The sequence below is a fragment of the Betta splendens genome, chromosome 24 (assembly GCF_900634795.4).
Source record: "Betta splendens chromosome 24, fBetSpl5.4, whole genome shotgun sequence".
Classification (NCBI taxonomy): Eukaryota; Metazoa; Chordata; class Actinopteri; order Anabantiformes; family Osphronemidae; genus Betta; species Betta splendens.
Genome location: NC_040901.2, coordinates 901,155 through 1,045,333, shown reverse-complemented (window position 1 = coordinate 1,045,333; position 144,179 = coordinate 901,155). Strand labels below are relative to the sequence as shown.

At 43.4% G+C, this 144,179-nt stretch overlaps 2 protein-coding genes across 4 annotated transcripts; one reads left to right on the top strand and one right to left on the bottom strand.

Annotated features, from left to right (window-relative positions):
- Window positions 1-47,012: 47,012 nt before the first annotated feature.
- LOC114849387 (eph receptor A7) lies at window positions 47,013-118,974 on the top strand. 3 transcript variants are annotated; one of them, XM_029140784.3, is made up of 17 exons: window positions 47,056-47,394; window positions 48,731-48,795; window positions 49,316-49,985; window positions 62,639-62,794; window positions 73,283-73,618; window positions 101,257-101,381; window positions 102,590-102,758; window positions 104,243-104,351; window positions 105,843-105,898; window positions 107,399-107,524; window positions 107,977-108,162; window positions 108,432-108,493; window positions 108,717-108,926; window positions 109,646-109,795; window positions 113,214-113,407; window positions 114,029-114,184; window positions 114,806-118,974. In XM_029140784.3, the coding sequence occupies exons 1-17, from the start codon at window positions 47,301-47,303 to the stop codon at window positions 114,918-114,920; spliced, it is 2,979 nt and encodes a 992-aa protein (XP_028996617.1). In that variant the 5' UTR covers window positions 47,056-47,300; the 3' UTR covers window positions 114,921-118,974. The 3 variants fall into 3 exon arrangements, with proteins under 3 accessions (XP_055362219.1, XP_055362220.1, XP_028996617.1); XM_055506245.1 differs by lacking the exons at window positions 101,257-101,381; window positions 102,590-102,758; window positions 104,243-104,351; ... (7 more) ...; window positions 114,029-114,184; window positions 114,806-118,974 and adding exons at window positions 90,931-91,081; window positions 91,860-99,649 and having other exon boundaries at window positions 47,017-47,394; XM_055506244.1 differs by lacking the exons at window positions 101,257-101,381; window positions 102,590-102,758; window positions 104,243-104,351; ... (7 more) ...; window positions 114,029-114,184; window positions 114,806-118,974 and adding an exon at window positions 90,931-99,650 and having other exon boundaries at window positions 47,013-47,394.
- LOC129603671 (nascent polypeptide-associated complex subunit alpha, muscle-specific form-like) lies at window positions 84,538-89,829 on the bottom strand. The gene is made up of 2 exons (XM_055506215.1): window positions 87,968-89,829; window positions 84,538-87,925 (listed from the first exon to the last, which is right to left on the bottom strand). The coding sequence occupies exons 1-2, from the start codon at window positions 89,125-89,127 to the stop codon at window positions 85,402-85,404; spliced, it is 3,684 nt and encodes a 1,227-aa protein (XP_055362190.1). The 5' UTR covers window positions 89,128-89,829; the 3' UTR covers window positions 84,538-85,401.
- Window positions 118,975-144,179: the final 25,205 nt, after the last annotated feature.

The following is a 144,179-nucleotide window of genomic DNA, read 5'->3' as shown; positions in this document are numbered from 1 at the left end:
TCAACCATTAGTAATCATGCTCCTGCAGCTGTCTGCATCAGTACTGCTGCAGATGATGGCTCACATGTGATGTCTGATGCTCCACCTACAGTACAGTATGACATGACATGCTCTGTCTGCCCCACCACTCATCCTCCATCTTGTTTAGATTTACTTTTCTGCAGAACGTTGGGTGTAAAAAATTGAAATGTAGGTTCTTCCTATCAGATCACCTCCAGCAAAAAACTTCTGCAAAATGGCACATCTTTAACAATTTGTGTTTTGTTTTGCTTTGTTTTTTCTTCCAGTGCTTTGTGAGTGACAACCGCTATAGAGCATTCATGTTTCCATCAATCGAAGAGTTCATCAAACACAGCGTTACGTTTTTGTTAATGAGTGGTGAATTCAGAGTGTATGGCCAACTTGAGTCTGTGATTTTACAGGAAAATGTATGTAAATGCTTGTAAACGCCTTAACACAGCATGGGCATTTCCTAACAGGTGACGTGTGACTTAGGCCTTAACCAATTCAACATGCATTTCACCTGCAGGAGAGGAGGCTGCAGGGAAGATGGAAGGGATCACCTTGTCATAACACACAACAAAGGAAGCGGGTGCATAAAAAAACAACAAAGCAGAGGCACATGAAGGGAAAAACGCAGCAGCGTGCAGACGTCAGGCAGCTGCATTGAGACGTTACTGACATCACATGAATATGTTTGTCTCATTTTTGTCCATATCCATTTAAGACCCGTGTTTGCTCAGTGTAGAACTGAACGAGAAGAAGGTATTTGGCTGCCACACACCCGATTCAGACCGACGCCAGCAAATAAGAGAATCTTTTTCCTAAACGTCTTAGTGGTTTGACGGTGGCTTGAATAAAATATGACTCGTTGTTGTCTAGAATGCCCAAAAAGCTGCAGATCTATTTTCAAATCAAACAGATTTTATTCTTCAACTTCTCCACAGGAGCAGATTCCTGGATTTCCCCTAAAAACACGGAGCGGGAGACGTTTCCAGGTAATCCGAAACAGTAGCAGGACCTTGAAAAGCACACGAGCGCACACAAGGATGGCAAACCGACGGGGAATCAATCACACACACACACACACCCGCCACCTGATTATGGAGTGAAGCAGACCATCAACACAACACACGGGAGTTCTCACTCAGGTCCGTTGCCACATCAATCACCTGGGCTCTGTCCAAACCAAATATGAGAAAACAGAATACCCTCAAATTAGAGTTTTTGAACTCAACTTAGCACATTTGCCCGTTTGTGTTGCCAGACGCTGAGTGCTCAGATCCGGTTGGATGTGTTGGGTTACAGGCATTCCTCTGGAACTGGCTGGCCCCTAATCTGCCTAATGCTTCTGGCTTTCTGGGATGTTATTAATTAATAAGACTTACAATCAGAGCAGATTTCTGTGTAACTGCGAACTTAAACTACATCAGAGTCTTCTTGCTGATGTCACCACCCTGTAATTCTAAAGAATATTTCTTCACGTTTCTTTCTGAGATTAATGTGTTTGAATGTGAAGTGAAATGCTCCTTCACATGTTTTTCAAGGTTTAAGATTTTTAGCATTTTTTAGCATTGTCCTGCTGTAATCTATGGAAAATAGTTTTGTTTTTACTACTCAATTACAGCTGCACAACACAAAAGGTCAGGCTTTATTCAAGAGGTATGTCACTATGTAAAAAAATGCTCACATTTACTGGGTGAGGAGCTGATCTTTGCTACGGATCACCTGCATGTACAGCGTCTCTACTGTGTGTTGAGTAGTGGTTTTAGGACCTGCCCATGTGAAAGCTACCCTCTAACAATTGGGTGAAGTGTGTGAGGGGTCCTAGATGCTGCGTAACAGAATATACTGTAGTATTCTTCGGCTGAAGCACAGAGGGAACACATGTTTTTGAACCAACAGCCTCCTGAACAAATAAAGTGCAAATGTGTTTTTGTAGGGAATTACCAGGATCAAGTTATTAAATATAGTCAGTGCTGTTAACTGCTCATATTGAACATATATATTTATTTGCTCATAACATAACATAACATAACATAACATAACATAACATAACATAACATAACATAACATAACATAACATAACATAACATAACATAACATAACATAACATTTGCTCACAGCACATCAACAGGAATACATATGGTGGGCTTGGGACTGTCTTCTGACTTGGCTGATAGATCAGACAGGAAAAAAGTAAAAAAATAACACAACAGTGATTACGTGAGGCACATTAGCTACAGGACTATCCTCTACAGTAGGTGTGTGTGTGTGTGTGTGATTTATGTGAACTGAGCCTTTTAGTTGAAATTGCATTACACACCCTATAAAACAACTGGCTGCTTAAAGCAAAGTGACTCCACGAGGCTCTGCCGGAGTTTTTTCTCTGCTGAGTGAAAGTGTCAGCACGCGTCAGCAGCCTTGTCGAGTGCAGTGCACACAGGTTGAAGTTTGCTCCCAGTAATGTAGGCAGCGTGAAAATTGCCTGGCTCCGTCTCAGTCCTGCTGTTTGTCCTTGTTTGCTGATGCTAAATCATAGTGTGACTTGTTGCACCTGAGCTTCAATGGGATCCTGTTACCTTTCGAAGGCTGATGCAACTTTAATGGCCAGCTTTTGTCTGATACGTGAGTATTCCTACTGAGAAGGAAAAGGAGTGGGGAGCAATTTTTCAGCAAGTGAAGGGGGGGATCAAAAGAGCTACAGGCTTTCAAGTCAACAAGCCAGCTGTGTTTACACAAATGCCTTCAGATGTAAGGGGCCGGAGCTGGAGGGAGGTTGAGGAATGGGGGGATGAGGTAACAGCAAGCTGAGCCCCTCACCACAAAAACAGTCCTAAATGATTCTGCAACGAGACAGACGTTTTCTGCTACGCTGACTTGGCGATGGTTCAGCCCCAACTCATCCTTGTAAACAAAGAAACACTTATTGACTGTTTGAGCAACATTGTGTACAGGCTGAAATAAAAACCTGCAGCAACCAGTGTCATGAACCTGTGAGGGAACGACTGGCAATATACATATGTATAATGTAATTAAATACAGGGACATATATATGCATCACTGTAGGGAACCATTTAGACTAGAAAGTGAACCAGATGCTTTTCATGAGCTTCTGGACATGTTCTGATACATGAGTCGTGCTGTGCCTCGAGCAAAGACGCATGTTTCCATGTTTACAGCAATATGAAACATGCATGAGCCAAAGCTCATAGAACATGTACAAGTACAATGGGAAAAGATGAGTTGGAAAACTTTATTGATTCCAGAAATCATTTATTTTGCCTTCGCTGCTTTGAGGAAACAAAAAGAACCAAATCAAGAAAAGAAGCACAGCAAATAAAGGTTCCTTATCCAGACTCAGATGGCCTTTACTGTACAGACAGAAGGAATATGGGCCACTAATGTCAGGAACTCGGATATCGCAGACCCACATGCACAGCGCTGAGACAATCAGGTAAGTATGAAAGAGGTTTAATGGCAGGCTCATTGTCAGGTTACAGGCTAGGTTCTTTACACAGGATGACGATCAGCAGAGTTAAAGCTACAGATGCTGACCCTGAAGATACAATAGAGCCCAGATGTAGTACTATACGTGTTCTGTCCAGGTTGTTGTCTACTTAAGATTGCCCTCTGCCTGTACACAGACCTGACTGTGTGGGCTACATGTACATGTATAGGGCAGCTGTGACCTTTAATCAACTGAACATGAAGCCAGGAAAGGATGCTCCCAGGTCAAATAACCATGCTCTTGTATTTTGATAGGAATCAGAAGATGATCACTTACTCGCCACCATTGTACCTGTGATCATCTGTGTGTTTTTTGTCTCCCATGGCACAGGTAAAGGATGATCGGACTTAGCTGTGTGTCCAGTGCACAGCTTTTATTTCATTTCAAAATAACTACTATTACTATACATATGTGTATGCTGATGTATATGTGTGTGCGTATCTGCTGCCAGAATAGCCCACAAGCTCCTTGGGGGTGGAAGGCATGTGTGGATGGTGAGAAGCTGAGTGAGGCGGCTGGTCGGTCGTCACAGCAGACGTGGAGGTCGAGAGGCTGAGGTGGAGTAACAGCATGGACGCGCAGTGGATCTGAGGGTGTGTCAGGAGCAGAGACGTTCAGAGATGGTCTGAAGACCATTGGCTGAGCTGTAAGGTGAGTGATGAGGTGAACACTGGAGCCTTAGCTTCTTCCAAGTGGCTGGTTCACAGATGCCACAGCAGCTCTGTCGATGACTAAGACTGCTGAGGGGCAGTAAAAAAGGAATTATGGCAAGTAATCATGATGAACACACGTGTTGCACATGTTGTACAACAGCTCTGCTTGAGTCATTGAAGGTAACAAAACAAAATGTAAGCCCGAAACAGCTCACGTGTAAAAGCACAGAACTGAGCCAACTAGGGTCACATAATGGCAAACAGGAGTCAGGTGCCATCATGCCCCTGGATATGGGCCAGAGAAGATGTGTGAGCTACAAAAATGTTATTATGGTCATGGTCAACGTCTGGATGCAGCACGTACAGTACTGTAAAAAAGAAAACAGGATTTCCTGATCTGATACAGTATGTGTTGAAATCTAACAAGCCGAGTCTCAGCCCTAACATTCAAACCATCACAGATTTGATCCGTTTCTGATTCACAAGTTGTTACCAACAGAATGTTTGCAAAAAAAAAACAGACACGCGTTAGACACCATGACTTTCTACAACCTGTTTAATGTGTTTATTGATGTGTATGTGTGACATAATTATTATACTTTATTGATCTTAACATTAGTTCAGTTCACATAGATGGACAGTGAAGGTTGGGGGGAACTGCTCCGCTGGACACGCAGGTACTGTAGGGAGCAAAGGCCAGGTTAGGCTAGACCAACTGGTTAAACCGGCATGACCCCAAATACCTTTGAAAGCAACAGAAAAAGAAAGTCTTTCTCACTTCGGACTAAACTTGTTTTTTGCTGCTAAAATCATATTTGCACAATTTAAGAAGTAAAACTTTTATTCCGATATGAAGCAAAAATAAAGGGAAAAGCCCTATAAATATCATAAAAGCAAATATTATTCAGTTAATTATTGATGCATGACTTTAATATTCCAGCTGGTGATGATGAAGCTGGTTTTACCACCTTACAGTGTGAATATAATGATAAAGGTGATTAATGGCTTTCAAACTGGGGTCAACAAAGTCAAGAATTCTGCTTAATTAATCCGATTTTGCAAAAATAAATGTGGTTGATTCTTAAAGTCAGACAAGTGTTTTGAAATTAACTGGACCGCTACAGTATCTGTGTTAAATGCTGTAATCACTTACTATATACTATACTATATACAAATACTTTAAAACAGTTTTAAAATGTTTCAAATGTGTCAATAAAACAGTTTTCATTTACATCTAGTTATTGTCTGATATAACAACTTCCACTTCTGTTTTTGTTTCTAACATTCAAACTGGGCCCTTGCGCTTTAAAAGATTCTGGCTGTAAAAATGTTAGTTTGGACTTCATCAGCCCTCTTTAAATGCGTGTTACTGTCAGGGCTGAGCAGGAACAGAACAGAAACAGAGAGATGAAGGACCCAAATACACAGCATGGGAAACAGAGCTGGAATAAGGACTGGTTACAATGGCATCAGTTCCAAAACACAGCGATCAAAACCAGTAATCCAACACAGGAAGAGGTTCCGACAGGGATCAGGCAAACACAGAGTCAAAACACAAGAACAGGTACTGAGTCTACCAGAAAAACACACAAGACCCTGGGAAGTGGTGACAACACGCTACAATCTGGCAGGGGAGCAAGGTGAGTGCTGGAGACTAAATAACAGAGTGAATGACTGATTGATCACAGCTGGAGAATCATGTGACCGGAGATATCAAGCAGAAAATAAACAAGACAGAGGAAATGTATACAAAATAAAAGAGGAAATGGCGCTAGGAATGGCAATGAGTCCAGAGTAGTGACAGTTACGGTGCGTTAAATTGACCACATACTGTACATAAGTAGCGTTAAGTAGACAGGGCTGTGATATATTTTAATGGCCTCTGTTGCTACAGAGTGAAGCGAAGCTTTAAACTTTGTCATCGAAACATGCCTGACACTTACTTGATAAGAGGACAGCGAGGGGTGGTAAAGATTTTACTGGACAGGGATTTTCACTGACGACAGGCCATATAAATCTAGACAAACAGGGCCCCGGCCCACTCGGATGACACAAATCGCCTCTTCGTTAGGATCAATAAAGTAAAACACAATGCTGCAAAAGCACAAGTGCAAACTGTGAGGCTCCAGAGGATTCAATAGCCCCTAAGAATGCGTGGGAATGAGGAGCTCAGGTTAGAGGAGCGCTTCAATCCCACCAACTGCCATGAAATAGAAAGGGAGAGAGCAATTGACCCATGAACCGAGCTGAAAGAGAAATCACTTGTTCTCATAATGACTGCCTTCCACATGGGCAGAGAGCTGGCGGATGTGTGGCTCGCAGTTGGGCAACTGTGCTGAGAGGGAGATGAAGAGAACGGAGGTTTGTCCAGCTCCTCCTGGTCTCCAGCTGGTGTGCAGAATGATAATAGGCCTCCTCGACGCTCACGCTCCCTCCCTTCGCCGCCTAAACAAGCCTATCGCATAAACACAAACACGGCTGCATCTTGTAAAACTGAATCCGAGACAAATTAGTCAGCTCATTAGGCAGCTGAGGTGAGTTTCCTGAATGAATTGCTGAAATGGGAGGGTTTATTCAGCTCTTGTTTATTTACTGAGAACAGCCCGCTCATTTGCATTCTCCCCTCCAAGTACAGGAAGGCTGAAGTGGCTGCTTATGTCTTCTGTGATAGAGGAGCTTATCCGGCTCTTTGAGGAGCATCTGTGGGCTGCTGTGTTCCAGAAACTCCTCGTTCCCCCGCCTGTCCTCAGTAACAGACCCAGGCAGTGGTAATACAGAACAGGATTCACACAAAGTTGTCTGTGTGATTAGTAAAGCTGTAATTTCACATATCGGTAAAGATGTTTTTACTAGTAATAATTCTGCATTGATTAATAGGACAAGAGTATACACTAGTATATACTAGTGATTTTGTGATATTTTTATAGATTTATATTTTTTTTAGTATTTCTTTTCATTTGTTCTCCCAAAAGCAGCTTTACACAACTGTTAAGTAAGATTATTTAGATTATGTTAGTTTTAGTTAAAAGGCTATTAAAAAATAAACTATGAGTAGTCCATTGGTTAGACTGGGAAAGAAACTCTGTTTATATTAATATTTTTGTTCATTGTATGTACATAACATTTTAATTTAGAACAATACTAACTAAGTAGCACTCGCGGAACTAGAGATTTTGTTAATCTTTATTACTTAAACAGTGTTAGTGTTAGTGATAGTAGCCATATTTATTATTTGAGTGGTAGTTAGATCTATTATTAACATATACATATATAGCTGAGTATCATCTGCGTAAAAATGAAAATTAATAGATTGCTTTCTAATAATCTCACCTGGAGGAGACATGTATAGGCTAAACAGAATTGGACCCAGCACAAAACCCTGTGGTACTCCATAGCTAATCCTTGTGCATGTGGAGAATTCATCATTAACATGAACAAACTGGAATCTTTTCAGCAAATAGGATTTGAACCATCCCAATGCTGTTCCTTTAATCCCGATTCTACTGTATGTTCTAGAGTCTGTAATAGATGATGATGATGGACACGAGATGTTATGATCAATTGTATCAAATGCAGCACTAAGATCTAACAGGACAAGGACAGAAACTAGACCATTGTCCGAAGCTAATAGAAGATCATTAGTGACTCTAACCAGAGCTGTTTCTGTGCTATGATGTTTTCTAAATCCTGACTGAAAATCTTCGTACAGGTTATTCCCACTCAGGTGGTCAAATAATTGTTTAGCCACGATTTTTTCCAGAATCTTGGAAATAAAGGGTAAATTTGAAATGGGCCTATAGTTGGCTAGTTGTCCAGGGTCAAGGGTTGGTTTTTCAATAGAGGTTTGACCACAGCCACCTTAAAAGCCTGTGGTACATAGCCTAGTTGTAAAGATTGGTTGATTTGATTTAATATGGACGAGCTGATTAAAGGTAGAACTTCTTTGAGTAATCTAGTTGGGATTGGATCTAAAAGACAAGTGGATGACTTGGAAGAGTTAAGAAAAGTGTCTGTCATTAAGACTAAACAGGCAAACTAATAAAACTAACAACTTTTCTGAGGTTAGTAGTCTAACTAGCAAACAACACACAACAAACGAGTGTGGTTGAGGTGAGTAGTCCATGGCAAACAGGAAATAGTGTCAAAAGGTAAGCAGAAAACAAACTGGACCAAAGCGCCTCCACAGGCCGGAGGTCTCAACTGCGACAGGAAGATGTCTCTACCTTGGGTTGGATGAGAAAGATGTACACAGCCCCTCACACTGAATCCTGTATTGAGTGTGTCCCTATGTGTTAATTTGGCCTGATCCCAGCCTCCCAAAGCCTCTATATGATCCTAATAAGCAGTATTAACTCTCCCTCATGACCCCGGCCCTCTAAACTACCAAGCCCACCCTCAATCCTCTGGTCATGTGTGTTCTGTTTGTTCCACAGCCCCTTTCACACTCACACCCCCACCTCCTCCTTCAGCCTCTCTGTTGGGGAATTGTGCTCCTTCTCGCTGACTGCTCGGAACCCCATCCTGGCGCAACGCGGCGCAGGTCATCTGTCCTCCTCAAATCTGTTTCATGGCCTCTCTCCATGCCACGCCAGCAGGTCTAAACATTGGATGGCCCCTGGATATTTTTAGAGTTGCAGGAATAGAAATACAGCAGGAGGCATGAGCAAGAAAGGTTAGTGGCAGATAGTTCAAATCAAATCTGTGGAATTGCTGCAAAAACGTTTATGGTCAAGGGCATGTAGAAAGCCACAAAAGATGAAGGAGGGCTCCATTACAATACCTGCATTTTAGTAAAAGCATATGGATATTGTTTATATATATATATATATATATATGTGTGTGTGTGTGTGTGTTTGTGTGTGTGTGTGTGTGTGTGTGTGTGTGTGTGTGTGTGTGTGTGTGTGTGTGTGTGTGTGTGTGTGTGTGTGTGTGTGTGTGTGTCTTCTAGGAAGACAAATTATTCATAGGAAGGTGGGTGAAATGGACTTTCCATGTAGTGTAAGTACATCAATGTTTGCTACCATTTGGAAAACTAAAAAGGTAGCACTGCTCACAAGAAATGACAGGATAATGCCTCTTTGGAACTGTCAGTGTCAATTATCTCCACTGAGGCCCATGACAAATTTCCACAATTATAACAGTTTCCCATAATTATAACTCAGATCACCTTTAGTGCAGACTGCTGTGCCGTAGTGGGAGGCAGATCCCCACAGTGATCAGCAATGTCTGACAAAGACGTCAGTTCCTGACAGCACAAAAGAATATATCAGGCAACGCAAATATTGGCCCAGCAGATTACTCAGGAAAGATCTGCTTCTAATCTGCTCACATCACCGAGCATCAAAGCACACAAATACATGGAGTGTAGCAGTTTTTGCTCTGTAGTCTGAAGTAGCCTCCTACTTGCTGTCACTTTACAGTGTATTGTATATTGTGTATATTGTGTTCTATATTCTGTAGTGAAAACAGAAGGACACCAGTGTTAGAACAGACATCCATGCATTTTCTGCCTCGTTTTTTCCCGTTCGGGTTTGCGGCGAGGGGTGGAGCTTATCCCAGTTTGCTGAGGGTGAGAGTACACCCTCGCCAGTAATAAATGCAGGGTTCACCCTCACCACTAATAAATGCAGGGTTCACCCTCACCAGTAATAAATGCAGGGTTCTTCCTCACCACTAATAAATGCAGCGTTCACCCTCACCACTAATAAATGCAGGGTTCACCCTCACCAGAGCCAGGGTACACCCTCACCAGTAATAAAAACGGGGGTTCACCCTCACCACTAATAAATGCAGGGTTCACCCTCACCACTAATAAATACAGGGTTCACCCTCACCAGAGCCAGGGTACACCCTCACCAGAGCCAGGGTACACCCTCACCAGTAATAAATGCAGGGTTCACCCTCAACAGTAATAAATGCAGGGTTCACCCTCACCACTAATAAATACAGGGTTCACCCTCACCAGTAATAAATGCAGGGTTCACCCTCACCAGAGCCAGGGTACACCCTCACCAGTAATAAATGCAGCATTCACCCTCACCAGTAATAAATGTAGGGTACACCCTCACCAGTAATAAATGCAGCGTTCACCCTCACCAGTAATAAATGCGGGGTTCACCCTCACCACTAATAAATGCAGGGTTCACCCTCACCAGTAATAAATGCAGGGTTCACCCTCACCACTAATAAATGTAGGGTTCACCCTCACCAGTAATAAATGCAGGGTTCACCCTCACCAGTAATAAATGCAGGGTTCACCCTCAGCAGAGGCAGGGTACACCCTCACCAGTCTATTGCAGGGCCACACAGACAGACAAACACAATCTCACACACACAACTAATGGAAAGCAACCAATTAACCTAATAGCGCGTCTTTCGACTGTAGGAAATCGGAGTACCCGGAGAGAACACACGCAGACACAGGGAGAACATGCAAACCCCACACAGAAAGGCCCTTTCTGCCCCGAGAATCGAACCCACTCCCTTCGTGCTATGCTATGCTAAGATTTCAAAAAAAAAAAAAAAATTCAAAAAATGTCAAAAAATATTATCAAGACAACAGTAGTGTGTTTGGTCTAGACACTGATAGGAGACTGGACCAGTCCATAAAAGCCTCACAGAGCTGAAACACAGCTAATGTCTTTCAGCATTCCTCACTAACCCAATGTCTAAAAAGTACTCAGTAAATTTATCTACTGTAAACACGTATTAGCACAGGAAGATGGGAAAACAGGCCACATTGAACACAACTGCCAAGTGCCACAGAAGACATGTTCAGTGTGTGGATGGGAGTGTTTAAAATATTGTTATTGCCATTTCTTTATCATTTTATTGTTATTACTGGTTATTATTACTATAATACTTTTTCTTTTTTGTTGAGCTGTGCCTTTCGATGACAAATCAAGCTCAGTATCAACGGGAGTAGATGTATGTTTATACTGTATGTGTGGAGATCCCATAGGATGAAAACAGCAGAAGAGAGAGAGAGTGGTGTCTACACAATACAACAAAGCCAAGAGTCACAGGAGCTGGAACAGCTCTGCTATAGAGAGAATGACTCCAGCCAAGACGGTGAGAAGATGCAGTGAGTGTTTGACTGAGCTTCAGACACGCTGGAGCAGCCTCATTAATGGGATCACTACATTAACCTTCAAGTACTTTATATTCCCAGCTGTTCCCCACAGAGTCTGACTGGAGAGTTTGCCCCGGGTTAAGAAGTTAACTACACGTCTGTGGAGCACATCAAAGATTGAAGTGATCATTTGTTTACATTCTGCAGCTCTGCTTTGGAGAAACCTGACTCCTGAAATCCAGTGTCCTTCATTTTGTGGAATGTTTACCCCCAGATATGACAGGGCATGAACGGGGCAGAAGGTGAAGCTCTGTGGGGGAGCTTCCAAGGGTAATTTGAAAGAGATGCTTGGCTTTGACTCGCTGAAAGTTGAAAGCAAAGCTGGGGGCAAATGTCACTTGAGGACCAATAATCAAATACAGGAGAATTACAAGCGTCACACTAATTTGCAAACACAATAAGTTTTCAGATTTAATCTGGAAGCTGAAGAATGGTCCAGGCTGAGGAGGCGTGCAGCCTCGACGCCTGGTAGATGGAAGCCACAGACAAAATGGCACGGCTATAATTGAATGTTGAGCCCAAAGCCCAACACGCCGGCCCTTTCAATCATGCATAGATGACTTATGATCCACACTTTTCAATAGTTTCCTTTTGCACGCTTAAATTGCTTCTATTGTTGTGTGTCCTCACATTGCTCAAAGCTTGCCTCTCAAGCCTATCAAGTTAAATATTAATTGCCTGCCCCAGGAGGATCGCCTATCAGGCTGAAATCAAACACTGCGCCTAGTCCCTTCAGAGACAACAGAAAAACTTTTCTCTGCATCTATTGTTTTCCTCCAATCGTTTTAACATCACTGACTCAGGAGCGAGTGTGTGGGGGACGACATAATAACAATGTTTTGTCCCTGGGCAGAATTTGAGCCTGATGAAATTCAGAAACAAATGTGCACTGCACCACAGAAAACCCTTCTCCTGCCGTGTAGAGGACCTGATGCATTTCCTGTTCCCCTACGCTTTGGAGTGGAGCCAAGTACAAGAGAAAAAAATGCATGCAATGCAAAGGTGGCTCACTCAGAATCACATCCAAAAGTCTGTGACCTTCAGCAAACCTAATTTGAACTTTATTCATCCTCCTCTTAGGGTGGTTTTGTGTGCTGGGTTTACTTTTAGCCTGGGAGGGAGATTGCAGGGTCAAGGAGGTCAAGGAGTTTGTGGTATCACTGGGATAAAATGTTCCTAATACAACCTATGCTAGCAGGGTGGCCTGGAAGACACGGCCAAGCAGACACACAAAGAGGGGGAAGGTGCATGGTTGTACAACGTGTGCGCATTGAGATGAGATGAGTGACTTTCCTACAACTTAACTCAATGGGGAAAACTGACTGAAATTCAGCTAGTTTTGTGTAAATAGGGATTCTGAATATAAATCATATCAGAAGTCACAGCCTACATCTGATATTGAGGTGTTTTCTACAGATTTGTGTTTTGAATTCCTCAGCAGTGTTTGGGACACTCTTCAGTCAGTCAGACAGTCTTCATTACCAATAAGTTGAGATCAAAGATAAGAATGTTTACACACAGATAATAAACATGCGTAAAATGAGTCTATGATGTGAAGTAAAGCAGTCTAACGATGGACCAGTGTTACCTTATTATCAGCGGTTGAACATATATGCATTTCAATAACCTGCCTAGTATGTTACTATAGCAATCTATTTGCAGGAACATTCTTGTAGTGAACAGGCTTTGAAGAAATGAGCACCAGCTGCAGCTCTAAGCCATGGTTGTCAAAGTCAGTCACTTTGTCAACTCATCCGACCTCCCTGACTTTGTCCTGACACATGTGACCCACTGTAGTACAACACTGAGTGTTTCCCTTTCCTTTGCTGCAATGTGTAATCTGGACTTTGGATGTCATCATTTCATCAGGGCTCTTCCTGTTGGGATGACACCATAGACCTCTATCATGGAGCAGCAGTACATCCACCAAATTGGCACAAGGCCAGGAGACGTGAAGGCAGCATGTTATACGCAGATGTATTAATCTCTCTATTCTCTTTGAAGGAGGGCTCAGGGGTCAGGGCATCCTCAGGTGCTGTCAAGGACTTTCTGCTCCTGTTTGTAGAGCTCAAACACATACCTTAATGTGATGTCACTGAATGTGTGTAATGCCATAACAGGCTCCTTCACTTCCAGGTATTTTGCCAGTAATGGGTGTGCTGTGCTAAATATATAGGATTAATGTTCCAGATAACTTCAAGGTGATAAAACCAATGAAGGGACTTTAACACTGATGCAAAGTGTCAGTAATGTTTCACACCTTTGTATGTCAAAGTATGTTTAATCTTTGGCTTCTAGGCAGACATTTATGGCCATTTTACTTGTTTTTTGAGCAATCTAGCTGTGGTAATGGATATGAAATGAAATTTCCCAAGGGCCTAGGATTTTTTTAGATTTTTTTAAATTTTCATCTTCTTTAAATATATGAAAAATATATCGCATACATAGAGGAACTGTACTCCCAATAGAACCCTCTCGATTTTAAACACTTGAATGATAGTTTTTAATGTTAATGTTTTTAAGAATAATGATACTTTCAAGACTGAAGTTGGTAAAAGTGAAATTTATACATAGCATTTTGGGGCGTAAACAGCAGGGAGCCAATTTAAAAAGCAAGTCATATAGTTTCTACGTACTTACAACACAAACTGATGCTAGTTTGAAATAGGTGCAGCACAAAAAGCCTAAAAAGTAAGTAAGTATTGCAGATTCAGTGAGTAATTGTAGCAGTTGGCTGACACTCAGCTTGCATCATAGTAGTGCTGTTGACCCATTCATCCTAGCCCCTAGTTGTCTCAATCCTCCAGCTAGAGGCTGAGGTTCAGGCTTTGTTATGTGCAGCGCATCTCAACAATGCTTCAACTTCCACTAACCCTATTCTACACTATTCTGGCTGCATCACTTTAACGACACATAACTGGCAGTTGATGGATGAATTTCAATGCAAACAACTAAAACACTGGACAGCACCTGCAAAAGAAAAGCTTGAATTAAGATAAGTCAGATAAGAGTTTTAGAGCAGATCAGTTCTCTTCACACGGCTTAATGTGGGGCCGTCTAGTCATTTGATTCAGAGTGCTTCCCCACAGTCACAGGTCTGAATTCATCTTTCTGGGTAAACGAAGGGGGAAATTGCAAACTTTGCCTATAAACCAAGTCATATTAAAGCTTCACACATCACAAGTGTTTACGTCGCTTCAGGCTCGGCTTGTATTCTGCCTGTCAAACCTATTCAGTTTACCATCATTTAATATTCACCTTGAGGAATCAATTAGCACCGATTTCCTAGCAGGAGGTGTTTGTGTTAAAATGCGTTTAATGAGTTGTCTCCTACTGTTTAGCTTAGTTAAACACAAGCATAGTTTTTGTGCAGGAGGCACACAAAAGAGCAGACCTTTGTGTGATGGCAGGTAAATGGAAGCATGGAGGGGGAGGGGGCGGCTGGAATCAGCAGATCAACAGTATCAGGTGATGAACATCAGAGCAAACTAAGACGTGTGTGTTGTTCTGTGGCTTGGACACACTACCTTTCCACACTCAGTCACAGAGCAGATCTTGAGGAAGCAGGAAGTCAGTGGAGCATGAACAACGCTGAAGTTTTCTCAATCCTCCAGCGAGAGGCTGAGGTTCAGCCTTTGTTATGTGCAGCACATCTCAACAATGCTAGAACTTCCACTTTCTGACCCTCCCTGTGCTGCTCATGTGCGACCACCGGATGTTCACAGACAAGTGGTGTCAGAGCTCTGGGACATGAGCAGGATAACATTCATTCAGCCCATGATTAGTCAATAAATACGTTTTAGAGTATCTGGGATCAGTACATTGTTCCATGTGTTGTCTCACTGTTTGTGCTGAAGTCACTTTTCTTTGTCCAAACATTGTACTCTAAGTCATAATCCTACAGTACAAAAAAAAATGTCACTGAACACGGCTGATTCTGGAAGGGGCTAGAATGAATGGGTCAACAGGAGACAGGGGTTTTCTCCAGGTCAGTAGCTACTGGCTGGTTCTGTGTTTTTTAGGAATTACAGCTGTAAATCCTATGAAATTAGATTTGGATACTAAATTAATTAGTCAATCTCACACAATAAAATAAAGCACTAAGTGCTTTACAGGCCCCCTATAACTATTAATTGGCATTAAAAATAAAAAAATGTCTGCCCTTCAGCCACATCTGCAGTATATATGTACTGAACCTGGGAGCCAGTCGTGGCACACTGGTCACAGCAGCTTTGCTGCCTCACATACACCCAAGCCCACCAGCAGGTGCCATGATGGGGAGATGATCAGTGGGGTCAGGATGACACGCCTGGTCGGTGGATCTTACCACTGTTAAATCCACTAGTGCCAAATGAATTCATGCCAGGATTCCACTCACCCTGAGGCTTCTTATTGGTGCGCTGCTTGTTCTGCTAGATGTTACCACGCTGCAAACTCGCTCCCTCGCTCACTCACTCGCTCACTCACTCACTCACTCACTCACTCACTCACTCACTCACTCACTCACTCACTCCCTCACTCCCTCACTCACTCCCTCACTCACTCACTCACTCACTCACTCACTCACTCACTCACTCACTCACTCACTCACTCACACACTCCCTCACTCACTCACTCACTCACTCACTCACTCACTCACTCACTCACTCACTCACTCACTCACTCAGAGTGGGTTGATGCTGGAGCCTATCCCAGCTGTCAGTCGGAAGGCAGAGGCAGGCTTTGCCCTTGGCACCGGTCCATCACAGAGGTGAGCGGTGTTTGTAAGGCAACCATAGGTAACGTTCATACACACCCACGTACTGTAAGACACACAATGGCGTATTATTCTGTTTTCAATTGTCAGACAGTCTTTATTTAACAGCATCCTTTTCTCTCCCTCATTCTGCTTCTCTGTTTGAGTGATCATATCGATTGTCTCAAGTTCCATCTGGCCTTTATGCTCCTTCCTTAACTCTGGCTGTGAGCTGCTAAACTTATAAAAAAACAAACCTTTTGTGTTTTAATCTAATTATTGCTGATGCTTTAAAGCAGTGCAGGTTTAAGTCGTCCATGTTAATTAGCAGACACTGTGTCTGTAGTTAGAATTGCGGGACTTTGAACTAAACATTTCTTTCCTCTGAAGCTCAGTGTGTAGCTGGATGCTGTAGGCCTTCGCAGAGGTGACCTGCTGCCATGCTGCAGTGCCGTGCTGGTGGAGGAGGCGGCTGCAGTGCCAGGGGCATCTCTCTGACAAACAGAGCAGATGCCTTACACTAACAAACAGCCCAGAGGGGCTCAGGCTGCCTCCCTGTCAATCCTCTGCCGCTGCGTCAGTACTTAGACTCGTAACTGCTGCAGCAAAGACTCGCTGCCCTTTCCACTCAATACCACAGCCAACATGCAACGCATCCAACTCACTGACTTTGATTTGCCTACATTAAGCCACTGACTCCTGCCTGCTGTCACCTGCAGCTCTGGGGCTTCATATGATTGTGTGTTGGGTCATGGGCAAAAGGCTATTGTGAATATGCAGCTTGTATTTATCTCCACAATGGGGCTATTGTGAAAAGCTTATGCAGACATTAAAATTAAGCTGTTTATGCACAGTGGACTGGGGCAACTGTAATCTCAACTGGCTGCAGAGAAGTGTTGATAGACTGTTACTTCAGCGCAATCATCACACATGACCAACGGATCTGAAGATTCTGGTTGAGTCGGCTGTTATTTATTTATTATTTGTTTCATCATGCAGAACATGTTTGCTAGCGTAATTGCTGGGTCGAACTTCAAACAAGTACACTGACCCAAATATGCGCAACAACCTATCACACATTCAGGAGGTCCACATTTGCACATATGCACAAGCACATAATGCTGCTAATACAGATGCAGAAATTAGTTTTCATTATTAGGAACTGCGGGTTCAGCCAGAGTGCAGCACAGCGCCTTGGGCTTTGGCGGAAGATGCAAAAAGACATTTAATGAATTGATCATGAATATTTCAAAATTACACTCCTTTAAAGTAGAAATATTATTATTATTATTTAGTGTCTTGGGTTATGGATAAATTATGAAAGGAAACAGGCACAGCTTGCATGCATTTTAATTAATCTCAGACTGCAGGGGAAGTAAAAATGACTTTTAATCTGCTGCCAAGTGGTCGGCCACCTACAGCAGTGGAGCGACATCTACCCTGAAGACGATTACTGCAGCCAATGCTGCAGGTTCACATCTGCATGACGTTCTCCTGAATCCGCTTAGGAATCCTGCGTTATCCACCTTTACACGTTTATGTGCAAAAATGTGTAGATGCAGAAAAACAAGCTTTGCACACAATTATGGAAACTCCAGAGTAGTTCATCATTACTGTATCTATTTACTATATGTAAATAACTAAATAAATATCAAATAGGATTTGGGCTTTTTTTATCTTTATTATTAGCACATGCATACTAAGAATAAAGGATATTTACAGTAAATGTTACCCTGGTCTCACATAATTATTTAATTGTGCTATTATACATTATTAAAGTTCAGGGGACTTGGCTTGTGAACTCTTCATCATGCAGGTATTGTACAAGATAAATAATTATTAACTTATTTTATAATGACTCTGTGTCTCTGTGGGTCATGATTAAATTACCTTTCTGTTGTGTCTCCTAAAATATTCACCTGCAACTAAACTGCTCCAGCTTCATTGTGTATAAAAAGAAATACCAGTCATGAGCCACAGGCTGCTTTGCTGCTTGGAGCCATGTCATTACAAACTACACAGCAGAAGAGTCATGACAGCTCAGCTGCAGAGGAAGGCATGTGGCATGTCGGGGATCTGAGGAGGCAGCAATCCTGCCCAAGTGGCTCCCATTGCACCGTCTCGCCGTTGAACAAACATGTGTGATTACAGTGTGTAACCTTAGCTAAGCTAATTATCTTCTCTGGTCCTCATAGCAGTTAAACATGCTTGAATAAATACAGTAGCTGACTATGGGCATCTGTGAATACAGGCAATCGCACTTAGTCATCAGTGTTGGAGCAGCTATGGTTTGTATGCAGCATCCATTAGATTGCAAATGTCAAACCTTGCATTTCTGAGCAAGGTTCCATTTTTCGGACAGTTCAAATGCTCTCATTGGTCATTTGTTTCTCCGCCTGTCAAATCCTAATCTGATGTCACATTGCTTGTCACATTCAGCTAAATGATTTAAATCATTGGATCAACCATTGGATGTTATAGCAACATGGCCACAAATTGATAACCTGCCAATTTATTTGGCAGCAACTGTAACAAATCTCACAGTAAAGCCACAAACACACCAATGCACAAACGTTGAGCTGTAAAGTGAGAGTGATGTTTGCAAAGAGCATTATAAAAAATGTTTGGTTTAACTTTTTTTATTAACCTGGAAGTTTTAAACTTTCATACATACAAACTGTCCAAGTTTATACTTTTTTTTAGTTTTAGTTGTCCAAGGCTAAATAATAATAATACAGTAGTATAAAGCTGTTCTATCAGTTAACATACAGCAAGCTCTCAGCAGAAATTGCTTCATCTCTAATTTCTTCAACTGAAGCCAGATAAAGAAATGGAATCCCCATGTGGACCAACCAAGGCTAGGGGTGAATGTACTCACCAAAAAAATAAGCAAAAGTGTTTGATGCAGCTTGTTGGCTCATTCGCACACTTTAATGTCAGCATTCCCACTTGTCTGTATTATAAGATGACAAACTGATCAAGCAGCGTTGGAAGAGCTGGGAGCCTGGAAGCCATCTGTGGCCGTATGGAGGCTGGGTCTGGGCAAAGCTCCTTTATTCACCGGGCCTCACTCTGCTCTTAATAAGTCATTAAGAACTGTCCTGCAGGACTCCTGAGCTGTTAAGCTCTTGCTCAAACATGATCCTTTGCCATGTTGTTGATTTGCAAGACAATTGGTTCACTAGGGATGTTAAAAGGTCAGGTTGAAATGCTTGTCCAATCCCCTATGTTAAAGCGGATACACAAGCAGCTCTAATCTTTCCCAGACTCTGCTACTGGCCACCGAGTTAAGACCAGGAATCTGGTTTACTTTCTGAGGCTACAACTGTCTTTAAACCTTAGCTGTTTCAGTGTTAAGAAGTCAAAGACAGGAGCTTGTTCCTCGGTTTAGTCTCATCATCATGAACAATTTTGGCAGTTTTGGAACCAAGGGAGCAGCATTGCTGAAAGTTCCACACAGTCATGTTTTTTAACTGTAGAAGTCCAGTGAACGTTGGAGAACTTTAGTGTCACTATCAGGTCAAAAAACAAATTAAATGATTTATATTCAATTCAATAATAATAAATAAATAATAATTAATAATACATTCAATTTTATTTATATAGCGCCAAATCACAACAAGGTTATCTTAAGGCACTTTACAAGATAAGGTTTAGGGCCTTCCATAAATAACCCAAAAAATCCCACATAAAGCAAGCCTTTAATTATAATTGATTACAGTTTGACAGCAACAGTGGAGAGGAAAAAATTCCCTCTCTAATGAGGAAGAAACCTTGAATGTGGTTGACCATCTGCCTAGACCGGTTGGGGTGAGGGGATAGAGAGAGTGAATAGCACAGCAACAACAACAAGCAACAACAGAGCACAGGCAGGATGGTTGGATCTTTAACTGCCCATCATAGAAACAATGCATTGGGTCCAATGATATCTGTAGGTAACGACAGGGGGGAGAGAAAGAGGCAAGATTAGTTAAACTTGGAACAATGATGGGAGGTTATTGGACAGAAGAGGTAGAAGGAAACAGAGGAGCTCAGTGTATAAACTAAGTCCCCCAGCAGTCTATGTCTATTGCAGCTTAACTAAGAGATGGTTAATGTGACTAACAATCATTGCCAGTGACCTGAACAATCTCTAACTATAAGCTTTATCAAAAAGGAAGGTTTTAAGCTTGTTCTTAAAGGTGGAGAGTGTGTCAGCTTCTTGAACCTGAATAAGGAGCTGGTTCCAGAGGAGAGGAGCTTGGCAGCTAAAAGCTCTGCCCCCCGTTCTACATTTAGACACTCTAGGAACCACAAGTAGCCCAGCGCTCTGAGAACGAAGTGTTCTGCTGGGAGCATAAGGAACTATGAGGTCTTTAAGATAAGAAAGAGCTTTATCATTAAGTGCTTTGTAGGTGAGTAGAAAAATGTTGAATTCTTTCCTACATTTTACAGGCAGCCAGTGCAGAGAAGCTAATGTAGGAGAAATGTGATCTCTCTTTTTCTAAGTCCCATCAGAACTCTGGGTGCAGCATTTTGAATTAGCTGCAGGCTTTCTAAGGAGCTGTTTTAGCAGCATCCTATGAGTGAGAAGTTACAGTAGTCCAGCCTTGGATATGGCGGACCCACATGCACAGCGCAGGAGACAGGCAGGTAAGTATAGAGGCAAATTCTACTCAGGATGCAGGCAGAGGTCGGTGCACAGATGAGCAATCAGCAAAGTCACAGGTACAGAGCAGGCAGAGGTGGAGTCCAAAGACAGGCAGGCTGGCAGCAGATCAATTCAGAAGGAGACGGTACAGACAAGAGTAATGAGGTTGGCGTCATCCTCTTCGGACCACTAGGAACTGAAGCAGACGTGGTCATCAGCGGATCGCGAGGAACCCTTGGAGAGACACCTGCACACGTAAGAGTAAAGAGCACAGGGGCCAGTCATCTCTAGACCACCAGGAAGTACTGTAAGACTGGCGTGATCTCCTCTGGATCACCAGGAAACAGGGCTAGCGCGGTCTCCTCTGGGCCACCAGGGTCAAGGGCAAGAGGAGTCTACTTTTCTGGGCCGCCAGGGACAGGGCCTGGAGAGGCCGATTCTCAGCTGAGGGGAACTGGAATGGCCTCTTCTGGGCCAACGGGGACTGGAACGTCCTCTTCTGAATGGACACAAAACATGGCTTGGCTGAGCAGCAGCGGGGCTTGACTAGGCAGCAGCAGGGCTTTACTGGACAGCAGCAGAACTTGGCTGGGTTGAAGCTGGGCTTGGCTGCGCAGAAGATGGGTTTGGCAATCTTGGAAAAAAATAATGGGAAACTTAATTACCATCGGGCTGGGGCTGGCTGGGTCCAGGTCTGGCCAGTTCGTATTGTCACGAACTTGGATATGGCGGACCCACGTGGCTGGGGTGAGTGCTGGAGACTAAATACATATGTAGATTACTTGATGGGTAACAGGGTGGCTCATGTTTCCTGAAGTAAAGTTGTAGTAGGTTTAAACATGGTGGAACAGAAAAATATATATATACTAACTATATGGATACAAAATAAAACAGACAGTTGAGAGCTGTTTGCTGGAAAAACAAGGAACTCTCAGCCAGGCCCAGTGTCTCAGCGCTAGCAGCTCTCAGTCAGAATAACCAAGCAGACCCATGTGACATGTTACATAGCATCACACAGGGGGAAAAGCCTAAATAAACAAAGGAGGAATCAGACGGTGGGAAGGATGTGCCTGCAGTAGAATTACTTAATATGAAGCAGAACATACAGTATGTATGTATGTATGTCATGGTGTCTACGAGGAACCTTGTGGTCTTCACCAAGTGCAAAATGATTTAGTGTGTGTGGAGTCATGGTGGTCTCTGCTCAGTCATGTTTATATCTGCTTCTTCGCAGCAGCTCACCTCACTCTTTCCTGTATGGACATCCATAGCTGTGACTCTGGTCTTCTTGACTGAACGATCTGCTGTTTTTAGTGACGCGGCTTCTGTTATTACATTAGACTGTCGTGTCCCGGATGTCCCCGGTCCTCACACACTCCGGCACCATCCTGTGAGCCAGCACACACCACCTGTTTTCCTGCCTCCTCCATAAATTGACCAGGGCATTATGTGTTTTTGTGCCTATCATTTAACACTGCCATGTTGCAGACAGCCTTTGAATGGAGGGGCCTCTAAAACACGAGCCTGATGCACAGGGCCTGCATGCTAAGGAGTGGCCTAGGGTTCAAGGGGCAGCCCCGTTTCTTCATGACACAGTGTCAGGCCCAGGTGTCGTGCTGGCTCAGCCCCTCTCGGCACTCCAGACAGGCCAGATCCAGGATCTGACAGGCTGGCTCTGTGGGGAGAGGCTGAGTCCAGACGCTCCTCTGACCCCACTGCCCTCCTGTGTGTTGTTTACCTTCAGGTGTTGGCACCTGCTCAAAGAAAAACACAGGGCTGTCTGCCTCTACCCTTCCCAGACAGGAATCAGAAATTGACAATGCTAGAGCCTTAAACACATCAGCTGGACCTGGTGGGTCCTGTGGGGCTGCCAAGAAGTGACTGGAGCTTGACCATGACTTAAGCAAGCCCTGCAGGCCAAACAGAGGAGGACTGATTCCGCTTCACCCTACAGAACATACTAATTACACATTTCATCTATTCTAACAGACACACTTGTGTTTGAAGTACTAATGAATGAGTGTTAGGCATTTCAACCTACCTGAACTGCAAGTGAACCGTCAGTTAGATTTAGAAATGAACAGACGTGTGTTGGTGACTCTGAATAAACGACTCTGTTTATCAAGACTATACCAAGCGATCACCTCCCTTTTTCACTGGTACTTTTTACCAGTGAATTTGATATAAATTTGTGCAATTTGTCCAATTATGTGACATTCAAATGAGAATTTAAGATTAGGATCCTGACTTAAATCCATTTGGCCTCTCAAACTGAAGGTTAAAACAACTGGAAGGCAATTACAGCCGGTATACATTTGCGATTGTGCTTTACTGCCCGCTGCTTTAGTCTTGAGGAGCATTAGTGCATTAGTAATTATGGAGAGTTATTCAACAGGAACATAATTATGCAAAGTCTTGTAAATGACAGACAAATATGTTGCATTATGGTCATTGTTTTGCAAATGTGGTTGATGAGTCTGTTATCTGTTCCCTGCTCTACAACACATGCTTTGAGCATTTAAAACTTGTAGTGAGCATTTTCCAATAATGATTTCACACTTTTTTGCTAATAAGCTAAAGCATTCATTTAGTCATTAACTTGAATTGAAAGGAGAAATAACAGCAGGATGCTGAAGTGTACACTGGGCCAGGAAGGATCCACTCATTCAGCGTTAGCTTGAGCTCCAGCCTGTACCCCTGATGCCGTATGGGGTGCCAAATGTAAAAGTAGCACCTATAACTAGTTTTCTCACATTTAACTAAATGACACAACATGTTTTCTCACATTTAGTTAAATGTGCAAAAGTCTAAATGTAAATGTTAAATATAAATGTAAATGTTAAATGTTAAATCTAAATGTTAAATATAAATGTTAAATGTAAATGTTAAATGTTAAATGTTAAATGTAAATGTTAAATGTAAATGTTAAATGTAAATGTTAAATGTTAAATGTAAATGTTAAATGTTAAATGTAAATGTTAAATGTTGGCCGAGTGTAAAACTGAATATTCATGAATGGGCAAGTAGACTCTACCCCTACCCTCAAACAGCGCTGGTCTCAGATCAGAGACGCGAACTCAATCACCTCAAACAGTGCGCGCAAACCCCACCCACGTCTGATCTGGAAACTTTTGTTTTTAGCCTGGACGTAACTTCGGCTAGCTAGTATAGTTAGCCAACTAATTCTCCACCGGCGCCACAGAAATATTCTTTTTAACATTTTTACATTTAACATTTACATTTAACATTTACATTTAACATTTACATTTAACATTTACATTTAACATTTACATTTAGACTTTTGCACATTTAACTAAATGTGTCATTTAGTTAAATGTGAGAAAACTAGTTATAGGTGCTCCTTTTACATTTGGCACCCCATAATGCCGACTGATGAGCTCAAAAGTTTTGCATTCCTTGAAAATTATTTTTCTGAGGCCAAAATTATTCAACACATTCTCATTCAGTGAGAGACAATCGAAATTATTTCATAGTCAAATTACACCACCACTGTGCTACTTCCTGATGCTATGTTGTTGTTATACTATGTTCCTGAACATACAGCATTATTACTTATGGCAATAGTGTTACTATATCATAAGATACTGTGTAGTCCTCTCTAGTACTTGATTCGTCTGCTGGTACTTGTGTCAGAATCCTAAATGAACGTCTCGTCAATAACTCATTACATTCTGCTCTTCACCAGCCACTTGTGAACAGCAAATAGCTTGTGATTTTTGTTTATTGATTTTTATCACAAAGTTGGTAAAGATGGAACAAGACTGATGCTGTTTGAAGAAGCACTGGACAAAAAGAGAAAAATCCCATCTTGACATAAATCTTAAGCAGATGCATAGAAGCAGGAAAATCCCCCTGGATAAGCCGTTATGGTGTGAAACCCTCTCTTTGGTGAGGAGCTGACAACACACTGCTTTTATTAAACATGGGTTTCATCTATGACAGATCCTGAAAGGTATTTCAAAGATGCACTGAGGGTTGTGTCCAACCCCAGCGCTGGAACTGCTTGCATGGGCTCTTTGCTGCATTCAAAGAAACGAGGGGGACGTTCATGCTCTTTGAATTCAAGGTCCAGCATTTTTACCACTTGATAAGTGGAACAGCTGAGTTTTAACCGATTCAAACATCTTTCAAACCTGATTTTGTGGTGCAAGTTGAAGGTTTGTACTTGAGTCCGCAAAGTTTTCCACACAAAAAATTGAAATATCTCTTGTAAATGAAGTGGGTTAAATCACTTGGATAAACTAGGATCAGCATGCTCTGGTTTGGTTGCACAAAGCCCACGGTGTTAATCTCTTAGGTGAACCGTTGCTACAACATCTGGAATTTAAAGACACAAGTGCAATGTTTAAACTCAGTCACCCTGGTGTTTCTCCAATATGTCCACATGATCTCAGTATTCAATATCCTTAGTCGCTCATTTAGTTCAAGGCACCAGTGTTGTTAAGGCAAAGCTGTGATTTATTTAGCCAATTAAACTTGGGGATAATTAGGTGGAGACAATAAGAAGCCGGGTGGGGAAAGTGTCCAGTATGCAGAGGTTAATGATAATCCTCCCTGAGATAAGTGCCATGTCACCAATGGGAGTTCAGACTGAGTGTCTAAACCAGCCTGGGCTGCAGCGCTAGCGGTAAATGAGCAGTGGGGAAGCCCCTGGCTAATTTACTGCTTCTCTCCAAGGGCCACGTTGGAGAGAACGTCATTATTGTAAGGCCCTAATGCTCCCACTTCCACTTATTTGATCATCCTTACTTCATCCTGATTGGTGTCAATGTTCTGTTGTTTTCCCTTTGCATGAAATTATGAATAATGGCACATGAAAATAAAGTTGTTTTCTCAGAGCACACGGTGAGTTTGGATTAAATCAATGAGAGACCCGTGAAGGACGAGCGGTTCAGAGGAACAATGAGGCAGCGAGTAGATAAAAAGCAATGAGGCCTCTTGATCTTGTGATCTTCTAACAAACTCGTTTAGTACATTATAGACAGAAATGTAAAATTACCTAATGAGTCTGTGTTATGGTTGGGCCCTCCGGCTGCCAGGAGAGCTTTAGTTTTTAGTGCTGTGTTTAATGCTACCTCCTAGTTGTGTCCTGTCTTGTAATTAGTGTCATTATTTAATTTCCTAGTTGGGAGTTCAGTCTTTGTCGGTTCGTCATGTTGATGTTATATGGATGTAAACCCGTCGCAACCGTCTTGTGTTCCTGTCCTGTCTTAAGTCAAGGTTAGTCTAGTCTGTGTGTTGTCCTAGTATTTGTTACATGTTTTTTAGTTTTGAGTTATTGATTGTTTTTTTGCTGCATGACTTGATTGGTTTTTTTCTGCGTGATTTTTTGTTTAGTTATTTGTGTCTATTAGTTCCATATAGGGCGGCACGGTGGTGCGGTGGGTAGCACAATCGCCTCACAGCAAGAAGGTTTCTGTGTGGAGTTTGCATGTTCTCCCCGTGCTTGCGTGGGTTCTCTCCGGGTTCTCCCAAAGACGTGCATTAGGTTGATTGGGCTCTCTCCATTGCCTGTGTGTGTGAATGGTTGTTTGTCTCTGTGTATCGTGCCCTGCGATAGACTGTCAACCCGTCCAGGCCTCTCGCTTATAGCCAGGTGGGTTAAGGTTCCAGCACCCCCGTGACCCAGCATTAGGGAATTTAAATTAAATTTAATTATTATTTAATAATTCCCATATATATATATATATATATATATATATATATATATATATATATATATATATATATATATATATATATATATATATATATATATATATATATATATACTTGTCCTGCTGCTGCCACTGCTTTTAGGGGTGCTCTGAGTTGATTAAGCTTTTGTGTTCTATCTATGTTTTTGCCCCTGGGTCTCCACTTTAGTCATGGCAGTCGGCCTCAGCAGCCTGTTTTCTCCCGCTAGTTGTTTTTTTTCACACATGTAAATTCAACAGACATTTTGAGCTGTCAAATTTAAACAAAGACAGATGTGCTGGCAGGTTCCTTCATTGTGCATAGTCAAGATTATTAAAATAATACGGCCGCGGCCAAACTGCTAAATTAGCAACAGAATCATCATCATTATTTTTACATAATCAACATCTAAGAAGAATTATAGCACTGGATATAATTATGGGTTTTTAAATGCAGTTCATGTCGGTATGTTACAGTCGGTAGATACAGAGGGATTCAGTGGATTCAATAACAGCTCAACCTGAATTATGCAGGATGAACAAAAATGGATTTGTTCAATAAAAAAAATGGATAAATGCTTAACTTAGACACTCTATGATTTTATATGTTGCCGTAACTATAAGATTGTACTGTTTTACATTACAGTGAACATACTGTAGCAGGGAAATAACAATCACAGTAGTTCATATTTTAAAAGGTGTCAGTGGTGCACGTGTTCTTTTCTGTGTATTCCTAAACTCCGTTCCCAGCTGTGGTCACAGCTGTTCATGATACAACGTGTCTGCATCCTCACTGCTGCCGCTGGGTCACAGCTTTGGGCAACGGAGGATATGATGCGTGTTGTGCTACTGTACGTGGTGAAGCCTGTACCATCACACATACACAACACTGACTGTAGCAGGTAGATCTTAGTCACAGCAGACACATGGTGAAGCAGCGACCCAGTAAAAGTTAAACAGGTCTGGGCTGGAGTCAGTCGGCCTCAGAGTAGAGGCGTCTGTGCTGACATCATGTGGTGTTACGTAAACAGGGCGCAGCCGTCTGCTCATGATGACAGGTAACGTGAGGCACCGCTGACGCTATCCAACATGTACACGTCTAACCGCTACGCAGCCACAGGGGGAAGAGCAGGAGCCCAGACATGTGTACCTGCTGGCTGAGTCCTGGGAGGACTGCCCTTCCCCTCCCTCCCACCGTATGCGAGCCAGATATTCCATAAACAGCTCTTGTCTTCCAGGCAGCCGGCTTCGATAGGTGGACCTGCAGCAGCCCAAACAAAGGAAGGAAGCGCTGTAGGAGGAGCAGCTGTGAGATACACACACACAGCAACACATGTACCCAGTGAGAACTCATATTCCCGTTCCATCATTTTTATGATAAGGGAGGAATAATGATAAGTAATAATACTCATACCTGAATGGAAAACAGGGAATTATTGCATGAATAATATGTTTCACAATAGAGCAGTGCACTTACTAATTCCAAACACATTTGCAACATTATCCAAATATGAGTAAAATCATGATGTGTCCCAGCTGCCGGCGGTGGAGGAAATAAAGTCATCAGCAATGATTAACAGTCAGCTGTATTAGCAACAATCGTGTGATAGTGGCTGTGGATGGAAATATGTGGGCATTAAAATTATATGCAGTGTAAGAAGAGCATGCCATGACACAAGCAGGTGGAGAGAGAGTTTATGGTCACATACGTAACTGTACCATTTCCTGCACAGTGAAGAATCATGTGTTTAGCAGGTAGTCACTGACTGACCTGGTTACAGGAAGCAGACAGCTGATGGCCGTGGCTGTTTGAGCATAAAGCAAACCATTAGATGTGTAAAGTGATAGCAATTCAATTTTATTATACTTTTATTATATACCATACAACTTTTTCCAGTGTGAACGAACCTCACTGTAAGTGAGACATGGATGTACTCACATCCAAACTGAGAAGCACAATTTGTGTGTGTGTGTGTGTGTGTGTGTGTGTGTTTGTGTGCGTGCGTGCGTGCGTGCGTGCGTGCGTGTGTGCGCGTGCGCATGTGTGTGTGTGTGTGTATGTGTGTGTGTGTGTGTGTGTGGGTGGATGTGTGTGTCTGCGTTTGTGTGTGTGTAGTGGTGGTCAGCTGGTAAATCGGCAGCTTACTGTACATACTGGAATCTATTGCCGTCACCAAAGTGTGGGTCTGGAATTTTGGAAGCACTCTTCTCAAAAGTGCTGGAGCATTAGTCATTTGTAGACAACCTGAAAACAACCTGAGCTCATGTTCCTGTCTTTCACACTGAGTTATGATTCTCCTCTGTGTGTAACTAAGGTGAGGGAGTGTTATTATGGTGGCCGCATACAGTGTCCACCACGGACCCCAGGGACCAACTTTTCCTGCAAACTCTGTAACCTTTGAAAGCAGGACATATTTCTCCTGTTTCAGAAGAAAAGTTGGATTGTGAAGCAACAAATACACTACAAGCCTGTTTACACTCTGGGGTGTTGCTGCTACAGCCTCTCTCAGCCGGAGCAGTAGCTCAAGAGTCTGTTTCTGCTGCTTCAGACAAAAGAACCACAGAAGTTAGGTTTGTAACCGTTACCTAAACTAAGATCAGCAGCGCTGCTTAACTGTGCTAATGTTGCTTTCTTTAATTACTTATTATAACATATAACATAAAATGTTTGAATGACAAACAAGCTTATAAGAAAGAAAACCCTCGGAGATGAATCCATGAAACCACCAGGATGTCATTACAGTCTATCTATCACAGAGTGAAACCTTACCCTAATGGCGCCATTGCTGGGGTCATCACCATCTCCAGAAACCGGCGTCTGGGGACCAATAAAAGCTGGATCTCGTTTCACAGCAATCTGGCCTGTAGTAACAGCGTGTTGAAGGCACTGGATGGTCAGCACACATTAGCGTCTGTTATCCTCTTAGAAAATCAAAAAACCTTAGTTGGAGAGAGGCATCGCATCTCTCTGAACTGCGGGTGTCCCCGGAGCAGTGTCCTTTCAAGAATTCTTTTCTTCATGACATTTCTGCTTTATTAGGTTGTTCACAGTGTGTAGAGATGTAAATGGAGAAAAGAGCATCAAAGGTTCGAAGCAGAATTTGTCCTGAAGAGGCTACAATTACACACCGGCCAGCTGAGCCACCAGCAATTTCCCCAATAGCTCCTTAAGAGGGTCCACTAGAGCCCAGATGTGAGGAACTACTCCATCTCATGTCTGCACATATTTAGTGAAATCCACAAGAAGAGAAAAAAACACATCATAGCTATGGATTTGTTCTAACTTGTGATGACAAACTGCAGGTAAAAATAAAGTTGACAGAAATCTGATGGCATGTCTGGGCCACTTAATGTGGCACCAAATCACAAAGATGAATGATTGTACGTGACAGGTGTCAGCGTGCAATACATGGAATTCTAAACAAATGATTATGAGCCGCAGCGAAAGACAAGTGGGTGCAGGGAGAGGAGGAGAACCCATCTTTTTGTGTAAATGCTGTGGGCAGGGACGCACACGAAACAGGGATCACACTTTTCATGGCTGAGTGTTGGTGACATGCCGTGAAAGCGAAGAATGTGGAAAGAGATATTCATCAGGGTCTGAAAGATGAGAAACCGTGACAACAATCAGCACAAAGACACATAAAGACCAAGGAAAAGACAGTTTGAGCTGAAGCGGAGCGAGGCCTGGAACAATCCTCCACAATCTGAACTTGGCCTAATTGCAGTTAATCAACTCTAACATATATTACTGTATATTATATGCTTCTATTTCTGCTGTTTTCGTCCCTTCAAACTAAATCTGAACTGAACAGCACAGATGCAGGAAGAGCAGTAGTATAGTGAGGCCGACGTGCCCCCACAGGACTTGACTGTTGCTTTAACTCATCAGCTACATTAAAAGAGCCGTAAATCCAGAAAGATCATCAAGCCTGGACACGCCAGCACCGCTTTGTGTGGTGGGGCTGTGGACTGTGGGACGCTGTAGTAGAGAGACACTAATGGGATTATCATGAATATCATGTGGTGAAGTGGCAGCTACAATGATGACTAGCCCAAGGGTGTGGAAAAACAGTTATTGTGCAAAAGCTCGGAGGAAGTGTCTCTGAAAGAGATGCAGCCTCAGCTTCATGAACCTGTGTGAAAGGAGCTGCTAAAGAGACGGCGTTACAGCCGCTGTCACAGGGTGTCACTCATGCTTCAGGGCATCTGACAGCTCCAAAATGAAGCCCTGCAAATGCAGCAGTGTGCATGTTGCCACTACTGTAAAGTTAATGAGCTGTTAAAGTGACTTATTATGGTTTCAAATGGCTTCTTCTATTACGCCACAAGATTTCAATTTAATGGCAGATATAAGTTTACGGCAGCAGCTCCAAGCTGTAAAGTGTAAAGTAAACTCCCTTTGTTATTTGGTGGCTCTTGAAAGTGGGCCACTGTTTTTTATAATGCCTGCGATTTGACGATATGTCTGGAAAGCGAGTCCTCTCACGCCTCCGGGGTCAGTGACAGTGGCTCTGTCTGCTTCACATGTTAAATCTGACATGTGAGACGACGCGAGGCTCAGCTCTTTAAGATTCAATTATGTGATAGCATTGTATGAAGTGTGTCTTTTTCAGATAGTGAATTACTCCTTGCTGACCTGTTCTGTCCGTTCTGACGTGGGTCAGGCCTGTCTTTGTGTCAGAAATCCTGGATGGCTGATGTTTTGTCCTCATACTTCAGAAACAAACCATAATGTGACCGTATATTTTGGCTCCATGTTTTTTCCTCCCCTCTGTTGCTTATCCACTGTAGGTCAGTATTTGCTATCGACAGGTCAGTTTCCACCTTCATAGCTGAGAGAAGGCTGTCTGGTACAGCATAAGTCTGGCAAGCAAAGGGTTGATGGTTCCTGGCACCAGACCAGGTGTGTCTTTGAGCAAGTCGCTCTGTCTGTACTGAGCTAGCTACCAGCTACATTATAAATAGAGCTGATTGATCTTTTGAAGGCTGACGAGGCACAGATGACTGTGGTAAAGCTGCAGCTGTTGACACTGTAAACGGCACTGGCTACATGTTGTTCTTATTATTAGTCTACAGGATTAATCAACACAAGCTTACTAATTGATTGATGTGTTTATGTACTGAAGCAGAAAAGTAATTATCAAAGCCCCGTGTTGATTCACTGGGTGGTGATAATAGTCGATTTAAAGTTGTGTGTTTCCCTTCCTAAGCTAATGGCATACAGATGAAACCATCGTGGATGCTTGAGTCTCCTACGTTAGAATATCAGTATGTAAATGCTGCAGTAATTCTACATGATACGACGTCGTTTCTGGTCTTGATCATCTATTTATTAGTCTTTGTGAGAAGAAGGTGGAGCTTGATGTGTGGGTCCTCCCAGTACCTCATACCCCAGGCACGAGTGAGATCCCTGTGTAGGTGATGGTGACATCATGGTCATTTCACTGCGTGTGCTTGTCCTACAGAGTGAACAGCTTGATCTGATTCCACAGAAAACTGTGCCGACATAAAAAAGCCATGCTGGTCATAATTGGCAGTTGCCAGAATACAACGCATCACAGCTTGGCATATATGGAGCCGTGTGCCCCCAATGCTCTTAGTATTGAGTGATGTGGTTGCAAAGGTTAAATATAAAGAGTCTTTATAAAGGGTCTTCCACCCTGCTGGTGCAAACTGCTTATGCTTTAGTGAAGGCAAAACCAAAAAGGACTGTAATCGTCCATTTAAGTGGCAGTTAACAGGTGTTTTCATGGTCATAAGAGGTAACTGCTTCTACCAGTGCACACAGTGGCAATCAATGAAATGATTAGCTGACCTCAGGTTCTTGTAGTAATTATAACAAGAGCACAAGTCATATCTGGAAACACTGGGATGCCAACCATACAGTACGTTTGGGTCTAAACCAACTGCAACGTGCAGCAGTTTAAGAAAACATCCTGCATTATGGGATTATCATTTTATTGATTGGTGCAAATATTCCTTTTTAATGTATTAATATGCTAAAGCAACATTTCCATAAACCCAGCTGTCAGTTCTGGTGCTGTGATGGACAATCTGGCTGTTGAATTGAAGCTTGTTTAACAAATTCAGCCTGCATATACTGGATGTTGTGCCTCAATGGTTAATGACGGTTAATGATGACTGAAAGTGTCTATTGTTGCTACTGGTGTTGTTATTGTTATTTTGTCATTCATTCTTCTAGATAAGCGCCAAACTGCTTCACTGGGTATAAAAAGCTACCTCACCTTCATCCTTATAGGTATACTCCTCATGCCACAATGACATCACAAGGTCCATTTAACTATAACAAGAGAGAGCCAACCAGAAGCTGGTTTTACTAACCCATTTAATGGGGCGATGAGATCTGAAGGAATACTAAAATATTCCAGTCATTAGAATGTTGTTGTAGAATGCAGTCAGTTTAAGCCCCTCTGTATTACGGTTTGCCCCTCCGGCCTGCCGGGGGGGGGGGGGCTTTGGTTTGTGTGTTTGATGATTCCTCCCAGTTGTTTCCTGTTATGTGATTAGTGTCATTATTTTCACCTGTGCATTTAGTATTTAAGTTCCTAGTTTAAGTTCGGTCTTTGTTGGTTGGTGTTGCCACCCTGTGCCTGTCCTGTCTTTAGTCACTGTTTGTCTAGTCCTTGAGTTGTCCTTGTGTTTGTTGCATGTTTTTGAGTTTTGAGTTATTAATTAGTTTTCCCTGCATAGCAGTGATTGTTAGTTTAGTAATTTGTGTGTGTTAGTTCCCTTACCTTATCTTGCCTGTAGCAGCACCTTCAGTTCATGTACCTGTGTTATTTAATTATTAATAAAACTATTTGTGTATTAGTTTGTCCCTGGTTGTTGCACTTGCGTCCTCCTCTCTGGTTCAGTTTGTAACCTGTTGTAGCCTGTTCCCCGCTCATGGTGAGCGCAGTCGAGTCTAGTTTGCCCTGCCCGTAACAGACTGAACTCAACTTTATTCTATTTCTTAAATATGGGTTAAATTCAATTCAATTCAGTTTTATTTATATAGCGCTAAATCACAACAAAGTTATCTTAAGGGACTTTACGAGGTAAGGTTTAAGACCTTACACAACTAAACCCAACAGCTCCCACATGCAGCAAGCCTTTAATTGTAATAATTACAATTTAACAGCATCAGTGGAGAGGAAAAACTCCCTTTCTAGCGAGGAAGAAAGGCTGGATGTGGGCGGCCATCTGCCTCGACAGGTTGGAGTGAGGGGATAGAGAGAGAGAAAAGCACAGCAACAACAACAAGCAACAACAAGCAACAACAGAGCACAGGAAGGATGGTTGGACCAGGGACTGGATACAGGCAGGATGGTTGGATCCGCAGCTGCCCATCACAGACACACCCAATTGCCCAAGAGTCCAATGATGCCTGTAGGTGAGGAGCTTAACTAAGAGATGGTTTCTGTGACTAACAATCATTGCCAGTGACCTGAACGATCTCTAACTATAAGCTTTAGCAAAAAGGAAGGTTTTAAGCCTTATCTTAAAAGTGAAGAGTGTGTCAGCTTCTCGAACCTGAACAGGGAGCTTGTTCCAGAGAGGAGCTTGGTAGCTAAAAGCTCTGCCCCCCATTCTACATTTAAACACTCTAGGAACCACAAGTAGCCCAGCGCTCTGAGAACGAAGTGTTCTGCTGGGAGCATAAGGAACTATGAGGTCTTTAAGATAAGAAGGAGCTTTATCGTTGATTACTTTGTAGGTGAGTAGGAGAATTTTAAATTCTATCCTACATTTTACAGGAAGACAGTGCAGAGAAGCTAATGTATGAGAAATGTGATCTCTCCTTTTAGGTCCTGTCAGAACTCTGGCTGCATTATTTTGAATAAGCTGTAGGCTTTTTAAGGAGCTGTTAGGACATCCTATGAGTAAGTTACAGTAGTCCAGCCTAGAGGTAACAAATGCATGGATGAGTTTCTCTGCTACAGGATTTGTAATGAAAAGAAAGGTGCAAATTTTATTGGATTTACTGTAGGGAGGTAATAGAAGATTTGGGTGCAGAAGCAGGTGAACCGGCTCCAGACCTGAAAGATGAATGGCTGCTTTTGGCTTAGCACCAACACACAGATGTCACATAATCACAAATGTGGGGTTTTAATTCTCACCTTCTATCAAACACATTGCAAATGATAAAGGTTTTTGTTATTATTAATGGCAAAATGGATTCTGGTTCTTTATTGTAATTTATTTTGTTGTCAAATTTTAGTCATTTTGTTACAGTTTTGTTTTGTCTTTGCCTTTGTCAGGTTCCTCCTAGTTACCTGTATCTGTCTTCATCCTCCATTTGTGCTTTGTTTCATCTTTAATAAGCTCCTATTCTATTTTTATAGGCAACAAAGGTTCTGCTTCTCAACCACAAAGAAGACATTAACCTCCTTTACTCCACTGGAGCTATTGCTTGTTTGCAAATTTAAGCATATAAAGTTCCTAATAAAACTGCATGTTTTATTAGGAACATGTCACATGCATGTTTGTGTCTGTAAAGAGTCATTGTATCGTGTGACTGGTACAGTTATGCTCAGAAACAGCCTGGGGGAAGAAGCTGGCTCTGAGTCTGGTGGTTCTGGTGGCTATGGCTCTGTGACACCTGCCAGAGGAGTTTGAATAGTTTGTGTGGAGGGCGTGTGGGGTCAGCAGTAATGCTTTTTTTTGAGTCTGGCCTGGTACAGATGCTGAATGGATGGAAGCTCAGTCCCGATGATCTTTTCTGCTGACCGGACCACCTTCTGCACTCTGCATTTGTCCTTGGTGGCTGAACCAAACCACACAGTGATAGAGGTGCAGAGGACAGACTGGACGATGGCCGTGTGGAAGATGGTCAGCAGCTCCTGGGGCAGGTTGAGCTTAGTACAACCTCTGCTGGGCCTTTTTGCAGACAGTGTCTATGTGGGGACCACTTCAGGTCCTGGGAGATCGTGGAACCTAGGAACCTGAAGTCCTAAGTCCACGGTAGACACTGTGTTGTTGTGGATGGAGGGGGGGCAGGCTGTTGTTCCTGAAGTCCACTGTCATCTCCACAGTCTTGAACATGTTGAGCTCTAGCTAGTTCTGACTGCACCACTGGATCAGCTGTTTCACCTCCTGTATCCAGACTCATCACCGTCCTGAATGAGCTCAATGACAGTCATGTGGTCTGCATACTTCATGAGTTTCACAGACGGGTTCCTTGAGGTGCAGTCATTGGTATAGATGGAGTAGAGCAGTGGGTAGAGGACACATCCCTGCAGTGCGCCAGTGCTGATGGTGCCAGATGTGATGCTGCCCAACCTCACCTGCTGCCTCCTGTCAGTCAGGAAGCTCCTGATCCACTGGCACGTGGGATTGGGGACGGTGAGCTGGGTCAGTTTGTGGTGGAGTATTCAAGGGGTGACGGTATTGAAGGCTGAGCTGAAGTCCAATTTTAATGAGCTTCAATCATTAAAATATGTGACTAGATAATAGTCACAAGATGAGTGAATCCATCGTCTGGGCTGAGTGTGAAAGTGTGTGAGTGTGAACGCTCTTTACTCAAAAAGTAAACAGCTTACAAAAGTGTAATAGTAAAAAGTCAGGATCCGCTGTGTACAAAATCCATTCAAGTGCAGCAAAGTGTCCGAAAGTGCTTATGAAACGTGTCCAACGTTTTGTAAATCATACAGAGGAGCTGTGTGCACACTGCATCCTCTCTGTGCTGCTCCACCACACAACAAACAAAGTTTTGCTTCTGTGCTTCTGACAGCCATACAAAGCCCAAAGTCACACAAATTAACAAGTGGCATATTTCCACATGCAAATGCCGTCACTGTGGGGAGTGGGCACGCAACAGTGACCTCTTTCAGAATCCCAGTACGCCGCTGGCATATTAACGCCAATGTAAACATACTCGGGGGCTAAATGACATCGCTGCAACTGCATCCCTTACATTCTAATTAAAATGATACACAGCTAGTAACTCCTGTTTGTTTTCACAGAGCGCTTTCTCAGTCTCAAGCAGAGTGGAGCCAAGTTATATTTATGACAGAAACTTAAGGGCACATCTCACACATCCATCACAGTAACTACAGCTTATGCATGGTTGCACTGTGAGGATGTGACCAAGAAGTTTAAAACAAGTAAAATGAGAAAGCACAGGTCCAGATGTAATTATAGCAGGTTAGACAACATCCGTTTAAATCTAATGGGAAATTCATGGATTATTGTATTGTATGTATTGTAATATGATGATAGTAGGCACTAAATAACAATATATATATATATATATATATATATATATATATATATATAAACATTACACTGATCTAATACACATCTTTATAGCTTTATAGGTTACGTATTGTTGATTAGTTTTATAGAAAATTCTTTAAAACTGCAAGCTAAACACAAACACAAACAGAACGGCTGCAGAATAGTCCAATCCACAAGACAAGTAATCTAGAGGTTTAAAATCCATCAGTCCACAGATAAAGTCACTATGAGTGGACACAACCACTTTGACCACTCTCCACAATAGTGGGTTCATGGCTAAAATGTCTAAGAAACCACAACACAGCCCGGTAATAATGAGCAATGTCTAGAAAGCGTGGCATCTTTGCTAAACAGCTATGGTGTCCATGAGAGAAGAACACAGGGCTGCTGTTCTGCAGTGCACCTGTGACTGAAGGTACTCTGTGACATCCCACACAGGGCTGGGAGAACGTTTAAAATAAAACCCAAATCGATCAGGGAAGAACACAAGCTCTGCATGAAGTGTACAAACCTGTCTCATATACCGAAATGAAAACATTATCCCACAGGTAAAGAACAGTGAAGGCAGCGCAGTGATTCGGAGCTTTGCTGGATCAGAGTCTGGAAATCGTGTTATAGTGGGGAGGATAACAAGCTCACAGGTTTGTCAAGGTCCTGCACAGCCTGGCTGTCTGCAAGGTGACTCTCAGCGGAGACAGAGCAACGCCTCAGGACAGTCACCTAAGCATTAACCCAACACAAGAAAATGAAGAAAATTCTACAGTACATCAACAAATTAAACTGGAACAACTATACCCAAAACTGAAACCTGAAATCCTCCTGGAGGTGGTGGACCGTAGTCTGGACACTGCTGAGCCCCGGTGCCCAGTGAGGTAAACCAAAAAATTAATATAAAGGGGAAAGATGAAACACAGGTTTGATTGTAAAGAAGCCAACCAATTAAATTAAACAAAAGAACAAAGGAGTTTAATGCTAAAGGAAATTTAGCCACACGCAGATGAGCTGAGTGGCACTACATGACATGGTTAATCCTATTTGTGTACTTGTAGTTCATTCTTGCGCAGTGGTGTCATAATGAGGCCTGGTGTAGGATCCACTAGTCAGCCAGTACCTAGTAGTAGTATGTTGCTTACATGCAGCCGGTTTGGGTGTGGGAGCTTCTCTTGTACTTCATGCCAGAGCCTGTTGAAGCTGTACTCTGCATTCTGTCCACTGATAGCTGGTTATTCACTTATCCATGTAAAGGTTTTATCTTTTACTAGAGGCTTATTTAAAATATAAAATTGACCTTCCAAAGAGCTAAATGTAGCTCTGGCTAAAAGGCAAAAACAAGGCTCCAAAGCTCCAAATGAGATCTATCCATTCTTGGCTTCAGAACCATAATCCACTCAGTATTTGGTTCCAATAGTTATTCCAATGAGGCTATAAAAAGGAACAGAGGGGCAGGGGCTGCGTGTGGCTCCCTCTTTGAATCTTACATGATCTTTATTATTTCCCTACAGGGCAAAAGGAACTGGACCCGGAGTCCAAAGTGCACTGTGGTTGTCTTAATGACAGAGATGAGCCAAGCCAGTGGCATCTAATTAATATATACAGAGCCAGTGTTAAGCATGATGACCTGTTCTCATATTCCATCCCACATGATGAGGAGAGAGTTTAAGAGGAGTGGTGATGGATAGATCCTTCCAGGGCTGCTGGGACTGAAAGAGTGTGACTGAAACCTGTGTGGAATTCAACACATTTTCTCAGATTCAAATGAAAACCTGCACTAAGTGTTACATTCTAATACAATACTGATTCCAGCAAAAGCACAAGGCACTTGGTTGAGTGTGTATGTCTTAATTTTATGCTATTTATATAAATAAGGTGCATGAATATGAAGGGAGTATTTAGCATTAATCTACAGCATGATGTGTATCCATCTCCTAGATGTGGGTCCACTCGCTGAGCCCTCTTTACTTGCTAAGTGAGGGAGCCGACCACACAGGAGGGAGTGAGGCAGATAGGTGCCTGCTTCAGGAGAGGCCTGATGTGACCTAAAATGCATGGAGCTAAGTGTTTCTGAAACCTGGGTGAAAGGTAAGCGTAAAATGACACCACTCACATTTACTGACAGTATTACGCCGCCCCCTGTGTCATGGCAGGTCCAGGGTAAGAAAAGGCCACCACCTCTAGACTCTGGTTGGGACCGCTCTCTAGGATGTCTAAGAAATCCACCTCCTCTACAGACTGAGGCTGGTGGTCAGACTGAATCAGAACAGGTGGGTGGGGGAATGTTTTTATTTTTGCTAGTTTTTTCTGCATCCCTGGCAGCCTTGTGGAACCAGGCGAACCAAGGAGGTTTGGGGCAGCTGAGTTCATCAAGACTGGAAATGATTCTGACCTTGAATACGTTGGCTGTAGGGATGGTGGTGGTACATGACACATCAGCATAAACATGGACATGAAGAGAGAGCTGGAAAATGTGTTTGACAGCAAACGATCTGAGAGTGGAGGGAGAGCAAGAGGGAGAGGCCCAGGTGAGAGCTGACTAAGCTGAGGGATGTAAGGGAGCACGTGGGAAGTGAGTTGATCAAAAATAAAGGCTGGAAGTAATGTTGCTAGTTGTTATAGCCGGTGTGTGTCAGATGTGGTCATTAAGTTAACAACCTGCTGTCTGGACACTCTGCCAACAAGCCTTTACAAGACATTTTACAGTGGCTTGAAAGTGGGTGCGCTAAACATTGTTAATGAAAATGGCAGTTGTTTGGCTCCTGTTAAAAACAGTCTAGATGCTTCAGTGTTAAGGAACTAAAAGCAAACAAAATCTTCCTTACATTGGAAAAGTTATTGAGGAAGCTGTTTCATTTTAACCAACTGACTTTTAAGTGTACATGGGCTTTAGACAACCTCTCAGTATAGAGAAGTGGTTGGGACTGCAAGAGATTCTCGTAATAGCTGTAATAGCTGTAAGAATGGACCACTGAGGTCATACATTTGAGCCATGACGTGCGGAGTCCCACAGGGCTCAATTCTCTGAGCCCTGATCTTCAACCTGTACTGTATATCCTGTAAATGTGACCCTGGGAGATCAAATCATACATGAGGATAATGTTTCCTTTCAGTTATACAGACGGCACTCAAATCTCTGCCTCTGCCTAGATCAAATAAAAACCTAGATGCAGTCAAACTTACTCCAGTTAAATAAAAAAGAATAAGAAAAGCGTTAAATGCCCCCTAGTGGAGCAGTGGGCACCCGTGTGCGGCGCCCAGGGTGCTAGACTGAAATGTCTTGCTCAAGGACACACCAGGTGCCAGAGGCAGGGATTGAACCTGGGATGTTCTGCTTCCCACAACAATGCTCTACCCATTGAGTGCCAGCATCAGTACCAGTCTGCTGCTAGAACACTTGATCAGAATCAAACAGTAGCTGCTATATCAGACAATTATTTTATTATCTGTTGCACCCTGTTGAAAGGCTTCTGAATTTGTACATTAATAGAGCTGCCTTCCCTAAACAAAGTAACATTTGCCATTACTCACTGCAGGCTTCATTGAGGGTGTTGGTAGGAAGCCTGAAGAGAGGGCCTGGGGATTTCTAAACAACGTTTACATAAGGTATCCTGTCTTCACCGGACAATGGTGCGTCATTTGGGAAATAGACAAACAATCATTAAATGGGGTTTACTGTTAGTAAGTTTACTGTTGCGTAACATGTTATAGTATTGTAACACTGAAATACACACACAGGATAAAGATGTGGGCAGAGAACCATGTAGAGCTTCCAGCCTATTGTAAGTGAATGCCTGGACTTTCAGAGGAATCCACAGTGAGAGCAGCTGGCCGAGCAGTGGATAACAACCCAGACCCTTCTGGCTCCGAGGCAGCAGTACTAACCGCCACGCCACTGGGCTTTCCCTGACAATAACTTCCTCTGTTTTAGCTAGCAAACATTTTCTGTGGTGAGGTTTCCACCAAGCAAATAGCTAAGTATACTCTTATTCTACAGCTTAAACTGAGTCATTGTTCTGATGCAAAACAACTAAGATAATGCATATTTTAAAATGTTGTATGATATATAACTGTGCATAAAGAAAATCATACATATTTCAATAATGTTAGATTTACCATGTGATCAACATTTAATTCAGTTATGAACTGCATATTTTCTAAAAGCAGTGGTGGATTAATGTTATCTCCTAACAAAGCACAGGGTTGCTCAGCATACATATTTACATGCTTAGACATCTGTTGTCTCTTGCCTTAATCTTTGAAACGTGCAACTGAGAGAAAACTGTTCCACTAGCCGGGTAATTTCTGAGCTGCTGAACTACCTGTTGGCATATGCACACATTGCCCAATGTGTTTTTACTACTGCACATCAGTGACCCTGCACAGGAGGCCAGAGGGTGTTCACATCCGAAAAGAGACTCCATACACTCTTATCATCTGACCAAAGAGCCATAATAGGTCATGTGATAACATCAAATCCTTTTCCAGAAACCTCGAAACCCTCCATGCCTGTGCACGGAGGGAGAGACTGAACTTTCCTTAAGTGGCAGTACCTCTTCTGTGACCACATAGGCACACAGCAACTATTTGGGCTGAACGAAGACCATGACATTCTGAGAATCGCGCTGCGTTCCTGTCCCACATATAATATAAAAGCCTGTATTAAATGAAAGTGCAGGAAATATTTGACTGTACTGTCAAGCAACAGAATAAAAACATTGAATATTGACCCTTTGTTCTAACTTGGACTGTTGAGGAAATTCTTGGTCACAAACATAATATTTTTTTCATTCTAGTTTGAAATAGAATCTGGATGTCTTCAGGGCTCTGAGAGCTTAACGATAAGTGAAATACAGAATATTTCAAATGACATAAATGATTACAAACAGGCTCTAAGTTAATCTCTTCAGCACTTCGACTCCTTCTGGCTACTGAAGGGATAAAAACTCTCGCTCTGGAAGCTGCATGATGTGAAGTCTTGTTGAGCAGAATGTCACATGCACAGTAAATGTTTTACACCTATTAACAAGAACGCAGGGCATGAAAGGCTACAAATGTATGCTAATTTCACATGCTTCAGCACAATGAAGCCATTTCAAAAAATACCTGTTAGAACCAAACAGAGAAAAGCACTAAATCTTTCTCTCCAATGGCATCTAGCATCCGAGCCTGAAAGCAGAACTGAGCACAGGATTTCATTTTGGCACACCTGCAATAGCTCTATTGTGCAGTTAGCTGATTGAAGGGCAAAAACAAATGAAGAGGCTGCCTATTTCTCAGGGGTCGCGAGTGCCAGACAGTCAGCGCGGCTAAGGGCTGTGTCTGTGCAGTGGAGGCGCTGCCTGAGGGAGAAGCAGGCCAAATATTTCCTAAACTGGATAGTGTCAGCATTGCAACACAGGCAGCTGGAATAACTCTGAAATAAAACCCCTTTCTGCTGAGCACAGGGCCACCGTCATGGAAACCCTAACTATCTCCTCCACCCCAAGTTCCAACTGAGGGGCTTCGTTTATGTGGGGCACTTACGAGTAGGTAACACAACACTGTGGCTACATTTGGATCAGGGTGACACACAGAACACCTGCATCCCACATGAAACTGGGATGTGGACAGTAACTAAGGTAAACTACATATACTAAAGAAGGAGGGACTCGTGGCTCAATAGGCAGCAAAACAATTCTATCACTAAACAACATTTCCAGGTATGTTTTTCCTACCTTCAGTTATTAGTGTGATTTGTAAAGTTAACTACTGCTGGTCAAACATCATTTCCACTAATACAGCTCTGTAGCTGAGTCCAACTAGTGCTCATTGGCTAGAAAGCATTCAATAACATTCTGTGGAAAAGCGCTGAAAGAGTATCTGTGGATCAGAGCCAGCACCAGAACCATTCATGCAAACAATTGTTGGCCCTTCCCCGCACGGACTGAGGAGGCTGCAGCTTGGACATTATACCCGTAGCTAACGTAGAAAACATGCAAACATTAAACTGATGAACTGACTGTGTGTTTGGGGGGCGGGGTTTAGTGCAGTGCATGATGCCCCTTTGATGGGCATCCATTTGCAGGTTCAATGGGTTTCCATGCTGGTTTGCTTTTTTTAGATTTTGTCTTGCATTTACAGGCTATATGTATTTTCAGCAGCATCTAAAAAACAGAATTATTTTACTTTGACTAGTTTCTGTGATTAACTGAGCTACTTGCCAAAATTTTGTATAATTTCCTGGCTGGATTATATGTTCAGATTCTTATAATAGAAAGGTTTATTCTGAAAAGTAAAAGCCATGATCAGAAATGCATTGCTTTTCTAATTTTGTATATATAAGTAATTTTAGGGAGACACTAGTAGCAATACCACTTTCTAAATATGCAGTAGCTCAGGTTTCAGTGGGATCGGAGGGTTGGCCTGGCGCCTAGCAAGCAAAATTTTAATCACTGGTAAATAAACAAACAACTCAATAACAGAAGGAAGAATGAGTCACGTCACTGTGGATGAATGATGTTGAGTCAAAGCAACCACATGTTTCCCATAAGCACAGACGTCTGGATAGTTGAATTTGTCAACACTGATTCCAACAATCCCACAGTCCTGTTAAAGAGAGCAGGGACGTCGGAAATAAAAGAGAAATCAGAGCAGCTCGCCGCAGCTCTGTAACAATGTTTGAGTTTAAAGACACTGAACTCTACAATCAGCATCTTCTGTGACTGCAGCAGAGAAGCTCCTGAGTTATATTTCAGTTCTAGAAACACAGTACAAAAGTGGAATCAGCAGGTTTGTCTTCCCATCAGGGAATTGAGGAATCTGTTGGTTCAATTTATTTCAGTTTGTGTCTCGTTTTCTTTTCTGCTGTTGTTGTCTTGTAATTATTGCAGAATTTTACTCTGAAGTTGTGTTATCCCACATCCTGTGACCCATTAACGTCTGATCTACCCAGATAGCTGAAAATAGAGCAACAAGCCAGACGGAAGCGTCCTTAGTAAATACAAGCGCATGCTTTTCCCTTTGAATCTTCTTATTGGATCACAAAGAAATGTTTATTTCTGGTGTACTTCATCTGATGAACTCATTTTCATAATTGTGACCTGAGGCACATGAGTTTAAACACGGAGGAACTTTTATGTGGAAGGATTCCTCTTTCAGTGCTTTTGCATTTTAAAACTTTGCTGGAGTTGCAAACAGACCCCGGCAGGAATGTGATTATGTCAACAAAACAGTGTCAGGTGCAAATGGCTTTGTGCTGCCCCACAACAATACCAGTTGAATTTCAACACTTGAGATTTCCTCTGGGACGTCATTCCATATTGCCGATCTATAAAAAGAAGCAAATTGCTTGCACAACCCAAGTGCCTTTTGACAGGGCTTCTGGGCTGCTATTAAGGCTCTGGGTGGTGTTTTCCTCTGGGGCCTGACAGGCACCCTTCAGACTGCCCCCACCCTGCTTTCTGGATGCCAAGATCGGCCGCCTCACACGGTCCCACCGGCTGTGGACGACTTGTTCGCTTCGTACTGACACAGCCTGAGAGGTGCTGGGAACAAGGTACAACTGTGTACATAAGTATTCCCAACTCCTTGCATGTCAGCAGCCGTCTGTGGGACTCCGCCGAAGACGTGTAATTCAAGCCTGGAGGGAGAAAAGACTGTGAGTGGAATTAAGTGCTGCCTGCTGATGAAGACACAAGATGAATGTTTAACAACTTCCACTGGAAGGAAAACAAATTCCTAATGTCTGTGCATGTGCTTGTGTGGAACACAAGCAAATTTCATTTGACAATAAAAAGGCCAAAGATCATCAAAATAAAAAACGTCAACATTCATCACTGATTTAAACAGGAAACATTGAATTAATAAACAGGCGAAAGTGAGAAATCAGACAGGAAAGAAAGTCATTCAATCTTTTTCTCATACTAAATTATAGTAATTTATTTTGATTATAATTTATTTCAAATCATTATTTTTCTGTTTAATATTTTGCAATATCTACAATTGTTTCAAATGTATAATAACAGTTTCATTCATTTAAATTGTATTATTTATCTAATTATTTAATATAATTATGTGTCCAAACCACAACAGTGGTGTTGAGAATAAATAATTTCTTTGAAGATAAGGCATTTTAGTTTTTATCACATTATGTGAAAGTCTAAAATCCCTGATGAGAGTTTTTCCTTCTTCAAACTCAGAATTTTGACAATAAATAAACATGGCTCTGCGCAGTTTTCAGGGTAACAAAGCAAGAATGTTATTGACTTGCTGTACCTATGATGATAATACAAGATTTTCTTGTCTATTGTGTGTGATATAAACAAAGAAATGTGAAAAACACTAAATGGTTCCATAGAGTGTGTGTCAGTCCACAGTCTGGCACCAACATGGCAGCTTCATCAGTATTAGTGCTGAACACAATGCCCCCAATGCTTAGTGTCACCATGTTAATCAGAGGCCACCAACTGAACTGTGTTCAGGTTAGAAACAGACAAGGTCCAGTTTGGTGGTCGAGCAGTCACAGCTGTCACGTTGTCTTAGCACAAGGTTACAACATCATATTGACATTAATATCTACTATAATGTCACCAAAGTGACTCTAAAATGGAAGCTTCAGACCTGACAGGTCAAACTTCTGTTACTGAGCAGACCTGCATGTGTAAAGGCCTGGAGAACTTCTGGAGTATGGGCTTCCAGCACTAAAGGCCACAAGTGACAGCAGTGACCACGCAGAGTGGAACAGAGCCTCTGGAGCATGTTTCCCACGTTTTAAGTAACCAAGACATGAAATAATTCATATTTTAAACAGGGTCATGATAAATTTCAACCCACCACTCACTCCTCCTTTTCCCCTTAGTTCTCCCTCTATGTGTGTCACATTGCCTCCCACATAGGAAACTGTGTGAAATTCAATCAAATGAAATTCTCTGATTAGTTTTTTTTGCAACGTGTCTGAATCACATGAGGCTTCAATGACACTTAACCGCATTTAGATGTCTCACAAAGACTGTGGAGCTATTGGCTTTTCCTCCCTATGAGTTACAAACTTATATTTCTTTTGTTGTGAACAAAATCTGGTTTGGAAGAGAGTGACGGACGATATCAAACACATACAGAGAGTTTAGGTTTTAAAAGTTATGGTGTGAAACAAGATCTGATACTGATGCCATGATACTGTGACCCTGACGGTTTAAAATAATCCAGATGAATTCATAAGGCATTAGTTACACACAGGTCTGTGACTGAAGGGCAAAAGGGATTAGCTGCAGTCTGCATAATAAATGAGTGAAACAAACAAATAAATAAACTAAGGTAAATAAACCTGGAAGTGAGTCTTTGTCTGTCTCCCTTCAGTTACATGTACACATTTTATTCATCAGTATTTGTTGGCCATAATTACAGCTGGTTGGCGTTTTTGGAGGTAATGGAGATTAATTAGTGACCTGTAACAAATGCTGTGTGTATGAAGGGATAATGAGCTCAGCTTTAAGCTTTTAAGTGATATTCCAAGTTATTTGACAATGCAGGGAAATTAATTTCGGACTTTTCAGCTGCTATTTTTTTGTTTATCGTTATTTAGGAGCCCTGGTTGCTTCGTCTGTCAGGCAACAGAGCAATAATGAATTAGGTCCTGTCTCAGAGGAACAATCTTGCCCAGATTGAAACCATGTTTAAGGTTCACCATCACATACTATATTTGACTCCATTAAAGATACTGTAACATTATAAACCTGAATGCATAAATGAAAAAAAATGTTTTGTTTATTTTAAATGTTATATTTAAAATTACTGTATCATGCAGCATATTCTGTATCACCAGCGTGGACTCCCCCCGTTCTCCCCTCTTCTGCTCTCACATTTCTTTATTTAAGCTTTTTTAAGCTAATATTTGTACTGATGGAAACTCCACTGGTGGCTGATAACAGCTTTCAGTATGTAGAGTTTAGCCACTCATTGTTCATCTAAAGGATCTGTATCTTCACGTTTTATACTGTATGTCTATGAAATGTTATCAGCTGCCTCCATCTCTCATGCTTTGATTTCACCAAGAGGTTAGCAATTAGAGAGAAGTCATAATAATAAATTAAATGAGCTTTTAAAGGATGAACATTTCTGTATTGACTGTGTTTTGCTGATTCCTATTGATGATTATCTGTACCCAGACTTTCAGGACTGAGGATCATGCAGTGAACAGTGGGGTTCAGCCAATAGCACCTACTCTCTGACACAGTAGGGTAACTACTAGTACAGTAAAAAGGCTAAAATAATAGTAACAAATCTTTAATAACCCTGCAGGAGACCAATGGAAAACATTCCTCCTCAAATCTGACAATATAGAGATATATAACGGGTTTAAGTGCGTGTGTGTGTGTGTGTGTGTGTGTGCGTGCGTGCGTGCGTGCGTGCGTGCGTGTGTACTTTTCCTGAAGAAAACCCAAAATATCCGATAGAACTTGCGATAACGTTTTCTCCGCCGAGAAGCCTGCGCGTTCATTGGTTCCTGCTGCTCGTGACGTTTCCTCCGCCGCCTTGCGATTGGACGATCCCTCCGCCTGTCGCAGTGACTGACATCTCCGGAGCCATAGTCTCCTCCCTGGAGCAGCAGACGCTATTTGAGTGGAAACCAGCGGATTGTTGTACATAGAGCCGGTTTAGCGTCGTCAATGGGAAGCACACGAGACGGTAGCAAAACGAGTTACGGTCTAGATTGATACCCGCGTCTGCACCATGCTGTCCACGTCTGTTCCGTGTCTGTGGATTACACTCGGCCTGCATTTATGCTGTTATATAGACAGCGGGGAAGCGCAGAACGCGAAGGAAGGTAAGTTCCTAAAGTTTGGATTCTCCGTCGTCCCGTCGCATTTGCAGGACATCTTTACACGCGGCACAGATGTGTCCACGCTCCGCACGTCGGCTCTCCTCACCTCATTCTTACGCACTTTGTGATAAGTCAATGTGTTGGCTCTTGCTGCAGCTCGGTCCGTTCCGTTCCGGCCGGTGTGCGGGTGACAGCGCCGTCGCTCCCCGGCTCTTTCAGCGACCTCTCGCCGCTTTTACGCACGGAAACGAGATATATTTACGGATTAGCTCGGCAAAAAGCTGCTGTTTTATTTGCCTGCAGCGCCGCTGGCACGTCAACACAAGTAGCCCACTCACGACAGATTAACAACGTGTCACGACAAACCAGCTTGTATTAGCGGATCGATCGTCTCCCCGGGCTCAGCTTCACATGGACGTTTCCTGTGGCCTCGGCGCTGCCAGCCGTGTCTGGGCTGGTAATGTTAAAGTAACGGAGACAGGGTGATGAGCCCAAATGTGCGTCAGACGCGGAGGTGGACCATAATTAAGCAAAGATAAATAACACGAAAAATTCAAATTCGGCGCTTTTAAATGAACTGAGTTGAATTAACTGAAAAGACCATGTGTAAAAAAGCCTTCCCATCTCATAATACAGTATAATAAAGTGAACCCGACATGACAGTTAAAGGTGAATTATCGTGTTTTTACGGAGATTTCGCAGACGTTCATATCTTCTGTCAGACATAACAGGAGCAGAATTTCTTTTTACGGCGGCGTGTCGTGGCTGCGCGGCTTCATCCGTGTTATGGGTTTATGTAGAATAAAAACTCTAAAACACAATAAAAAAAGTTTGATACATTTATGGGCTTTTTGTGAGCCGCCGCGCCGCTGCTTTGTCTCCTCGCACGCCTCCGAAACGTTAAACAAGCTGATTTGCCGAAAATCCTCCGCTCATCAAAGCCGCCTGTTGTGCGAACTTCTCTATTATCCACGCCTTTCGCGGGGGAAGACGTGCGCGTGCTCTGACGGAGACGCAGGTGTGACCTTAACCCAGAAACTTAACTTTTGATACCAAACGCTCCGATTTTTAAATCTATCTTTTGTTCTACTCTGTCAGTATAACTTAAAATAATTGCTACGGAAAAATATATAATAATAGTATTAATAAATAGGAATAAAACTGAACAGGCCAGAATAAAGTTCCCTCTCACATAGGAGGTATTTATTTTGTTGGCCGCTGCCGCTAGAATTGGGTCATGGGTAAAAACCCTGTACATATAGATGCAGCCTATAAGTAATAGACAACCTGACGACCCACTGAGATTTAATCACCTGCCTCTTGGTGTTCCTGTCACTAGTGATTCTGTTGGACTCCAAGGCACAGCAGACAGAACTGGAGTGGATCTCCTATCCTCCCAATGGGGTAAGTCTGGAAGCTGTATATATATTTTCCTTTTCTCTGATGACCCACATGTGTGATAGGAATATTTAAAGATGTGAGTTGCACGTGAGGAGTGGTACCCTATAGATCCGTGCTCGCAGAAGCTTCTGCAGAACAAAGAGGAAGGATACGGGAGGCTGTTTTGGCTTTCCAAACCCGTTTCGACATTCAGAGCACAAAGGCCTTCAGGAGACCACTTCCAACTTGCTGGTCTGATTAAAAGCAGGCAGCGAGAAAGGTTTTAAATAAATAGTGCAAGCATGAGCAGATAAACTGAACACAATCATACCCTAAAGATGCCTCGGTGCGATAAGAATGCAGCCGCTAATCCCCCTTCTTTCAAATGGGTTTAATACATTTTATATACCTTTGTCATATTCATTACAGCGTAGCAGTCAGTTTAAGTTTGGTTTGATTGCCCAGCATCAGATATGATAGCGTTCACATTTAACTTCACACTGATAATGCTCCCTAATAAACATATGCATTTGTCTTCTTTCAGTGGGAAGAGATCAGTGGTTTGGATGAGAACTACACACCTATTCGCACTTACCAGGTTTGCCAAGTCATGGAGCCCAATCAGAATAACTGGCTTCGGACTAACTGGATAGAGAAGGGCGATGCCCAGAGAATCTTTGTGGAACTGAAGTTTACGCTGAGGGATTGTAACAGCCTGCCTGGTGTGGTGGGCACATGCAAGGAGACGTTCAATTTGTACTACCAAGAAACCGATTCTGAGGTGGGCAGGAGCTTACGGGAGAACCAGTATGTGAAAATAGACACAATCGCTGCAGATGAAAGCTTCACCCAAGGTGATCTGGGCGAGAGAAAGATGAAGCTGAATACAGAAGTGCGCATAATTGGCCCATTGTCCAGGCGAGGGTTCTACCTGGCCTTCCAGGACGTTGGGGCTTGCATAGCGCTGGTCTCTGTTAAAGTTTATTACAAAAAGTGTTGGTCTATCATCGAGAACCTGGCTACCTTCCCGGACACCGTCACAGGATCGGAGTTCTCCTCCCTGGTGGAGGTCGAGGGCGTGTGCGTGAACGATGCAGAGGAGGAGGCCGACAACTCTCCCAAAATGCACTGCAGCGCCGAGGGGGAATGGCTGGTGCCTATTGGGAAATGTATATGCAAAGCTGGGTTTCATCAGAAAGGAGACGCATGCGAACGTAAGTGCCTATGCATTTCTCTTCTTCTTTGTGAAAAGTAGGAAAATCTTAGGGGTTGTTCAATTCCCACAGTTGTTTCTCATTATATTTCCTTGCAGGTATTTAGTTAGTTATGCAGAGTCGGTAAATAATGTTAATGAACAGTTCTCTTAGCAAATGGGATTAAAGCAGTTGACATGACAGCAGTAAAGATGGATAAAGTGCCCAAGCCAAACATCCTCAATGTAATAATTAGGATTCAAGTTAATTGATTGTGAGGCTCCTAAATCACAGCAGTGATTCTGTTGACACGCAGATTAAATAATAACTGGAGTTTAATTTCTCATCTCCAACACTTTTACTCTCACCTGTTGGCAACAAGCCAAGACAATCACTAGCCAGCCAGTGTCTCTGCCCCGGTCAAATGACCCTGACACCTGGAGAAAACAAATAGCTGCTGTACTGTGGCATTTAGGTTTCAGGATGTATACGGAGAAACTTAATGGAAAATGCAGATGCAGGCTCCCCGTGGCCCGGTCGTGCGTTGTCGTGTTGCCTGGAACAAACCTTTCAATCACTTTTAATGCTAAGAGGAATGTTTTCAGAGCTGACTTAAATAAAAATCATTATGGATTCAGCGGTAGATCCCAGAACTAAAATAGTCCGTCTTTGTCAGCCAGTCTTTTTTTTCCATGTCTTGTAAAGCAGGTAATCACAATTCAAGCAGCTTACGGAAACCAACAGCCAGTAATAATTGAACAGAATGTGTCTAAGAACAAATTAGTGTCCCTGACAGACCAGCTTTTATGCCACGCTGTCATCCATTAGGGAGTCCTCTGAGGGAGGTGCGTTAATGAAATATATTAGGCCGTGTAATTTAGAGCAACGTAGTCTGCCACGAGTTGTGCTACGGCTCTAATGTTAGCAGGCAAGCGCTGAAGGTCCAGCTTTGCCCTTAGGTGGAAAGAAAACCCACAAAGAAGTGATGCACAACAGCAGCCAATAGCTCTTACTCCTCAGACACCCTTTCCCATTATATATCTTTGTGCAAGGACTGAGGCATGTCTCCATTAATGCATCTGTTTGTGTCAGCTGAAACAAATACCTGTAGATAGAAGCAGCAGTGCAGTCAGTCTACCCTGAGGTTGTTTAACGCTGGTGGAAGAAGCTTCCTTAATGTGCGTGCGGATCAAACTCCCGTCCTGATGTTGCACCTTTATGAGCTTTATCTCCGCTGAGGCATGAGAAGCCTTTGTATTAAGGGGTAGTTAATCTAAATAAAATGAGAATCACGGTGCACCATCAGCACTTCTCCCAGCAGCTCCACTGACATTAAATTGTCCAGTCAGTAGTTTCCCCCTAGAACAATCTAAAAGCTATTCAAACTATTTCTATCAGCTCAACAGCAGAGCAATGAGCCCAAGTGACTGTGACCATTAAGAACGGGAGATCACGGAGCTTGTTTTAGTCCTGCATGTGTAAACAGGCTTCATTATATGATGGACTTGTATTAAAAGTGAAGGTAACATAGACGCTGATCAGCCATGAGCACAGCCTCCCTTAAAAATGTATACATGTAGCTCATGTGAGATACAGGAAACACTCCCACGGCTTTCTGCTTTTTACTCATAAAATTTTAACCCTTTAATGCATGAATTCTTCTCTAAATGTTTCTTTTTTCTGGTTAGTGGTGGTGTGACGTGGATGTTCACACATATTGATCTCACAGATATATCTGTGTAACAGATATTGTCCCATAGCTCCAGATTCCAGCACTGCTAACAAGCATATTGTTGAAGACACTATGGTGGGATCAGAGCCACATCATTTCATCTTTTCAAACATAGGTTTGTTTGGTCACAGCAGACACTGGATTTGCCTCTGCTCTAATTTAGGCTCAGTAATATGCTATGATTGTGACTCGGCCACTGAGTTAAATATTCAGGGAGTGAGTGCAGGTGGAGTCCGCGAGTGGGCTGTCAGTCATGTCATCCGAGGAGCCCCGTCTGTGGGCATAAAAGCCTCCACCGAAACGTGTTGTGATCCACTCATTCATCACCGTCACCAAAGAGGGACCCCTTGTCTTTCAGCCCCGTGGCCCCATGCCTCGTCCGTCTCTCTTTAACTCTTTGTGCTGCAGCCTGTGGCAGTAAATGTCACTTTTCTTCTCTGCCTGCTGTGCTTGGCGGTTGTAGTGTAATGGGTGTTTGAAAAGGAACCAGTTGAAGTGTCCCCGGCAGCCTGCGCAGGCTTCATCCTGCGAAGAAGTGCGTGTTGGGAAAATAGCCCCCATTCAAGGCCGGGTCCTGTTTAGCGCTGGATACTGGCTGCATTGGAGCCACGGAATCGTTTGGACAGAGAGAGGGCTCTTGTGGCAGCACATTGGTGTCTTTGTTCCCTTCAAGCCCGGGAATGCATGTTGTCTAATTTTGACACATCACATCGCCGTGGTACTAAATAACCAGTGTCTAAAAAATGATTAACTGCTCACCCTTGCCCAGATACAGGTGCCTCTACATGGCCCAAACTGATAAAAAGGCCATATCTGGATGCTAAGACGAGCGATAAGGGGAGGGGCCACTGGCACCATTCAGCTCGACTGTCGGAGAGTTGGACAGAAGTTAGTTTGAGACTGATTGATGGTCTGGGCCCCTGAGCAGTCAGGGGGCTGAACCATGACAGCTAACATCTATGGAAGGCACAGCACAAGACCTGGAGTAGAGGCTGCGTTTAGCATTTCAAATCAGCCAGGAAGCCGCTAGTCAGGTTGATTGATAAGGTGCGAATTCAGTATGCTAACTGCTCGGCTCTTCCAGCTGCTTCAGAGCTTAATTATGCAAATGACAGGTGTGTTCTGAATCCACAGGAAACCCAAATGGACCCAAATCACTCAGAATTGAAATAGATTGGTGACGGATGGGAGCTCGTCCCGTCAGTGTAACAGCACAGGAGCTTTTCCTCCCTTATGTTGGTCGGACAAAACAAGATGCGGGAGAACGTTTCAGCAGACCTTTTTGCAAAAGTTAGAGGATACTGTATAATACTATGGTAATTAAGTATCAACTATACACTATGATATTAAGTTTAACTCCTGAACACATCCAGCTACTGAATGTTGCCATTAAATGTCATTTTTATCCTAGTGTTTATTTCATTTTATTATTTTTTTGAAATTTAGACACAAAACATGTAACTATTTATGCAGAAGAGGGAGCAATGGCTGTTTATTATCTAAATGATATAAAGGAAAGAGACTTATGACCACAGAGTATTAGTAGATTCCTGTGCAGTTCTGTTCTGTTGTTCCACCAAAAGCCAAAGCCAAACGTAGAGACTCAGGAGAACACGCAAGGTTTGAAACCGAGCTTTGACAACATGTGTTGTGGAACATTAATTATATTACCAGCCTTTATAAAAATCATTATTATTGTTCCCTGGTCACACACTGCTTGGTGTCAGCTGCGCCTTCTGCCTCGTCAACACGTCAAATTACTGTCAGCGCCTCGTTTTCACTTGGAAAGAACTTTTACTGGGACATTTGCCCCCAATGTTTTGTGGCTTGGTAAATATTTGTCTCAATGTTATATTTATATATGATTTGAGCTTATCCACAGGCTGAAGCGAAGGCAAGAAAACAAAGGGACTGTCAGAAGTAATTATTTGCTCCTACTGGTTCCCCTGTTTCATGATAACACGCTGAGGTAAAGATGGATCTGAACACACAATCTGAGCTTAAAGAGGGACAGGAGGCTGCCGGTGGCTGTTCACTGGTAATGGGTTTGTCTCTCCCCTCTGCTGATAACCTGCAGCTACTGACTCATGCATACATGAATATCAAGCAGCTGTTGGGAAAGCTCAATCCACCGAACTGTTGTAGGTGCACAAACCTTGTTCAGGAAACTCTACTGGGAGGACGGCAGAAAATTGTTGGGATATTTTTCACATATTTTTTTGTTCTTAAGTCCTGAACCCAGCCGTGTTTTTTCACGGGCACAGGCTGTAGTCAGTAGATGTCTCCTAGAGATATTCTACATTAATTCAGCGTGTTTAAAAAAAGTATGCATGTATTCTTTTTAAATCTTGATGCAAATTTAAAAAACTAGTGTCAGAAAAGCATCTGTGAATGAGTGGTATAATTTCTGACGCACATTTTACTGAATTCCACTTCAAGACAAAAAGACCAACGTGGCTAACGATGACTTGGTTTGCACCTGCCGGTCCAAATTTGAGCCCATACGCTGCATGGTGTGAAAAGGCAGAGTCCAAGTAAACATTCCTCCTTCTCGAGCAAACAAAGCCATATGTTGGTCTGTGCCGCCAGTCCCCCCAGTAGAGAGACCTTTGGGTCCTTGCGTTATTTCCAAGGTGACACCGGGGTCCACGCTGGGACATACACCAGGTCAGTGAATATTAACTTCATTTACACATGGCTGCAGACAAAAGGAGGCCTGCCCATTGTGTTTAGTAACATGAGCGCCCGGCTGACAGAGCACTGTCAAGACGCAAGATGAATGATCGCAGCAGTTGACCCTTGATCGCCAGCGGAGTCACCTCTCTGTCCCTCTCTTCCCCGCATGACAAAGGAGCCCCCCCCCCCCGCGGCGGAGCGGCCCTCATCTCCACTGCACTAACAGGTTCAGACATCTTCATCGATCCGCGCTCCCGTATCTTTTGCAGTCCTAAGCTTCTGTCCGTTTTAGCTATCCAAACGCGGGTGTGTTTTTATTGTAATTGCTCACCAGCCGACTGCTGGAGATGGATGCGATCAGACAGGCAAACTGCATGTCAGAAGATAATGTCTCTGGTGTTCTGTGGCTTAAGGGTGAAAGCGATATGCGACCGGGCCCGGGGTCTCGGCACCTCAGGAGGAAGCAGTGAGGGCCGTGTTGTCAGCTGAGCTGCTCTTTCGGGAGGCTTCACACCGCTGGCTCTGTGCTTCAATCTTGCTTTAAGAAGAAAATCAATACCTTATTACATAACTTCACACTTTTTCTCGCTTGGATCCAGAGTAGAGGAAGCAGAACTTAGAACTAGCTGTGTAGGAAAGTCTAAGGTTCTGTGCTGGAATGAGCTGCATGGCAGGTCTCGGTGGTGCACAATGGAGGATGTGTTTGGAGCGGCAGCAAACAGCTCTGCTTATTTATCTGCCGGTTTTTGTCTTCAACTGTTGTTTGTTTGATAAACTGCCAAATTGTCTCACATAGAATAGTTTCCCATCCCCGCCTGTTTACATTGTGCTTGTTTCCATGTTGCTTCGCTGATCTTTACTAGTGTGGTGGTGGTGTCTCTGTCAGTAAAGGCCACAGGGCCCAGGACACAGGAGCGGCAAGAGGCTTGTTTGGCATTGTTCCATTTCTTTCTGTCCCTGGGACCACAGGAGAGGTGGTGGATTTGGCTGGGAGGGGCTGGGGTCAGGGTTGGAGGCTAGTAGGTATTAGAGCAATTCAGGGATATGCGGTGTTGCTGACTGGGGACATTCTCAGTGCTGATTTCTCCTGGGCTGCAGGGGACTTCCGATCAGTCAGACCTCTGGACCCCGTTCTTTTATCCCCAGAATGCACCTCATCTGCGTCGTTGTTTAGCTCGGCTCCCTTTCAGAGCCGACCACCTCATCCATTAAAGATAGATACCTCGCTGGCCTTAAGGGCCCTCTCTGCTGTTTCCATGTGAGTTAAATGAACTAAACAAAAGGCGATTAGGCAGGGACATTTTCCATGTCACTGAGAATCCATTTCAGAAGGCTCACTCTGCATGATGACTTAAAGGACTAAAAGGCTCTTAGGTAGGACTGGATGCGTGGACTCAAGATGCAGCTCAGTCTGAGTGAGAGGCTGTAAATTTCCTGATGTAATGAGTTTAATCTTAAAATGTCCTTCATTCTCCAAGCCCACACCCATGCAGTAAATCAGCAGGAGCTGCTTGTTTGTAATTTGTATCGCTGTCAAGAACAAATCTAATGAAGCGAAGTAATTGTAAGCAAAAAGTGACCTTCTTCTTTAGATTTCACTCCAAATCTTGATTCACGCGATTGTTAGGTCGGCTCTTATAGATTTCATTTAGCCTCAGACTTTTTATGACTTTACCTCAAGGTGTAGCAAGAACCTGTGAGAAAGCATTTCTGGGGAATGACTCAAATCTACAGGTACATGAGGTGAATCTCCTATAGAAGTGACATATAAAAATATGCTTGTGAGTGTATCTAGAGCCTGAGCTGTATTAAGCTGCATATTGTAGCTTCAAGAAAAAAAATCAATAACGTCTTTGGTGAAACACTGCTCTGATTGTTGCTGGTAACAAGTATATAGGAACTCTGTCTCCAGCTGAAAGTGCTCGCATTCACCTTGAAACCGGAGATAAGTGAGAAAGCACTGTATGCGTCTTTGTAGTCTGGCTGGAGCTGACCTCTTCAAACGCCAAAGTGGCTTCTGGCCACTCAGGAGAAACTCTAAAGTTACTTTCACAATGAGGTTTATCTGAAACAAATTACTGCTAAAGTGACATCTTAATCTAGAGCTGATAACAGGTTCATTAGTTTGCTGTTTAATTCCAAATGGAGAAACTTAGTGGACTCGCTGTAGCGTTGCTTTGAACGGCAAGGTACATTTTAGGAGAACTTAATCAGTGTCTGGCTCTGATCTCTGCTGTGTACAGCCAAGCGGGGGCTTCTTGTGGGTTTTCCCTGTTAGAGGGCAAAGCTGCGTGCCCTCCAACATAGTGTAAGGGAATGCTAATCTTCTCTTTGTTTCTGGTGGAAAGCTACTTATCTCCCGCTAAGCACAGGTACCTTGGATAAATGCGCTGCTTGTCTCTATGTGTGGAGTGTGGCAGCAAGCAGAGTTATTCCAAATATTGGTGGGGTGGAGCGAGCATCCAGCACAATATTACATCAGACTCTGTAACCAACTTATGTTTCAGCAGCTCCATTTAATTCAAGCCGTCTGTCTGAGCAGTGAGCGCTGGGACTGAAATCTGTGCTCCGTCCTGTAAGAAGATTTTCAGCATTGCAGTTTTCCTGCTTTGCGTTTTCAGCCGTTGTTTTTCAGTGTAAGTGACGCTACTTGCCTCTTGCACCCAGACAGGAGAGATCAACTGGTCTGTGAGCCAAAAAAGAAGCTTACCTTTATCAAGGGCGGGACTAAACTGCGCCTAAAACCCATCGTTGAAGAGGAATCATAAAGAGTGAAAAGCACTGGAATTCTTCACTCCAAGATTGGAGTTCTCACTCTGTGCAGTTTAGATGATGCAAAGCTGTAAACAAAAATGTTAGCAGGCACTGCAGTAAGCATAATAAATAACTCATGCTCCTATCAAGGAGCACTTGATTTCTCCAAAACCTTTGCAGCTACAAAAGTCCACACATCACCTCCAGGATAAGATCAATTGAGCTGTCTTTTGGCTTTTCAAGTCGAAGAAATATACGTGCTAAGGCTTTTTCCCAGGTCTGCTGCCTGCGTTGCACTGAAATTACTCACAAGATGTAGTGCCTCTCGCATTGCAGGGGAAAACACCACGGGCTCTAGTCCATAAAAGTGATGCAGCTGTAGTTGAGCATGCATAAAATGCAAATAAACAGAGTCTGATGAATGTCCGCACTGAGGCCTGCTGTACGTTGAGGCAGAGAACACAAGTCACGTCTAATCAGCATCTGACATCGGCCCGAGGCAACACGGGTACGTGCGAAAGAAGCCGTAGGTGAGTCATTGACGCGCTGCTCTGTAGTCATGGTCCTAATCACATGCCCTGAAAGTAGAAGTTGGAAACAATAAGCGGGAGTCGGGTTTTTAAATAGCTTTTCATGGTTTTCTGAACACCCAGCTAGACGCAGGCTATTTTAAAACAGAGGACAGCGAATGTTTATGACGACGTTACTGCTGGAACACTAGCTATCAGACGGGTCTGAAAAAGCCTTTGGGTTTTTACAGATACTAGCAGGAACATGTAGACAGCGCCGGTGACCTCTATTAACTATAAAGTCATCTGGCATGTCTTCATTATTTAGACTTTCATCACTCATTAAATAGGTAAAACCTGACTTCAAAGTGCTATAATATTTATTTTTCTGCCACTTGTGTACCGACAACATTCATCATCTGAGTGTGGATGGATTAACCTGCCACGGGGTAAAGAGCTGGCTGTCGGGCTCCTATTAACACCCTGTTAACAGTGGTACGCGTTCTCGAATTAGCACATGAAGCTGACACACATTTAGGCTGGAGCTGCTGGCCCCTGGACGCCTGGACGCGGGCCTGGGGAGTGGGCCGCGCGGCGCTGCTCGTGCTCACGGAGCATCGGACGTGTATGTGTGTTTGTTCCTCATAGCGCAGAAAATAAACGTAGATGCAGCATTTAACATTTGAATGTAGAGCGGCTCAGCGACGGATGCCAGACTGAGCAGGAGTAAGAGGAAACGGTGCTGAGGAAACATAAACCACAGTCGACAGGCACAGCGTCGCACCAAGCCTATGTTTAGAGCTGATATTTATAAAGACAGTGCCCTATCGGAGCGGCAGCAGCCATTGCAAACATTTTACAGAAAGCAATGGTGCCTTTTGAAATAAGAAAATAAACAGTTTCCTTTATCAGGCCTGACCTGTTCCACCTGGCATTCATCAGCCGTGGGTCTGCGTGCTGGTCCTGTCTGCTGCTCTCCTCCCTCTGCCTCTTTTATCACTCTAATGGAGTGCTATCTTCACGCCGCTCGCTCCCGGTCTCCGCAGCCGCGCTCGGCCCTCTTCAGCGTTACATTCTTTCCACATCTATCCTGACACACGGGCGGATTTAACACATAATCAGGGTGGATGGGAGGGCAGCCAGAGAAAAAGAGAGACTCTGCCCTCACAGGAATCATCATGCAAGGGCCGTGGAGCCAGAAAGGCCCACACTCGTCATTCTGCCTTTGGTTTGGATCTGCCACACTACCACACTGGAGCTCAATGTGGGTCCACAGTAATATTGAGATAAATGGGAAGTAACTCTATATCCCTGCTGCCCAGCTTTGACAAGCTAGCCCCCTCTGCACCCAGTAATAGTAGGGATTTGGTGTATTCATAAACCAGTAGTGTGCATGAGCAGAAAAATAGGATTAGGCTTTATACAAATCAATTTCTACAATATAAATAAAATCAAACGCTCCTCAAAGCTGTTTTGGGATTTGATTTGTCAGCAAAGGCACAATATTATTGAGATATATTGATTAGTTCGGATACTTTGAGATACCTAAACCTTGAAATTAATTTTGTGTCTGCACAACCATTTGCATTCATATGGTTCGCTGTCCCGCTACCTGGCAGAGCTGGCTTGATTGCTTTATTAACGAGCAGTAGCTGCTAGAGAATTAGACTGCAATATGTAGAAAGCGAAAAGGCCAGAGCTGGAATCCAATCAGCACAGCTTGTCTGCAACAGCACAAGATTAGCTGAGAGACGAAGAGAAAAAAAAAACACAAATTCCACGGCATAACTCTGAAAGAGTAATTATTTTCTATTTTGGCCCGGACGGGATGTCAGGCTGTCACATACGAGTCAGCGTTGATCCCGTTTCTTACCCAACATGTCAGGACACTGCCAAGCAACCGGAGATGCAATTCAAGAAGTCAAGTTAAGGAGCTCGGCTCAAATAAAGAAACAACAACAACAACAACAACAACGACAACAGAAAGACGAGTCTCACAGAAATGGGTTGCCTGATGCTGTACGTGCGTGTCTGCAGATGATAAGGAGACTTGGCTTTAATCTTTGCTCCAGTGTGTGCTGTGATTGAGACACTGTAGTTGCAGGAGTGTTTGATTATCTGTCCCACTACACCGAGGAGCTCCTTTCTCAGACTCCCCTTCATCTCTATGAATAAAATTGCTGACTGCAGCATTTACCCCCACACATCACTGAATGAAAGCGCTTGACCACTGGAAGGGAAATTACAGATGCTGGCTCTGTAGAATCTGACTGGAATGTAAGTCTCCGTTCTGTCTCTGAGGACTGACTAATTCCTCAGGGTTATAAATAAGCCAGCTGAAGCCAGTGAACCAAAAAGGCCCATGTCAACAAGTGCCTGCCATTAGTTGCTCTTTTTTTTTCTTGAAGACGACCCGACGTACACACAATGAACTGGAAGTTGTCAAACTCAGTGGAAGTTGCATAGAGTCCAAGGTTCTTGTACAGTGTTTTAACACGCCTGTGTGTCACTGTTTGCTCGTAGGGTGCCACTCATCATGTCAGCAAAGAGGCTACTGGGTGAACAGAGTAGTGTTACTTTTTTGTAGATATTTCCACTTGGAAAGCGAGTGCTGCTTCAGGGAAAGCTGACAAAGAACAACCTCTCTCACACTATCAGTCCATCACAGTGTCTTGGACTGTGACTGTCTCTGCAGCATCTGGTGCCAGGAACAGGAACTTGCCAGCAGCAAGTCAGTGCGCTTCTGCTGGGATAGGAATGCTGGACCCGGGAAGCTGTGTTTGTACTTGTCACTGCGCTGCCAGAGTTCAGGAAAGCTGCATAAACACTTACTGTCATACAGCGTTTGATTCCTGAGCTCTCATTTGTTACCTGGTTGATTCTGTTAACGTTTCTGGGTGACGAACCCAGTTGGGTATTGTCCCATAGCAGGAGCTACTCCATAAAATACACACTTTACTGCATGCAGGGTTGGAGCAGGCACAATACAGAAATGATGCTGCAGAACTCAGAGGTGCTCACTGTTGGACAATGAGCATGTCTGTTCATATGCGTGTGCAATAAGACACTGAAGTCTGATCCTGACTTGTTCATCCTGGTAATGCCTTGCAAAGCTTGAAGTGCATGTATGAAACTACACTACGAGACAAACACAGTTTGAATGCAGTAAACTGCTCCTGGACTTTAAAGACTGCCTCGTACTACTGTACTTGTCTTAATCTGGCCTGTGGATACTGATGCGTGGTGGCGTGGTGGTCGTGGTGGGATACAACCCCGCCAGGCTTTGGCCCTCCACACACCCAGCACATGAGCTCTCAGAAACCCAAAGGCAAACAGACACGCTGTCTTATCAGGATGTTTAAACAGTAGCATGGTGGGAGAAAGCAGTGTCTTAAATGGGATCTGGCCAATCTTTAACCTGCTGGAAAAGCCCCTCGTCATTATCAGCGTCCACAGCGTGTGTTTACACAGCGCGTCAGACGCTGTGGATGCACACAGTCGACATACTTTGTTGTTTGTTTGAATGTTATGGCTCATAAGAGCTGCACAGGCGTTAAAAACACAGAAGAATATGTTGAGTCAGCAGCCATATACGTTGTACCTGATCAGCGTTTGAGAGCCACTCCTCACAGCTCTGTTTCCTATTATCAGCTGGCTGCAGGTAAAGGTAAAGAACGACTGGAGATAAAATCGTGTCTGTTTTCCCTCTTGGTTAAACGCAAGGTCCTGTTTCACAAGGCTGTGGCAGTGCGTTAAATGGAGAGTGGCAGGGATATCCTGAGCCTCGACCCCCCCCCACCGCCCCAACCCTTCCCAGCTCTAGAAGAACGGGAACGTTTGGATCGCCTTTACTTCTTATTTGGGATCTGTCACAAGATGTGTTTCTACAGGAAGTGAATGGCGGAACGGAACTGAGCTGCAGTGGTGGGAACCCAGTGTGAAAGTCACAGCTTATTTCCTCCAGTGCCTCAGGAAAAATGCATTTTTAAGCAAGGTTTGATGTGATAGTTATTGCGTAGCGCTGTTCACACACATATAGGGTTCTGCGGACTCTGAAGGCAAAGCTTGAAGGTTGGCACCGGGCTTGTGTAGCTCTGGTTTGCAGTTGGAGCCAGACTCAGAACAGACACTGAACATTAACTCAGCAAACACGTGTGATTAACAGTGAGGCTGCAATGAGTTATTACCACCGTGTCTTTAACTTTCACGTTAGTTAAAGACACGCTGGACATGTTATGGCTCTTTTAGGGCATCATTTGGAGCATGAAGACAATGACGGGTGGGAAAATTAGTGGGGTTTAGGAGTTTATTCATGAATTAGTGGCTTACAGCGATGACGCCTCAGTCAGTTTGAGGTTTGTTTACTTTCTTGGATAAAATGTTTAAAGATCCATGTACTTTTGCTGGATATATGTGCTTATCTGTCTGCTCCACAGAGGAACGTTTCCTCTCAGAGATAGGCCTCGTTATAAACAAGTCAGACCTTTTCTACTGACCTGAGGATTCATTAGAATAAAAATAACCATGTTATTTCCCTCTCAAAGGGAGAGGTTATAGTCAGCAAATACTTGAACATGACGCTGCTTCACGGCTCAGCCTGCTACGGGGGCAGGTTCAGTCACATACACTCTGCTTTGAGATGTGAACTCTAGCGTTTGCTGTATCGCTCCGTTTTCAAGGAATCCAAACCTTCTTATGTTTGCACTAATATCACCCAAACACACTGACTGTGTGCATGTACAGTGATTCTATGTGTAGTGAAGAGCAGGGTTGTAGTTAGAGGTGGTTATGAACATTGTACACATTATCACGACTGTTAACACATTAGGCGGCTCAGACATGGACTATGGACTAAATGGACTCCACTTAATATTTGATTACCTTTGTAAGTAATAATAAAAAAACAATGGGGTCTGGTCTAACTAGTCTTTTGTGGAATAATTAGTAGGTAAACACAGAAGTATTTCCCCATCACCTGAGTCTCCTTTTCCTTCATTCCACAGCATGCGGCCGGGGTTTCTACAAGTCGTCCTCACAGGATCTCCAGTGCTCTCGCTGCCCGGCGCACAGCTTCAACGACCGCGAGGGCTCGTGGCGCTGCGACTGTGAGGACGGCTACTATCGAGCGCTCTCCGATCCTCCGTCTGTGGCCTGCACAAGTAAGTGCACCATGCGGTTGCTAGGTAAAAGCAGTGCAGGTCACTCGCCGCATGAGAATTTAAACAGTCACACATGCGTAGGAGGGAAAAAAACAACGTTGAACCAAGGTAGTGGGTTTGCGCTGGTCTCATGAAAGGCCCAGATTTGTTCCAGCAGTTCCTCTCTCTCCTATGTCCTCCTATGTATGTCAGCACAGTCATGTTTGCAGGCTGGCATGTCTGTTTTCGGTCTTTGGTGGATGCTAGTGATGAGAAAAGCAATTTGCCTTTTTTTTTTTGAGAGATGGCTGCAGAAGCCCCCCGAACCCAACGTCTTCATTCGCCCTGGCCAGTGTAACGCTTATGTGGCTGCTATTGATGGCTTATCTACACGGGGCAGGGCTCATTTGCTTTCCAATCCATTCTCAGTACGCGTTGATGGTGCTGGATGCTCTTTGCCTTCAGCTACTGTGCTTGGAGAGCGGTGCACCCTAGCAAGGCAATGTTAACACCGCTTTATCCCGAGGTAAACAACAGCCCTGAACACAATCTCTGCACCTTATCTGTGCTTGTTTTTGCTGCTAATAATGCATCACAAGGCTTCAGGAAAGGTTCACTAATCACTGACTGCTACATATACATGGCTTTTCATTTGATTTCATGTATCATCATATGTATTTAATGAGCAATTACAATTATGGAAATTTAGTTTGTACCATGTTCTGTGTATTAATAGCCGCAGTAACAGATCTGGATCTGTGGGAAGAGCAGCGTGTCTGGCTGACATGTTGCAGGGAACACCCAAAGTAGGCCAAGTGAGAATGTGTGTGTGTGACACAGAGACCGAGGCATTATGCAAATAATAGAATTTCCTAGCACTGCATCGGGTTGTCTGTGCATTAAGCCACAGAATCAATGTGGAATCAATCAATGTGACGAATTAAAGTCGGGATTCAAGGTTGTAAATTCCATATGAGAAATGATTTCTAAGTGTCTGCTAAGCGCCGTGTTGAGCAACATTTGTGCCTGTGCCTGCCCTGATCGTTTCTCCCTTTATTCCAGCATATCTTCTGTGCTCAGGTGTATTTACACGTACACTGCCAGAAGTATGTGCTTCACTCTTGAATCATTTGGCAGGAACCTTAAAAAGTCTAAACTTTCTCATAGAGAAGAATAATATTTCTGGAGGTTTATGTTTAGAGATTAACTGATTATCTATCAACAGGTATCACATAATAGTACAACAGTAAATGCTGTGCTTGGCGGAGGTTTGCACAAATACAAAACAAAAAGTATTGCATGGGATGTTTTATCTAAATATCAGTAAGATATTTTTCACACGGTTTAACTTAGATCTGTCATCTGCCATTTTGTCATTTACAGTTCTTCTAAAATGGAAGCAGTGAGCTTATTTACGCCCTCTACACTAACGATTCCATCACCGTGCTGAATACTATACTACATACTACATTCTTTTGTTAGATTTAGATTTGTGTTCAATCTGAAAACTGGACAAAACAGGTTGATCTCAAAAAAGAGATTTTACTGACAGCATAGAGTGCTTCAGCAGGATTTCTAGTTCTTTACACTTACACACAACTGAAGTAAAGAATAGTTAATAGTTGGACTATATGATAATTACAACAGTATTGTATCATAATATATTACACACACAGATAAAACAATCCATCCTGTATGACGTCTCTATACTGTTCCACTGTACATTTAATACTTAATGAACTGGTGCTTCATATGAAATTATAACTGATGAAGTAGTCGGGGATGAACAAAAGAAATCAAAGTACTATATAATGAAAACCATGACCAAAACCTGACCGTTAAGTTCAGGCTGCAGAACCTGAATTGAAATTGCAGTGGGAGCTTTCTAAAGCTGCACTTTAATTACAAGCTACCAGTGTATGGCTTGTGTCATTTCTAGTGCTGGCGCCGCTTTCTCCTGGTGTGTTATTCCAGCCAATTTCATTTTAACAGGCAGCTAAATGTAGGGAGACCTGTAGTGTGCTGTGATCTGGTGTTTGTTTAAGCAGTGGTGGAAACACTTTTTACAGTGAAAGGTTTTATTTCACCTTGTGCATGGTTTAAAAGCAGAGTAACAGTTGGGTGGCCTACGAGTGCTATTATATGATGACAATACAGAACCATTCCCATAGACTAATAGGTGCCCTGCAGTTTACAGATCTATAATAATATGAAAATTCTTTTAAATAAACTTTAACCTGAAGTGATCAAGGACACACATAGGGAGAAAGTTCCCACTTCTGTGTCCTCTGGCTGTTCTTCCTGAGTAATCAGCTTGGCCAAGTAGCACAGTAATTACTACTTCCCATTATTCATTTTCATTAAGTATGATGGCCCCATACCATTAAATGTAAATATGTATTTTTACCCTATATGCAAAGCTTTGCCCTCTTCTTCATTTATTCCCTGTTATTTTTTGCACAACCTCTACGTGCATTTCTCCCTCCATTGCTGGATTAAGCCAGTGTGACCAATAGTTACATCTTTTCAGGCCTTATCCAGACCAGGAGTGAATAGTAATTGAAAAATGAATTTGCACTGCCTGAACAAATAGCTTGATTGACAGATTTTGTTTTAAATAGTAGTCTGTAAAGCCACCATATCGCAGGCCTTAGCAAAACAGTGAGATGGATCTCTGGCATAGAGAGATTAAGAATGTGTCTATGAGGATTTAAGAGGAAATGAAATGAAGATGTAATGTAGGGACATGAAAAGCCAAATCCACACTGAATAAAGATGAGGGAACAAGGTCCAAAACATAAGTCCAAATGCACGGTGTCTGTGGGTGTGTGTGCGTGTGTGTGTGTGTGCGTTCCACTGGGTTTATGTGGTGATTGAAGGAATGCTTTTGTTTGTTGAATGTTCCTCGGTGCTATTCATATGCAAAGTTGTGAGAAAAAAAGATGTATGGGGACAGTTATGGGAAGGCTTCTTCTCCAGAGGCAAGGCACCGACTGGAGCTGTTGACACGTCGGGGAGCGAGCATCAATCATGCAACAGCTGTGAGCACGCGAAGGGCCGGAGAGGGCGATTAGGAGCTCCTCCCATGTCAGCGAGGTGGAGGCTCTGTCCTGTCTGGAGTTGCTGGGGCAAATCGCTATTTTTGCATCTGTCTGAATTCACTGCACTGACTACTGAACATTAAAAGGCCAGACAAATAAAAAGATAAACTTAAATACATTTTCTTTTCTTCCAGGAAAAAAATTGCACCGCAGTTATACATTTCCTTTAAAAAAACAGATTTGGACCTAGATGACCCTGTTAGTTCAGACAAACCATCACAAGTTGACAAGTCTGGTAAAAATATGAGAGTAAACACTGAGGCTCAGTTGATGTGAGAGGCAGTCTGATATTAACTTTCTTGACCTTCTACTATTTTCTCAGATTCTACCATTAGGTTTAAACAGTAGGCTGAGGAATCGTTGACTAGAATGCACACAGAATGTCCTTCCTGTTTTGCCTTTATTCTGCGTCAGTGAACCTAAAAAGAGAAGCCTTAAGTCTCTATGTTGGAATAAAACCACACTGGCTGAGTTTGAATTGCTTGTTATTGCAAATCGTGGCGATCAGAATGTACAGTGCAGCCCTTTAACCTCCTTCATACTGTGCACATGTAGAGTCCGTTTAAAGGCGTAGCCTCTGTGTCTTTCACTATGTCATTACCAGTGTTGTCCGGCAACACTGCACCACAATGGCTTTCTCAGACTCCTTTGAACGGCTTCATGTGTGTCTACAGCCCGCACTGCTTATTCTTCTTCAAACACATCCGAGCTTCTAGCTTGTGTGTTGTTCTGACGCAGCCGCGGAGATGTTTTCCTTTCACGTTCTAACGCCTGCCTACACCTGTATTCTTGTCCACGTGCCATCATGCAGCCTGCTGCACACACTCTCCAGAGTCTATGCTACAAGCAGAAATTCCATTTCAGCATGTAGCAAATCCAATATTGAATACAGTGTGGTATTGAAGTCCTATTGGACTTTTGGTTATTACATCAGCAGCAGTTGGAGAGCACAGAATGGGAAAGTCTGCTGCTAGCGCTTCGTCTCTGCTGCATGGCGTCGCTCTCGCAGGCCCTGCTGCAGTCACATCATTAGAGGCTCCGGGTCACGGGGTCACAACACACGTTTGTAGAGTGAAGATTACCTCATGGGTGATTTGAATACTACTCACCCCTGCTGCCCCTCTCCCCACAGCTCCCCAATTAAAGCACAGCCTGCTAATAGCCTGTAGAGGGTTAAGGCAGCCTCTCCACTCCGATAAGTGCTAGATTCTTCTTTTTTAAGCTTGGATTTACTCAGGTCTCACAATTCTGCACAGAATGACGACTTTGAAACGTGACTTAAAAACAATCCTTCATTCTATTATGTATTGCATGTAAAGATGTGTACATGCACTGGATAACACATTGCAGCTAAAGGTTATCAGTCACCATTATTTCCACATGGAGGCTTGTTGTTTATTCCACAGAATCACAGGTTCTGAATCAATCTGTGCCATGATAATATGGACATGATGTAAACTGTGCACACCAATGTTGTGTCTTTATGGATGTCAACAAAAATATACACACACACACACACACACACACACACACACACACACACACACACACACACACACACACACACACACAGACACAAATGCTCACTCCTACTTGGTCCGAGTGGCAGCGTTGGAGGAAACTAGTGTGTGAGTGATTGAGACGTTTCAGGCTGTGGGGGCTGGCAGGCTAATCCATGAAATGAGACTTGACTGGGAGGAGGGGTAAGAGGAGAGAACACGAGAAGATAAGATGGAGTGGGAGAGTGGGAGACAGAAAAAAAGTGTGACGAGAAGGCGAGCGACGAGCCCTTGAGCTATGACGATGAGCAACAAGGATGAGCAGATAGGCCGACAGACAGACAGTGAGGAGCTCAGGATGCAGAGCGAATGTGCTGCAGGTAAAGTCGGAGCAAAAGATCCTCTCTGTCCAGACAGAAAAACAAAGACGCATCATATGCATGGCGTCGCCGTGGCTGAAGGGGGAAATGCGACTGCTGTCTGTGAGTGATAACTCGAGGCAAAGCCTTAATCTGTTGACTTTGTAGATTTTGTGAACTCATAGTAGTGCTAATGTTGACATCGGATTTCCTTGGGAGGAGTTTATTAATGCAGTGTAGGAGCAAACCTACAACCCTGCAAACCTGAATTATCCCAGACCGAACAGTCACAGCCTATTGAACCCAGAACTAATTCATCACTGAAAATGTAGTGAGAAGCACAATATAAACGTTCAAATGGACAAAAGATGAAGACACATCTTGCAGGGTAGCAGGCACCTGAAAAACAAAGGTCACACTGATCCAGGATCAGTCTAATCTAATTCCGTCTCTTGTTGCTGCTAAACTTTGGCATAAAATGAATGAAAACAACACGTTGCCATCACTGATTGGAAGTGCCCTAAGTTTGGGCTGCGTGGGAATCCCAGCAGGCTCCTTCCTTTTGATGGCGAGAAGGACACTATGGGGTGGAGTGTCTGTGCCAAGGCCAAGTGGAGTGGTGCTATTAGCAGTCACTCATCTCATCTCCACTTCACCTGCCACAGGTGGTGCTTTCATCATCCATAGTGTCTGATGGAACCTGACTACGAGAGAATGCGTGAATGCTGAGGCCTTGCTTCTAATTAGGTGGTGTCCTGCAAACGATGTGGGCTTTGTGGCTAATTGGAGCACTTTTTGGGAGCCTCTCTGCTCTCTAGTAACATGGCCATGTTGCTTAGTCCCCCCACTGCTTGACAACTCAGAGTGGAGCCCAGGACGCAGAGTCGCAGTCTTACACGCCTCTCTGCATGTTCTCTACAGCCGCGACCCACTCTTAGTCTTAGTTATCGCATAGAGACTGTGTCTGCTTCTCGACCACCTAAACTATACAAGTCACAAACAAATCAAAGAGGAGTGACTTACCAGAATTTAATAAACATCAAAACAGTTCCTCTTACGGAACAAAGTAACAGTAAGCTAATAAAGTGTGGTTTATTAAATATCAGATCTCTCTCATCTAAATCCTTTTTAATAAATGACTTGATAAGTGACCATCACATAGATCTGTTCTGTCTCACTGAAACCTGGCTGCAGCAGGATGAATATGTTACTTTAAATGAGTCGACTCCAATGAGTCACATCAACTATCATGTTCCAAGAAGTACAGGTAGAGGTGGAGGAGTAGCAGCAGTTTATAAATCAGATTTATTAATTACTCCTAAACCTAAACATAGTTATAACTCATTTGAGAGCCTCACTCTGGGCCTTTCTCACCCAGACTCTAAAACTCAGAAACCAGTTGTGTTTTGTATTGTTTACCGTCCTCCTGCTCCATATTCAGAGTTCTTAACTGAATTCTCTGAATTCTTATCTGACTTAGTTCTTAGCACAGATAAAGTCATTGTAGTGGGAGACTTTAACATTCATGTAGATGTTGACAGCAACTGTCTCAGCACTGCTTTTAACTCCTTAATAGACACTATTGGTTTTACACAGCAGGTAAATGAACCCACTCATCGTTTTAACCACACCCTAGATCTTGTACTGACATATGGGGTTGAAATTGATAATTTAATAGTTCTTCCCCAAAACCCTCTGTTATCTGACCATTTCTTATTAACTTTTGAATTTAGCACAACTGACCCTATAACAGCTGGAAAGAAATGTTACTATAGCAGATGTTTATCTGACAACGCTGTTGCCAGATTCAAGCAGATGATTCCATCATCTTTTGCCTCAATGTCTTGCAGATACACAGAGAACAGTCACCTTAATCCTTATGAACAGGTTGACTGTCTTGTAGATGATGCTGCAGCTTCTCTACGTACAATGTTAGACACAGTGGCTCTTCTGAAGAAGAAGACAGTGAATCAGAGGAGGTTAGCTCCGTGGTATAACTCAGACATCCGCAGCCTAAAGCAAAGGACTAGACAACTAGAAAGACAGTGGCGTTCCAACAAAATAAATGTAAACTGCATTGCATGGAAGGACAGTCTAATGAAATATAAAAAAGCACTGTGTGCTGCTAGAAAAACATATTATTCCTCCCTAATTGAGGAAAACAAAAACAACCCCGGGTTTCTTTTCAGCACTGTAGCCAGGCTGACATAGAGTCATAGCTGTATTGAATCTACTATCCCCTTAAATCTCAGCAGCAATGACTTTATGAACTACTTTACTAATAAAATTATCATCATTAGAAAAAACATTCAGCAGCGACTTCTTCCAAATGACAGAAAGCACTGTCTAGATCCATCAACTTTAAATTTATTAAATCCTCTGTCTTACCTAGACAGCTTCTCGCCCATAACTCATATGGAGTTAACCTCAATAATTAACTCTTCCAAGTCGTCCACTTGTCTTTTAGATCCAATCCCAACCAGATTACTCAAAGAAGTTCTACCTTCAATCAGCTCATCCATATTAAATCAAATCAACCAATCTTTACAACTAGGCTATGTACCACAGGCTTTTAAGGTGGCTGTTGTCAAACCTCTATTGAAAAAACCAACCCTTGACCCTGGACAACTAGCCAACTATAGGCCCATTTCAAATTCACCCTTTATTTCCAAGATTCTGGAAAAAATTGTGGCTAAACAATTATCTGACCACCTTAGTGGGAATAACCTGTATGAAGATTTTCAGTCAGGATTTAGAAAACATCATAGCACAGAAACAGCTCTGGTTAGAGTCACTAATGATCTTCTATTAGCTTCGGAAAATGATCTAGTTTCTGTCCTTGTCCTGTTAGATCTTAGTGCTGCATTTGATACAATTGATCATCACATTCTATTACAGACACTAGAACATAGAATCGGGATTAATGGAACAGCATTGGGATGGTTTAAATCCTATTTGTTGAACAGATTCCAGTTTGTTCATGTTAATGATAAATTCTCCACACGCACAAGGATTAGCTATGGAGTTCCACAGGGTTCTGTGCTGGGTCCAATTCTGTTTAGCCTATACATGTCTCCTCTAGGTGAGATTATTAGAAAGCATTCTATTAATTTTCATTTTTACGCAGATGATACTCAGCTATACATGTCCTTGGAACCAAATGAAACAGATCAACTAGTCAAAATTCAGGGTTGTTTAAAAGACATCAAATCCTGGATGTCCCAAAACTTCCTTCAACTAAACTCAGATAAAACCGAGATTCTTATTGTTGGGCCTAAAATCTGAGACGGACACTATTGAGTCAGATAGCCACCCTGGATGGCATAACATTAGCTTCAGATTCTACTGTGAGGAACCTTGGTGTCATGTTTGACCAGGATCTCTCTTTTACATCATACATTAAACAAATCTCCAGAACCGCCTACTTCCACCTTAGAAATATAGTTAAAATCAGAAGCATCCTCTCTCAGAGCGATGCAGAGAAACTGATCCATGCATTTGTTACCTCTAGGCTGGACTACTGTAACTCCTTACTCATAGGATGTCCTAACAGCTCCTTAAAAAGCCTACAGCTCATTCAAAATGCTGCAGCCAGAGTTCTGACAGGACTTAGAAAGAGAGATCACATTTCTCCTACATTAGCTTCTCTGCACTGGCTGCCTGTAAAATGTAGGATAGAATTTAAAATTCTCCTACTCACATACAAAGTACTCAATGATAAAGCTCCTTCTTATCTTAAAGACCTTATAGTTCCTTATGCTCCCAGCAGAACACTTCGTTCTCAGAGCGCTGCGCTACTTGCGGTTCCTAGAGTGTTTAAATGTAGAACAGGGGGCAGAGCTTTTAGCTACCAAGCTCCTCTCCTCTGGAACCAGCTCCCTCTTCAGGTTCGAGAAGCTGACACACTCTCCACCTTTAAGATTAGGCTTAAAACCTTCCTTTTTGATAAAGCTTATAGTTAGAGATGGTTCAGGTCACTGGCAATTATTGTTAGTCACAGGAACCATCTCTTAGTTAAGCTGCAATAGACATAGACTGCTGGGGGACTTAATTTATACACTGAGCTCCTCTGTTTCCTTCTACCTCCTCTGTCCCATAACCTCCCATCATTGTCCCATGTTTAACTAACCTTGTCTCTTTCTGTCCAGTAGTTGTGCTTCTCTCCTCTCTCCCCCCCCCCCACCCCCACTCTTTCTCCCTCTCTGTCCTCACCCACAGGTATCATTGGACTCAAAGTTTGGTGTCTGTGATGGGCAGCTGCGGATCCAACCATCCTGCCTGCATCCAGTCCCTTGTCCTACCATCCTGCCTGTGCTCTGTTGTTGCTTGTTGTTGCTTGTTGCTGTTGCTGTGCTTTTCTATCTCTCTATCCTCTCACCCCAACCGGTCGAGGCAGATGGCCGCCCACATCCAGTCTGGTTCTGCTGGAGGTTTCTTCCTCATTAGAGAGGGAGTTTTTCCTCTCCACTGTTGCTGTCAAATTAAATGCTTGCTGTATGTGGGATTTGTTGGGTTTAGTTGTGTGAGGTTTTAAACCTTACTTTGTAAAGTGCCTTGAAATAACTTTGTTGTGATTTGGCGCTATATAAATAAAATTGAATTGAATTGAATTGAATTAATTAGTAGCACGGAGAAAGGTGACTGTTACTGTGTTAATAGTAGCAGCTTTTGCTCTGTGCATAACCTGTTCTGATCACACCACATTAGAGCTCTGCATAGAAACCTCAGTCTCACTCCAGAGCAGCTGAAATCAGCCTAAGAACAAAACAAAGATGTTCTTAAAACATCCATAAACAAAGAATACAGGTCGTAAAACCTTTACTGTGTTTTGGGGAGTTTATTTAGATCAACATCTGTGCCATAAAAGCCAGCAGCCTGGAATCTGAAAGATGAAAGCAGCAGTTCATTATTCATTGTTTTATGAGATGAGCTAATCTTGCCTTTGTGTGGAAATTAAGAGCCAAGCGCTCTGTGGACAGGAGACGTGTCCACACCACAGAGCTGCGTGTTTTGTTGTGTCGGTGAAATTGTATGTGACAAGACAGTAATGCTTCAGATTTAGATCTTCATAAATTCCGTGTGTGGAAGACAGTCCCGTTGTGTGTCCTGCTGTCTGCTGATGCACCGCTGGAAGGAAACCCAGCAAAGCTCAGTCTCCAGCTTTAATTGCATGAAGTTACACCGTGTCATGTGTATCCCCACGCCTCGATCACTTCCACAGCTGATTCTACATTCTTTCTAAATAAAGACTGGCCAGTTTGACTTGAAGAAGTATTTAATCAGTACATTTATCAACAAAGTCTCTGTAATTTGTGAAGGGCCACGTGTCACTACTTAACAGAGCCTGTTTCACTGCTGCCATAGTCGTCAGCTTCATCACCTGTAGGGTTCAGGCAGCTTTTGGCAATAAACCCTACCTGGCACCAACAACAAGACCCCCTGTCATTGTAGAAGTCTTGGTTTGCTGACTGTTTAATCAATTTTAGGTGAAATTAAAATATTTCCTTTCTCACAGCTCTAACCTAACTCATTTGTGTCCCTCTCTGACAGGACCTCCCTCTGCACCACAGGACCTCCTTTACAAAATCAACCAGACCACCGTCGGCCTGGAGTGGACCCCGCCAGCCGACACAGGGGGCCGCAGTGACGTCACCTACAGGGTCATATGCCGACGCTGCAGCTGGGAGCCCGAGGAGTGCGTTCCCTGTGGGCCCAATGTGGAATACTCTCCCGCACAGTCAGGATTAGTGGACACTTATGTGGCCATCCTGGACCTGCTTGCTCACGCCAACTACACTTTTGAGGTGGAGGCTGTCAACGGGGTGTCGGACCTGAGCCGCACGCAGCGGCTCTTTGCAGCAGTCAGCATTGCTACTGGTCAAGCAGGTAAAATGTCAATCTTTGTCTTGATGTTGCTAAATGTGCTTGGCACTAGCCTTTTGGCTACAGCTCCACTAGGCCTTTCTACCCTTGGCTACTCTGTTAAGGCCTATGGCCCTAATATAGTAAAGAAGGGCAAAAATCAAGCGGAGGGTGTAGAAGTTCTCTGATTAGCAGCGCAGGCTTTTCCTAAATACCTCTAGCGGTGAATTTCTCGTTCTGTGAATGTGGAGGTGCAGCATTTCTGAACTCTCCTCCTTTTGGTTGAGGTGGGATGTTTGACTTTCACACCCTTAGGAAAGAATGCTACATGTTAGTGCAGACCTTGCTATTCGCTCCAGCTGTGTGAGTCTTAACAACATGGCGAATGACAGTTTAATTTTGAAAACCTCTCATATGCAAGTTACATTAATGATTCCCCATTAGCATTAATGACCATAGTCTGCTTTGATCCATAATATTTTCAGTATGCATATTATCCAGATTAATGTAATGTGTATATCAGCACTACAGTGGCAAACATTATTAGCTTAGCAACGACGCGTGCTCCCAGTGGAACCTAAAGACCTACGACTGTATTTGCTCCCGGTCTCTAGTGAGTTGAGTGTAATTAAAATGCTGTATTTTTCATTGACAAACTCTAAAGCTTATTTGAATCATTATTTCTATGGATCCTTGTAACAAGATTTCTCTTTCATGCTTGAGCATCCGTGAAACACTGTTGGCCCAAAAGACAATGTTGTGACTACAGTGATTAAAAGGAGGCAGCAAAGACAGCACTGAGGCTCCAGTTGCCCCAGACTGTCCTCACACATTTAGTCAGGTTGAGCTTCTACATGTTAATGGTGTGTGTGTGTGTGTGTGTGTGTGTGTGTGTGTGTGTGTGTGTGTGTGTGTGTGTGTGTGTGTGTGTGTGTGTGTGTGTGTGTGTGTGTGGTTTCGGTTACATCAGAGTTGGGCTGAAAATCCTTTTTTTCTACCAAAGTGGGGCCCTATGGTCTGTTGTGGGGCCCTTTGCCTGGGCAAAGGGCCCCACAACAATTAACCAATGCTCTCTCAGAGTTGCTCATAATTACACCTGGCATGTTGACAACAGACAATTACTCAGTTCATCCAGTGGAATTCTCAGCCATTAGCTCTTACTCTGCCGTCCTTGTACTTTAAAGTGGTAACATTTAAATGAGTACAGCACCATCAGTGTAAGGAGCCAAAATGCCCACTAAACCTTAACATTTAATACGAGTTCAGTGATTTATGGTATTAGTAGAACTGCCTCTGACAGACTTTCAGACCTTGATCCAGTGCTGAAACTCCCCTTTCAAACCCAGACTAATCAAATTCCCGCAGGGTTAGCGGCTCACACAGATGAGGCGGCCCAGTCCATCTGGGAGAGTGTAACTGTATGAAATGGAACAGACTCTCACTCTTGAATCAGGTTAATATTAGAAGGCAACTATCTTCATTATTGACTTCTACCTGATTAAGGTTACAGAAGAGTTCTAGAAAGTGGTGCTGCTCTGCAGATGACTCCATCGAGTGCTGTGGCAGGTCATTGGCGGGGTAGTCATTGTTGGAGGTGGACAGTGACTGCTCTTGTTTCCCTTCCTGAGCAGACATTAGTTTCACCCTGCAGGACTCATTTTACTGCTCACTGGAGCCTCGCTGTGTCCGGAGCTCTGTGGACTGTTACAGAATGCTTGAGTGCTTTGTAATTGGAGGGTTGACGCTTCCTAAAACATCACCCCTTCCTGGGCCAGCGTGCCGGACCACTCATTAGAGTATGATTGCATTATTAAAGCTTTTATGGCTCATCATTCAGAATTGATTAACCTTTGCGTGCCAAGGCGCTGGAGCCCCTTAGCACTGAAAGAAGAACTTACCTGCTACTCTCCCATCTCAACCCCCTGCATGATAATCATCATGAGCACGGACTCATAGCCGGGGAATGGGAGAGCAAGCACGCATCAATGCGAATATACAGATGATGCATCTGATGAGAAATTCCCACGTCCTGTAATTATACCAAGCGTCTGGAGAAAGGATGGAACCACGCAGGATGCTGAGTGCTTATTGTTCCCAGAAACCTAATTACCTCTCTGAGAGACTAAGTAGAGTTTATAAGTTTGTGAACCTAATGTTTCTAGTTTGGTCCTTAAAGTAGTTCAATATAAGACTGTTATGTTGAGGACCTTTCGCTGTCTTTGCCACAGTTGTACGCTGGAAGTTAAGAGTGCATTTTAATCAGCCCTCCATTGTGAGTCAGACAGATAGTGTACCTACTGTAGGAACAGTTGTGTTTAGATGCTGCCACAGGTTGAAAGCCAGGAGTAATGAGAGTAATTCTTGTTACACATCCTAGTGTTCGTGTTGCATGGAAAGCAGACACATATATTCAATAATATGAAAAATATGAAAAATAATTGTTGGAATGTTACTGCATCTGTGAACAGCGGCAGCAGTTTAAAAGTATGATCCATAGAATTGCTGTTCCAGGCGTGTCATTACAGTAGCATTAGCTTTGGAGTCAAGGATCCTTTTTACTGTGGAAAAATATAAACACATGGCAAATTATGCATGAATGTACAGGATGAATGTGATGATGACAATGATGACATATCTCATGAGCGGAATCTGGGAGTTTTATTTTTAGCCACTTTTTGCTCCATTTGTTGTGGAGGATTATGTTAGAGCCCCCCTCAAGTACAAACCTACTTAAACATTCAAAGAGAACAACAGGCTATTCCCCATAGTACAATCAGTCCGTGCAAAGGAAAAACAAGCACTGAGGGCACACGAGAATGTAAGATAAGCGTTTTCTTTTGATTCGAGCAGCGTCTGCACCCTCGCATTGTGCGACTGCCTTGTTCATCTGCTTCACTTAAAGTCTGCCTCACTGTCCCTGTTGGACGTCTGCGTGCTTTGAGGATTATTGGCGAGACAGCAGTGACCAGTAAAAGAAAGACTGATCCAAAGTCGTGGCTGATGAGCCCCTTCGCTGACACCGTATCATCGCTCAATAGATAATATTCAGTGAGAAGGACAATAAGGCAACTGATTGGTCCTCTTTCAGGGTTGTAACCTGCTACGGTGGTCCTAAACACAAGGCCCGGTTGATTCCGAGGAGTCCCCACTGACCGGTGCCAGTCTGTGTCATTTTCTGCTTAAGCGGATCCTCCTTTGTAGCATTTGTCCCCAGTCTTACGTTACCTGGAAGACCATTCTTCTCATCACCCTCTCCACCCGCCCCGTCGCTTCACATGCTTGCAGTAATTTGATGAGAGCTGGGCAAAGCAGTAAGATTCAACAGCTGCAATAAAACTGTGGCGGTCTCAGAGCAGCAGCTCGGAGCACTTAACCTGTAGCTTTTCTGTAAATGCCTCCTGATTTGTCTGTCAACCAATCCGTCAGCAATGAATAATTTTCATGGAAGGTGCACTTTAATTACTTTCTCATTTAAATGGCATTATCGTGGCCTATCTAGGTAATTAATCTCACCAAGTATCCTGTTTCAGCCTTTTATTGCTGGCAGACGAGCTCCCTAAATCCCCCTGAATCTGTCGTGCTTGAATAAGCCCTCCCTCATAGAGGCTGGCATTGCCTTTTTCCCCTTCACTTGGTCCTATTGGAGCCGTTGGACGGTCCTTTCTCTCAGTACAGGCAGCTTGTCAGAGCAATGGGCTGTAGTAGTGCTTTGGAAAGGACACAGGCAGACGTATGCATGCAGGGCTGTAGTCGTCAACAGGTCTTGGCTGGGAGGGGCTCATAGCAGCTGCTCTTGCTCTGTTTCTTACTGTCAGCAAACCCTGCATGCATGGTATAGACTATTCACCTATGCCACACAGCTCTATTGGAGCTATCTATATACTGGGGGATATTACATACAGAATATGCTGCAATAGTCAAACAGTCACCAGCAAGGTCATGATATAATTTAAGTGAGTGTAAACAAGTGTCCAACCGCTAAGGGTTTTAAAAAATGAAATTGTATCGGGCATTTAAAAAATATACTCGATATAGGAACCAATGGGCTTTAGTAGAGAGAAGCAGACTGACACTGTGGCTTCCAAGGGATTTGCTGACCATATAGAAAAATACAATATATATCATATACAAGTCACACAATATTTACGCCTCCGGTTTTCCAACAGTCATACATGAGTTTCCTGAAGGCAGCAGGAAAAGAATGGTTGAAGCTGACACTTTACTTTAGCGTGCAGCCGTTTGTTTTGCTTGTGATAGAGTGATTATAGAGGAAAACACACTATGTGCTTTTCATAGGAAAGGTGACAAAGTGAATGCCAGCATTTCCAAAATGAATAAATGTACTGTTTACCCCAAGTGTTTCTAATGCTAGGTCAAGTAAAACAGACTAAGTAGCAGGATGGCTGCTGTAGATGTGCCTGTATTGGAACCTGCAACATGAAACTAAATATTATAAAGGCTCAGAAAAATAACAGTGTCAGCATCCACCTGTGGACCAATGGAAAAGCAACTCATCAGCAAAAGCGAAGCTGCAGTTCAGACAGAGACAGCCTGCGTCTTTGTTCCAGCAGCTGAATCTAGATTGTTCACCTGTATTGTTCTTGTTTGTTGTCATGCTCGTTTTCTAGGCTGGTTGGTTTCACCGGCCATGTTGGTGATGCCGTTATTAATTCTGACGTCTGCAGATATTATTATTGAAGTCGCAGTGTTCTGATGTTTATGTGTGTGACCTTAAAAGGGAGCTTTGTGCTATAGGCTGTGTTTCCCTGGAGCACAAGCCCCACCCCCCGTGCACGTTTAATTATTCAGACCTGTGCAAGGCAGCAGAAAGGAACTGATGCAATGCTGTTCGCCTTCACACAGCCGCCTAGCTTTCCAGACAGAACCTTCAACTGGACACTTGGATGGTTGCAAGAAAAAGCTCATTTATTAGACAAGAGTATGTTTCAAATGTTAATAGTCTGTTGAGTTCAATGTTGCACAGTTGCTACGCATAGCTGCCTGTTGGAATGTGCTTCTGCTTAATCACAGCATGTTACTGTGCATGAAAGGACCTTGAAGGTCTACAATTAATGTATTACCACATATTATTATAAACTATCTGCAAGTGTCTCGTTGAAAGAAAGCTCAAAGTCTCGAAGGGACGTATACAGTACCTAGATTCACATTATTAGGTTTAGTAGTTGATATTATACAACTGGGAGGTGTAGTTTGACAGTGCATAGTTCTATGTTCTTATGTTCCTCCATCTATCAGCATATAGATGCTTGTCATACTAAGAGAGCAGGACCACTGCTCCATACTGCCGCCAGTCCCATCTGACACTGGCCAAGAGGCAGTGATCCTCCTGGACAGGTTCCCCAGTCCATTAGTCCACAGTCCATTCAAGGTGTAGAACAGGTGTAGTCAGGGTTTCCAGTTGCCTAGAGAACCCGGAGCAAAGCCTTGCAGACACAGAATTAGGGACAACACTTTCTGTATATGCCAGCGAGATTAGAGATGGAAGAATCCCCCCGCCACTACTCATTTCTCTCTCTCTCTCTCATCATGAAGATTCACTGGGTAGAAGTGTGTATTGCAGTATCTTAAGACCAGAATTTATAAAATCCAGACATTTTCAATAAAGCAGTTATTGTTTTATATTGAGTATATTGGACATGTTGCCTGACATTTTGATATGTAGCTAGGTTTATAAAACAAGCAACCATACATTTGATGAGCAGATTGGGTCACGTGAGCCTTCTCCATGTCATCACCACAGGCTGACAAATCACAAGCAGACCTGAGGGGTAGTTGATGAGAAATATCACTGTCGACCAAAATGGAACTGTAATATATTCCGTCTCAGGTTTGTTGGACATTTATTAATGCCTCTGAGTGAGTGCCACTAATTGAGATAGTCAGTCTGGTGCAGTATCTGAAGCCTGGGACAAATAACAGTGTGACCTGAGAACCAAAGAGCTGTGATGAGAATATCCATATTTAGCAGTGCTGTGAGCCACTCGTCGTTCTCCAGTGAAACAATAACGACCATGTCTTCATATGCATCTTCAGTAGCACAGTGTTTCATTCTAGCAATACAGTTTGATAATAAAAATAAAGGTTAGAAGACAGTGAAAAATTTGATGAAATGTTTGGTATAAATCACAAATGCAAAATATAAAAACATCAAGGCTATAACTATTACCTTTTGACATAAAGCATATTTTCTTCTCAAACTAATAGCGACTAATATGAGTTGGTTTAGATAAACGTGTAGTTTAAAGTTTGTGTGATTGAGTGTCTTCTTGTCTTCTACAATAAACTGGATGTGTTGCAATGTTTGCCAATCAAAGCAAGCAATTCAAAGACATTACCTGGAATGAGTGGAGTTGGTAAATACTTTAATATCTTTATATAACATTTCATAATGTAAATGATTAATAAGATAATCAAACGCCCTTGTCCTTCTTGTGCTCACTCAATAGTTTTAACACAAATATGGCTCCTATATTTAAAGGTCTGTCTGTTTGAAGCATTGACTGGTCAGTGAAGGCAGCTGGCTTTAGCAGGAAATATAGCAGCTCTCCGTTTATTGCCCTCGGATGACTGCAAGGCCTCGTTAGGCAACAAAACACTACCTTTTCACTCCATCTTTATCTGCTCACTTGTTCCTCATCTGTTCTCCTGTAGACATTCATGCAAACGTGTGCACACATACCACACTTTGCCCGTCTGCATGCACCTGTGGCTCCCAGATGCTTTCTTTATGTGGAGCACATGCCTGGGAATGTCATGGCCCTGGCTGCAGATGTCTCTTGTGCTTTGGACTCCAGCCATTCAAGTGTTTCATTTCCTGCTGAAGGAGTTAAAAGGCCCTTCAAGGGTAATGTAAGGCAAAACAGTGAATTCACCCAGTGGGGAAAACACAGTGACTTCCAGATAGCCCCAGTGATCATTGTGCTGAGGAACTGTTCAATGTGTGAGATCATAAAAAAAGCAGGTCTGCGTTTAAATAAAGTTTTACGAAAGATTCTGTAACACAGCCGTGTTCATTGTTTCAATATAGTAAAAGTTACATGAAACAGAGAATTTCATACTAAGGTAATAATAATATTGTTTATTACAGTAATACAGCAGATGGCTATTATGCAGAGACGAATATGAACATATCCTTATAATCATTTACAGCTGCTCCTAATCTCCTACATGTATCTGTAACAGTCGAAATGTCTGGATAAACACGTTATATTATTTACAGTGAGAAACATTGGTTCTTCTAGAGACTGCAAGGTTTGGCCAGTTTGTCGTTGTGTGACACTGTTGCATCGCATTGGAGGTGCATGGTGTTTTGGGGATGGTGTGAGCGTTTCCCACAAGAGCTTTGTGAGATGAAAGAATAGGGAGAGATTGACAGCTCGGCTTCTTTCCCCCTTCATTGTCTCATCAGCATACTGTCTCCTGCAGTGAAGAAAACTAATTATGTCTTCAACCCCCTGCTTCAACCCCTCCCCTTTTATTCAGATCATCACACTTGGAAATCATAATGAGCTTGTGGCAGACCACTTTGCCTTCGGTGAAAATAAGGGGAAAAAAATCTAAAAGTCCATTTGCCTCTGCTCAAACAGGCCGCAGACAATTACAAACAACCTTTTGACCCTCTAAACCTGTCACCTTAAATTTATTTCATGTCCAGTACTTGGTTCTGCGCACCTGCCGGCTTCCTCATCAGAACATCAGAAACCAGAGCTTTAAACCAGCACAGTGCAAAGGGGAGAGGGTGTGTGACAGGCAACTAGTAGGCTGCTTCTAGTTATTAGGTACGGTATGAAGTGACAGCAATACTGGTATTGGCTGAAGAACAGCTGGCCTTCACATCTGGATTAGAGTTTGTCAGGTTGAGCAGGACAAAGTGACAAGGTAACACAGCTAAGCACAGTCCATTTCCTTTGTGTTGGAGAAACTCTTTCTCTGCTGCCTGCACACATAGTTTCATCAGCTGGGACAAAGATCAAGAGCAAATTCATTGTGCTCTGCTTAAAGCGCACACACAATTCCTGCTGGGATAAAAGAATTACCAAATGAACCTTGTAATTGCAGACATTGTTGGAGACTGACCTAGAGGAACCACATACATGTGAGCAGGTCAAATAAAACAGAATATTACATTAAAAGTACACATAGGTTCTATTTTTGGGAGGGCGGTGTTTGTATTTTATGCCGGCCACGTTTTTTCCTCCCAGTATTGAATGCACCATGTTGTGTGACGTGCCACGCTGATACAGGAAGGACTGTTCTTCTGAGTCCTGTTTATTAAAATGTATTCTCTGTAGAAAGATTACATCTAAATGAAAGTTGGAAGAGCTTTCAACCTTAGAGACGGAGGTAATTAAATTTGTAAATTTCTCCCATCATCATCATCATCATCATCATCATCATCATCATCATCATCATCATCCTCATCTCTATCTCATAGTGGTGACTCACCGTTGAACGCTGCCAAGAAGCATGTGATAATGTGTTAATAGCAGTAGATGTCCAGGTGAGATATGTGCATCCTGTGCATTCAGCATCCCTCTCTCAATGCTAATTACTACACATCCTAACATTATGACGTCATTCTGTCCGCTGTGACTCAATGTACTGACTGAATGTATTTGAGCTGGATCATATTGTTAATCTTACAGGGATTTAGAGTTGTTATTTTTATCATGAGCTAAGTGAAGGCAACCTGTTATAAGTGGTTGAACGTTCCTGTCATTTGCATTAGAATTAGCCCTATCTCTCCAATTAACTCGTGACACCGTGGACGAGAAATATGTTACAGTAAAGGAATACATCTAACGTCTGACACAAAGAGGTAAAGACTACGGTCCATTGTTGCTCTGGGGGTAATTGGGACGGAGCATGGAAGCTCCCTGAAAAGTAAATTCCCCTCCCACTCTCCCCCCGTTAAGCCTCATGTTCCTTCACCAATTACGGTAATGGCAAATAGTGTGACCAATACACAAAGTCTGACAATGACGTGTCACTTTGCAGGCCTGGTTTCCAAACCAAGCCTTTATCTCTCAATTTGAAAATCCACTGTCACATGCTTTTTTACATGACTTTAAGCTGCTTTGGCCGAATTTTGACACAAAGTTGTTGCATAGTTATCACTTTGTTGAGGGAGAGGCCAGTTTGTCTGTGGCCTCGGGTTCATTCTTCAGCCTATGAGAATCAGTTTTTACAAATGCCTGTTGTGTTCATTAGAACAAGCCAAACAAACAACTTTTTACTGGTTTGTCAATCTGGTCGGAGGCGTAATGACGTGTGAGGTGTGCTGAGTAAAGACCATCACAGCAGTAGGAGCCCTGCTGATGAATGACTCCTCCAAACCAGTGTGGGGTATGCAAGTACACATGGGTGTCTGTGTTCAGCTTTCCTGGTGGTCTGCCGCTAGTAGGGAATCTGCATCACAAAAAAACAGCCCCCCGCCATCATCCTGCAGACCCCCGCTGCTTCTTTCTGTGCCTGAATCCACATTGCTCTGCTGGCCTCATAGATATGAATGGTCCCACTAACTATTCTTGAGTTTAATAGTGAGGGATTAAGGCGATGCAGACAGGATTACAAAGGACGAGCTGGGGCTCCTTCTTTAATTGTCCCTGTGTGACTAATGACAGTTGTGTTAGGCCAGACAACAAAATGTGTTGAAGGCGTTAGACACTTGTTATTCTCCTGTGGAGGCTGACAGTTTATTCAGCCAGACGTGATATTAAATAAAAGATAGATGGAGACATTTTTAATCCATTTTCCGACCTTTTTCTATTGCTTTGCTTTGGACCATACCTGTTTATTTCCCTGTGTTTGAAAGGAGACAGAAACATGTATTTTGGTACATAATAAAGAAGCAGTTAGGCACGGATGGAGTTTTTTTATTTATTGTTGTCTGACCCATTTCCAAATTTCCATCAGTGTGCTGGAGTCAGTGCTGATGCCCTGTCTGTGTTGTTTCAAGCGGCTTGCTGTTACTTACTGCCACCCTGAGAAGGAGGCACGACTCATACTAGTACTGTGAAGTTTTGAACCCAACGTCACCTGTAATCTCAGACCGTCTGTTACTTATGCTACAACGTGATGACATTGAATATTGAGAAGTACATTTCTGTAACCAGCCAAAGAAGAAAAGAGTCGTTATCAAGTCCAATATATAGTTGGCAGTGAAACAGAGATACTTTGCTGGAAGGAGACAATACATGCTACGAGTTTCTTTCCCAAGATATGTTTTCAGGGCTAATTATCTCGCAATAATGACATCATTATACTGATAGTGAGCCAAGTCTCCGAACGGCACAGAATGAAGCTTTGTTCTCACTGTGCTCACACAGACTGCCATGTACAAACTGTTTTGTTCACCTAAAACAAATAATTCCACAGATAATAAAAGTACTCAACAAAGCTGCAGGTACATTTTCTAACAAACACTTCAACTGTGATTTGTGAATTTAAACACACGCTGTAAAGGGAAGAATAGATATGACCATAGCTTTAACCACCAACCAACCATCATGTATTTGATGAAGTGTTGTTGTATCAGTCATCTTTGGAATATTCACAGCTTTCCTTAGCTGCCTTGAGTGAGTGGCTTCCTACAGCTCCCTGACTGTTGACAGCTCACTGAGAGGTGGTGTGCTCTCACTGGAAGCTGGGGGGGGGGGGTGCACAGGTGGGGTGAGCAGCACAGGAAGATACTGTAAAGTCGAGTTGTGAGACAGTGAAAGTCACAACCCTGGCTGAGATATTACGTCTGGAGGATCTGGCCCTGCTTATTCATGTTTGACCAGTTTAGAAAAGTAAGCTGTCAAACAGCATTGCTGGATATGAAAAATATTCCCATCTTCACCTTCCCCAGTTTGCCAGACTCAAAACTGTCAGGAACGGCAGGGAGAGGACCCAAATGCACAGCACCAGGACACGATGCGGATGGTGAAAAACAGAGGATTTATTCCAGAGTCGAGGTCACAAAAACAATCCGGGTCATACATAGGGTAATATCACGAGGCTCAGGTCTCCAGGTTAGATTCAGCAGGCTTAGACACATCCACAAACAGGCAGGGTTCGGTAACAAAGGTCAGACTTACAGCACCGGTCAGGACCAGACGAGGAAACACAAATGAGTTCGGTAACGTGCAGAGCAGAGAACGGGGTACACAAAACACGACCTGACAGGAACAGCGAACAACGGTAAACACACAAACACTAGAGCGAGGAAACACAAACGACGATCTGGCGGGGAACTGAGGACACAGGTGGTGGTTAAATACAACGTGACTCGATGACTGATACTAAACAGGTGTGTGTAATGAAAACCGGTACTGACAGGGAAACAGCTGTGACAACGGGTAAACAGGAAGTAAAGCGGGAACAGAAACAGAAACCGGGAGTGCTACCAAAATAAAACCGAAAATGGAACCAGGAACCAAAATAAAACAAGGCAACCACAAGAAACAAAACCCAGATCGTGACAGTACCCCCCTCCCAAGGGCGGATTCCAGACGACCAAAGAAAAAAACCGAGCAGGGCGGGCGGAGGGAGGACCGGCGGAGGGCAAGAACCAAAAACAACCCGCACGGAACACTGACAGGGCGGGCGGAGGGCGGACTGGGGGAGGGCAAAAACGGGAACCCCCATCAAAGCAAAAACGCACGCCCGTACACGACAGACCAGAGGACCCACCCGAAAAACAAAACCAGAACGAGTCCCATAATCAAGAAAAACCAACATGAAAGTTCACAAGACAAAAACAAAGTCCACGACCAGGTAAAACACAGAGTCCAGGGAGTCCCTCACGGAGGGTGGAGACGCGGCGAGATCCTGCTCAACCGCCACTGAGGCAGGGGGGCACCCCCAGTGCCCTTGGGCTGGGCCAGCGTCCACGGGGACCCCCCCGAACGGCGATGTCCTCCAGGCGGACGCTGATCCTGGAGACCGAGGGGTCGAGGCGGACGTCGCCGCAGGAGGCAGCGCCATCCAAACGGCCGGAAGCGCCGAGGGCGAGGCCACCAGTCCGGCAGCCGAGACCGAGACGAGACAGGAACCAGAGACGAAGACAGACGTGGAGACGTCCTCCTTGGACCTCTGCGACGAGACGCAGGTACAGATGCGGCCGGAGCCGGGCCGCCAGGAACCGATGCAGGTGCGGCCGGAGCCGGGCCGCCAGGAACCGATGCAGGTGCGGCCGGAGCCGGGCCGCCAGGAACCGATGCAGGTGCGGCCGGAGCCGAGCCGCCAGGAACCGATGCAGGTGCGGCCGGAGCCGAGCCCCCAGGAACCGATGCAGGTGCGGCCGGAGCCGAGCCGCCAGGAACCGATGCAGGTGCGGCCGGAGCCGAGCCGCCAGGAACCGATGCAGGTGCGGCCGGAGCCGAGCCGCCAGGAACCGATGCAGGTGCGGCCGAAGCCGAGCCGCCAGGAACCGATGCAGGTGCAGCGGGAGCTGCGACGGGAGCGACCCCCTCCTGGAGGTCCGCCGGGACTGCGACGGGCGCGACCCCCTCCTGGGGGTCCGCCGGGATTGCGACGGGCGCGACCCCCTCCTGGGGGTCCGCCGGGATTGCGACGGGCGCGACCCCCTCCTGGGGGTCCGCCGGGACTGCGACGGGCGCGACCCCCTCCTGGAGGTCCGCCGGGACTGCGACGGGCGCGACCCCCTCCTGGAGGTCCGCCGGGACTGCGACGGGCGCGACCCCCTCCTGGAGGTCCGCCGGGACTGCGACGGGCGCGACCCCCTCCTGGAGGTCCGCCGGGACTGCAGCTGGCGCGGCCTCCTCCTGGAGGTGCGCGGGAACTGCGGCTGGCGCGACCTCCTCCTGGAGGTGCGCGGGGACTGCAGCTGGCGCGACCTCCTCCTGGAGGTGCGCGGGAACTGCAACTGGCGCGACCCCCTCCTGGAGGTGCGCGGGAACTGCAGCAGGCGCGACCTCCTCCTGGAGGTGCGCAGGGACTGCAGCAGGCGCGGCCTCCTCCTGGAGGTGCGCAGGGACTGCAGCAGGCGCGACCTCCTCCTGGAGGTGCGCGGGAACTGCAACTGGCGCGACCCCCTCCTGGAGGTGCGCGGGAACTGCAGCAGGCGCGACCTCCTCCTGGAGGTGCGCAGGGACTGCAGCAGGCGCGGCCTCCTCCTGGAGGTGCGCAGGGACTGCAGCAGGCGCGGCCTCCTCCTGGAGGTGCGCAGGGACTGCAGCAGGCGCGGCCTCCTCCTGGAGGTGCGCAGAGAGTGCCGCTGGCGCCACCTCCTCCTGGAGGTGCGCAGAGAGTGCAGCTGGCGCCACCTCCTCCTGAAGGTGCGCAGAGAGTGCCGCTGGCGCCACCTCCTCCTGGAGGTGCGCAGAGAGTGCAGCTGGCGCCACCTCCTCCTGAAGGTGCGCAGAGAGTGCAGCTGGCGCCACCTCCTCCTGGAGGTGCGCAGGAGCTGCGGCTCCGAGGGTGACAGGAACTGGAACGGCCGCAACATGGCCGACAGGGACTGGGACAGGAACTGGAACGGCCGCAACATGGCCGACAGGGACTGGGACAGGAACTGGAACGACCCCAACATGGCCGACAGGGACAAGAACGGCGTCTACTTGGCCGACAGGGACAGGAACGGCGTCTACTTGGCCGACAAGGACAGGAACGGCGTCTACTTGGCCGACAAGGACAGGAACGGCGTCTACTTGGCCGACAAGGACAGGAACGGCATCTACTTGGCCGACAGGGACTGGAACGGCATCTACTTGGCCGACAGGGACTGGAACGGCATCTACTTGGCCGACAGGGACTGGAACGGCATCTACTCCGGAGCTGGCATGGCTACTTGCCGCTGCCGAGCTCGACGGAGCAGACGTCGGGCCTGATCGGGTGTGCATAGCACCTGTACGACAGGTGGTGCCCTCTGGTTGGGACACGACCTGCGCGTGACTGGACTGAACTGGGACAGGGACGTGACTGGACTGGACTGGAACCTGGACAGGAACGTGACTCGACTGAACTGGAACCTGGACAGGAACGTGACTCGACTGAACTGGAACCTGGACAGGAACGTGACTCGACTGTACTGGAACCTGAACTGGGCTCGACCGGGCTGGAACCTGAACTGGGCTCGACTGGGCTGGGCTCGACTGGACTCGACTGGGCTCGACTGGACTCGACTGGACTGGGTTCGACGGGACTGGGCTGGGACCTGAACTGGGCTCGACTGGACTGGGCTCGACTGGACTGGGCTCGACTGGACTGGGCTCGACTGGACTGGGCTGGAACCTGGACTGGGCTCGACTGGACTGGGCTCGACTGGACTGGGCTCGACTGGACTGGGCTCGACTGGACTGGAACCTGAACTGGGCTCGACTGGACTGGGCTCGACTGGACTGGAACCTGAACTGGGCTGAAACCTGAACTGGGCTCGACTGGACTGGGCTTGACTGGGCTGGAACCTGGACTGAGCTCGACTGGGCTGAGGCCTGGACTGAGCTGAGGTCGACTGAGCTCGACTGGGCTGAGGCCTGGACTGAGCTAAGCTCGACTGGACTGGGACTGGGCTGAGGCCTGGACTGAGCTGAGCTCGACTGGACTGGGACTGGGCTCGATTGGGCTAGAACGTGGACTGGAGACTGAACAGGGCCCGGCTGAACTAGGCCTGGAGACTGAACGGTGCGCGACTGAACTAGGACTGGAGACTGAACTGGGCTCGACTGGACTGGACTCGACTGGGCTGAAACCTGAACTGGGCTCGACTGGACTAGAACGTGGACTGGAGACTGAACAGCGCGCGGCTGGGCTGGAGACTGAACAGCGCGCGGCTGGGCTGGAGACTGAACAGCGCGCAGCTGGACTGGAGATTGAACAGCGCGCGGCTGGACTGGAGACTGAACAGCGCGCGGCTGGACTGGAGACTGAACAGCGCGCGGCTGGACTGGAGACTGAACAGCGCGCGGCTGGACTGGAGACTGAACAGCGCGCGGCTGGACTGGAGACTGAACAGCGCGCGGCTGGACTGGAGACTGAACAGCGCGCGGCTGGACTGGAGACTGAACAGCGCGCGGCTGGACTGGGGACTGAACAGCGCGCGGCTGGGCTGGAGACTGAACAGCGCGCGGCTGGACTGGAGACTGAACAGCGCGCGGCTGAGCAGGGGACCACGGAGACAGGGGGCCGCACGAGAGCAGGAAATCCTCCCAGCGGCGTAAACGTGGGGCTGGGCAGGTTGGTGCAATCATGACGGTCTGACGGGGCTGGGCGGAGGAAACCGAAACCATCGGCGGTGCAACCGGGGCTGGCGTGGCCCGAGCGGACGACGTGGATGCGGGTGTGGTGTCGAGTGCGCTGCTTAGCTCCTCAAGCCGCGCGCGCAATTGTTCGTAGAGGCGGCGGACACTGGGGATTTCTAGTACGCCGTCCTCGTCCTCCAAGGACCACACCGCCACCTCTACGGCGCTGCGCTGGGTTTCCGGGTTGGGCGCCCTTCGGTAATCCTCCGTGAGGATCGAAAAATACCGACGGAGGTCGCTGGGTAGCTCGGCGCATGTAAACTTCATTTCCCCGCAGGTGAAATGAGACTCGCCGCCAAAAAGACAAGAAACAAAAACAGTCACTGACCTGGGCGACGGCTGAGTGCTGGCTGGGTCCCAATTTGGCCAGATCGTTCTGTCAGGAACGGCAGGGAGAGGACCCAAATGCACAGCACCAGGACACGATGCGGATGGTGAAAAACAGAGGATTTATTCCAGAGTCGAGGTCACAAAAACAATCCGGGTCATACATAGGGTAATATCACGAGGCTCAGGTCTCCAGGTTAGATTCAGCAGGCTTAGACACATCCACAAACAGGCAGGGTTCGGTAACAAAGGTCAGACTTACAGCACCGGTCAGGACCAGACGAGGAAACACAAATGAGTTCGGTAACGTGCAGAGCAGAGAACGGGGTACACAAAACACGACCTGACAGGAACAGCGAACAACGGTAAACACACAAACACTAGAGCGAGGAAACACAAACGACGATCTGGCGGGGAACTGAGGACACAGGTGGTGGTTAAATACAACGTGACTCGATGACTGATACTAAACAGGTGTGTGTAATGAAAACCGGTACTGACAGGGAAACAGCTGTGACAACGGGTAAACAGGAAGTAAAGCGGGAACAGAAACAGAAACCGGGAGTGCTACCAAAATAAAACCGAAAATGGAACCAGGAACCAAAATAAAACAAGGCAACCACAAGAAACAAAACCCAGATCGTGACAAAAACAAGTATTAAATGTCCACTAGCTCGTGCAGTTTCATATTCAAGGTGAACAACATTGTATTTTTACAAATGTAGCAAAGGGGCCATTTTTGAATAATTTTTACTAAATAGTAAATTGTAGCCTTTTCCACCTCAGCAGACAATACTGCAGGTCAAAGGTCATACGTAGTCGTTCCTAGACTCTTATCCAAAAAAAAGTAGGAAGAGGTTTTGTGGCTCTGCTCTGCCAGTTGTTACAGCAGTAGCAAACCTGGTTCCATGCAGTGAATCTGACTCTGCGCCCAGCAATTATCACTCATTGCCCTGGAAGCCAGCAGTGATCTGGGATAAAGGACAGTTGGGAGTGTTTGTCAGGCAGAGGGAGCTGGGAGCAGATACTTTCCCAGTTCTGCCAGGCAACCTGAGAGTTAGCGTCGTCTCTGCAAACAGCCAATCACAGCCAATCGCAGCTTCAGTTGAAAACTTTTTTGCAGGGTGGCAGCTCAGGCTGTGCTTCTCTGACTCCGCTGTCTCCAGCTGCAGTAGATGCTGCAGCTTTTTAGTTCCGCAAACAGTTTTTACATGACACTTAATAAATCACAGTCATGAATTTGATCTAAACTGATTTTTACATGCAGTAATTTGTAGCAAACTAATTCTGAAATTGTTCCAAAGGCCCTATCCATAATCTCCACATACATGGGGTTTATGGATATAATAATGTGATGTTTCTCAGTGTTTTGAACTCATTAATAATAATATGATAGTTGCTTAGAAGATAACAGACTATGAAAGAAAATGCGGTGCATGAGGCTGATCAATTAAGGTCTAACACTGTTCTTTGCGGTGTTCCACAGGAGCTGTGTTCCTCCAGGAAAAATATGTCCGGTCTGTGTGTTTGTTATGAAAGGACACGCCCAGTCATGAGTGTTTGTGTTCTGCCGTCTGGTTCCCCTCACAGGCCGCCACGTTGCCTGTGCATAAAGAAGACATCAACTGAGCTTAGGGCAGACAGATGAGTGATACAACAGCTCACCGCTGATGACAGAAACAAAAAAGTCAATCCCTAAAACGGCAGTCACTAAGTAGGCTTTTGTGCAATCTTTTTTTGCAGCCGCACGGCGTCTGGCTGGAGGCCTGTCTGGAGTGTCTGGCCCGAGTGTTACTCATCACGAGTACGGCTGCCAGCATCAGGCCGTCCCCTTGATTACAGGGCTGCTGCTGAGTCAAAGGCTGGGCATTCCAGGCTTATCCCTTATCACCAGGTGCATTTACTCTGGCTATGCACTGCTCGATTTCCTGCAGATCCACTCAATTGACTCGAGCCGAGTGTGCAGTCAAATGAGCTCCGTGCTTCTTATGTAGGGCCGTTATCACCATCCAGTTTCTGTTTTCACAAGCAGAATGACGTGTTGCTAGGCGGAGCTTGGAAAGGATTTTATGCATCATTGTGAGACTGGAAGATGATCATATTCTGTACTGTACCTCTTGGATGGAATCTAAACATCTAACATCAAGGGGATCAGGACTCTGTTTCACAGCTGCCTTCTTTAGCTTGTCATTCTTTACATTCAGTCAGTCACAAAAGTAGTGACCTTATTCCATGTATGGTTTTCTGGCATTATCTAGGGTTTTCAACACAGAACGTGGCAAATAATATACCAGTCATAATTTCCTTTCTGAACCAGGGCAGCAGAAAACGCCCCAATAGACACACAAAGTGCAAGAAGGCAGAATTACAGGAACAAATACACACATTTTTTAAGGGGAATTGTGAACTGGTGGAAAGTCTCACACGCCCTTGTTTTGTTAAAAGCCAAGTTGTACCCTCATTGTGCATTTACAGTACATAAGTAACATAAGTAACGGACATTAAATCTGCTTTTACAAATGGTGAAAGGGTTTCATTCTCCACGAACCCCTTGTCACCGGTTTCATCTTTATAGACCACTAACTGTAAGAGGCTTTCTGGTAAAGGCTTATTTAAGTGCATGTAAACACACTGATTGATCTTGTTTTTTGTCTGTCACTCTGTATTTACAGCTTGAAACCACTAATGCATGTTAAGGTTGGTTAAATAATAGATATCAAAAAGCAATTAGTGACATGCATGCAGAAGAAAACAGAGAAGATGCAGAGGAGATGATTCAGTAGTTTTGCAGCCATCACGAGGCCTCTATGACTGGATGCTTCCTAGATGTTCAATCACTTTGACTTTTGGAAATATAACATCTCCAAACTCCAACCTGTTGTTGAACTAGACAAGCTTGGAATATGTGGCTGCCACTTCGTCTGGCACGTTACTAAACTTCTTGACAGATTTAAGGTGCTGGGCAACAATGGCAGCCGTCCTGCACCTTACATGACTGTCCACAGTGGCATGAGCAGTGCAGGCTCCAGCACTTGTCAGACTTGTCTAAGTTTTTCAACTGATTTGCTCGGATGGTGTGTTGGAGAGTTGCTAGATCTCCTGGCAATCAGCAGTGAGCTTGACTAGACTGCTCTGTGCAAAATTACAGAGGCGGATGGAAGGGTCCTGGACTTGAGTTCCCTGAGATGGAGCCCGTCCAAAACCGTGATTAAAGAGCATATGAGCACTGATTAATACAGTATGATCATCTCCATGATGACAGAGGTATTTCTATAATAAATGAATGCTGATGATGCCAGCCTTGAGTGATCATATGTCCCTTCCTTCTGCACCAGACACCAGAAGTGCTTTTAATTTGAAAATCTGAATAGTGCTCATGTCGATTGCCAAACATTGGATTTTTGCTTGGGGAAGAGCAGCGTTAGGAGTAGCTGTCACACATAAATGTGACTATAGAGGCTAAACCTCAAATAATAGCAGCGCCTCAGGATCCTGACCCATTGTGCACCATCAGGCATCAGCACACTGCGTTTTGTGAATTATCTCACTTATCAATCCACATGGAACTCAGATGTTCAATCAGGGCTTTATGCTGGAACGCGAGGCCCTCGGGATGTGCTTTGACATTTAAAGGAAGCAGAGAAGTGGAAGGTCGTTCGCCTGCTTAGTAGCTCCAGTAAATATCCACAGTTGCTGCACCGGGCCCTTGTCATAATCAACGCTGTGCCTTTTGCGCTCTGCGGTCTTTGTTTTATTAAGATAAATGATAAAGCCACGGTGTGTGCGCACAGATATTCCTGTTTAGCCTGCGTGTGTATTTGAAAAGACATGCCTTGCAGCGGCGTGTAGCAGAAAGGTCAGCGAGGCAGTGGATAAGCAAAGCCAAGCGTGTACATTATTACAAGTACCACAGCTTTCATAGCTCACCGGGCCGGTACCTGTTTGCCCGGCTTCCCGGGTGCTGAGCTAGATGCAGCATTAGAACACAGCTCGCCACCAAAAAGAATTGGGACAAGAATTTTTATGACTGGTTGAATTGTGCCCATCTCAGGAAATTAAGCAAGTATGAGGGAGGATCTCAAGGTGTGTGTTCCAAAGCCAGGTTCTAGGTGGGATTTGTGTAGGTTCAGCTAGAAACGTCCTGCGAGCACAAAGCCCTCGGAGCCTTTCCTCTGTAAGTCTGTCGGTTATTTCGAGCAGCCTCCCTGAAATGAGTCGGCACCTCAAAGCATTTAGCTTCAATGCACCACTGCACCTTACATCACATTACAGGCTGCACACATGGTGGCCCGCTGTGTGTAGTCACAATAATTAAGAAAGGCAGAGCAAGTCAACAAATGTTCTTATTTGGCAGGCTGGAATGTTTATTACAAATAACTGGGACACGTGTTTCTTTCAATTTCATGTGTGTGGTACATAGAGTTCACGCTTTTGGCACCATTAAGCTCCAGAAAAGAAGGCTTTATGTCCCGTGGCATTGTTCCTCAGCTCTTTCTGCTGCTCCCCATCTGTCCAGCTAATCACTATGACCTTCTCCAACATGACCAGGAAGAAACTACAAATTACACTTGGCATTATGAAAATACATATGAGCTGACTGCTTGTCAGATTTGCCTCGCTGCTTGTGTTTTATTACCTGCAGGAAAAGCAAAAATAGCAATCATGCCTTTGAAATAAGAATAAAGCCACAGCCGTAGACAATGAATCATCACATGCACCCCTGAGCACCACAGAATTTAACCTGAGCCTTCAAACGATGTTGGGTCCAGCCAGATTTTAATACTAAAATCTGTCTAAATCTGTGGGGTAATAATTTAAAGGATATTGACCATTTATTTACAAACAGTCGAATCAGTTCAGGCTTCACAACAACTAGCATCCAGGTTACTATTATCTGTAGAATGAGATCTAGTAACCCAACTAACCCAAATAACCCAAAGTATATTAATATTTGGGGTTATTTGAATTAGTTGGGTTATTTCTGTGAAATCAATATCAGTTTCACGTCTAAATATTCTGGTTGAATTGTAAAACACACATGCACAGATACTTGTGGACAGAATGCTTGCTTGCAGATTGTTTTGTCTACATAGTAACATTGTGTCAGCGTATATTAGGACTAGATATGGAGTCGCATTAGTGTTGTGTTGGTTTTATAAAAGACCTTTTTATCTGGTGTTCTTTGAAAATCACTTATACGTGAATCTGTTTAACAATAAAGGATGCGTTTGAGTCCTGAGCATGATGCAGACATCATTTCAGCATTACTGCCGTTTGGTCATGTAAATTTAAGCCATGGCACATTGGAGTTGAATATTCGTGCCCTGCATGAAATAAATATAGCTATTTCAGACTGACTTGAAGAAATCAGTGAGTGTGCTAAGAGCTGATGATGATAGGCTGCCAGCACTGCTCCCTAATTTGGACACTGACACAGGAAAGCTGAGTGCTCCTTCAATAAGTGGGGTCCCTGCTGGCTCAACAATTATGTAACAAAGCTGACCAATGATTACTGCATCTGTTCCAATACCACACCACTGTGGGTTAAAGCCAGCTCCCTGTCAGGAGGCATTGGAGGGGCAATCATGCACAGTGTGCCTTGTGTTGTGCATGTCAGAATGCAATTTTCCCCCCACCAACCTTCCTCTGTGATTCTGACTCCTGGCTTCACAGTCGTACACAGGGCTATACTTAAGCTGTTAGGTGTTGTTGATGCACTCAGCAAATCACACAGCAATGGAAAAAAACATATACTTGCCCAAGTGCAGGGACAATTCAAGGAGGGATTCTATTAACAGCGGAAATTCTCATCGACATTTATTGCTCTTCCTTTATGACTAAACAAATTCCACCATATATATAAGCACATCTCCATAGATGTCCCTGTTGATTGTTGGTGAGCAAAGGCTCTGAAGAGAATAAAGAAAATCAGACTTAACAGCTTCTCTTCTGAACCAAGGATCCAATATGAACGTATTGTATGATAGTAAATAATAAAACAATGTGGTGGTGAACATGCTGTGTGTCCTATAGAATGTGCAAGATCCAACCTACTGTAGACCTCCTTCAAGTCCTTCCTGCATGGCCGCTAAAGGTTTCCCTGCCTCGCCTGCTACTGTTATGTACTAAATTCAGTAGGTTTTTCATCCTCTTCCAGGCTCTTTAAAGATTTTTTATACAGCTTTGATGTGTCTGCTACTGGTTAATGTGCCAGAACTCTATCGTCATAAGCGACACCTTGATGACAAATAGAATATTAAAGCCAGTGTCCTCACAATAAGAAGTGCCACAAGGAGAGTCACTGACAGATCAGCATTGCCTTTTGCTCCCTGTTCCAGTCTAAACAAAGGTGTCATGACAGTGAGTGGCGGAGGCTGGAGAAGAGATGTTCCAGGCGGTGTGTCAGTGCCAACTCTGCAGACCAAGAGCAAAGAAAGTTGTCCCACAAACTTTGACAGGTCCCCTGACATTCATGGGCGCTCGGCTCTGCTATTGTACCTCACCGCTCACTCAGTGACTCAGAGGATGTACTCCTAAAAGTAAAGAAGTAAACAGTCGCCAGAGGGAATTCTGCTTTTAAATCAGGTACGCTCAAGGTACATTGCCCACTGAGTGGATGAACGGTCTTAAGAGCTAAGCTGTAAGATAGTCTCAGTCTGGGCAGGTGGAGTGTGCCTGGTTGGCCGATAGCATCCAGCCCCACACACACGCTTGCAAACAAGGAGAGGATTACAGGAGAGCAGGAGACTGGGTCAGAGTGGGCTGAAATGTGGAGCCACATTTGAAGCCGCCAACCTGTAATTCTCATCTCAACTCCAATGGATTTGTCTTCGTTTTCTGCAGAAGTTGTTTTTTGCATGAGCGAGACATGAATAAATTTTGTCTATTCAAATACAAATATCAAAATATGCATAATAAGAAATGTTGCTCATAAGCTCATAAATAATAGACAAAACTTCCAGGATTGTGGTACTTAGTGTGTTTTGGAGCAACAGCTCACTGGGACCAAACGTCAGAACACCTTTTTTTTGCTTCACTCTCTATCTGCTATCGGAGTCACAACATCATGTTGCAGTAATCTCGATTATGTCATACCTCGTTAGTGTCAGCCGGGCCAGGACCAAGCTGTCACCAGCCGTTTTTCCACAGACCGCTGGAGATGATGGCTTTAAAGCCCCAAAGTCTCATAACAGCACTTCCTTGAACTGTAAAAATTCATGTCTGCAGCAGCTGAACTGACCTATACAGTATGCTAAATGCATCAATAGCTGCCATGCTGTGTGTAAATGACTTAATCTGATAGAGAGCAAGACCAGCAGGATTTAAAGTGTGTTAACATAGATTACAAAAAACCTGCACAGCCATTCGATGGGAAAACAGCAGATTATTTATGCATCAGTTGTTTTTATTCAGCATATATTAGCTGCCATACCAAAACTCCAACATGTTCTAATATGTGCACAGTTCACTTCCTGATCCATTTGATATTATAGGTTTAGAGTTGTTTTTGTGCTCATATTGGGCCCAGAGGATTTTTCAAATTACTCTCAATTAGATTGCCTTTTCAAATGAAAAACCTGTTAAAAACCTTTAAAACACTGTTAATCATCCACAATCCTGTGCACGTCAACACAGATGGTGCCGTAGGCGCTAAGGCACAGCAGCACATGTTGCAAACAGCAGTAATTAATATATGCGTTTATAGCGTTGCTACGGTCCATGAGGTGAGCGCAGAGGCAGAAAAAGATGCTTATGCAATGAACTGGCTCTGCTCGGCTTTTTGCCTCAGAGTCGAATCACCCCGCTGAGTGAAAGAAGAGGATATTAAAAATGCACTGTCTAATGTATTCATAAGATTCAAATGCCAAGCACGGTGATGAATGGTTTCTGGATCAGTAGGCTTTACAGAAGAAGGTTTTTCAGGGTCACTAACACATTTTCTAATATTGCCAAATGAATGCACAAATGCCTCTCCAAGCAGTTCCTTTTAAGGCTGCCATAACAATTATAGGATTTCCTCAATGATAAGCCCCACAGGTATGTTAAAAGTCTGAGGGCTGCTGCCTGCCTCTGGTCTCCTTCGTATCAAGTCAGTCATTAATGACTGTCGCCGTGCTGATCTGTGGCAGAGAGAGGGAGACGCGTTAACCTGCTCTGCTCTTCTGCTCAGAGAAACGGCGAGAGAGCGGCTGCAGCCTTTTCATTCTGGTCTCCCCCTTCCGGGAATCGCCATTTAGCTCAATGAATGCTGGGTCTTCTGATCTGGTGCTCTCTGTGTCAACATAGGGCCTCGGCTCTCAGTCACCTGTGGCAGCGGCGCAGCTACGTTCGCAGAACAAACGGGGGTAAAAGGGGCAGCTCTGATGCCTGAGCCTGTGTCACACTCTGGAGGCAGAAGGAGCAGTGCGGGAATGTTTGTGACTAACGCTGCTTGTATCACCAGTGTACAGCTGAAGGCTTGATCACATGCATGTGACGTATGATGGCACACGCTGACAGGAAACAAGGGGAGAAAGAAGCAGGGCCATGAGATGCAACCCAGCGTGTGACGTGGTGTAGCCGTACAGCTGTCAGTGTGCTCCCTGTGATCAGTGTCGCTCAGCTCGTACCTCAGTCTTAACTTTCTTTTCTAAATCCTCAATTTTGAATCCTTTTTAGTCCTGCACATGGAGATGACATATTTCCTAATCATATACTGAGGGGAAGCATTATTAAATTAACATTTACATTTGTTCGTTCCCCTGAAAATGGCAAAATGTACATTTTTAGGACTAAAGTGACTAAGCTGACTTTGTCTCCAATCGCTTAGAAGACTATGACGACTGTTGTGTATCATTATTAGTGAAGTTAGTTAATAATCTGAGTTCATGAGGAGGATAAGCGTTTTAGATTAAGGTTCCCAACATTGTTACACACTGTCTCTGCACATTCAGAATAGAACAACGTCTGCAGTGAATGCAGTAAATCAGAAGAGTGCATGTTTCAGGGATTGTGGTATAAAAAGAAGCTAAACTGGATGAAGTTAACTAACTGCTTGTAGTGGAAGTTGTCTTTTTGACCGGCCTACTTTGGTGAGAACAAGACTTTGTTTCTGTGTTTTGGGTGAATTATGAGGGGCCATGTCACAACAGCAGGCTTCTGATAGGGTCTTCAGTGTTGCTGTCATGTTCATTATCACTGCAAATGCTGATGAGACCTAATGAGATTTTAATCCAGTCCGAACCATTAGTGGCAGGTCACCTTAAAACAATCCAGGGGCAAGCTGCATTAGTACTGAAGAGGTCCGCTGCCACTGGGTCACTGAGCATTCCTTGTCCAGCTAGACCCAGTGTGTCTCTTGCTGGTCGCTGTTTGGTATCAAAGAAGGATCTCTGCCACTTGACTTAGGGTTGATTTAGCAAAATGGCAACAGATAACTACAATCCTTCATGTACATGTTGTGCTGTATCTGTAAATTGCACAAGATGAGCTAATTATCCTTTTTTGAAAGCACTTTGTGGAAACACCCAGGAAACAAATTAACAAACAAGCGGCTTTTACCTGAGAGTTCACGTCGCTCTCAGGGCGGCTTTTCAGACTTGCTTAGACGTGTTAATGAATTCGCTTTGCCCCAAAGGCAACATGAGTCACCAAGATTTCTCCATATGTTTGCTCCCTTCATATACAGTATATAGTGCAAGTTTGCTGTAAGCGCATTTACTGAAAGCATCGTCTCCTCAGAGCGAGGATTAGTAATCCAAAAAGCTTGGCTTTCGAGGCCCCACTGGAGTTTTTAGGAAAAGTGCTGGTGATTAGAATTAAGATGATGAGTATATTGATGTAAAGATAATGTAGGCTAATGACATAAGCAGCAAATCCTGCAGACCTACAGTAGTGGCAGCCTCTGGTGCCAGTTATGAAACTTGGCAAGACATGAAAAAAGGTTTTTCAGGTGAATTAAAAAATAATAATATAAAAATAAAAACATTTACATCTGCAAATGTACACAAAAAAAGTTACACAGTTGATCATCTCCTAAGCTCAGTTGGAGCTTAACGTCGGACATCGGGATGTCATTCGGGCTCGAGAAATGTGGGAGGATGGTGACAAAGAGAGGCAAGGTAATCCACACAGAAGGGGTCTCACTCCCAGAAGGAACAATAGCCGACATTGAGGACAATTACAAGTACCTTGGAATACCACAGGCAAACGGCAACCTTGAACAGGCAACAAGGAATGCGGCAACAGCCAAATACCTCCAACGAGTAAGGCAAGTCCTAAGAAGCCAGCTCAATGGCAAGAACAAATCCCGGGCAATAAACAGCTACGCTCTGCCAGTGATCAGATACCCTGCGGGAATAATAAGGTGGCCAAAGGAAGAGATACAGACCACAGATGTTAGGACACGAAAGCTCCTCACCATGCATGGAGGGTTCCACCCCAAATCCAGCACCCTGAGACTGTACGCTAGCCGCAAGGAAGGAGGCCGAGGACAAGTGAGCGTGAGAGCCACTATCCAGGATGAAACATCCAAGATCCATAAGTACATCAAGGATAAGGCCCCGACAGATGACGTGCTGAGTGAATGTCTCAGGCAGTGGAGAACAGAGGATGAGATGCTGGAAGAGGGACCATCATGGGAGGACAAGCCCTTGCATGGGATGTACCACCGGAACATAACTGAAGTGGCTGATCTCAACAAATCCTACCAATGGCTTGAAAGGGCTGGGCTGAAGGACAGCACAGAGGCACTCATCCTGGCTGCACAGGAGCAGGCCCTGAGCACCAGAGCCATAGAGGCCCAGATCTACCACACCAGACAAGACCCAAGGTGTAGACTGTGCAAAGAGGCCCCAGAGACGGTCCAGCACATAACTGCAGGGTGTAAGATGCTGGCAGGCAAAGCATACATGGAACGCCATAACCAAGTGGCTGGCATAGTATACAGGAACATCTGCGCGGAGTATGGACTGGAAACCCCAAGGTCAAAGTGGGAAACACCTCCCAAGGTGGTAGAGAACGAGCGAGCCAAGATCCTGTGGGACTTCCAGATCCAGACTGACAGAATGGTAATGGCGAACCAACCAGACATTGTGGTGGTGGATAAAGAGCAGAGGAAAGCCGTAGTGGTGGATGTGGCAATACCAAGCGATGGCAACATCAGGAAAAAGGAACATGAGAAACTAGAGAAATACCAAGGGCTCAGAGAAGAACTGGAGAAGGCTTGGAAGGTGAAGGCCACAGTGGTGCCTGTGGTGATCGGAGCACTGGGGGCAGTGACCCCCAAATTGGAGGAATGGCTACAACAGATCCCTGGAAAAACATCCGAAATCTCAGTCCAGAAAAGTGCAGTCCTAGGAACAGCAAGGATACTGCGCAGAACCCTCAAGCTCCCTGGCCTCTGGTAGAGGACCCGAGCTTGGAAAGGGGATGAGACCACCCGCGGAGGGTGAGAATAGAGAGTTATATATATATATATATATATATATATATATATATATATATATATATATATATATATAATTTCTTGTTCCATCCTGAGACATGATGTGGTATTAATGTTCTAGGATCGGTCAAGTACCACGCGCTGCCTTTGGATATTAGCCCACTGTGTAACATTTAGTAACCTGGATCTCTAGGAGTTAGTGACTACACAGGTTTGTGCTAAATGCAGTGGCACTTACTGTAATCTCAGCAGCCAGACACTTGTGAAATGAGTCATGCCCAAGATCATTTGTGTGCATTAGACTGGTATCAGAGTGTACTCACTTCTCCCCCCTTGAATAGCACTGTCATCAGGCAGGGTAAGCGCCAACCAGGTCTGCTTGAAATGTTCAAATTAAGTGAACTTTATTTGTCATACATGTTCCAGCCTTCCACCGGTTGGGGTGCGGCTATCTTCCACTCTTTGCACCGTAATTGAAATTTCGATCATGAGGCGTAAACATTTCGAAGCATCTCTGTGAATATTCATCAGCTGGTGAGAGCCTTTGGAGTGTTGGCAAAGGACTCGGTGCATATGATTTGCGAATGTGTGTGTGTATCCGGAGATAGTTTGTTCTCCCTATTGACGTGGTCATGTCTTAACAGCTCCCTCCCAGGTCAGCGAGGTGGTGAAGGAGAAAGTGCAGCAGCGCAGCATCCAACTCTCCTGGCAGGAGCCCCACCAGCCCAACGGCGTCATCACCGAGTATGAAATCAAATACTATGAAAAGGTGAGTTTGCAACTGCTAGGTCAGTCTCCTCTCCCACCGTCTCCCAACGCACATGCTCTTTTTGACGACTCTTCATTTTGTGCTTTATCTGCATGCTTCTGTGAGCAGAATTCATAAGTTTCTGAAAGCCCCTCTTTTGTCTCATAATTGCAATAACGAATGAGATGCTCATAAGATTTTAATCAGCCTTCAGCCGCTCAGACTCGCCCTCATGCCACGTTGGTGCACACACAATCCTTGTTACACGTTTGTCATTTCCCCTTCAACAAACGTTGCACCGCTGCCCTGTGTTCCAGCTCAGCGTTTTAAAGCAACGTTATACGGAGCAAATTAAAGGTGGTAAATCAAAGTCAGCATAGCAGCGCTCTGATGCCAGTCCTTCTGGCCACGGACGAATGGGCCTCCTGTGTCACGTACAGTGGCTGTGCTCTGCCCAGCTGTAAAAGTGGAAAATTGGAAACAACCACTGCACCCCTAACAGACCCTGGCATTCCATTTGGGATTTTGCCGAGTAAAACATTTACAGATAAACAACAAAGTACACAATGTGTGCGGCCTGTGCATCCAAATGGATTCCTTGAATTACTAGGTGTTTTCATTTGTTTGTGTTCTGTATGTGGCAACACGGCCAATGACATGCGACTGGGTTTAATTAGTATTAGTGTGAAGCACGATAAAGAAACTAGTTGATTTTCTGTAGGAGAACTATAAATAAGATGTTCTCTAACTATAAGGTCTCAAATGCAGCTAATTTGCAGCTGAATAAATAAAAAACATTGTCACTATTTTAAATTAAATGTCTGCAAGGCACAAACAGCGCTTTTCCATTTAACAGCACATTGTGGCTATTACTTGAGCCATCAGACATTTCACTGATTTGTACTGGTTTCAAGAAAAGAACAACTAAATAGGAACATTTGGAACCAAATAGTGCATTAACCCCACATTTCTTAGAGAACAAAAACTCTGAACCAGACCGGTGAATATGAAATCACTCACCTGGTGGAAGTTTAGTGAGTTATTTTACCATTTTAACACAGGCCACATTTTGCAGTATTAACAGTAACAGTATTAACTGGATGTACTCAGGGCACACGGCTGTAACATACAGTTTAGTCATCTGATTTGGGGTAAAAGATTTATTCATGCATTTATTCATGTATTTATTAATGTATTAATTAATTCACTCATTCATTCATTCATTGCAGGATCAGAAGGACCGGATCTATTCCACAGTGAGGTCCAAGTCCACATCGGCCACAGTGAATAACCTGAAGCCGAGCACGGCCTATGTGTTCCAGATCAGGGCCTTCACTGAGGCTGGATATGGCAGCTACGGCCCCAGACTGGAGATAACCACCAAGGAGGAAACCACAGGTAGGAGGTGACACATGCAAAAACATGTTCCATCAATACTTCTTTATTTTGGTAACTAGTACTAGTTCACAATACACACTAACATAGCAGATCAAGCATGATCAAGGGATCTTTATATATTTAATTGATAATAACGTTAATGTTGTGGTCTTTATGTTCTCCTTTTAGTTCATATTAATTTGAATTTCTATTTGTATCAGTTAAATGATTTTAACGTCAGTCCAGAGCTTTTTCCCAGGAAACAAGGTCCACCAGCGTCCCGACAGAGTCCAGTAGAGGTGTTACATCAGCATCACAGCTGCACAAACTATTAATGTTCCAAGCCACTGTAGTAATAACTCAGTAAAATGATTTGCTTTCAAGCAAAGCAAACACAAATTGCTTTGAAAAATCACTAAGCACAAGGACAAGCTACTGTAGCATCATGAGGATAAACTCATTTAAACCTAATGAGCTGCTATTGCTGCGTGTTCTAGGGAGGCTGCTTGTGTGAGCTGCTTGTGCTGAGCATATAATATCAGTATCCCTGCACAGAACATAGCTTATGACTATTGGAAGGTTTGCTTCTATGACTCTAAAGCTGCTGTTTATCAACTGGGCTTCTGAAATGTTGAGTGACACTGGTCCTGATGCTGAGGACCAAGTTGTACTTATCCTTATTTAAGGAATAATAAATAAAACTGTATTGCATTTATTTTCTGATTTGTGATGACCCGCATTTATTTCTCTTTACTTCGGAGCCTTAGCATCCAGCCTGCTTTACCCACCTTGCATTTAATATTCCTGCATCAGAGGACACAGTATTAATATATGGTATATGCAGCTTGCTTCCTATTGATAAGGTAAAAGTGTGTGTCTCAGTCCAGAAGTCCCTGACAAGCGCTGAACACCTCCAGTTTCCTCGTGCGACATGCTGGTGGAGACAGAGAATTCGAGCACGGTGAAGGCTGATTTAGGAGCAGCTATTGTAACATAACTCCACCTTTTATCCTGCTCCCTCCTCAGACAGGCCACAGAGCAAATTCCCTTCTCCTTGAAAGCATTTATACAGTGACGATCCAATTTGATTTAAAAAATGCATCAATGTCCAAGCGCTCACACAACTCAGTATCTGTATAAGATGCCGTGCTACAGTAAGCCGGTCTCGTCAGTTTGTCAGCGCGGGCCGTGAGAGCTCAGAATGGGAAACAATCCAACCTGAATGTGTCTTTGTTTGAGATGAAGGGCATCGGCGTTGCCGTCTGGGACTATTAAGCCCACTTTCTGAAACAGTAGAGCCGTGTGTATAAGAAAGGCTCAAAAATAGAAGCGTCCCTCCTCCGCTCTCTCGGAGGGAACGAGAGGAGCGGGTTATCAATCTTCACAGCGCTTACTGGGCTCAATTATGTTCTGTAGATTGTGGCCTTTGATGTGCTGAAGCTAACACTGAGCACTTTTTGTTTCTCTGCATGTCTGTCTGTGTCGGTGTGCGTCCGTCTCATCAGCTGCAATTGTCTCCAGCGAGCAGAACCCTGTCATCATCATAGCGGTGGTGGCCGTTGCAGGGACCATCATCTTGGTGTTCATGGTGTTCGGCTTCATCATTGGGAGAAGGTACGCTCTTGCGGGCCCCATTGACTCTCCGCTCCTGTGAGTCTGCGCATGTCAATTAGCCTTTCTGTCACTCACAGGCCTCCACGCCTGTGGAGTCATCACATGCACACACACACGTGCACCCATCGTCTCATGGCATGCTGTGCTAATGGATTGTTATGCATCAGATATTTTCTGTCAAGTCCCGACTACATCCGTCAACCGTTTCTGTTGAGCCATTATGAGACAAACCCTTCGAAGCTCCAAGCTTCCTGTTACAGTCACCATTCTCATATACTTAATTTTTGTTTCCATCTGCAGACAGACCTTGCTACTTTGCTTATAGTGGAGGCGTCAGCAGAATAAGTGCAAAATTATCATTCATATTAAGCCTCAGAATCAGTAATTTTGAACCAATATAATTGAAAAAAGAGAAACAGAAGCAGCAGAAGATTTGAACGACCACTCATTTTTCCAGCATGTCTTCCCACAGCGTCAGATAACACCTCTTCTCTTTAGCGTCTCATGTTGAAGTGTCAGGCGTCGTTATTTGGGGATGATTATTTGGGGGGCCCTGACAACACGACTACAACATTACAACCATGGCGGCTTACACAAAGAAAACAGGGAAAGAAATGTTGAGCTAAACACTCTGTAACATAGCGAGCTTGTTAATTTGGTTTGGTTTTTACCAAATATAGGAGAGAGTTGTTTTTACAATGGATTTTGGATTTTTTTCTACATCATCAGACTGTTTTATCCTTTGCCAACATCTGCAGTGTGTCCACAGAGAGAGGTAAAGAGAGCAAAGAGAGGACGCGGATTAAATATTAAATAAGGGATTTGTTTGGCTGCATCACATATGGAATCCGGGTATTTTAGCAACTTGGATCCAAAATCACAATGCATCTTTTCAAAGATTTTTAAGCCCTGTAATTAAATGGTGCTGTTTCACGGAGATGTAATATTTGCTGTGGATAATATACAATTATCTAATTCAAACATAGCCAAACACTTTCACCATCATTATACATCCAGCCTGCATCATCCAAGTGGCAAAAGCATCACTCGAGTCAAGTGTTTGTACGCCGTGTATCCCTTTCGTTGGTTTTCATTTAGGAATACTTGCACCCAGTTCAGACATGAACCAACACAACCAGGCTTGTAAATAAAGTCATTTAAATAGTTAAACAGAGACCTGCTGCACACACATGTTCGTCGTTCAGTATGTCTTTGTCCATCAGCTGTGTTTTATTCCACCTTCCCAAGTCTTTTCCCTCCATTTGCTCTGGAGAGTCTGCTTGCTGTGTTACAGAATTGCATGCTCTTCCTGCGTCTTTTGCAGGCTATGCTCTTGGGCTTACAGCTCCCGTGGTGCGGCTGGGTTTTTTCAGAGATCTGTCATGCACGGCATTAGCCGCGGCATAAAAAGTCTTATAAATTAGGGCGTTTATTTTTTCCACACAATCAGTTGATTCCGCCACTCTGCTCCCTTCCTCCCCCCCGGTGCAGGCACTGCGGGTACAGCAAAGCAGATCAGGAGGGAGACGAGGAGCTCTACTTTCAGTGTAAGTGTTCGCATTCATCATTATCATCATCACACATTCTCACACTCACATAGATACTGTAGGTATATGCACAGAGAGAGAGACATTCCAGGCGTGTCATAGTAAACAGGAGGGGTTTCTTAAAACCTGTTAGCACCTGCAGGAGTGACTCTTTTATGCACTTCATCTGATTTGATTCAAAACTGGAAACAATCAGGTTACCATCTGCTGCTGATTGGCTAACTGAGTCTCTGGAAATGAAGAAGTCAGAACTACTAACAGCTGTCAGTGCAGAGTAAAGGGTCGATTTGTGAGTCAGTGTAAAAGCTTCAGCAAGCGACAAGCACGTTTGTGTTGTTTGCTTTGTCATGGATGGTTTTTCCAGGCATCTTCTATCAGCGAGAGTTTTTTGCACTGATACACAAACCCCTAATGATGCCTCTGGAGCTGCAGCAGCAGACAGCTTCCCCAAGTGGAGCTGTAATGATCCGCACTGTAGACGAACTGCTGATTTGGAAACAAAGGGTCAGTGGTGCCACAATGCATACAGCTAGAGCACAGGTTGGCTAATACTAAGCACCTGACAGACACAGCTCAGCAGCTCACAGGTCGCACCTGCTGAAGAGAAAACACAAAGGCTACTGTCGAGCTTAATGGAGGCATCTGCCACGCAGTGTCAAATGACAAGAGGCTGTGAGGACGACAGAAGCTAGATAGTGCACAAATTCTACTTGTAGACCCAATTTGTCTGGCATGTAGCGGCAGGGAAGTCGTGATAAGACATCTTCTATCAGATCTGGTGACATCTTGGATGGACGAAGCAATTATGGGAGCAAGTGGAGGGAAATCTCAGCTGCCAGCATCCCCCGTGCTGTAGCACAATGCATTTGTTGTGTTCAGTCTGTTGGGATTGTCCAGTAGCCGTCCTGCCATACAGAAGATGAGAGTCTCTGTCCTCCAGTGAGCATCCAGTTCACATGGTGGTCAGTGTATTTAACAGTCATATAATCTCAGTGATTTGCTGTTAGTATGGAGCACTGTGCAACCTAATAATAACCTCATCTCTGGCATTGGTCCAACCTTGTTTGTTCTTGTTGTGCTATTTCCTGCAAACTGCTTCTTAGTGCAGTTCAGGTATATATTTCTAAATGTTTTGGTTTTATGGAGGCTTTATATGTAAATAATGTGATCTAATTTCAAGTCTTGGTGGTTTTAATCATTGTTAATAATAAGAAGAATAAGAATCTGGTTATTCCAGCCCCACATAGTAAGTAGGACAACCTTTTTTTCTCATTCAGATGAAATGAGTCTCAGCTTCAGCAAGCTGACAAATAATGGCAGCCTCAGAACCAAATAAACAACTAAACATTTTTCAAAATCTAAAATCTTCTGCTTCTACAACCCTTTTGACTCTGACTGCTGTTCAGCGGCTCCTGCTAAACCATTGACCTTAGTAATCGTTTTCCTGTCAACTTCCTGCGCATGTTTAATCACAAATGTAATCCTCTTGCCTTTTTACAGTCAAATTTCCAGGCACCAAAACTTACATTGACCCTGAGACGTACGAGGACCCAAACAGGGCTGTCCATCAATTTGCCAAGGAGCTGGATGCGTCCTGCATTAAGATCGAGCGGGTTATTGGAGCAGGTGAGCCCATCCTCTGTCTCACAGCTCTAGGTGTTTAGTCACTTCACACTACCATATATCACAGTGACAGGCAAATATTTACACCTTGAGGAGGGACTCAGCTTTATGCAGTGTATTGACAGGGCAATTGCAAAGAGGAAAAAAAAGCTTATTGCAATTAATGTCTGGGTTGGGTCTGGTCGTCGCAGTTGCACAGATTCCTGCAGCTGAGAAACTGCTGCCACATGGGTTTTCCAGAGGCGGTCAGTGACAGCGCCTCCGCATTTCCAGCGTGTCTTATTTAGGTCCTGGTTACACTCCTCTGAGTATAACGAGATATCCCACTCCAATTTGTATTCCACCACAACACAGCAGCTTTGTCTTAAAAAACGCACTAATAAATTTGACACTGTGAAGCATTCGATTTTCTCGTTCTTAACTGCGTTACTCACCAATGGCTTTACCACACACAGGAGAGTTTGGGGAGGTGTGCAGCGGGCGGCTAAAGCTGCCTGGCAAGCGAGATGTTTCAGTCGCCATCAAGACTTTAAAAGTGGGCTACACGGAAAAGCAGAGGCGGGACTTTCTGTGTGAGGCCAGTATAATGGGACAGTTTGACCATCCCAATGTGGTGCATTTGGAAGGAGTCGTGACAAGAGGTAAACACGTTCAGCCCATGTTGACGTCATGGAACATTAATACGCGTGATAATATTTGATAAGGAGAATAAATTAGCCACACTTGCTGTTTTCTTATTTGGACAATGTAATAAAAACAACAGATGGTAACTTTTAATTAAAAGCCAATTAAACACAGCTAAAAATAACTTAGAAGCTGTTTCAGTGTTTCTTATTTAGCAAGCAAAAAACATCAAGGTATCAATTATTTACCTTTTCTATTGTTTTATTTTGTCTTTTTTTTTCTGCAGGAAAGCCAATCATGATCGTCATCGAGTACATGGAGAACGGCTCATTAGATGGTTTCCTCAGGGTGAGTATCACCTTTGAAAGACACGAGGCTCAAAGCAGCAACTTTTCTTTACATTTTCTGGAAAGTTTCCCGAGGAGCAGAGCACATTCTGCAGTGGTTGGCATCTGTGCGTTGCATAAATATTACAGTAGAAAGCTTGTGGTGGAGCTGCTGTAATGCTGTGACCTACATTTCTTTCGTGGTCAGAGGAGATGAGATAGCCTGTGTTCTTCCGCCATTTCAGAAGCACGATGGCCAGTTCACAGTCATCCAGTTGGTGGGAATGCTCCGGGGCATAGCAGCAGGAATGAGATACCTCTCCGACATGGGATACGTCCACCGAGATCTGGCTGCGCGGAACATCCTTGTCAACAGCAATCTCGTATGTAAGGTGTCTGACTTTGGCCTGTCAAGAGTGATAGACGACGATCCAGAGGCTGTCTACACAACAACTGTGAGTCAATTAAAAAGGCTTGCTCCCTTCACCCTGAGACAAGTCTGAATTTACTAATCAAGTTACAGCCTGCGCATGAAAATAGAGCAGAACTGTGGGGAGTGTTTGTCAGCAAGTTTTTAAGTTCCCACAAGTAAAACTAACTCTTATAGGTTCTCTTATACATATAAGATGTGATCAAAATAATAAAAAATATATCAATATATAATATAATATTATATATTATATAATGTTATAACATAACAATTCATGAGATTGTTACATGAATTTGAATTGTCAATCAGCTTTGAGTTCACATATAGCTTTGTATAAAATACGAAAATGAGATCAAAACACAAATATATTTTGCAATAGGTTAAAAAGTGGAAATAAATAACAAATCAATAGGAGACAAAAAAACATCATTGTCTCTATATTTTTTAAGTTGCCACCAATAATTTGTTACACTTTGTAAATCTGCATGTCTTCTAAGCCACTAAATTAAAAGTAGTTGAATGAGTGATAAGTATTGTTGCTCTACATGAGTAAATAAAGTACCTGACCTTTAAATAATATTAAAAATATAATGAATAAATAAAATATGTGTCAGTGCTTTTACTATACTTAAGTTTTGACCCTGTGTGTGACCTGTTTTTAATAAATATTTTAATTAAATGAATGTAGGATTCCATAAATGTTCAGTAAATCGTTCTCCATTCATCTGCATTTTGCTGAAACAGGGTGGTAAAATACCGGTCCGGTGGACTGCACCAGAAGCCATTCAGTACCGCAAATTCACCTCCGCCAGCGACGTCTGGAGTTATGGAATCGCCATGTGGGAGGTCATGTCCTATGGGGAGCGGCCTTATTGGGATATGTCCAATCAAGATGTGAGTTATTACCTGCTCAAAATGGCATGAAATTAGAGAACAAACGACAACAGATCTGTGCATAAGCTTCAGGTTTATTTCCTATCATTATTGTCAATGAATTAGCTGTGTCAGAGTCATCAGTGATGTCATAATTTGTATTTGTTGATAAGTGTTTATAGGATAAAATGCACCTGCTATTTTATCTGACTAATGCTTTGCAAGACTCATCCGTGTTTTCCCTAACAACACAACCCTTTCCGTTACAACATAGCACATCACAGACAAAACTGTCAGTGTTTGGTCTTTGAGGCATTTCTGTGTGAGTACACTCAGCGGGGATTGTAGTTTGGATTTAATTAGTCCAGAAGTTATACTAAATGCATGCAATTTAAAATGATTTCAATGAGAAAGAGCCCTGAAATGAAAAGGCATAAAATGAAGACTTGAGTCTGACGTTTTTACTTGTAGACTTACAGTAAAAGCACTGAGCATTATGCCACCTTTATAAACTAAAACATTAGTGCATGATTGGATCCATTTTTGGCATGTGGGCACCTTATATATAACATATATTAAAATCTGCTGCCTTGTGTGGATTCAGTTCACTCCTGCTGTACACAGAACATGGCAGTAAGGTGTGGACTGTATCATCTGGGTTAGCAGCATCAACCGTCATAATATTATGTACATGTCAGGATCAATCCAATAAATCCATCAATTCAAGCCTACCACAATACACCCCCTGCTCTTTTACCAGTGTAGCACTGACTGACTGAAAGCTGTCAACAGTGGAATCAGGCCTACTGCTGAGTGCCTGAAGTTTTTCCCATCTTATTACTGGTGTTATGAAACTTGGTACAATACCTGGAATGGGAATTGAGAAGTTTTGTAGCTCTGTAGTTAAATAAGAAAACCGCAGAGTGATAAAACAAATCTAATGTCTAAGACAGAGTATAAGAGTGGTTATACAGACCATTAGCCAGCTGAACTGACTGTGTTGCTCATACTTTAGTCCTCAAACAACACGTGTTTGTATTTTCCTACACCTCTCTTTTAGAAATATCACAGACTGCTGTAATCATTGCCTTGCCCACAGTTCGCTATGTGCTGTTGCCTTTTTTTCGCCAGCTCCCACTGCAGCACCAAACCACTTGTTGCTTTTCCTTATAGTTGGATACTTGACACATTGATTGAGATCTGGTCTGTAGAAGTCTATATGGATGTCAGCATAAAGGTCAGACATAATTAAGATTCTGTGTCTGATTGTACACTCAGATCTTTAAAAGCCTAAAAAGGATTTCTGGACAATAAAGTGGCACATTCGGTTATTTACCATTCTGCTACTTGACAGACATCAATGTCAGAATATCTGTGCTTTGTCAAGATGTCAGCAAGCATCCACTGGGAGTACAGATAGGACTCCATTTGCATTTTTAGCAACATTTTCAGTGTTTCCTTGCATTTTCTCTCCATGACTCATTCTTTTCTGAGGAGTCCTAACAGAAATAGCTGATGAATTTATGTAAACGCGCGAGAGCTCTTTATCCACACAAAAAAGGACAGGGAGTTAGGGCCCAAACTGAAGTGTCCGCTGCACCTTCTGTTCTCACAGCACAGACTTTTAATGAAGTCTGTGCTAAACTGCATGCACGATGCAGAGTGACAGTAGATTAGGTTTATGCATTGTGGAAATGGATTTTCTATTATTTAACAGCAGTGTGTAAATAAAGCCTTTATATTTAGACACATGAAGAGAGAATGACTGTAACCACTGGCTGAGCCTCCAAAGCTCTGGAAGGTCATCAGGTAAACGACAGTTAACCAGAACAGGGACTGGCCAAACACATGCTATCTGCTTAACTGCCTCGCTGTAGCAGGTTTGGACCAACTGAGGAGAAATGTTCACAGTGAGAAATAAAGTGTACTAATTAGTCTGTTTGTCAGGGTCAATACATGATACAAAGATTTAAGTCTTAAGGAGCTAAATAAACCTTCAAATTATAAAAATACCTATGATTAATTGTAAATTATGGAAAACATGACCCAACCAAGACAGACTGTTCAACACAGTATTTCTATTAAACATCCTGTCACAACCTCAGTCAATTACTCCACTATCTAGCCAGTTCCGGTTTTATTTTGTAAACACTTCCTGTTTAGATCCCATATCCAGTCTGACCAGCTTTACTTCCGGCCCTTGTTAACCCCACCTGCACATAATTCAGTAATCAGTAGTTCAGTACTTAAGCACCACCTCTCACCCCAGCACCTTGCCAGATTGTCTGAGTTCATCCCATGACCAGCATTCCAGCATTATCGAGTTTCCAGTTTTCGTGCATGACCTTGTTTGGTACCTTTTTCATTCTTGCCCAGCCTATGATAACCCTGCCTAGCGTGTATGACCTCTGCCGGTTTTGGACCACGTCTTTTGCCCAAGCCCTGTCGGATATCGTTTTTGCCAACCTGTGTATGACCATTGCCTGCCTGACTACGTTCTTATTAAAGCAATCTTTTACTCAAGTATCGCTGTGCATTTGGGTCCTTCCACCATTGAGCCATTGTGACACATCCCTATCAAAATAAGGGAAAAATGAACGTTTTGGGGAGTGATTATTACACTCTGAATCCCTTTAATGGTCACATGCAAAAAATTGAAGGATCCTATATGACTTTCCGTGATATAATTTCTTGGACCATGTCTTCTTTATCCTGCACAATCTCCAACGGAAATGTTGGAGTATTATTTTTTTGACTAGATCCATCTAATTTAATGCCACAATCCCTGTGAAGAGTATCAATGACCTGCACATAAAACATAAATTGATAGATTGACAGTGACTTTCAGAAAGTACTCTTTTCAGACCCTGCCCCCATCTCTAGGGACCCTTAGATGTGAAAGTGAGTGTGAAAGGTTTGTCTATCTTTATGTGGACTATGATGCACCTCTCACTCAGTGACGGCTGGGGTGAGTTCCAGTACAGCCGAAGTGGTTTAGATGGTTGATGGATAGATGTTAATATTGTTATTACTAATATATTTTTTTATCAGATGTTGCTCCAATATCACTGATTTTGATGTTGATTTTTTGCTTCTTTGATTTCCACGAGTATCGAATTTGGTCTTTCTTAATTCCTAATTAGAAAGTTCAAACTTTGTTGAACAGTGTTCTTTTATTATTGCCTTTGTGAATGACCAGACTGCCTCCTGGTATAGAGTTAGATCTACCTTTGACCCACAGTAGGAGAACGCATCATGAAACAATTCTCTAAGTTGCATCTGCCTCTTTGATGTCGATGTCAACTAGGCTGCTACTAAAAGATTGATGGTTTATTAAATTATTGCCGCCAGAGGATAGGAATATAAAAAGTTTGAATCAAGGGTTTTAGAGGTAGATGATGATCAATGTGCATATTAATGATCCACATGCATTTTCTAGGTCATAAAGGCCATAGAGGAGGGATACCGTCTTCCAGCCCCAATGGACTGTCCACCAGGCCTACACCAGCTAATGCTAGACTGCTGGCAGAAAGATAGAGCTGAGCGTCCCAAATTTGAACAAATCGTCGGCATCCTTGATAAGATGATCCGTAACCCCAACACTTTGAAAACCCCAGTGGGAACATGTACAAGGTCAGTGAAGAAAACCTCAAATCAATGATTTTGAAATTTGTTTCTATACAATGCAGAGTTCTTGCTTTTATTCCAGCGCATTAGTGGATGATCCAAACTGTCCAGTAGATGATTTAGCCACTGTGGTTCACAGATGAAAGATAAATCCAGGGAAATCAATTTCCCAAAGCAGCTTCCATGGCTTTATGGTCAATAACGGGCCTTTTAAATCAATCTCTATAATGACTTGTGGTACTTCAGAGTGCAGTGGGGGCTCTAGACTCTATGCTGACGGCTGTCAAACGGCTTCTGTTTGCAGTGAGAACATACAGCACAAGACTGGGACTTTGAAGTTACAGCTGCTTAGAATGTGTACAATTACGTGGAGACTGAATGGTGTCAATTCATTCAGATTGAAAAGATATTGACAACTACATCTTTCAGTAGACTGGCATCTGTTTATGAATTTAGTTTTATGAATTTAATTTATATGTGACTGAAACCTCTGTTCAGCTTTATGATTCAGTGCACCGCTGGATGCCTTTGGTCGTCACTTTGTCTCATCTCCTACTTGATTGTGTTGTCATCAGAACGCTTCCTTCTCACATGAGACATAAATATCTCCCTGTGCTCATCCCACAGACCAATTAGTCCACTGTTAGATCAGAGCACACCAGACTTCACCACTTTCCTCTCGGTGGGAGAGTGGTTGGAAGCCATCAAGATGGAGCGATACAGGGACAACTTCACAGCAGCCGGCTACAGTTCCCTGGAATCTGTGGCTAGGATGTCAATCGAGTGAGTAGATCTGAAGCCCTCAAGGGGTTAAACATCAGTAGAGAACATTAATACCAGCTGTGTTTAGACTGTGATTTCTGTGTGCATTTTACTCCAACCAAATTTGGGCTAATAGGTTTAGCGAATCTGCATTTGAGTTACAGCATCACCCTAAAACCTTGCTTAAGGGCATCACAGCATTGTTAATGAGCTGGACCATACTCATCCAACCAAGATCCTCCACTGTAGAAGAATTTACATGCTGGGCTGTCTTTTTTTATTTCTACAAGAAGAAGAAAGCCTTTATTGGTCATTATCACATACAATGTAACAACTAAAATGGACTTCTGCATTTAACCCACGCTCCCCAGGCCAATGTTCCACCACTGAGAAACCAAGCCACCCAAGTACTAGTTACTGTAAAAAAAAGCAATTAACTCAGACTGCTGCAGACTACAGTGTCACACTCCACCAAACTCTCCATCTCATCATATATATATATATATTATATTATATTAAAATGTATATATATATTATATTAAAATCTCCTACTCGTGATAACCCCAGAGGTTGTAAATCTCACCTGCTTTGCCTCATATTGTGCTTTGCTGCTTTTGATTGATGTGTTGTCCTTTTTTCCAGAGATGTGATGAGCTTGGGAATCACACTGGTGGGCCATCAGAAAAAGATCATGAGCAGCATACAGACTATGAGAGCCCAGATGCTGCATCTCCATGGTACGGGTGTTCAAGTGTGACAAGCTGTGATGGGATGCCTCGAGCAGGGACACAAACTATAACAGAAGTTATCTGGAACAGCGCCTGGGACGTAACTGGGATAATCGTCAAAGTAAACGAACATCCGTCATGTCTGACTCTTCTGGCTGTGTCTTGGGTGAAATCATTCCTTTGTTCCTTGCTGAAGAATTGCACTCCGCTTCCTCAGAGAGCACAAGAGAGAGGCGAAGGAAAAATAAACAGCAACATGAAAGAAACTACCTGGACTAGACAACTTTTGTAAGCGCTTATGAACCCAGCCACATATCAAATGAAGCGTTGGAGTGGAGTCTGACGCACTTCTTTAACTTAATGAATGATTTAAGTGCACACCACCGTTATGGATTTCCTTAAAAAAAGGACAAAAGAAGACTTGTTTACTTGTAGTGGTTTCACTTTGTTTTTCTGATTACTTCATTTTTTATGTCTGCCACAGCAGTTGTTGTGCATATAGCAGATTTTCTTTCTCCTCTATTTGGACTTGACAACAGGGTAAACTCTATTTTAGCCAAACAGCAGAGGAAACTTTTTAGCTGCGGATTCAAAGGTACTTTTGTACTGAGACATGCTGGACTGTTTGAACTGTTTGCAGTGTTTTTGATTTCTTATTTTTTCTTTTCTCCATGTGCCGTTGAAGTGAAAATCCTCACGCTTATTTGCCGTTTCTGATGTGGTTTCACTCTTTCAATTTTTTTGTATTGAGATTTCTTTTGTTTTTTTCAGAAGAGTGCAATGCTGAGGAAAAGCAAAGCCTAAATTGTTGTTGTTTGAATCACCAGACCTTTGTATCAAAGTAGCAATATTCTTCATCTGAGTGTTCACTGCAGGAAACACAGAAACTTGGGTATTGAGTAGAATGTTTAGCACTATCGAAAGATTGTACTGTAATTGAAGCCACCGTATGTTGTTTTGCCATACTTTTGCCTAAAATGTTGCACAGTGTTTGTACTGGTGAATTCCTTACCTACAAATACAACTTGGATTTAGAAAGAGTATACAAATAATACTGCCTTAAAATGTGTTTGATTAAATATTGCCATTATTTTAGGCAATTCAATGGCAAAGCTGTCTGTGGTTCATCCTAAGAGTGGTTCACTATCTTTGGCTATTGTTTTTCTTGTAGTGTAATGTTTCTCTCTGGAACTTGAGCTGAAGCGAAATCGAGTTCACAGACACGGAGCAACGCCATGAGTGGCAAAGTCAGCACAGAGGAGATGGAGTAAATAGAGCAATAATTGCCAGGTGGAAATGGTCCTCGCCTGACGTTTTTAAGGTGCTAGGTATACACTTGTGTGCGCTGTGCTGAGACAAACCCTTTGGAACGATTCCGTCATCGCCAGAAAGGAAAGGAATGTACTTTTCTGACCTAAAAACGTTTTTTTTTTTTAAAGTGCTTTGACAAAAACTGCCATGCCAATTCATCAAATGAAATAATCATGTCATATTTTGCCACCATGATATGCTACAGGTTTGATGAAATTCTAACATGGTGCGGAAATGTGGAGCTAAGTGGCTGCAGAGATAAAAGAGACACCAGTAGAAGTGCGCAAACCTCATCTCCACACACAGACACAGAGTCCTTCAGGCTTTTGGACCAAACGTTGGACGTCTGACTGAGACACCCATTGTGCTGTTAAAAAGCCACCATCCCGCTTTGTAGGCAGCTATGCCTACGCTCTTGTTTATTCATGCATCTCCATTGCTCATCTCTCACAGGCGTAAATGTGATACAACATGCATTAAAGTGTCTCTTAAGATCACTCTTCTTCCACGCAGCTTTGTGAAGAACAGACATGAGAGATGAGCTCTGCAGAAGGTGTGCTAAAAGCCAGTCAGCCTATTTGGTGCCATCTGTCTCCACTTCAAACGCAGAAAGGAGGAAGTTTCCATGTTGATTAGACTTTAGTGTTGCATTCTTTGATAGTGATAGTCTGGAAAATGCAGTTATTCAGCTGTCCTGTGAAGAGGCGTGGTAATCACAGGGGAGGAACATTAGAACTCCTTCTGTTGCTGTTGTAACCTGAGAGAAGTATATTCTCAAAAAATCTCATCTTGTTTTCATTTCAGATGTACAGGACTTTGAGCTCACTTCGTAGCAGCATAACTACTAAACTACATTCACATCCACTTCAGTAATTAAACATTTGTTTGGACTGCACAATGTCAGACAACAATCCTAACTGTCTTCCTTTAATTATGAGCCATAATCAGATCGATTCATTTCACTCCAGCCATTGGTCTGACGATGAGAATATAAGATATGTAAATACAGACAGCTGTGGATGCTCAGATTTAAAAGGTTCAACTGGATCATTTCGTATGAATTAGTTACATGTTGCTTCCATGTCATTGCAGAGAGATCAACCAAACATTTGATTTTGTCCCACTTTGGTGTCATGGCCTTACCTGAATCTCCAGAATTTCTATTTAAATATCTTTTGATCAAAAGTTCATTAAACCAGTAGTGATTCCTACCCAAGTGCTTGAGTTTTAATTGAGCTAGTCGAGTGAACACCTAATTGGTTGTAATCTTTTTAAAGCACCCTAATTATATTTTACTTGGTCCCTATTCTCATCTGAGTGGAATGATGGAGCTCAACAGACTCAGCTCCACAAATGTCAGCTGATTAAGCTAAACAGCTTTGATACTTTGTTCAGGAATGATTCTGTTATCAAGCCGGATTTTTGTGCTTTTTAGCAGAAATTATATTTTTCAAACAGATTTAAGCTATTTGTATCTGCTTAATCTGACTTCAGTTCCACACTCAAAGAAATATAAGCTGGCTTTATTTATTTTATGTTTGGCCTGAGCTGTGTCCACTCAAACATTTAATAAATAAATATTTTAAGTTACACAAACCCAAAGGTTTAATTTGATTGTAGCGGACAGGATTCACATGAGGACAAAGACAGATACTTAGAAACATTTCACTGTGGGGCTTGTCTTTTGTAAGGAGGCACCATGTCCCAACCAGCTCTGCATCCCTGTGTCACCTCCCCCATCCCCATGCCCCTTCTCTTTTTAGCCGTACAGCAAAGCTCAGCAACTGGGCCCTGGCCAGGCCTTTGAACTAAACACCAGCATAAATTCATTCAGTCAGCACAAAACTCTGCAGTTCCCAGACTTAACTGAGCTCCCATCCCACCCTCCACTCCAAAACCGGGCCCTTTGAGGCCCCTCGTACGCCAGGTTATGTCTCTGTCTCCTTTTCTTCATGTGCTAGAGAAATGGCAGTTTGAACCAAATTGAGATTAAGGCCAGGTACAGTACAATCAGCTCCACCACTCATCATCTGTAAGTTTCACTCCTTATTATAAACTTCAGGTTGTTCAACTCAAAACAAACAACTAAAAAATTAAACTTCTTGTTTCTTCTTTCTATTTCATAATAATGATGGCTCTATTTCAGCAAAAACACAATAATAGAAATGAGTGGGAGAACACAGGACACGGTCAGATGGCATAAAATGTATTTTTCTCGTGGGTCAGCGGTTAGAAACTAGTTTTACTGCTTTGGCGAAGTAGTGGATTATTCCAAAGAGGGCAGCACTGTTGATTGTGTCATAAGGTCAGGATCTGAGGGAATCTTTGTATATGTTCTAATTGTAAGACTTGTACATTTTATTTATATTGTTTTTCTACACATATTACTCAGTAGAGATCTCTGAATACATTGAATATGCACTATATTTTTCTATCGCACAGATTATAGTCAGCAACAAGATTTCAGTTGTACATACTTTTTCATTTAGGACCAAAGACAGTTGATAGGATCTCCACCTTTGCTTTAACTTTGTCTGATTTGACTTTTTGTTCGTTGTACAGTAATAATACAAATGGTCAATTTATTATTTATTTTTCTGTGATTTCTGTGAGTATTGAGAATATTCACTGATCTAAAATATTTTCCCCAATGGCAGAACTGTAATCATTTAGTTAGACAACTTCTTGTTACATAGACATTTCTTTTTGCTTTGTAACCTTTGTAATAGACTGTACATATATTTTTGGAAATATAATACAATCTCTAAAGAACTTGTGGTTGTCTGTTGCTTTTTTTCATCAAATCAAATAGAAGCTGAAGGCAGTGACAAAAGCACTGATCATGATTTTCTTTCCTCACTCACAGATTAAAACAATACCATTTATTTGTGACATTGGTGCGTGTATCCATCATCATCCTAAACTCTGCATGTACTATATGATGAGATGTAGGTGAAATATATGCTGTACCTAGATAAGATAGATGTTGTCAATTATGGCACAGCATATTTTATCACCACAATGCCAGACGGAATTCCGCATGTTGTTCCAGGTGCCAAACTAGACTGACTGGAGTCCAGACTGACCTGCTGAACTGAATGCAACCAATGGTACTGTCATAGTTCATGATAATTAGTCACTGTCTTACTCACTTCCGGTCTTATTTTGCAACCACTTCCTGTTCAGTAACCGTGATAATCAGATCCAGCTTTACTTCCGTTTCTAGTAAACTCACCTGTGTCCTATTGATAATCAACCCACCTGCTTTTAAGCACCACCTCATGCCATAGCATCTTGCCAGATTGTCTGCGTTGTCTTGACCAGCATTTCAGCGATACCTTGTATCTCGTTATTGTGTATCACCCAGTCTTGTTACCTTATCTTGTCCCTAGTCCAGCCTTTGACAGTCCTGAGCCGTAAGTCTGACCATTGCCTGTTTTTGACCTCGCCTTTGCCTACTCCCTGTTGGATCCAGTTTTACCTGTACCGTGTATGACCTCTGCCTGCCTGATCTCGACCATTAAACTACTGTTCTTACTCAAGTTGACGCTGTGCATTTGGGTCCTTTCTCCATCGTGTGTTTGTGACAGGTACCATATTTGTCATTTTCTCATTTTCACATTTCTCATTGTTAAGACAATTCTTAAGAAGTGATGCGACACAGTAATCTATGTTTGTGTCATGTTTTGATGATATTCATAGAGTATAAACCTATCAAACATCTTGACATGCATTTATTGTATTTATTGCATTACAGGTTTAAATTGTTACTTAATGTACTTTCAGTGTTAATCCCTGTTACCAGTAGCACAGGTGCCATTATGGGGGGGTTGACTTAGGATGATTCTAAGGGAAGTTTGAGGGGCCATCAGAAACCAGGTTTATCAATAATAACATTATTATGAATAATATATGACATATCAAAATGTATCTATGAAAGAATTGCAAATAAGACTACATTTTGTCTTATTTCTGCCTCTCCGGTCAAATTGCACCCCTCCTCTTATTAACTGGATGGTTTTGTCCATCTGGATCCTATAGACGCTACTGAGTGAGATAGTCAGTAGAGATTGGAAGACATGTTGCTGTGAAAGAACGCGAGACTCTGCGAGAACAGCGTGAGAAATTCAACAAGGCGCCGCAACACTGGCAGTGAACGACAATGATAAACTATCCAACCATCTATTTTCCATACCGCTTAATCCCATATGCGGGGTCGCGGGGGTGCTGGAGCCCATCCCAGCTGGCTATGAGCGAGAGGCGGGGTACACCCTGAACAGGTCGCTAGCCCCATCGCAGGGCAACACAGACAAACAACCATTCACATAGACATTCACACCTACGGGTAATAGAGAGCGGCCATTCAACCTAATGGATGATTTTGGACTGTGGGAGGAAGCTGGAGAACCCGGAGAGAATCAATGCAAACAAGGGGAGAACATGCAAACTCCACACAGAAAGGTACCCGGTCCGCCTCCGGGAATCAAACCCAGGACCTTCTGTAAGGAGACTACCCACCACACCATGCCTCAATAAACTACCCACCAATAAATATACAGTCAGGACCATAAATATTTGGACAGAGACACATTTCTTCTAATTTTGTTTCTGTACATTACCACAGTGAATTTTAAATGAAACAACTCAGATGCCATTGAAGTGCAGACTTTCAGCTTTAATTCCATGGGTTGAACAAAAAGATTGCATAAAACTGTGAAAAACTAAAGCATTTATTAAACACAATCCCTTCATTTCATGGGCTCGTAAGTAATTGGACAAATGAAATAACTGAAAATAAAATGGTCATTACTAATATTTGGTTGAAAACCCTTTGTTGGCAATGACAGCCTGAAGTCTTAAACTCATGGACATCACGAGATGCTGGGTTTTCTCCTTCTGAATGCTCTGCCAGGCCTTTACTGCAGCGGCTTTCAGTTGCTGTTTGTTTGTGGGCCTTTCTGTCTGCAGTTTAGTCTTCAACCAGTGAAATGCATGCTCAATTGGGTTAAGATCAGGTGACTGACTTGGCCATTCAAGCATATTCCACTTCTTTGCTTTAATAAACTCCTGAGTTGCTTTGGCTGTATGTTTTGGGTCGTTGTCCATCTGTATTATGAAACACCGCCCAATCAGTTTGACTGCATTCACCTGGATCTGCGCAGACAGTATGTCTCTGAACACCTCAGAATTCATTCGGCTGCTTCTGTCCTGTGTCACGTCATCAATAAACACTAGTGTGTGTGTGTACAGTTGTTTTTAGAACAAATGCTGCTCATTGATACGTTGAATAAGGTTTCCCCTACTTGTACATTTTGTTTCTACTTCTGCATGGCTGCCACTAGCAGCCATGCACGCCCAGGCCATCACACTGCCTCCACAGTGTTTTACTGATGATGTAGTGTGCTTTGGATCATGAGCTTCTCCATGCCTTCTCCATACTTTTCTCTTGCCATCATTCTGGTAGAGGTTGATTTTGGTTTCATCTGTCCAAAGAATGTTTTTCCAGAAGTGTGCTGGCTTTTTTAGATGCTTTCTAGCAAAGTCCAATCTGGCCTTCCTATTCTTGAGGCTTATGAGTGGCTTGCACCTCGCAGTGTACCCTCTGTATCTACTTTCATGCAGTCTTCTCTTTATGGTAGACTTGGATATTGATACGCCTACCTCCTGGAGAGTGTTGTTCACTTGGTTGGCTGTTGTGAATGGGTTCCTCTTCACCATGGAAATGATTCTGCGATCATCCACCACTGTTGTCTTCCGTGGACGTCCAGGTCTTTTTGCGTTGCTAAGTTCACCAGTGCTTTCTTTCTTTCTCAGGATGTACCACACTGTTGATTTTGCCACTCCTAATACTGTAGCAATTTCTCCCATGTTTTTTTCTGTTTTCTCAGCTTAATGATGGCTCGTTTCACCTGCATGGAGAGCTCCTTTGACCGCATGTTGTCTGTTCACAGCAAAATCTTCAAAATGCAAACACGAGTCCTCTAATCAACTTCAGGTCTTTTATCTGCTTCACTCATAATGACATAACAAGGGAATTGTCCACACCTGCCCATGCAATAGCGTGGAAGTCAATTGTCCAATTACTTACGAGCCCATGAAATGAAGGGATTGTGTTTAATAAATACTTTAGTTTTTCACATTTTTATGCAATCTTTTTGTTCAACCCATGGAATTAAAGCTGAGAGTCTGCACTTCAATGGCATCTGAGTTGTTTCATTTAAAATTCACTGTGGTAATGTACAGAAACAAAATTTGAAAAAATGTTTCTCTGTCCAAATATTTATGGTCCTGACTGTATATAAATAACCACTTTATCCTACGGACAACAATCAACCATCTTACCATTCTGGATAACACCAAAGAAAGTTTCGAGTACTTCGATGTGTGCTCTGAGCATCTGGTAATGGGGAAAAAAGATACAAAACAAACAAAAGATCCCGTCCGTCTGACTCACCTGAGTCACCTGGAGCTGGCTCGACTGATAAAAACATGACGGACATCGTGGAGTCTATAGAAAATAAAACTAGAAAGTTTCGACACACCCTGGCACTAGTGGAAGTTTTCCACAGAGAGTTCCAGGCCCTCCGCAACTCCCTGGAATTCACGTTTTTATGCATCTAACTAGTCCTGCATACGTTCAGCTACAGACACTATTCAAATATCAAAACATTCAGCTTCTTAAGAAGAAGTGTGTTTCCATTTTTGGTATTCATATCTTTCTTTACAAATTTCCCCATTGAAATGAATGGAAAATCATTTTTAAATCCGCTTCAGTTTTGTCGTCTTTCAGCTTTAACTACTTCAGCATAATTTACAGACGCCATTTAAACTACAAAACAATCTTCTATTAATTAACTATTAATCTGTTGTTCAGCTTTTTAATATCTTTAATACTTTCTGATCTATAGCAGTTTATATATCGGGTGGTTTTTAAGGAATTCTCAGCTTTTCCATAAGTGTGTATTGCGTGAGCTAGAGAGCGTGATGTCACAGCTAGAGTGTGAGGACACATTTTTTTAAGCCAGAACTTACATACAGCAATTTACAGCAAATACAGCAAAGTTTAGCAATTACCTGCACAGGCTTCTGGCAGGGGACCCACACACACAGCAGAGACAGAACTTAGGTAATGAAGGGGTTTAATCAGGCTCGTGATCAGGCAGGCAAAGGTCGGTACACAGTGGTAGCAGCAACGGTACAGGTAAGGATCAGGCAGTCGGCGATCAGAGACAGGCTTGGTTCATCACCTACGGCGGTTTACAGACATAGGCAAGGCATGAGGCAAGGTCAGGAGAACAATGGTCATACACGGTGCAAGATGACAAGTGAAATGCTGGAATGTTGTGAACAATCTTGCACTGGGCTATGGCTGAGACGGCGCTTAAATACAAAACAATGTGAGTAATGACTGACAGAAAACAGCTGGTGATATCATGTGACTGGAAAGTAAAGCTAAAGTAGATTTGACAAGACAAAACCGGAAATACAAGAAAATAAAACAGGAAGTTAGTCCCAGGCTGTGACCTGGGCGGAGTCGAGGCAGCCAGCGCTGAAGGAGGCAGCACCACCCTAGTGGCAGGAGGCGTCGAGGGCGAGGCCACCAGGCAGGCAGACGAAACAGCTGATCCGGGACCAGAGGCGAGAGCTGATGAGGAGCCGTAACCAGAAACAGAGGTAAGAACAGATCAGGCATCAGGGCCAGAACCAGAGGCGAGGACAGACGAGGCGCTGGAGCCGACGTGGTTGTCGCCGGACCCAGATGTGGTCGGAGTCAAACCACCAGGAACTGAGGCAGACATGGTTAGTGCAGAACCACCAGGAACTGAGGCAGACGTAGTTGGTGCCGAAGCACCAGGAACTCAGGCAGACGTGGTCGATACCGGTCCACCAGGACTTGGGACGGCTGTGGTTGGTGCCAGACCACCAGGAATTGACACAGGAGGGGTCGAGGCCAGGCTATCAGGAACTGCACCTGCACACAGGGGAGCGGAAGACACTGCAACCAAAAGCGTTGTGGTCACCTCTTGTCCACCGCCAGAGAAGATGATAACCGTGCTCATCCAAGCACCAACAGACACTCCGGGGAAGACACCTGCACAGAAAGGAACAGGAGACACGGGACCCCAAACCGGCGGGGACCTGGAAGGGAGCAAGGCATTGGCCCCTCTAGACGCCCAGTAACTCTGAAAGTGATCTCCTTGTGGTAGACGGAGACAGAGGCAAGAACTTGTTGGCCTCTCTTCGGGGCTGACAAGGGCTGGAACGGCCTCCTCTTCGGGGGCCGTCAAGGGCTGGAATGGCCTCCTCTTCGGGGGCCGACAAGGGCTGGAACGGCCTGACGGCCTGTAGCAATCCACGTCTGGACCTAGGTAACTTAACACAACGTGTGAGCTTCACTCCCCTCCACAAAGACAAAGCTGCGATTCACCAGAAAATAAGAATACACACAATTCCTGTCTATTACACAGGACACTGTTTCCTCTCACAACAGAACTGTGAGTTTAACACAAACAACACACATATGGCTAAGTGCACATCAAAAGACCATTGATACTTTTAGGTGACACAACCTAAATCTCACCAGGGTCCTCCTCTGCCTTATCAGTAACCAGACCATAAATTGTCTCATAATTTCTCTACCAAGACTCACTCCATGGACTCTCCCACTAGTCGAGGAGGGTCTGGATCGTGAACCAGGAATGTGAAGTAATAAAAAGGAAAACTCTCTATTTGGACACAAGTTCTGGTTCAGATGTAGAAGAACCTTCAACTGTCATGAAACTGATGCCATTGTATTCTGTGGACAAAATGTTATCATTTGATATTAGATTGGTTTCTGTGCGATGTTTAATGCCTGATCTACAGATTTGCCAGGAAATTCCTCAGGTTACAAAGGGACTTCAACTCATCACCATGATTTCCGTTGTGTGAATGTATAAAGTTGAAATAAAGATACTTACCTTCTTCACTTCTTTTAATCTGTGCAACATATATATAGGCTATGTCTACCAGCTACAATTAGGTATCCTCATTATTGTATTACATTTTTAAGTGTTAAAATTGTTTAAGTAGTAATGTGTAGATTAAGCCATCTATAATTTGATTTTGCTCGCGTTCATTTTTTATGTATGTTTAGTGTTTACTTGGTGTTACATAGGACAAGACCAGTCATCATGAATAACATTTCATTTGATACAGCGTTTTAAAGGACCACATATAAAAGCTTAATATTCTATGCATTTAATATTGGTGTTTAACCATTCTGACTTCTCTGCTTATGTGAGTGTCAAAGTGATCGTTACATGTGTATTATGTTATGGTGTGATGGAACTTTGAGCTTGATGAAAAGAGGAAAGCTTTAGATTAAGGAGCAATCCAAAGCCAATAGTTTGATACTTGATCTGAAGAGGTGGAACTCTTCACCACTGGTTGAACTAAATTCTCCGCCCTGCAGTGACCACTGCCCCAGGGGTATTTAAACCAGTGACACCCTAGGCCCGAATCGGATTTCCCTCTACCTTCAAACTTCTTTCACCTTCTCTTTTTGCGTCGCATTACTTTTCTTTAATTTTACTTTGTTCTTAAATTTTGTACACTTGAGTTAAACTTAGAAACACGAACGAACAACAAATTTTGTAACGTCAGAAAGTCAACAAGAAACTCTGCGAAACTGAAACTATTGCAACCAGTCCTTAATTAACCCGCTATTAAATTAGATTCCAGCCCGTTTCCATTTTGGGCTAGTTTAAATAGCGCTGAAGTTTTGAAACACCTTGGAAAGTCCAGCCTGGCTGACTGTTACTTTGCTGACCCCGAGCCGTCATTATCACCGCGGGCGACGATTCCTGGCCCAGAGGCCGCGGCACCTGGACCAGAGAGGGCACGCCTGCTAAACGAGGCCGGTAACAGGAGACGCTGCACAGCGGCGACAGCTCCAAACTAAGGCAAGACGAACATCTCTAATCCTCTGAGAAGTCTGGTGTTTCTCAAAGCGCTAAAATTGAACATGCCAAATTCATTAGACAAATACTCTTTTCACTTGATTAAAGCCATCACACACTCAGGTCTTGACCATTCCTTATGCTTTCACTCATTGATTCATTTACTGTTGATCATCTCATTCTGATTGTTCTCTCATTTTCTGTTTATTTAAGTATTTCCATATTATGTTATTCATATATCCAGTAGTGTTAGATTAATACAACGTTAAAAGGAATCTGGTTTTGTGTGCAGATTTAAACAGAGGTCACTGAACCGCGACAAGAATTCACGGCATAAGTGACTGATTTGGTTTTATCGCAAGAAAGTTGTGATTGTTGTTCCTAAATGGTAACTCATTGAATTGACATCTGGCATTGACTAGATTGATACAAGCGTAGTTTCAGCTTTAAAACAAACCTGGTGCCCCAACTTCGAGGAATATTAATGTTTCTGCATTAATATCAAATTAATAATTTGAATCTGCTACATATTTATTGGTGCCGTGAGGCGCTATTCCATACCTTGTCTGAGAACATTGCGAATCATAGTTCACTTGGATAGAATCAGTTGTTGGTGCATTTCTTGTTTGACTTTCGAAAAATCCTGATCTGAAGCTTAGTTGGTTTACAATAAAACAATTGTACATGGCTGTGCGTTGTGGAGTATTGTTGTTTAGGTCCGCGCTGCGCAAGTCCTCCAGCCGAGAGGGGCGCGCAGATAGTTAAGCGTTGCTGACGAAGTCAGAAATACATAGAAGAAGAATATTGTTTTGATTGAAGCGTGTTTGCAAACATTGTTATAACTGAGCGTCGCCGTACGCTTGTGTGAAATTAGAGGCCTTGTTGGCGAGTTCCTTGGTTGCTGCGTGTTCCAGAACTAAGGGCTGCGCCCTGGTTTAAGTCCATTCTCTGCGTGTTGCAGTTAATTCACCTCTGATCCAGACCTTCCCTTTAAAGCAGCTGGATTAGCTACCCAGCTCCCTATAAACTGTTAAAATAAACTGTTTGACAGGGCAAGATTGACGTTTATTGCGCATTATCTTGGTGAGTCATACGGACTCCTTATTGTTTTTGAAGAAAACAAATAGTGAGTAAATAGTAAAAACGTTGAAGTTGCCCAGTGTGCAGTGCCAAGTGGAAAATAAATGATCCGCAGTTAAGACTTGATACTGTTGAGTTTAAAATTTGAACTGTTGCTAGGCCTTGGAGCCCAAAGCGTGTAGCCGCCGTGATGATTTAAGTGTATGAACTAAATGCTCTGACCCGCAGCCAGAGCACAACTGACCTATAACTTTACCTGCAGCGAGCACCTTTCAAGGGGCGTGCCCAAAAGTTGTCTGTGCCGACGTAACCGTCCTGCAGCGCCTCCCAGTCGAGAGTGCCTCTGTCGTCCTTAAACTGAATTAAAATCCTAGTGATACTCTCTGCCTCCACCAGGTGGCTGATTTGGTTAACTGATTCAGAAAGCAGGCATTCCAGCAGAGTAGGCCCCAGTGCATCTCATATGTAGTTGGATTTAAATAGCCTTCATTGTTGATAAACGTTGTTTTTGCTTATGACTAGTCACATTTAATCCTATTGATTTTACCTGTTATCTAGATTCTTAATTCTATAGAATTGTTTTTTAGAAATAACTTCATAAAAATCAATTCCTTTGATCTACTCTAGTTAAAGAAGCACTTGAATTTAAATTTGTGATTAGGTGCCTCCTCGCCTGTATAAAGATACAATCAAGAAGAAGTTAACTTTTTTTTCTCTTAAGTGATTAATTGAGAACCACTAAATTTTAGAGAACTGCTGACCAACCTTTGTAACCAAAACACTGGTGAGATGGAGCCAATCAGTGAGCTGAAAAACCCAAATACCAGCATGTCCACTGACCCTAGCATAGATATCCAGGTCGCCACTGAAGAAGCATTGAATGAGCTGACCCAAGCTTTTATTCCTGGATACATGACAGAAATCCAGGGACCTACAGTGAAGGAACTTGACAATCGGTTAACAGACTTTACTGTTGATGCCCTAACCCAGTCCTTGAAAGAAAAGGATAAGATAAAAATGCTGGGACGGATGGCCATGATAATGTCCAACCAATAAAAACAAACGCACCAACTACTCAAGAGAGCCAATAACAAATTAGATACCCGCAAACAACAAAACACCCAACTACAAGAAAAAAATAACCTTCTTGAACACCTCCTGGAAATTTCAAAACGGGGTCAAGCAGAATCTGCAGCCAAATCCAGTGAATTAGCTGCTGATTTTCAAACAGAAAGGGAAGATTTAGAAAATGAAAATCATCAATTAAAACAATCCCTCCTACAATGTGAGCAAGAGCTCACTACTTCTCAACAACAGGGGCCCGATTCAAGAAGGTGGTTTTGTGGAAACTCTGAGTTTGTTAACCGCGAAATGAGGAAAACTCAGAGTTTTCGGTTTCAGAAAGCGGGGTTACTTAAACCCGTAAAGCGGGGTAAGTTTAAGCCCGTTTCAAGAAGCGAGGTAATCGAAACTCAGAGTCAGTTACTATGGCAACTTACCCTGTGAACCTAACCTGGTCGCGAGCAGGTTTTATTCGGGAAACCCAGAGTTTCCTTCAGTCTCCGCCCCTTTTTAAAGTGTTAAAATACCTTGTTTGATCTTTCAGTACATTCATAGATTTCACCTGTTTCCTTCCTTAGATGAGGACGCTGTATTAATTCACACGGTATTGAATTTACGCCGCGAGAGGATTTTAACGCCACAAGTTAATTTTCTGTCATATCGCAATGCATATTTATTTTAGCGGTACCGTTTTTATCGAGACTCCATACATATATTAATAATCTTATTCACCCATACGTCAAACACATCACCCATCGTGGCCGCGCTTTTACATCCGAACAGATTCTTTGTGTTGCGTTACGTTTTTTTTTTTTGCAAACGGTAGTTTTCTTTATAACATTGGAGATGCTGAGCACATTAGTGAAGCCACTGTTTGTAGAATAGTTCGACCTCAAGCGCTCAGATCAGTTAATAATATCTTGATGTGACCTGAAATAAACTGATAAATGTGCAGGTGCACTGACTACTCTTTCTAATGGTCACTGTAACTGACATTACATTGTTTACATCACCAAGATCATATGTGATGCTGCACATATCATAAACGTGAACTCATGAATATATTGTGAGTCAACCCTAAATAACAGCCTGCACTGGGGTAAGTACATGTATGTCCTATACATTTCAATGCATGCACTCACACTCACAGGAACACATCTATGCAGCACTAAAGTAATGTGAACTTTCTTCTAGGATAGATTGACAGCTTTCTGCTGGAGATAGGGGTCACCTATGCCAGCCCACACTACTGACCCCTCACCCAGAACCTGAAGCAGGCCCCCAGCAGCGCTTTAATGTGGCCCTGCAGAACAAGAGTCCGAGTGGAAATGACCATAGGCCTGTTGAAAGCACGTCTTCAGTGCCTACATCACCTCAGGGAAACACCTGAGAGGCCTGTGACATTACTGGGACATGTGTTGTTTTCCACATTATTGCAATTATTAGAGGGGAATAACACCCTGCCCTAAAAATACAAGACCCTGAGGAGACTCATTCCATCACAGTAATCTGCAGAGTGGATGGACAGTCAGAGATGTGATTTGCCGTAATGTTTTACTTAACCATCACCACCACCAATAAAAGAAACTGAATAAATGCAAATCATAATTTATTTGGTTTTCTTCATTTCCTACAAATACAAAGGCAATTGTTAGATTTTATGATTCTTCCAATAATTCATACAATTCACCTTTAACTATACACTCATCTCCAGCTTGTGTTTGGGAATTTCAATTTCTAGATCTGTCTTTTCAATCTTGTGGTACAAGTGTGATATTTCCTTGAGATTTAGTTTATACAACTTTGTAACCGGTAACTTAAAATACAGAAGATTTATAGTTACAAGACATAGTTCCTCATTACTCTTACAGAATTGAACTCTGGTGTTTACTGAACATCACTGACTGTGTGCATCTGTGCAGCAGAATGTGACTGACCTCCTCCTGCTGTTCTTTCACACTCTGGGGCAGAGGGGAGATAATAATGTATACTTGTATACTTACATTAGGCTACGCAACACAAACATCAGAAAGCATGTGCTGTGTATAAACTGTATTAATATTACACTTTATAATACTGCTTATCATAATTTAAGCTTTATTTAGTATGATACTCTCAACATCCTGGGCTTCTGTTGTGACAGGAGGATTCATATATTACCATCAGAATCTGTTAAGACCAACAAAGAACCCAACCCAGACTCTAAGAAATTAATATATCAAAAGTAGCCTATGTAAAAAATCAAATATATAGGTAGGCCTCTTACATTTTACAAATGCACTTGTATCCTGGGGAGTGACTGGTTCTGATGAACTCCCTCCAGGAATTCCTTCAGCCTCTGCTTTCCAGTGTTCATGCCGAGGGCCATCTCCTCTGCATGCATCAATGGTGGTGGTGCAGGTCTTCCACCAGTTGTTCTAGCCTCTGCCTTCCTTCTGTTGGCTAAGTAGAAGTCAAATCATTTAACTGTGTGAAAACATTACAGCCATGTTGACAATGCTGCTGCACTGCTATACTCTGCATGCTATTTAGTTATTTAATATGTCAAATGTTGTCAGGAAGTAGTCAGGTAGTCTACACCCATGATATGATGGTGCCTTATACCTGTTTGAATTATGTTTTTATATTTAATTTTTAGCCACGTTCTTTTATGCCTGCAGGATTGTGCCTACGTAAAAACTGAAATTAAATTTATTTATTATTAAGTGTTTTGGGTAACTTTTAAAAACCTAATTAGATTAATGTAATAATTGCTCTCCATAAAACGTATTGGATTATTGAATTATCATTACTTTACAAATCCCACATCAACCACAACAGGAATTTTAAAAATGCATAGACATAACACTGCACTTTTAATTCATACAAACATCGGTATTTTATGCAATTACTGAAGTAACTCCTTAGATGAGTGAAAAATTACTTTACAAGTCCTTACTTTACGAGTGAAATATAACAACAATACTAAAATAATTTGGTATTTAGTTACGCTTAACACTGTATGATTAAAATGTAAACTTACGCATTGACTCGAGCAGCTATTTTCTTCCAAGCTAATTTTTTCTCTTTCGCCGCTGTAGCCGTTTTCAGCTGTTCTGGAACCGAAAACTCCAGGTTTGCAAACTCAACTCAGAGTTCTGTTTTAACTCAGAGTTTGTTAAACCTACTTCTTGAAACGGGCCCCAGCTTGAAGAAGCACGAGTAGATCAGCACAAAACACAAACTTTGCTCTCCCAAACTACGCATGAGAATGATGACCTAAAATCCAAAAACAAAATTCTTGAGAGACATCTAGAGAAGGAACAAGTAAACCAACACTTTTGCCATCAATTGGTTGTTGCTGAAAACAAAACATGTGAAATTAAACGCCTCCAAGTAAAACATGAGAAAGAATTAGCCAAAGTTAAAAGAGATCTTGATTATTCTTTTGAAATAGGGAAGAGACACATTTCCCATGATGCCTTTTACCAGCAAACAAGAAGGGAAGCTATCCCTCCCAAGGAGGAGGAGCTGCCACTTGCCGTGCTCCATTCATACCTCCCACCCGAACCACTGAGAGCACAATATTCGCACAGAAGCTCATCACCAGTGGTTGCAAACGCATTGCCTTCTTCCCCTCTAGGTCAAAACGCATCACAAAGACCTTCTATGAGAGATTTGGATAAACTAGCACGCAACATCACGCGCTTTGATCCTAGTCCTGGTGGTTCTCATGATACCACCGGCTACTTAAAAGACATTGTCTTTTACCTGCAAAGGTACCCACAGTCTACAACCCATGATAAGTTATATCTTATCAAATTAACCTTGAGTCGTGATGTTAGCAACTTCATTGAAAGAGAAAAGAGGAACTGAAGCTGGAACGACCTCCCCCTGGAGGCCGACAGAAGCTGCGGCTGGAACGACCTCCAACGGGAACTAGAATGGCGTCCTCTCTGGTGCCAACGGGAACTAGAATGGGGTCCTCTCTGGAGCCAACGGAAACTAGAATGGCGTCCTCTCTGGAGCCAACGGGAACTAGAATGGCGTCCTCTCTGGAGCCAACGGGAACTAGAATGGCGTCCTCTCTGGAGCCAACGGGAACTAGAATGGCGTCCTCTCTGGAGCCAACGGGAACTAGAATGGCGTCCACTCTGGAGCCAACGGGAACTAGAAAGGCGTCCTCTCTGGAGCCAATGAAAACTAGAACGGCGTCCTCTCTGGAGCCAACGAAAACTAGAACGGCGTCCTCTTTGGAGCCAACGGGAACTAGAATGGCGTCCTCTCTGGAGCCAACGGAAACTAGAATGCCGTCCTCACTGGAGCCAACAGCAACTGAGATGGCTTCCTCACTGGAGCCAACAGCAACTGAGATGGCTTCCTCACTGGAGCCAACAGCAACTGAGATGGCTCCCTCACTGGAGCCAACAGGAACTGGGACGGCGTCCTCTCTGGAGCCGGCAGTGCTGCGTGCGGCCTCCTCTCTGGAGCCGGCAGTGCTGCGTGCGGCCTCCTCTCTGGAGCCGGCAGTGCTGCGTGCGGCCTCCTCTCTGGAGCCGGCAGTGCTGCGTGCGGCCTCCTCTCTGGAGCCGGCAGTGCTGCGTGCGGCCTCCTCTCTGGAGCCGGCAGTGCTGCGCACGACCGTCGAGCTTGACGGAGTGGAAGCCGGCCCTGACTAAGCCAGAACTGAGCTTGACCAAAGTGTAGTTCCACCTGGCTGGGACCACACTGGAGCTTGAGCGTGACCTGACTGGATTGGAGCTTGTGCTTTGGTCATCTGTCGAACCGGCGGTGTTCATAAGGTGGGTGAAAAGGAATATAACCGGAGGTGTACAGTGGAGGCCGATCCGCTGGACAACGCTGTCTGGGATGCCCGCTATTGAAGTGAGACAATCAGCCAGCGGACCGGAGAGATCCTCTGCCGGGGAAGGGAGCCGTTCGGACACAGCGACTGAGGTCTCTGGACCTTGGACCTTGGAACCGTGCCCCCTCCTCGTCTGGAGCGCCTACGATTGACTGTCGGTTGAAGCGCTGGAAGCAGCGCAGACTGGGTTTTCGTGACTAGGTCCAAGTGGCAACAGAAACGGCAGCGTCTGGAGCTCGGGCTGGAGCCGACAAAGCGTCGACAGGAACAGGAGTTTGATCCGCTGGAGCAGCAACAGGAACGAGAGCTTGAATCGCCAGAGCGGCAACAGGAATGGTAGCTTGAACTGCCAGAGCAGCGACAGGAACTGGAGCTTGAACCGCCGGAGCGGCGCTGGTGCTTGCATATTCTCTGGCCAGCCTTTCGAGGTCCCCCCGGATATCTTCCAGTAGACTCGTCTCCATTACTCTGGCGCGTGGTTAGTGCACACAGCTGAACAGACAGGGAAAACAAAAACAGGCTGGGTCCAAGTCTGGCCAGATCGTTCTGTCAAGCTTAGGCAAAGATCTGACCCACATGCACAGTGCAAGGACACAAGATAGATGGAAAAAAATCAAGGTTTAATCCAGCAATCGTTATCACAGACGGTCCAGGTATTACACAAAAGGGCTCAAGACAAGGTAAGCTGAACTAAGAGAATTGCTGGGAAGTGGTCACTGGCAATCAACGATCTGGCGACTGGCTATGGTAACTAGTGGTGGTTAAATACACAGGAGTGATGACTAAACTAAGACAGGTGTGTGTAATGAAAACCGGAAGTTTGCTCGCGTTTATTATTTATGTATGTTTAGTGTTTACTTGGCGTTACATAGGACAAGAGCCTAGTCATCATGAATAACATTTCAATTGTTACAGCGTTTTAAGGGACCAGGTATAAAAGCTTAATATTCTATGCGTATAATATTGCTGTTTAACCATTCTGACTTCTCTGCCTATTTGAGTTTCAAAGTGATCGTGAAACATGTATTGTGTTATGGTGTGATGTAACTTTGAGCTAAAAGAGGAAAGCTTAGTTATACCAGATTTGATACTTGATCTGAAGAGGTGGAACTCTCACCACTGGTTGAACTAAATTCTCCGCCCTGCAGTGACCACTGCCCCAGGAGTATTTAAACCAGTGACACCCTATGCGTATCGTATTTCCCTCTATCTTCAAACTTCTTTCACCTTCTCTTTTTGCGTCGCATTACTTTTCTTTAATTTTCCTTTGTTATTAAATTTTGTAAACTTGAGTTAAACTAAAAAACACGAACGAACAACGAATTTTGTAACGTCAGAAAGTCAACAAGAAACTCGGAACTGAAACTATTACAACCAGTCCTTAATGACTTGGTATTTTTGATCGAACTAATTCAATTAGATTCCAGCCCGTTTCCTTTTTGGGCTAGTTTAGGTAGTGCTGACGTTTTGAAACACCTTGGAAAGTCCAGCCTGGCTGACTGTTACTTCGCTGACCCCAAGCCATCATCATCACCACGGGCGACAATTCCTGGCCCAGAGGCCGTGGCACCTGCACCGGAGAGGGCACGCCTTGCTCAACCAAGCCGGTAACGGGAGACGCTGTACAGCGGCCTACAGCTCCAAACCAAGGCAAGACAAACATCTCTAATCCTCTGAGAAGTCTGGTGTTTCTCAAAGAGCTAAAATTGGACATTCCAAATTCATTAGTTATCTGTAGATTTGTATAAGTTAGAGACAAATACTCTTTTTGCTTGATCAAAGCCATCACACACTCTTCTTTTACCATTCCTTGTGCTTTCCCTCATTGATTCATTCACTGTTGATCATCTCATTCTGAGTGTTCACTCATTTTCTGTTCTGTTTATTTGAGTATTTCCATATTATGTTATAAATATATCCAGTAGTGTTAGATTAATAAAACTTTAAAAGGAATCTGGTTTTGTGTGCATTGTTCTTCAGATTTAAACAGAGGTCACTGAACCGCGACAAGAATTGACGAAGACACAGGTCCTGGGGAACGGGACCCGGCTGGGGTTTGGTAGCTGGGCCGACTCATTAATGCAGCAAGTTGTTTTTCTGCATATATTGATTCTGCATGAGTAATAAGGACTGTTTTACATTTATTTAGCCGAAGACAAAACTCAAAAGAGAGACACCCATTAAGTTTTAACAAATGTGCAATAAAAAATTTAAACAGAAAACACTTGAAAGCGTTTCCGTTTTATATTCTGTTTATTTCGTTATTACTTCTTTCACATGTACCATATAAAGACATCGCAGAGCTACAGCCATGTTCCTACAAGTTAACCAGCTGTTTATTTCGTAATTCCTTCTTTCATGTCCGTCTGGAGAATTCTGAAAGCAGCTGATCAACTTCGTAGGAACACATTTCATATAGTACAGGTGAAAGGGAGACTAACAACCCAACGCAGCCGAGGCTGTAGCAGCAGAGAAACGCAGATCTTTGTCCTGCGTGTTGATGCGTGTTTCCCCATCCCCCAGTGTCCCCGCTCTGGGACGTGGATGGCCCCGCCCACTTTCATTCACCAGACGGACATGACAGAGGAAATAACGAAATAAACAGCTGGTTAACTTTGTAGGAACACGGCTGTAGCTCTGCAATGACTTTATGTGGTACAGGTGAAAGCAGTAATAACGAAATAAACGGAATATAAAACGGAAACGCTTTCAAGCGTTTTCTGTTCACCCAAACTAGATGGGTGTACTGTCATCTTTTCAGTAATTTTTAGCATTTGCATGTTGTTGTATATGAATAACGAAATTAACAAAATCTATGTTTGAAAAAACAGTGAAGAGTTCCGTGTCTACATGAAAGCGGGCAGAACAACGTCCGTCTATCACTCACTGCCGAAAGCGGCTGGTGAACCTCTTGGGAACATGGCTGTAGCTCTGCTAAATAATACAGGCAGCCAGCCCTAATAATCATTTGTTATTTTCTTGTATGCCAAAATATAAAAATGTTCAGTAATTACAACTTCTGCTTCCACCGGGATTCGAACCCGGGGTAAAAAATTGACACATCAAGGCTGTTAAACAGTAAAAAAACCAATACACCACGGAGGCATTGATCCATAGCTCTACATGGGCCTATATAACAGAAGTATAGGTCATAAAGGCCAGTGTGGGGGCTGATCGCCACCTATAGGCCAAATAGATGTAACACAGCTCCAACGCGCTAAAAACCCGGTGATACCGCACTGAAAATGCAAACAGATTGCCGTAAAGGCTGACACCTTTAAGTGCTACGACTGTATGTTTAGATTGGTATAAGTAACTGAGATTTGAGTATATTGATCACTTTTATTGCTGTTTTAAGTGAATAGTATTATACATATAGTAGTATAACATAACAAAAACTTCTAACCTTATCTGACTGTTCGAATTGTCGTGTATTCTTTTTCTTCAATCACGGCAGAGATTTCACACGAACACAACTTTGAAGTTTAAATCAATAGCATATAGATTTATTATATGACAAATTAACATAAACAGATAATGATTACAAAAGAATAAAAGCAAGAGAGGCAGAGACCGAATTCACCTGCTTGTTCCTCTGCAGAGGGAACCGAGAGGTCGGAAAAGGTCCGCTGTGTGCTACCAGCGGACCCTCTGCGAAGCGCTCTGAAAACCCCAGCCTGTGAAGGCCTGCTTTTAACCACCACCTAAAATCTTTCCACATGTCCAAATAAGGACATGTAGATGTTTTTCTCGGCTACTTGGAAAGTCCTGGCGCTGGGCCGTGTTATCTGTCCAGCTCCAGCTGCATCTGGCCCACCATCAACCTCCCAGTTCCTTTCCCAGGTCGGCGTGACATTTTGAATATTTCCTTAGGAACAGCTTGGATAAACATTGTTAACAACAACAGATTCTGCGAACACGGATTCTGCGAACCCAGTTTACGCAAACTCTTTCACCCCACCTCACACGAACCCATCTACTCTCTGTACTTCTCTCATAAGCAATGATCAATTTTACTGCTAAAAGTAAATGTAAATGTCTGTTTCCTGGAGTCTATCCCAGATGCTCCCCAGACAACGACCCTGCCAAACTGCAAGGGTTGAGGAACAGTCACTGCATCTTAACCTGACCCGAACAGATTGTTCACTACCTATATAAAAATATATGATATGATACATAAATATACTACAGAATTAAAATCATTATAACTTGGTCCTGCTTCACTTTATCGAAACCAACTTTTTGCGGAGTAGATGTTCACTGGTCGTGCTATGATTTCATGGAGACTAGAAGTCTCTGAGGCCTCTGTTTTACTGAGATATGCATCCTAAAATTGTATTTCTCTTCAGACAGAACTGATACATTTTACTTTACTATTATCCATAAACATCACATCAGTAACACTAATTCTGCACCTCATATCACAACTCACAAGTGTCACTTACATTATGACTCTATTTGTAGACTTTGTGGTTGCAGAGATAAATTAATTTGAATGTAGCTACAGTATGCCACTTTTCAGAAAACAGCCTCGGGGCTCAAAAAAAGTGAAATTATTGTAATTTTGACTGATACGTCATTGTCAAAACAAGTAATAATTTATCACACAGTGTTGGAACGACCATTTAGCGGATGGAGACACAGTAGGAGTAAGGCAGAGATGGTGCGAAGAGGTGCTTTAATTTTCACCCAGTGAAAAACATAAGACTAAATCAACCAAACAAAATAACACTAAATTAAATTAAAAGTACAAGCGGGCCATAGCCCCTGTGCATCAACCTTCCTGCAACAGCCTCCCCCTCGCTTTTTAACGAGGAGCCCGTCCTTTTATATTGTGCCTGCCCAGTCCAGTGTGAAACCACAGCCGCCTGGAACAAAGTGTGGTAACATCGACAGTGAGGGTCGAGTGAATGAGGTGGGGCATATGAGCAGAGCAGAGGGGAATGGTGAGTGGAATGAGTCAATCGATCCAGAGGGGAAGATCAGGGAGGAGTTGGGGCAAGAGTCAAGGGCAGGAACAGAGGGAAAGAGGGAGACAGGGGCAGAGATGGACTAAGGATCATGACAGTTTTGCTCAGGAGAATGTGGCTTTAATTTTCTGTCGAGAGTGAACACATTAGCACAATAAGTGTTCCCCAGGATTCTTTGGTTTAATAATCTGCGGAGGAATCTTAAGCAGCTTTAATTTAACATTACGCAAGATATTACCTACTTCATGTTATCTTAAAGATGTTTTTCTTGTAAGGAATCTGTTTATCCTGTGTGCTCCTGAGATGATTGTTCTCATCACACCTTGCAGTCTAATCTACTGCGTGAGTTTAGGTCTTGTACCAATAAGACTTCATTACTGGATTTGTGTTCCAAGCTAATCAAGGAACTGGAGGATTCTTTGTTTTTCCTTGGCTTTCACCTGGAGTCTGTCAGGGAAAAAGGCCCAGGTTTGCACTTTTTTTAAATAAGAAATTACACATTTTCCCAGTCACTTTTTTTATCTCCACCAGTTGCTGCCAACTTCACGTCTTGTGCTTTTCAAAACCACAAAGGTCTAAACTGTTTACTAGATACTGTCAGAATCATTACACTCACTATCTTGGCTGCTCATTCCTTGTGAGAGCCCAAAGAAAATCCTAGCTAACCTGAGTGCAACCTGATGCCCTAATTGAAATGTGTGAAATATGACATCATACAGGCGGGTTCACCCTGGACAGTTTGCCTGTCCATCACAAGGCCACATATGTACATAGACAATCACTCACTTTCGCACCTATGGACAATTTAGGGGAAGATCAGGGAGGATCTTTAAGATCCCAGCTTCTTCTCAGAACAGGCCTCGCTGTGGTTGGCAAAGAAGCTGAGTGCACGTTCTCAGCGTCAAATCCAAAGATTGAATTTGGAAAACAGACGGAAGTGTGTCCAGCATTGCTTCAGAGATTCAAGGGATGGGAGGTCAGCCTGTCAGTACTTAGACCGTACGCTGCACAGTGCATCAAATTGCTTTGTATGGTTGTCATCCTAGAAGGAAGCCTCCTCTAAAGAAGATGCAGAAGGAAAATCGCAAACAATTTGCTGCAGACATGCAAACTAAGGACCAGGATTACTGGAACCATGTCATGTGGTCTGATGAGACCAAGATGAACCTATTTGGTTCAGATGGTGTCAAGCATCTGTGGCAGCAACCAGGTGAGAAGTATGTTTTGCCTACTGTCAAACATGGTAGTGGGAGTGTCATGATCCGGGGGCTGCATGAGTGCTGCTGGCATTGGAGAGCTACAGTTCATTGAGGGAAACATGAATTCTGAAATTTACTGTGACATACTGAAGCAGAGCATGATCCCCTCCTTCCGGAAAGCAGTGATAATGACCCCAAACACACATCCAAGATGACCACTGGCTTGCTAAAGGGGCTGAGGGTAAAGATGATGGAGTGGCCAAGCATGTCTCCAGACCTAAAACCCTATAGAACATTTCTGGGGAATCCTGAAAAGGAAGGTGGAGGAGCACAAGGTGTCAAATGTCCACCACCTCTGTGATGTTGTGGTGGAGGAGTGGAAGAGGATTCCGGTGCGAATTGTAAAGCTCTGGTGAACTCCATGTCCAAGATAATTCGAGTCGTGCTGAAAAATGATTCAAATTTTCATTTAAGGGTGTACTCACTTTTGTTGTCTGGTGTTCAGCTATTAATGGCTATATTTTTAGTTCTTTTAAGGGAAATAAATTTACACTGCTATACAAAACTTACACAGACTACTTTTCATTGTGTCAAAGAGTCATTTATGCAGTGTTGTCCTATGAAAAGTTATAACAAAATATTGAGATGTGAGGGCTATACTCACTTTTGTGACATACTGTATGTCTACTAGGTGGTACTAGTACCATGTGAGATTTGATTTTGATTACTGTATTTGTCATGGGTTCATGCATGAAGCTGGGTTAGGATCAGAAAACATAGGTTAATTAGATGTTGTCTTCTGCTGTTCTTTTCTTGTTGTTTAACTGTATTTAATAGTAATTAAAAGCCACCAAGCTTGACAAACTGTATGTTATATTAATTTTTGCCTCCTGGATTACACATATTGTACATATGCCTTGAGGACTGAGTGTTTCAATTTGCTTGAGAGCTGTGTAGACACAAACATATTTGTACAGACAAACATGGGCAGCAACTCAACCAGAACTGTCCAAACAGTCTTCACTACTTTGTAATGTAATATTGCAGAATTTCGAATCCTTTGAAGGTGCCTGAATGAATCTCTGATCACATCTTTCAGCAGTTCTAATATTTATTTTGCTTAGTCCGGTACTGACTCACCAAGTTGTCTTGGAGCATGTACGGCTGTTCCCGTACTACTTAGATTTTCCCATGGATTTGTTTATTTCCACTCATTCTGTGGCTATTCCTTGTGTTTTATTAACTTCCCTACAGTACACGTCATCCTGCTAAAATCATTCAATTATTTTTGAATTCTGAAAATACCCAGCTTTTTTATGACGTGAGTGAAATGTGGCTAGGCAGTCTTACTTTATGAGAAATCATGTAGAAAATGTCTTTGGGATGTGATATCGTATTGATTGTAAGGTAAAAGCATATTGATTTTATGTATTTCTTAATTAGTGTGAATTCTTTCACACTGTCAGGGAACGGCAGAGAGAGGACCCAAATGCACAGTGCAGACGCAACAGACAGATGGAGTAGGTAAAGGGCTTTAATGTGGGAGTCGTAGTCTCAAAACAGTCCGGTTCATACACTTGAAAGCATGAAGGCATAGGCAAAGAAGGAGCCGGCTAAATCACTTCCAGAGGACAGGCACGAGTCGATAACAGAATTCACGGGATACAATACCAGGTCAGGATCAGGCGAGAATCAGAAGTCAACAATACAGCGCGGGGTCAAACACGAAATAGGCTATCAACGGAATTCTGGAAAGTGACGGTAGGCGTACAACGATCTGGCGGACAACTGAGGTAACAGGTGGTGGTTAAATGCTGGCGGTGATTACTAATAACAGACAGATGTGTGTAATGAGACCGGGACGTGAAATGGGAACAAACCAGATGAAAACAGAAACCGGAAGTACTACCAAAATATAACAGAAAACCAAAACATAAGTGAAACCAGAGTCCTTCAGAATAAAACAAGAAACAAAAACCCAGATCGTGACACACACAGGTCTAAAGCAGGAAAGGAGGTTAAAGTTACCTCTTTTTTTATGGTAACTCAGTTCTTTCTTCATCATTGTCTGTTTTTAATTATTAAACACCAAAACCGATCATCAGAGACAAAAAATGTTATCTATAGTCAAATGCTTTAAATGTTCTACAAATAAACACCTGTGTCACAAAGTGAGAAAGAGTTCCTTAAAATGATAGGTGTGTTTTTGGAACCTCTTACTTTGGATTCAGCTTGAACACGTAGACATCAACCCACCTAAGTCTACTTTAGTATTCTGTTACTGCACTTTAGAACACAACAGTGCTTAAAATAAAATAAAGGTTATGAACCCTAAAGAATGATTCATGTGAGGTTACAACTATCACTCATGGCTTTTATAACATATTTAGGTATAAACAGTTATACTATAACAGTTATACTAATAACTACAGGGTTTTATGATGATTACTACTGTACATCTCATATAGTATCTCTCTTGCGACTTACTTGAGAAGAAACTGTTCCATTTTATCATCTATAAATTTTTTTTTGTTTTAAAGTTCATTGAATGTGCAATTTACTTTGTGCAGCTGCATTCATTTAAAAATGTTTTTTTGGGGGGTATGTTATTCCTTTAGAGTAAGAAAGAGTCCTGACATAGATGCTAAGGGTTTAGATCCCTATATAAAATAGTGAGTAAAAGTCTCTAGTAAAAGTTTCAAACACCATCTGTTATGGCTTGGAGCACCAAGTGTGTCCTTGAGTAAGACACTTCCCACTAGCTCACCATTTGCATGTGATAATGACGAAGGCTTTCTTATGTCTCTCAGCCTAGACATCACTAAAAATGTCAGTGATCCCTCAAAGATACATTTATCTCAAAAGGATATTTCACAGATTTTCAATGGGGGTTGACCAAAACGATGTCAGGTAGTATTTGGGAATAAAAGAACACTAAGATTCCTCCATTTCTATACAAAAAACTTTTTTTTTCACCATGTGCCCAAAGACTTCAACTAATGCTCACGGGTTCTCTGTACCTGCCCCAACAATGGTCCGACTAAGGGGAGGCGGAGGCAGCCTGCTGGAGTGCAAATGCTCTGTCCACAACATTTTTTCCCAGTTTTTGTGGAAAACCAAGCGACAAAGAATCAGTTTAAAAACTCTTAGAAAATCCAAATGCTGCGGCGGCCTAGAACTACCTAACTTCCACCACTGTTTTCTTGCCAACAGACTGAACCATGTCCACAAATGGATAAAACCCAAGCCAACGGACTCCTCATGGTTAGACATTGAACAAACATTTTGTGGGAATATTAAAGTTTCAGGTTTATCATTTATCAGCACCAAAATCAAACACCATAGTTGCTACCAGAGTATTAGCATGAGAGCTTCTCTGACAGCCTGGTAGGATTTTTTTAAAATAACTTGATCTTCACTTACTTACTTACTTATTTTGCCAAAACACACCTCTCAGGAACAATCAAGACGTCATCCAAAACAAAAAGGTAATACACTTTCCAACTTGGCTCTGTAGGCTCATGAAGAATTAGTGTCCCAATATCAAATCACTAGTGCAAATTTCTTGGAATATCAACAACTAAAGTCAATACTTAATGCAAAAACTAAGAATACTCCTATCCAGATGCAATCACCACCAGCAAACACCAGCAATAGATCGAATTATTGACATCTCAGTGAAAAAAACAGGATCAAAAATCTATATTTTAATTTCCAAAGTTGATGACACTGAGTCTTCCGATCTCTAAATGGGAAGCTGATCTGGACATCACCACTAATCACATGTTCTGCACAATTATATGTTTTAATTTATTCCAAATGACAAAAAAAAATACAAAATTTACAACTAATACGATATACAATTCTTCATAGAACACATTATACAGGACAAATTATGTCCCAAATGTCTCACCAACTCGAATATTTGCCCTCATTGTACAGATAACGCAGCAGATAGATAGATTCCTACATGCATTCTGGGCATGTTTACCCGTGAAGCAATTTCTGTAAGGAGTAGGTGGACACCTATCAACCTGGTTAAGATGTCCAATCCCAGCAGCCCCTGCACGCTGTCTTTTAGGACATCTAAGTGGGCTTGACCTAGAGACAAACTCATCACACACACTTCTTTCTGCCCTCTGTGTTGCAAAGAAAATCTTCCTCATGACCTGGAAAACTAAAAACAAATTGAGCATTACTCAGTACTTGAACAACTTGTTAGATTACACCACCACCACCCAAGCATTGTCTGCTTGTTTAAATCAATAACCAAAACTACATATGATTAATTCCATTTCCAGGTAGGGACGCATGGAGCTCGGGTGCTGCGCCATGTCTGGCGCGGTGGTGGGTGGGGTACCTGGTGGTTGGGAGTGCCTGCCTGCCCAAGGGACAGGGGCTGGTTGATTCTTGGGTGGTTGCATGGGTCCCCCTGCGGCTGCGGGCTGACCTGGGTATGGAGACCAAGGTGCCCTGTGTCCGGCGGGTTTCCTCTGGGGGTGCCTGCCTGTGCCCAGAGGGGTCTCTCTCCTTGTATTTGATGTTTGTGGAATAGTGTATAGCTCTCTCACCTTTATCACAACATCTGACATTTTGCATCTAATATAGGAGTCAGACGAAGATATGGAAATGAATGGTTTGGTTTGTGTGTAAATTTATTAGGAGAAACATGCAAGCCTGACTAATGGTCTACCTGTTGGATTCCACAGGGAAAACAGATCATGACCCATTTAGAAAACAAAGGCTTTGCTTTTCACAGTTCAGGTGTATCCTTTAGGGAAATATAATGCGGTATTTACAGATGCAACAAACTAGAATATTCATGCCTAATCTGTTGCTCTTGTCTTAAAGAAAAATGGCGGTGATTTCTGGGCAAAGAGGT

Coding starts and splice junctions, on each gene's coding strand:
- LOC114849387 (XM_029140784.3), top strand. CDS start 47,301: ATGCTGTCCACGTCTGTTCCGTGTCTGTGGATTACACTCGGCCTGCAT. Junction 73,619..101,256: donor CATTGCTACTGGTCAAGCAG/GTAAAATGTCAA, acceptor ATGTCTTAACAG/CTCCCTCCCAGGTCAGCGAG. Junction 108,163..108,431: donor GGAAGGAGTCGTGACAAGAG/GTAAACACGTTC, acceptor TTTTTTCTGCAG/GAAAGCCAATCATGATCGTC.
- LOC129603671 (XM_055506215.1), bottom strand. CDS start 89,127: ATGAAGTTTACATGCGCCGAGCTACCCAGCGACCTCCGTCGGTATTTT. Junction 87,926..87,967: donor CAGGTTTCAGCCCAGTTCAG/GTTCCAGTCCAG, acceptor AGCCCAGTTCAG/GTTCCAGTCCAGTCGAGCCC.